This window comes from Mustela nigripes, chromosome 3 (assembly GCF_022355385.1).
Source record: "Mustela nigripes isolate SB6536 chromosome 3, MUSNIG.SB6536, whole genome shotgun sequence".
Lineage (NCBI taxonomy): Eukaryota > Metazoa > Chordata > Mammalia > Carnivora > Mustelidae > Mustela > Mustela nigripes.
Window position 1 is genome coordinate 26,250,495 of NC_081559.1, and position 122,937 is coordinate 26,373,431.

Here is a 122,937-nt window from a genome sequence, read left to right on the forward strand (position 1 = left end):
TTGTGCCCAAAGCTGTCTTGCCCACCCTCAACTAGCTCTACCTCCCCTTCTGTAAAACCTATTTAACACGTGTCTTTTTGTAGCAAATAATATGTCACACCTTTTTATTATAAAATTCAACCACATATAAAAATATGAAAATGTTTAAAAATATATAAAACATATGACTGTAAAACATATAAGTATACATAAAATATAGTGTAATAAAACATTTAAGTAGATGAAATAGTACAATAAACTCGTCACCCAATCATAGCACTTTTAAACACATGACCAGTCTTGTTTCATCTATGGTCACTGGATTGTTTAGAAGTAAATTCTAACTATCATGTCAAATAAACACTTTTGTACTTCTTTTACATTCATAGGAAAGACAGAAATTAATTTAAATCATGAAGAACCTCTATGTGTCTTTGGGGAAGAGGAAGAACCTTTGAAATCATATCATATACTTCATATACTATACTATACTATACTTCTCCAAAGCCCCAAACTGACTTTTTTTTCCCCACTAAACACTTAATGGGTGTCCAAAGCAAGAAACAAAGCAGTGGGTATTATGTAAAATGTCAGCAGATTTTGCAAAGACTAGACCCTCTGGGCTCTCTCTGGAAAAAGGATACACAAAAGGCTGGAGGAGCAGTGAAAGGACCAACAATCTCAAATGCCTTTTTCTTCTGAATTAATTAGTCGCATTCCCTGTGCAAACACACACCCACTCCCTTACATCCTCGGTGTTCTCTCTCACTCCCACAACATGCACCCAACAGGAGGGGACACCTTTGCACTCTGACGGGACACCAGCTCTCATTCAAGGGCAGCTGCCTGGTTTGGGCAGCTGTTTCTAAACGCGTTGGAGAATGCAGAGCCCTAGTACTAGAAAGCTTTTCTTTCTCAAGCGGCACATTGCTCCATGGAGGCTTAATTCTGTGGCTCCTGGAGGGATTGCTACAGGATGTATCAAAATAGACAACCCACACTCACTCAATGTGCCAAAGCCCTCCTTTTGGGGTGTTAGGTTAAAAATTGTTAAAGTACCACTGCATAATGGCCAATGCTGTTTCTGCTGCTGATGATTAACTCTGTTTATATGCCTAAGATCTCCATATTGGGAAAATATCATTGCCCACTCAACACTTTCACTCCTCAGGTGTCACCCTGTCAATCTCAAAGTACTTAGCACACAGTACTTATACCCAGGGAAATGTGTGAGGCATGTTTATCATCCTCCCTGGATAGAGGTGGAAGGAGCACCCAGATAGTTCATGTTTATGGGGAGCCCCTTCATGCATTGCAGTAGGTGTTGTCTACTCAAATTCTTGTGACAATGCTATGACATATTTTTTATTTGTTCCCCAGTACCACAAAAGACACTAAGTTCAAAGGATTTAAATGATTTGCCCGAAGCCCACAGCTAAGAAGTTCTAGAGCCCAAATTCTAAACGAGGTTGTTATAACCACCAAAACCATGTTTTTTTTTTCTGTATTAGTAATTGCCAATTTTTCCAAATATAAGTAACTACCCCCATTGAAATTATTTTTATTTTTTTAACTTTTAATTCTGCATTGATCTCAGATTCATTTAAAAACTTATAAAAATAGCACAAAGAGTTCCCACTGACCCTTCAACCAACTTCCCCAAAGGTTAACATCTTACAGACTAGTGACCAAAACCAGGAGCTTAACATTGACACAATACTGTTAACTAGTTTACACACCTTATTCAAGTGTCACCAACTGTCCCACTAATGTCTTTACCTGGTGCACAATATCCAATTCAGATCACTCATTGTATTTAGTTGTCATATCTTCTTAGTCTCCTCTAACCTGGGACATTTCCCTCATTGTTCTTCATGACCTTGGAGTCATGACACGTTTGGAAAGTACTGGATAGTTGTTCTGTAGAATGTCCCTCGACTTAGCTCCCTTTTAATGCATCACTTTCACAAATGCTCAAGGGACTTGATCTGTATTTTGAGTATTTATTGATTGAGAATAGACTTACGGACAAGACGCTAAAGTGAAGGATGCTTTTGATTTCATTCATTACAATGGCTTTCATACACACTTTTTTAAAAAAAAGTATGTATATCTGTGTGATCACTTTCACTTAGTCTACCAGCAGTGGTTGGGTATTTTTAGTTTCCTCCACCCTGATGATGTCTTGGCAGCACCTCCTGAGATCAGCAGCCACAGTCACACACACACCAAGGCAGAAATTCTCAAAGAAAATTTGAAGAAGTGAGTAAGGTCAGATAACAACATCAAGAGCTAATGTTTATTGAATATTTGCAAATTTATCATATGTTTGCATTCCACACTATGCCAAGAGTTTTGCATGCATTATATCATTTGAACTTCCCAGCAACCTCTGAGACAGATACTTTCTATAGTGAAAAAAAATGAAGATTCTGGGTTTGTAAGTGATTTGCCTGATATTTTAACACTACTACACAGCAACGCTGGGATTTGAAAGAAGTTCTGCTTGGCTACATAGGCCCCATGTTCTTATTCACTGTCTTAACTTCCTGCAAAAGCATCTTTGATTCTTTGCTTCCATTGTTTCTATGCCTGGAAGAGTCTTCCTTGTCCTATTTTCCAAATTCTTTCCCTGGTTCGGTATTTAGTGTCCAGTTCTAAATTCATTCTTCTAAGGAGACTGCTGTTGGTGGAGGGGGGACTTGGTATGCCAGCCCCAGGTACTGCTCCTCCATATAATATGGCATGAAGAGGACAACACAACTAGAAGGGGCTTGGATATTTCTGAGGACAACCTCTTTCTTTTCTAACTGAGGAGATAGTAACAAAACAACTGGTATTTATTGAGTGCTCATTGTAGGTCAAAGAGTTTCTACATGCTCGATATGTATTCTCTCATTTACATTTCTAAGAGAGAGGTACTAATATTGTTGAGGGAGGGACATCTAGAATTCACCATACCTGAGTTTTCTCTTTTTCCAGGTACCCAGGAGGATGAAACTCCCCATCCCTACTGCTATTAGGTACAGCCATTCTAGATCCAACCAATGAGCTGCAGGTGAAAGCATTGAGTCATTTGTAATGCATGTCATCATGGGTACTCAGTGAGCTATGCAGTGGCAAGCTGCGTACTTTCTGTTGCCTTCCCTTGGGACTCTGGGACTTCCCGCATGAGGCCCCTGATTTGCCTTTGTTCAAGAATACTCTCTGAACGTAATTCAGGAGTGCAAATTAATGGTTGTATTAGTCAGGGAAATTAACATTAGGTGGGCAACAGACAACCCTCCAAGTCTCAGCATCTTAATATAATCAAAGTTTGCATCTCCCGCATGTTACAGACCTGTGTGGGTTAGCTTTTCCATCTTACAGCTATCCTGATTGAAACTGATAGCTCTCAGATCACTGAGGCAAGGAAAGAAAGAGATGCAAGAGGTATCCCTTCTTGTCTCTGCCCTGAGTGACACATGTCATTTCCTTCTTCATCATATGGTCCTGTGTCCTCTCTCCACTTCCAGTGCCCACCTGCCTCTTCCTTGTATGTCTGATAATTTCAGGTCCAGGGGAGGCATCTTCCCCCTCCCCTTCGCCTGCCTCTCCAAACTCCTGCCTAATCCACAGTCTTCCTGAATCATCTGCCTTAGAATTGTCAAAGCCAGTGGTTGAAAATGGAGATTCCAGGGCAGCACTACCTTGGGGCCATGGCCTGGGACTCAGCATTCTCCCCCTTACCCCCAATTTGGGGCAGTTCTTGGTATCCACAAATGTTTCAGAATTATTATAAAGTATACAGCCCAGGTCAATGTCACCCAAACTTCAGTCACGTACACTTTCAAGGTGTACCATCTATACTATTACTTACTCGATACTTAACATTTTTCTTGAAATGTCTTACATTTTTACTTCAATAAATTTATTTCTAAAGGAGGCTTTTGTCACTACCATAAATAAAAAAACAATGTCATTTATCAAAGTAGGAATAGACAAGCTGTGTTTATATGATGGAATATTATTCAGTGCTTAAAGGAAATGTGCTGTCGGGGTACAAAAAGACATGGAGGAACTGTAAGCGCATATTACCAGGTGAAAGAAGCCAGTCAGAAAAGGCCACACACTGTATGATACCAACTATATGACCTTCTGGCAGAGGCCAGGCTGTGTTGCCAGGAGTTCGGGGGTAGGAGCAAAAGGATAAATGGTGGAACACAGGGGATTTTTAAGCCGTGAAACTGTAATAATACCATATATGGTAGATACATGCTGTTAGCCATTTGTCAAAACCCTTCAAACATATAACACCAAAAGTGAACTCCAATGGAGACTATGGACTTTGAGTGATAATGATGTGTCAGCGTTGGTTCACCCATTGTGACAAATCACTACTCTGGTGGGGGATGAGGTTGGGGTGGAGGGTTGGTGAGGAGTGAGTATATGAGAACTCTGGTACTTTCAGCCCAGTTTTGCTTTGAACCTAAACCTGCTTAAAAAAAATAATCTATTAATAAAAGAATAGACACACACAACTGCAAACAAAACAAGACTAACCAATTATAGCTAGATATTACTGTATGTCCAAAGACTCTGAGCCCGAAGCCTTCTCTTTGTTTATAAAGGAGACTGACAAGAGTTAAAAAGGTGTTAAAGACATATTATCACTCCAATGAGCTTTTTCCATTAGACATAATCATAAGGCATGAGAACAACTGAAAAGAGAACAGTGTTCTCACTTGATGACCAACATTATTTAACGTGGTGTCTCCCCAGGGTGTCCATGTCATCCCAGGCTTTCAGAAATCCTTGTCTAGGGATGACCCTGAATGCAAATACCTTGCTGTCACATGTTGGGGAATCATTTCTTCTGCCACCTCCTCTATGTGCTCCTCTGCGTGCCTAGCCTGTTTCTGGCCTCTAGGGACTCAGAGCCCAGGAAAGTGTCTTTCTGCATAGTTCCTGCCAAGAAGGGAGTGCTGCTTAATAAAGATCTGTCAGGAACATAGCGGTGATGGAGATAGATAAAGACTACTATGTTGGGGGTGAGAGACCTGGGCAGGAGAGCAGGGAGTTGAACTGAATCAGGCAATACAAAGGCAGGAAGTCAGCTAAACAGAAACACTGGATCTGAACGTGCATCCCTGAGATCAGGCACAAAAACAGCCGGGCGTTTACGGTGGTCAAAGTACAGCTATACTTAGAGCATCTGCTTTTTTAAGGCTGTAGTACAAGAGAGTCGTAGGAAAGGCAGCAGCGTGGTCTGGGAACCCTACTCCAAGTCTCTGAGCCACGTTGACAGAATGAGGGTAAATATCACTCCCATTTAATGAACAGCTGCTATGTACCTAGAACTTTAATACAGCATGTTCACCACTTATGATAAGTGCTCAAGCTGAATATTTTATTCCTGCTTTGTAGATAATGAAATCAAGGTCTAGGGAGATTAAGTCACTTGCCCAAGGTCACCCAGCTGGGAAGGGCCCAGACTGGGATTTAAATTCATGTCTTTCTGACTTCAATGCCTGTATTCCTCTCATTGTTCAGCAAAAGAACAAGAACAGGTCTATTCCTGGCCAAGTGGACTCAAGCCAGGACAACAATCACTATGATTACTAGGATAGGAATCATCACTATTTGTTATTATAGAATCTGAAAAGGAGGTTGGATGGGGTGAAGATGGATGTCGAGGGAGCTTCCGTATCCTTCTTGCCTGGCATTTTAATTTCTATACAGACATATACACATATGTACACACACACACACAAATATACCTTCTGCTATGTGTACACTAGGGACCCAAAATAACACTATTAGTCTGGAATGAACATGTACCAAGAAGGATACCAAGGGATCAGCAAATTTTGAGCCCCTACGGTATGCAGAGTCATATGCTAGCCAACTAGGATGGCTTCGAGAGGCTTCTTTTGGAGAAGTTGATGTTGATTGACTTCAGCCACATCCAAAGGGAACTTTCCATAAAGAAGGACAAGAATTTGATCTGTCCCCCTCAGCATCTCTGAGCAGTTTCCCTGAAGAAAGTCTCATGAGGGCAACAAACTAGGCCCAAGACTGGGGCTTGAACCATGGAGTTCCACAGAGCCTCTGTTTTGCTGACAGTTTGCATCTACCTGGAACTCAAATTGTAACTAAATCAATTTTGCCTATTTTGTTATGAGACTGCCAATCCCATGTGTACTCCATTTTTGCTTTTAACATATACAGAGGGAGGTATCAAATATGTACTCCATGCAATATGCACACATAAACTCTATCTTACATATGATACATCTTGGTAGGGGGATGGTGTGCAGCTCAGGCCACACAGTATTCACTTGCCAGCTCCTTTACATCCGGGCTCACTTCCAACTTGGCTTCCTTCCCAGCAAACAAGAAGCAGCTCCCTCATTCCCACACTCCTTCGAGTAGCCCTTCTCCCCCCTCCCCCCTCAACCTGCTCCCCCTCCCCCAACTCACAGGCCACAGCTGGGCCTCTCTAACACACCAGCTGGAAAAAGTGGAGAGCATCGGTGGAGGGGAGGGGTGGAGGAGAGGAGAGAGACGGAATCCCAGGATCTGGCCTTTCTCCTCCCAGGCTCTTTAGAAATCCATATTTTACTCCACCCTACCAGCTTTATTAAGTACTTTTCTTTATGGGAGGTTCAACTTGAAGCCACACCCAATAAGTTAGCCAACATACCACATCCAGATGCAGGCTACCAAGTGAGGAAGGATGGTTCCAAAGTGAACACTGTGTAGAGGATCAACAGACAATCTCTAGGTGAGATTCACTCTACAACTGTTAAGACAGCAAGTGCCTCTCTTCCTCCGAACCTTCATTCTGTCTGTGAAAGTGAGACAGGTGCACTCGAAGCTTTATTCCTGTGCATGCGTGTGCATGTATGTGTGTGTAAAAAATAGATAGCTAAATCTGGAAAGCAGCCAAGGACTTGATGGTGAAAGCTGAACTTCCTTACATCACTTCCCAGTAAAATATGAGAGCACTGGTGAGAACCCTGGAGGAGGAAAGGATCCTCAGAGATTTCGATTTAAACAGGATCAGGACTGGGACGCCTGGGTGGCTCACTTGGTTGGGCGGCTGCCTTCGGCTCAGGTCATGATCCCAGGGTCCTTGGATCGAGTCCCACATTGGGTTCCTTGCTCGGCAGGGAGCCTGCTTCTCTCGCTGCCTCTGCTTGCCTCTCTGCCTGCTTGTGTGTACTCTCTCTCTCTGGCAAATAAATAAAATCTTAAAAAAATAAAAAACAAAAATAAATAGGATCAGGACTGACCAAAGTAGAAGTGGAAAAACCACAGCAGACAATCCAAAGAGGGGAACATGACGTGCTGCTCATGACTCTGGGTGAGGGGTAACTGGGCTTCCTCTTTTTGGGGATGTTCTGCAACCTTAGGTCCATGATGGTATCTGTTGCCTATTATTCATGACATGTGCCTAGTATAAATTCATGATTACCAACAACTTGGGATTTCTGTGAACACAGGACAGAGACTATTCTTTGTGATCTCTGTGGAAGACACATTTGTACATGCCATCTATTGCATACACTGGGATTAGATACTGGGACAAGACGAACCCTTGGATTGACAAGGGATGCAAGTTCATCTCTTTACACTTAGATTAAAAATGTCTCTGGACCCTCAAGCAATCTCGTAATGAAACCCAACTTTCGAGCTCAGCAAGGATCTTGAAGATCACTAGTTCCAATCACCAATTTGAGCTCCCTTTCTAAAGCAGCCTATATTATCTTGGGACAGCTTTGATGAAAGTTCTTTCTGCTATCAAAACCAAAGTTGGGTTCCCTGAAGATTTCATCCCTGGCCAAGGCACTGACCATTGTGATTCCACAAAACAGGTCTGCCCCTTCTGCACAGCACATTTTTCAGCAGTTGATGCCAGCAAGTGTTTTTCTTCCTTATAGTCTCTTCTCCCCAGCCCCCCTATGTGTGGAAATGCTCACTGGATGAGCTCTAGAGGATGATTCATTCAACAAAAAACTTACAGAGTATGAAACAGGTGCCAGGCACCAGAGTGGGAGCTGATGACCCAATGATAAGCAAACACAAGTTGCTGCTTCGAGGGATTCTTATAGTCCCTTTGCAGTGCCTCCCTTAGACCCAGGCAAGTCTCTTGCTTAGTCCCTTGCTGTAGAAGGCCCCACTGGCCCTTCTTCAGCTGCACTCTTCCCATAGGAAATCTGTGAGGTCAAGGAGCTATGCCTCTCTTCTATGCCTCCCAATTACCTGGGACCCCAGAATTCCTGTGTATTCAGACATGAGCCTGCTCTCAGAACATTCTCTTCCTTGGGTTCAAAGGAAGAGGGGCAAGGGACAGCTCTTTCGGGATAGTATGGACAGAGCCTGAGCAAGCCAACAGGAGTATCCATGCGTGTGTGACAAAGGCTCATCCTGCTGCCAGATGTAGCCAACAGTGGAAAGAGAGTCAAAGTGGCTTGTAGGCCAAGGGCTGGGTACCCCCATATGGCTAGCACAGAATTCTAAGGAATCTAATAATTCTAATTTCAAACCTGTCTTCCAGGTTGTTTTGACCTTTTATTTGCCAGGATGGTAGGATAAAACTCTTTTTATTTAATAGTTATCTGGATTTATTACTTTTTTTTTAAAGATTTTATTTATTTATTTGACAGAGAGAGATCACAGTAGACAGAGAGGCAGGCAGAGAGAGAGAGAGGGAAGCAGGCTCCCTGCTGAGCAGAGAGCCCGATGTGGGACTTGATCCCAGGACCCTGAGATCATGACCTGAGCCGAAGGCAGCGGCTTAACCCACTGAGCCACCCAGGCGCCCTGGATTTATTACTTTTAAGCTTTTAAGTACTTTGGCTTGTGGTATGTGAGGTATTGTTCTAGGGTCCATAAACGTTAGGAATGGGCCTATTCTTTGTGGAGACTGATATTAATTAAATGATCATACACACATACACACACACACACACACAAATGTAAAATGGAACCATAGCTAAGTGCTAAGAAAAATAAAACTCTGTTTGGGTCTCTCCTAAAATGCTCTACTTGATCTCCATTCCCAGGGTTCTCATCGCATCTTGGGATCTCCAGTTTCCCCTGCGCACTGCAAAGCTCTTCTCTTACTCTCCTGGGACCCAAACCACGGACGAAAATATTTCACACTATTCTTGCTCCTTCTGAACACAGAGCTCTGTAGAAGCAAACCCCAGGAAGAATAAAGGAGGCAAGCCAAGGCTGTTAATCTCTTCTAGACTCATTTCCTCTTTTCCATCTGGTCCAAAACAGCACCCCCCAAGACTGCCATGTTGGATTTCATCCTCACACCCACCTCTAGGTGCTCCACAGCTGACCCTGCCTAGGAAATGCTTTCACCTCTTTGCCAAGATATCCATGTGTCTCACAGCTCTTCTGCTTCCAGCTTCCTAAACTCAGCCAACAACCATTGCTTCTCACTTGGTCTTCCACAGCAACAGAGAAGCCTTCTCTGACTAATTGGGGAAAAGGTAGCACATTCCCCCATCTTGTGTCGCTGAAAAGGCACCCCATACACTAGTCGCTGTTAAGCATACATCTCTTTCTTGTATCCAATATTACTATAATTCACCTGTGACCCATTGTCTGTGTGTTCTTGATCTTTATCAGTCTCTCTGATGTCTGGGTTAGATTGTGAAACTCCCAGAGGGCAGGGCCACATCCGCCCTGTGTCTCCAGACCCTGCTCAGCAGAGTGGCAGGCATAGTTAGGCGCTTGCTGAATAAAGACTTTTGATGATGGAAACAGGAGCAGCACTCTATGCCTAGAGGATTGTGAGTGCACAGGAAGCAATCTACTACCACCACCAGCCCACAGTCACAGCAGTCCTGCCAGGGACTAGCCTGGGAGCTGGGGCACACTGTTCCTTTTAAATGAGGCAGAGGGAGCACGGTCTTGCCTCTGAGATAGTAACAGCAAAACCCTGTGACAGCATGGCTCTAGCTGTGTTGACCAATCTGACGCTCAGAATGACCATCAGTTGGGGGTCGATCATTATTATCCTTGTCTTACAAAGGCAAAACCTGAAGCACAGAGGGGCTGTGCTACTTGTCCAGGCCTCAGACTGGGGCCATCTGGTTTCAGAGACCTCAGCTTACCCACCATGGTCCATCAAAGTGAACCAATGCAGCTTCAACCGGAAACAGGGTGAAGAGATGCCAGCTGGGCTCTTTCCCCACACTTCCATGGATCCTTGACCCCTGTCCAACCAGGATGAATGGCTGAGAGGAGGGGAGTGGCTACTCAGTCAGCTTTCCAGCATGGAGCCAACTTGGCTCTCCAAGCATTTATCCACACACCATCCGTCTGCCTCCTCCTGTCCTCTCCTCTGTTTCTCACACATGCTAAGCTTGTTCACAGTTAGGACTTTGAACCTGCTATTTCCACCACCTGGAATGCTTTCCCCCAGGCCTACTTATCAGGGGGGTCTTCTTATCATGTAGGGGCAGATCAAATGGCACATTCTTGGGAAGGCTGTCCCTGATCACTCTATCTAATATAGTTGCATATTTCTCAAACCCACTCTTTCCTTCTTGTCTACTCATTATCCTGTTTGACTTTCAACATGGTGCTCAACACCTTCTGAAATCGCTTTATTTATCTACGAGTTGACTGGTCTCTTTCTGCATCTCTACTAGAATGTCAGCTTCTGGAGAGCAGAGATCTCACCTGTTTTTTCCCCTCCTGGATACTCAGTGCCCAGAACAGCATCTGGCACCCAAAAATGCACAACAAACATTTTTAAAGTAAATGCATGCATGCATGAATGCATGTAAAGACCACAATGGACACGTGCAAACCTGGAACCAGTTGGACCCTCCAGGTGTCCCTTACCACATACAAGTCCTTGTCTGGAAAAGATCAGATCTTAATTTGGGACAGTCTTTTAGCCCCTGGAGCAGCAGGCAAATAACTAGGAGCTGTTTGGTTTCTTTGTTTGGGCAAAGAAAAGACCATGACATTCAGCGCTGAGACTGCCGACTGCTCTCCCTTCTGAGCCACATGTGCACGACTGCCGGACAGCTGGCTCCCTGAACAGAAAATCAGATCCTGACATCTCAGCTCTTCACTTTTGTCTTTCTGTCTGTCTCTCTCTTCCTACTCTAGAGGGTTTTCCCCATCTCCTTTGTTGCCCTTCCTCACTGAGTCCTGTGAAGAAAATTGAGTAAAAAGAGGGAAAATATGTTCATATCTAACACGTGCTTCTCTTATTACTACGATAGCACAATCTCATTAAAATCTCCTGGCTCCTGCACAAATAATAAAACCCCCCAAATATAATCGTCATATGCAGGAAGTGCTTGACTTGATCCAGTCTTATGCCAACACGATGCCCCTATTCCTTCCACATAATAATAGAGCCCATTCCTTTATTTAGCCCCTTTTATTCAGTCCTTTATTTATGACACACCATAAAAATAATGAACAAGAAAGGAAAGCTCCTAACCTCTGCCCAGATCCTCTATCACATGCAGATATTTCACAGTATTCCTCAAGATCCTTTTCTTCTTCCTTTTTTCAATAAAATACTGCTTTTCCATGATCAAAATACCTGCCATTGTATTTTAATCCCTTTCAAGATGTTTTCAGGCTCATTATCTTCTGAATACTCCTAACACACTTACAAGGGGAAAAAAGGAGAACAGTAAAAGATGCCTCTAAATCACAGAAGTTGGAAAAGGGGCCCAGAGGCATGGAATAATTTGAAGAGGTTCACACCGTGAAATCCCATCCAGATTGGCCTCCAAGTCCTGCTGTTTTCTAGAGACAAGGGTGTTTTTGCCAGAAGCCACACTCCCAGCAGCCCCTGTGACACACAGACCTAAGCCAACACATATGGGAGAAAACAGCTTAAGAAGTTTGGAAGCTAAGTAATTCTTTCTTATGGGAAAGATGAGGCTCCTGATTGGGGCAAAAGGCTGACCAGGAGCATCCTAAAGTGAGGCCTCACTCTTGCTCTCAGCCAAGCCACTCCACCTTGTGCCCACCAGTGGAAGTGGAGAGAAGAGCTGGATGAAGGGCCCCAAGCAGGTGCCCTGGAACTCCTCACCTAACAAGAGTCCTCAACTCTGGACAGGACTTAATTTGGGACTTCAGTAAGCCTAGTCTCAAGAAGGAGGAGCCCAACCCTTAGCTCCTCAGAAACATTTATTCACACTGAGATCTATGTGACCTCCTCTCATGATGCCCAGGCTTCTTGGACCTAGTCATCTTCTGTCCCTGAACTATGTTGCCCATTCAGAGCAAAGATAAAATGAATGAAAGTATCAGCTAAGCCTGTCTCTCACAAAGCAAGCCTTCAGCAAGAGCCAGAGCCCCCTCAAGATCACTGGCATGGCATTCTGCTCTGCCCCTTGTTCAGGAAGCACCCAGACATCTTCCCTCTACATCTAGGAAGCTACTGAAAAAGTGGCTGAAGTGACCACGGAACTCCCTTGACCAAGGTGCAATTTAATATTCCTTCTCCAGGATCACTAACTTGATCAGATTTTTTTAGATGAGACTTTTCTATCTGGGATTCGTGGAAAGTGTTGCTATAATTCATGACTCTAGGATAATGTCCACATACTATCTCCAGCCTCTAGCAGACACTAGATTGGAAGTGGAGCTGGAAGGACTGGGGTGAGTCTATCTGTGAAAATCTGAATGAACAGGGAAGGGAAGGCCTTCAGACTAGTGCATTATTATACTTGGCATCCCTGCCCTGGATGGGGAGAGTTTAAGGGATATTCTAAGTTGAGGTGCTTCAGGCCTGAGAAGGGGAGTAGATATGACAAGATTCCTTACTTTCTTCTCCATATCCCTTAAACTCACCCCCAACCTCCTTACCTATTTGCTTTCAACCTAGGGAAAAAAAAAAAAAAAACTTGAATCAGCCAAGAAGTGTCTCAGCAAACTAGAGTGTCTTCTTGGGACTAGAATCTCTCCCCATTTCCTCCTCACTGACTAAAATATACTGCTGAGGATGTCCGTGTCATTTGGGAGGGGGTAGTTCAAAGTGAAAGAATAGGGTCAGGTTTGTGTGTCAGTCTATGAGAATAGGGAAAAAGGAGACGATCTCTGCATAGTTCCCTCCAAAGAGGGAAGAAGTTTGAATCTAGGACTGAAGACGGGCCGGGGTAAATGCCAGTAACAACAAATCATATGAAAAATTATCTTGGCCTCAAGCATGAATGTACCACCAAGTTCCTTCATTTTATCACTTCTGACTTCTGAATCTTCTATTCTGAAGATGCTTATAGAGTTTTTGGATGGAATTGAAGACACTAGCATTGGAGGAAAATGCAAAAACTAGGGTACAACTGAGTAACCAAACAGGCTCTACCAGGTACCAGACACCTTTTGGGCAAACTTATCCACAAGACATCACTGAGGAGCCCTTAAAACATATATTTCTTAAACTAAAGACAGCACAATGGCTCCCCAGAGCAAGCAGGTGAGTAGTAATCTGCAAGATCTGGAGACACCATCAGGCAGCAGGAAAAGGGAAAAAGGGTCTCACCTGTTCTGGCCCCTGGAAGCAGATGCGGCAGAGCGGGGTCCTCATGCCACTGTCCAGGCTGCTTCCCAGTGAGTAGCAATCCTCAGCCTTCCCCTTACAGAAGTCATCTGAGGAGGCACTGCTGAGCAGCGACGTGGGTGGCTCTGTGGCTGGGCCACCCCAGTCATCTTCCACAGAAGAAGGTGGCAAAGGTGGTGGAGGTGGCAGAGGAGTGGTCTCCCTGCCCACCCCTTCTCGAGGACCCCTCCAGCCTGCCCACCCCCCGGCACCCAGAGCCGGAAGGGTGTTGTTGTTGGCCGCCAAACTGGGGGGCTGGGGGTCGCCGTGCATGGGCAGGGGCGCTGGAGGGGGGCGCCGCAGCAGGAAAACCTTCAGGTCATTAAAGAGCATGCGGCAGCGGCACTTGAGGAGACCCTGGTGGCGCAACATCTGGGGAGCCGGGGCCCACGATCCACAGCAGTACCAGGCACAGCAGCAGCAGCTCCACCACCACCACCAGAGCAGCCCACTCAAGGGTATCAGCATGTGCCCAGTGGAAGCAGAAAGCCCAGGAGGGGCAGCCAGAGTCTTTGCAGAGGAAGATAGTAGAATGGTTTTTTTTTGGGGGGGGAGGGGGATCCACAGCAGAGCTGTGTTATGAAGGGGGGGATCTGCTTTCTCACTGGCTCTTCTTACACCCCCTCAAAGTAGCAAATCAATTGTTCCCAGGACGAAGAACTGTGAGTCACTGGTTTTGAACTCTCCCTGGAAAGCCCAACAACAACAAAAAAGGTTTTCTTGCCTCCCCCCTGCCCCCTCACCAACCTTAGCTTTGCTCAGGTAGTTTCATCCTTTTTGCCTTTGACTTGGGGGTACTGGCATGGGAAGGGGGGGGTAAAAAAATGTTGAAGAAGGGCTCTTTGGGCCTTGAGATCAAGGTCTCTAGTTGTCAGAAAGTTTCCCAGGAGAAGATATTTTCAGTTCTTCTCAGATTCCTAGGCAATGGGAAATCTCTTTTCTTTTGTATAAAAGGGTGAAGATTATAAATCAAATTTGAAGTGGACTGAGCTGGGCTTAGGGCAAAACGGCTCAGTGAAAAATTGAGCACTGCATGTGCAGAGTGAAAAGATAGTTTTCCTCAGGTAGCAGGAGATTGGTTTGGTGGGGGTGGTGTTCGGTGGGAAGGAGAGGAGGTTGGGAGAAGTTTTAATTCTCCTGGGCAGAAAACTGGGGCAATTAATCCCCAGAAGCACCAGAGTTGCTTTTAAGAGAGCAGTTGTGGGGGGAGAGGGGGGGTTGCAGGTGAAATTGGGCAAGGGGCTTGTGCTTTGCCTCTGCAGCCAAAAAAGCTGCACGGAAGAGGGAAAAGCCAGTTAGGAGAATAGAAATGGGAAAATAATGGACTGAGGAAGGGGAAAGAAGCGGGGGTGGGGGGTGGGGGGGTGGAGATCCTTTAACCCTTGCAGAGCAGCTTCCTTCCTGAGCATTAAGATCCTGGCCAGAGGAAGGGTGTGTGTATGGGAGACAGGAGGCGGTGGAGCAGAGAGAAGGGGTAGAGAAAAGGGGCGTGTGGGAAGAGACAGGGGGAAGGAGTAGTTACATGATCTCAGCCCCCAGCCCACACCTGCGGCAGTCCGTAAATCCGTGGCCCCTTCCCTTTGGCTCCATCAAAGGTCCCTTTGGGCGAGGGGCAAAGGCCAGGAGAAGGGCAGATCCGGGCGGGTGAGTGGCCTTGCCTTCTCTTCCTCTTCCTCTTCTGGGCCGTTGTCGCCCTCCTCCTCTTGCTCCGAGTCTGCCCGCGGCCGCTGGTGCTGCTGTGGCGGCGGCAGTGAATGCTGGTAGGCGTCCCGGTGTCTCCGGGGCGGGGGCTGCTCCGGCTCGTCCTCTGGCTGCTGCTCGCCGTCCGGCGCGGCCGCGACTCCCGGCTTCATGATCCTCCTCCTCCTCCTCCTTCCCTGGGGGCCGGCTCTGAGCCCCCGCGCCCGGGCAGCGCTGCCATGCAACCAGAGGCGAGGCAGGCGTAGGGGTGGGGGCGGCTGGGGAGTGAGGAGGGGAAGGCAATAAAAAATGAAATAAAACTAGTGGAAGAATAATAATTCGGTTCTCAAATAATCAGGAATGGGTGCTTCTGGAGGGGTGGGGGTGGAGGAGGGCGGCTGCCGGGTCTTCACGGCAGTTCTGCCCTCACTACCCCCACCAAGGGCGGCCTCGGCCGGCTCTCTGCCACCCCCCACGCCCCTCCCTCCTCTCCGCTGCCTCCGGCTGGTTGGGCTCGCTGTTGCTACCTCCTCGCAGATGCAACGAGGTAAGGCTTGTTTGCGGTGCCAGTTGCAGGTGGGGAGGGGGAAACGAAGCAGTGTGGCCGAGGTGGGAGATAGCCAGCACTTGGCTGGGGCTTGGTCCTCGCGACTCCTCAAAGCCGTATATAAATATATCTCTTATAAAAGGCGAGAGGAAGCAAATCAGATTCCAGGCTGCTGCCAGGTGTTGTCTTGTCTTCCGCCGTTGCTCAGCACCCGCCGCCGCGGCTGCTGCCCCCCTGGCTCAGTTCCCAGAGGGGTGGTGCTGGAAGGAAGGTGGCGGGGCGGTGAGCTGACCGTCCGAGAAATGGAAACAAGGTTCTTGCCGCGGAGAAGGCTCTCAGCTATCTCCGCCTCTGCCGCTGCCGCGGCCGCCGCTGCTGCATTCAGCACCCCAGGCGAGTGGACAGCTCCCACCCAGACCCCGCGCGTCACGCAAGTAGGGGCCTGACGCAGACGCCTCGGAGGGATGGAGGAGGGAAAGGGGCCAAGAGGAAAAGAGGCTAGGGAGAGAAAGAGAGAGAGAGGAGAAGAGGAGAACTGTTAGAGGGAAGGGGATGGGGAGGGACCAAGGGAAAGGAAAGGAAGGAGGCTAGGGAGGGATTTAGGAAGGAAGGGAGGAGGGAACAAGAAAGGGGGAAAGGCAAGTGGGGTAGAAAGGAGCAATTCAGGGTACATTTTCCCCCACCTGGAACGTATCAGTGTGGATAGTAAGGTTGTAGGATTTCCTCCCAATGTACACTATCACCAGCCCTCTGAACGCGCATACACAGAGCCTTCTACATCTCAACCAGAGTCCATTTCCAAGCTCACAAACATTGTAAGCAGATAGAAATCTGCAGGCTTTGGGGGGAAAAAAGTAAGTTTTGTGACTCTCTAACGAACTCCAGGACTCGGTGGAGACTAAGTCCCTCATGACTAAAAACTCAAGAGAAAAAAAATGCTTCAGAGACGGAGGGGGATGCCAGCACCATTTTTGCCAGTTTCTTCTAGAAATTCAGTTCCAAGGGGCATGATTTGTTTGTTGCTGTTGTTTGGGTCCATTTTAATCCTCTGTGCCTAGGTCAGTAATGACATGTAGTATGTGCTCAATATGTATTTGTTGAATGGAATATGACCACCATCGCCATCATCAAAGTCATCATTATTCCAAGGTATAGACCTCTCCCAACTGTGAATCACAAGAACCCAGAGCCATATTAACCCTCCTCCTAACCACTATCTCCAGCTTCCCTCCATCCAAGCATTTAACTGAGCCACTGACAAGAGGTCATTTGAAGTGGATTTTAATTTCCTCTTTTATTTATGTTTCTGACTCATGTCACCCTATCTCATCCTTGTCAAGGAGTTTCTAGTAAGTAGTAAGGAGTCCCCAAATGTGAAGAGCAAGAAAAAGAAAACTTAAAGTGATCTATACAAATAACTCAGTACTTACAGCTGTAGACCTGGGTCATTTAAAACTTAGGTTTGCTTTCTTGCCTTTCTTCATAACCCCTTTCCCCCTCAATGTACACAGACCACGAGGGTCATAGACATGGACAAGCTATCCCAATGAGTCATCTACAAAGCTGTGGTTAATGCCTTTGGAAATATTGGAGCCATAGACAGAGAAGCATGTAAAATCTCCACACCAAAATATCACTGGCGTGAGGATGGGCCCTATGAATCATAAGAAAACTACCCCTTTGCTGCCATCTCCTTGAATGATTTATTCCTACAAGCTCTAAGGAGCAAGGACCTAAGTCTGGGTCTTGATTAAGCCGGGGTGCCTGCTTGTATGAATCATTCCTCAACACCCACCATGGATGCTGACCCCTGGTCCAAGGTGAGTGGTTGGAAGAGAATACTACAGAAATAACTACAAAAAAAAAAAAACTACAAAATAATATGTATATTACGGATATCAGCACACCCACTCTGCCACAAAAGAGAATTTCTTTGTTATAAAAATCCATCTGCTCTCAAGAAAAATTCTCTGTACACCACATTACCCTGTGCCTGATTCTGACATTGCACAAATAATGATCTCATCATGTATTCATCTCCCTCTATAAGACACAGAGCTCCTTGAAGGCAGGGACCAGTATTTATGTTTGGAACTTCAACATATAAACATAGTGCCTAAAGCCTACTGGGTGATCAAGAAAATGAGTGCTAAATGAAAGAAGGGCCTTTTTGCTTCAATGAAGCGACCCTATTTCTCCCCTTCAACTAAAGCAGATTCATGTGAGTGCTCTCAGACATGACTGAATATCTACTTTACCTAAAATTGAACTTCAGGGTCTTGTAAAATGCTAATCCTCATAAAATACTAGTTTCAAGTATGTCGTGCAAGTAAATTGGGGTAGGAGATAGAAGAGGCAGACAAAACCTGTATTCAGAGTTATAGAAAAGGGTGATATCCACAAGACTGTCTTTCCCAACCTTTCCACTGAAAGGAAGAAGATTCCTAGAAACAGGAGGCTGTTATGCACAGGGAGCAACAACAGGGCTGTCTTCAGAAAGACTGGAAGGCTTGAGGGCTCTATTTTGAATATAATGTAAATCCTGAAAAGCACCTCAGTGAGTGTCTCCTAATGCTGTTGATAAAACAAAAGTTGTAAGCCCCAAGAGTAAAAGCCACAGTAAAGGAAATGTAAAAATCAATGGGTCTCCATTCAAGTATTCAAAAAATACTTACTGAACACCAACACCAATGTAGGCAAGGCATTGTGTTGGAAGATGGCAACACAAGAATGGATTGTTTGGAATCTCATCCTCAAGAGTCTAGTAGTATAAATATGTACATAATCATAATATAAAGTACAAAATAATAAATGCTACAAAGGTGTAAGAAGTTTGGGGAGTGTTTAAAATAAGGAGGTAACTATGTTTATGGCTTAGCGAAGGTGGGGAGAAGTGAAGATGCCACATCTCCAAGAAAGCCCTTTTCAAAAAGTGACATTTGAACTGAATTAAGATGTAAGTTAAGATATAAGGGGAGGGGATGCTGAGTACTTTAGTTCTTCTATTTGACTAGAGCATAGGTCCTTGAAATTAAGCAGCTGGAAGATAAGTCTGAAAGGTAGGCTGGAGCCGGATCATAGAAGGCCCTGAATGCCAATCTGGGAGAAGATTTACTCATTGACCAGTTATTTGTTTTAATGGTTTTAAAGATTTGGAGCTGAAGGTGAAGGGCGGTAATAAACTTTATCACTGAGCAGGTTAATTAACTGAATGCGATTTCATTGCTAACAGGTGAGAAGCAATCAATATTTTTCATTTCATGCCAGAAAGTTCTCAGCTCCTTAATAGATTTAGTCTTTTAAATGAGGTTGTTTTTCAAATATATTTCATTACATACAGAGATGCTGGGGTCATATGAATTAGAAGAGTAGAAGAATGAGAGGCTCCAAGGAATAGCCTTTAGGAATAAATACCAGGAAATGAAGATTTCAGAAAAGACTTATGGAGGTCATTGCACTTGCTTCTTTAAACAGGGGAGTCCTAAAGTGATCTCATACTAACTGCTATTGTTTCTTCTTTATCTGGACAGATAGTACTAAAGCTAGAAGACAGTTTACAGAGACTGAAAAGAAAACAAAACAAAAACAAAAAAGAGGTCCAGAAAGATTAGATGGCTCTGTGCCCAAGATCCCACAGCAAAGTAACTGTCAGAAAAGAGCTCAAACTTCTACATCTTCTGATCTTCAGTGCAGTTTTCTTTCTACTATATCAGTTGGGTCTCTTCAAACATATAGTTCATCAAGAATAATTGCAGAATTAAAGTTATGCAAATTATCAATAGCTACCATGTACTGAGCCACATGCCTTTCTCATATATACTTAGAAATATCTGTGCATTTATTAAAAATAGAAATTATTAAGTGCCACCTAGGTCTACTGAATAAGAATTTCTTGAGGAGAACCTGGGAAAATGCATTTTAATTAATGCCTTATCCAAGTGATTATTTTATTTTAAGATTTTATTTATTTATTTGACAGAGAGAGAGATCACAAATAAGCAGAGAGGCAGGCAGAGAGAGGGGGAAGCAGGCTCCCTGCTGAGCAGAGAGCCCTATGCAGGACTCGATCTCAGGACCCAGAGATCATGACCTGAGCTGAAGGCAGAGGCTTTAACCCACTGAGCCACCCAGGCACCCTGTGATTCTTTCATTTTAAAAACTTGTTAGGTAGTGGGTATTTTCCTTATTTGGGGGGTGAGAAAACTGAGGCTCAGAATAAGTAAGTCTAAGATTATACAGCTGGTGAATACCAAAGCTGAGATTGTAACACTGTCTCTCAACCTAAAGTCTATGTCTTCTTATGATGCCACAGTGCCTTTTAAATTAAATTTCTGTTCCACATAGAATCCCCACACCATTATTATCTGTCTGCCATATTGTGTCCCATGTTTAAAACTCAGGCTAGGGTAGTGGTAGGCAGCCTCTAAAAGGGTTCCCAATGATCCCCATCTCCTGATAGTCAAGCCCTTATGTAAACCCCCCCTTTTGAGTGTGACTTGCTTCTAGTAAATAGAATACAGCAAAAGTGATGGCATATCACTTCAGAGATCAGATTACAAAAGGCAAAAGGCAGACTTTCATCTTGCTCTCATTCTCTCCTCGCTCTTTTCACTTGTCCATTCTGGTGGACATGTTGTGAGATGCACTATGGAGAGGCAGAGAACGGAGGATAGCCTCCAGCCAAAAGCTAGCAAGTAACCAAGGCCCTTAGTCCAACAGCTCATGAGGAAGCAAATCTAGCCAACAGCCATATGACTGAGCTTGGGAATGAACCCTTCCCCAATTGAGCCTTGAGATGACTGTAGCCCTGGCCAACAGTTCAACTCTAGCCTCATGAAAGAAGCTAAGCCAGAGGACACAGCTTAGCTCTGCCTGAATTCCTGACCTACAGAAGGCATGAGATAAATGTGGTTGTTTTAAACCCCCTGTACTCTATCACAGCCCCTACCCCAACACACACATACAGAGACATCTACCTCTCAGCCAGCGTCCATCTCCTAGAATGTAAGGAAATACATGAGTATTTGAGTAGATATCCAACTGCAAGCCTTAGAAGAAATAGTTTTGGGAATCCCTCACTGGACCTGAAGACTTGGTAGAGACTAAGTCCCTCATTACTGAGAATTCATAAGAAGGAAATGCTTCAGACAGGAAGGGAGATGCTAGCTAGCATCATTTCCTCTTCTTGAATTTAAGCTCACGAGGCAGGGATTTGTTGTTGTTGTTGTTGTTGTTGTTCATTTCAATCCCATGTGCCTAGGTCAGTGATGGCATGTAGTAGGTGTTCAATATTCACTTGTTAAATGGATTGTGACCATCATCACTATCACCAAAGTCATTACTCCAGGCCCTAGACCCCTTTCAGTTGTGGATCACAAGAATCCAGAGCAATTATTACAGCCTTGCCTTAACCAAAAGCCCAGGTTCCTCATTATCTAAGCTTTTTACTGTGCAACTGGTAAGGGGTCATCTGAAATGGTTTTAATTTTCTCTTCTACTTCTGCCCCTGACTCATTGTCATGGCACTCCATCCTTCTCAAGGAGTTTCTAATGAGCAAAAAAGTGCCCCAAATGTAAGAAACACACTAAGTTTGGGGGTAATTTCTTACACAGCAATTTGTAACTCTTACATAAGGGCACTGAGAACTTCAGTCATTGTGCCCATGCTTTCTATGCCCCAAGCCACTCTACTCTGACCTCAGACAGTTTGATAAAGATGCAATGCAAGTATAAATGTGAGTATTCACCAGGAAAAAGCACAAATATTTTGTATGCTTAGCTGGTGGACTGAACTTAAGACCTAAGAGCTCCTCTGAAGCCGAAGTATGCCTCTAAGATGACCTCTGGTGCTTGTTAAAAGTGCAGCTTTCTCAGTAGACTCTCACCTCCAAAGATTTTTACTTCCTCATCTATTATAGACTTGGGATATGTATTTCCTACTAGTTCCTTGGGCAATTCTGAAATCGGTGGTACTTGAGTTCCACTGTGGAGAAACTGACTTAGAAGATAAAGCTCAAAGTCAGGCCTCCACCCTCCAGTTACCAGCCATTACATGGGCAGGGTGGCCACTTCCCTGCTAGAAGTTGATATTCTTCTCCAGACATCAGTGAGGAAAGAGCACATTCCAAATCAATATCGAAAAGAGGCAACATAATGATATGGACATGTGCTAAGCAGAGATTTGTGTGTTCACCACTGGATTCCTAGACCATTCTCAGTGATGAGGATACAATACAGAGCAAGATAGATGAAGGTGTTGCTCTCACAAAGTTCACATCCCAGTGTGGAAAACAGAATCAGGCAAATAAATAAGTTAATTTCATACTGTGATAAGTGCTAGAAAGAAACTAAACAAGTTATGGGGCGCCTGGGTAGGTCAATCCGTTAAGCAACCAATGGGATCTTAGCTCTGGTCTTGATCTCAAGGTCATGAGTTCAAGCCCCACGTTGGACTCCACACGGGCATGGGGCCTACTTAAGATAGCAATAACAAAAACAGCAGCAGCAATAACAATAATAATAAAGAAACTAAACAGGGCAATGTGTGATAGGGGATGACCCACTAGCCAGTGTGTAGACTGGAGGGTAATAGATGGTGAGGACAGGGAGGGCTTCTTGAATTTAGACCTAAGATGTGACGAGGAACTAATGATGTGGAGATCTGAGGCAGCATTCCAGTTAGAGAAGCAGCAAGCACAGAGCTCAAAGCAGGAATGATGTAACTTGTTAAGGGAACAGCAAAAAGGCCAAATTAATGGGAGACTAAGGAATGAGAAGAGGTGATGGGAGATGAAACTGGAGAGGAGAGCAAGAATTATATCATGTAGAGACTGTAAAAATGTTGAGAGAGATTGCATTTAATTCTAAGTGAACTGGGAAGCCACCAAGGAATTTTAGGTAATAGCTTTCTATTTTTAAAAGGTCACTCTGGTTGCTTAGTAGGGAAAGAATGAGAGGTCCAACCATTTCTTGAACACTTACAAGATGCCAGACACTGTGTCAAGAACTTTATATGCTCTTTCTCATTTAGTCTGCACCAAAAAACGTATGGGTTAGATATTATCATTTCCCCCATTTAATAGAAGAGGAAACTGAGCTCAGAGTATTAAGCAACTTGCCTGAGATCAAACAGCTGATAAATGACTATGGTCATTAATTTCAGTGGTCACCAATCTTTCTGGTTCTCTTCCCTTTCCTGGATACATGGAAAACTGTACTTCTCATCTCTCTTTGCAAGTGGGAGGGTTTTGTGACTAGTGTTGTCAATGGGTTGTGACTTCAAGGGGAAAAGTTCTCCCAGGCTGACACATTTCAGAGCCAGCATGTGATCTAAATCCTGATTCCTCTGCCTGTGCAGTCATGGTAGCATGTGTTGAGATGGGATGCCATTAGATTAAAGCAGCCTGCCCTGCTGAGCACTATATGAAGGGAGCTGCCCTGCAGAGTTACTCAGACCTGCACTGACTTGGTGGAAAGACAAAATAAACTTTTATTGTGTTAAGAAACTGGAAATGTGGTGCTGTTTGTTACTGCAGCACAACTTAACCATTTCAAGAATGGAAATAGACTCTTGTGTTATATGAACAGTTTGCCCTCTAATCAGCTGTGTGACTTCAGAGTTCAGTTGTCCTCTGGGTCCCAGTTTTCCAGTCTGTAAAATGTTAGCTTGGGGTCAGAAGAGTGATGTGGTTCCTTCCAGCTGTATCACTGAGTGAAATACACCACATTAGCCTGAATTTGGGCCGAGCTCTTATATGTTAGTGGAAAATAAGTCTCTGGTTTCCCTCTCTCCACATGCTATGGTCACTTGATACCAGCTCAGCACTTCCTTTTCCTCTGTAAGCCTCCTGACTCGTGCCTGAAACCACCTGCATGGCCTCCTTTCCATGCCACATTCTTAGCTCAGAGCCATCTGTTGGGGTTTTCAGTTTGGGGATACTCCTGGAGGGGAATGACTTGCCAGCCTGCTCCCTGTCATCACAGCCCTCCTGCACACCTACTGTACCAGTGTCTGCTCAAGCTTCTCCAAGTTCTGTTCCTGGGAAGGCAAATCGTATTATTTAATATTCAAAAAGCCTGCAATGACACAGTGGACATGAAAGACAGAATCTGGTTCTCAGTTGTGCTGAAAGGGCAGTTGCCTGCTCAGAGTCATCCTTAGACAAAGAAAGAAGTGGTCTCAGCTGAAGAGTCCCCAGGATCCACTGGATGTGCCTTTGATGGTCTATCCCACACCTGGTTCCAGAACATGAGGGCTTCTGTCCTTTGTGGGGACCAAACCCTTCACCAACCAGCTCTCCTTGGGAACAGTGACATGTGACTATGCATGGAATTATAGGCACCTGAGATATACACATACATATGTAATCCTAAACAGAAATATAATCTGTATTTATACCATGAACTCCCCCTGGTTCACACGTGTACAATGATACCCACACCTAAGAAATTTCAGCCATGTGCTATATATAACCCATTTTAACAGAAAACTCACTTAATGCAATGTGGCTTTAAAAAGAGCCTATTTTAAATGGCTGTCTGATGTGCACATGTAGATCGATAGCCAGACAGATAGAAATATTGATTTTTAGATACATACATAGCAATAATAAAACCTTGAATTTATATACCCTCCTTGTCCTGGGGAATTCGCAGGACATGTTGTCTCTCCTATGTGGAGAGCACAAAAGTTTATTTGTGCATGAGATGTGAAAAGAGTTAATAAAAACTGAAGAAAGCCCCTTAGTATCCTGATTTATGCTAACTTGCACCTCATACATCCTAAGTGTCTAGATTCCCTCCAAAATAAGGAAGACCTGAGCTCTATAACCAATACCAAGAAGGTATATGTAATACTATCCCTTTGCAGGCTATATCACTATATTCTAAACAATATTAACTGGAAATTTTTAAACTGCACCTTCACTTCCTGCGATATTTATCATCTCTAACTTTTCAGATTGGATATAGCTATGAATATAGGGAGTGCTACATGACTATTTAATTGTGCAAAAATCCATTAAGCTATCCACTAAATATTTGCACACTTTACTGTGTGTGAGTAAATAACTCTTTATAAGAAAGTAAGAAAATACAAATTTGCCTCGAGAAGTCCAGGATGCATTCTCATAAACTGGAGTCAAGTTAATAAAGGGTATAGTATATGGGCATGTCTCAGAATTCAGTTAGTGCAGATAAAGTGGGACAGAGTCTTCAATCTGATAGTTCCTGGTTATGTAACCTTGGCCACCTCATTTAACCCTTCCATGCCTATTTCCTTATCTGTACACAAAATAGAAACAATCTTGCAGCATGATATAAAGAATAAATGAGAAGATTAATGTAAAACACTTAACATGGTTTCTGGCACATAGCAAACTCTCAATAACAGTTGGCTATTCCCCTTATGATGCAGGGACCCCTAACTCCTTGTGCTGACACAGCCAGAGACCACTCAATGCATGGCATTCTTCACATGCTGCAACTTTTGCCCCCCACCTCCACCACCACCACCACCACCACAACCAAAAGCATCTGCAAAAACAAAAAGGTTTAAATATGATCAGAAACCTAATGAATGACTTTTTAAGGTCCTGATTGTCCAAAGCCATCCATAACAGCCAAATGAATAAATTTTGGTCTTCCAAATTTCCAGCTGAGCATCATGTTTCTTCTAACATCTTCAGCAAACAATACAACATCCCCCCACCACCAACTCCCCTACACTAACGTGCTGTCACACCTCAGCTCTGGTTTTCTAATCTTGAGACTCTACCTCACGGTCCTGTCACCCAGCAATTCCCTTTTATATACACCCCTACAGTTCTGATGCCCCAGAAAAATTAGCTCGGCCAAAACATTCTCTTCCAATTTACTTAAGAGGGGAACATGTGTGAGCAATGTGTGTGTATAGAATGAACAAAGACATGGGCTTTGTAGTAAGAAAGGCCTGGATGCTCCTCCTAGGCAAGTCTCTCAGGGCATGTCATGTGACCTCTATGAGCCTTAGTTTCCTTATCTAGAAAATGGCAACATGGATCCACTTCTTAGAGGGTGTGGTGAGAATGGATAAGAACACACATATCAAGTAAGTGCCAAGCACAATGCCTAGCATTAACACCACTGACCAGAAACATAGCTTACTGCTAAGTAGGACAGAGCATAATGCAAATTCCTTGCTTAGGAGTTTGCAGTTCTGTTGGACAGGATAACTTTTTATTAGGTGAAATAAAATTGTGTGCCTCCTTGAGAATTATCTTCTCTGAGCATTTTCATTGAGAGTTGGTCCTAGCTAAGACTGGCAAGATTTGTGCAATTCATACATACTTGTGAAATTATCTCTTACTGACAAACCATAATGACTGTAATAAACAGGGAAGCCTCTGTTCTAATAAACAAGTAATTATAGTTGACAATAAATGTGTAAACATGATGCTAATTAACAAATCCTTCCATAGCTGTTTCCCAGTTCGGAGACCCATATACATATGCTTGGGAACATGGGTAAGACCGGATGGTCCATGTTCTCATCCATAGGTATATGAATATATAGGCAATTGGTGCCACCTTCCTTGTCAATCCTTTTTCACCCACAATAGAATTATCTTCTTCAGTGGAGAAAATAAAGTCATCTTAGCATCTTGGTTTCCAAAGTAATCCCTTTAAACTCAGAATTTCTAGTAACTTATGGAGGAGCTGTGATTTATTACACAAAGTGCCTTTAGATATGGGGACACGGCCTCATTACCTGGGTTCTTTCCAAAACAAAGACGTGGATGGCAGGTAAAAGAAGGCTGAAAAAAGAAAATGGTTGAGGTTAATAAACTTTCTTAAACCAACAAATTGTCTTTATTGAACTAAGAAGGAGAAAAACCACACAGGGAGATAGTGCCCAGAATGGAGGTTCTATCCCGCTTGCAGGCAGAAGCATTATAGCTTGGAACTTCTCTTCCAAAGTAGAGAGCATTCCCATCTATGCTTCCCTAAAGACGAGCTGCAAAATTATTTCCAATGAGGAGCAGCTGCAATTAATTCCCTGGCCATATGCAAAAATGCCAGAGGCCCCAATTATAAAAATTTTCCCAAGGAATTCTTTTTTTTTTTCTTTACTATTTTTTGTTGATATAATGACCAAAAGAAAGACAGGCATCATGTTCTCCTGATCTCTTTCCTCACTCTTTTATTCCTCTAGGAAGAGGGTTTATAAGTATCACATTCCTTTCGCATGCTCCCTTTCTCTCATCTTTCCATGTTGACAACTTCTAAGTCTTCTTGGAGAAAGAGGCAGAGAGAAGTAATATTGCTCATGGGTTAAGGACACTGCCTTTTGGCTCAGAAAGACTTGTATTTGATCCCAGCTTCTCCACTCTTTCAGTCAGCACAGGTTAGGTTATGGTGCAGTAACAAATAGCACCACATTTCCAGTTTCTTAATACGAGAGTTTATTTTGCCTTTCCACCAAGTCAGTGCAGGTCTAAGTAACTCTGAAGAGCAGCTCCCTTCATGTAGTGCTCAGCAGGGCAGGCTGCTTTAATCTAATGGCATCCCATCTCAACACATGCTACATGACTGCAGAGGCAGAGGAATCAGAATTGCAGGTGACATGCTGGCTCTGAAATATGTCAGCCCAAAAGCACCTTCTTACTTGAAGTCATAAACCACTGAGAATGCTAGCCGCAAAACCTTCCCCAATTGCAAAGAAAGATGAGAAATATAGCTTTCTGTGTGTGTGTGTGTGTGTGTGTGTGTATTTCTATATATTTCATTATTCAGGAAGGGGAAGAGAATCAGAAATATTGGTGACCACTAGCATTAATAACCATAGTTACCAGCTGTTTCATCTTGTTACTTAACTGTCTGAATCTCAGTTCTCTCAGCTATGAAACAGGAAAAAGAATAGTATTTAACCCATAAGTTTGTTGTGCAAATTAAATGAGATGAAGCATATAAGGTGTTTGGCACAGTATCTGGCATCTTATAAGTGTTCAAGAAATGGTAGGTAGCATTATCAAATACAACGTCATCAGCACACTTTCTACTTACTTAGACAATAGGGTACAAGTGTTGGCAGTGACTGGAAGTGGAGAGGGATAATAACCCTCAAATCCATAATTTTATCTAGTAGGCTTCTCAAGAAGGCTAGATACTAGATACTTATAGAACACTGGGTGTGATCAAGGCATGTAACACCGGGTATGACAGTGTGGCTCAGTGGATCCTGGACCTGTCACCTGCCTATTTTTTTATTAGTTTCAGAGGTAGAATGTAGTGATTCATCAGTTGCATATAAGACACAGTTTCTCATTACATCAAGAGCCCTCCTTAATGCCCAACCCCCAATTATTCCTGCCCCCCCAGCCACCTCCCCTCTAGTGACCTTCAGTTTGTTTTTTAGATTCAGCATCTCTTATGGTTTGCCTCCCTCCCAATTTTTATCTTATTTGATTTGTCCTTCCCTTCCCCTATGTTCATCTGTTTTGTTTCTTAAATTCTACCTATGAGTGAAGTCATATGGTATTTGTCTTTCTCTGACTGACTTATTTTGCTTCGCATAATACCCTCTAGTTCCATCCGTGTCATTGCAAATGTCAAGATTTCATTCTTTGTGATGGCTAAGTAATAGTCCATTGCATATATGTATATACCACATCTCCTTTTCCATTCATCCATATTTTCTGCCACCTGCCTTTTGCATGAGTCAGGATTCTTAGAGGAACCAGACAACACACTCTGAGACTTTCTACTGAAGCTATGATATACAAATGCGTAGTTAAGAATAAGGGAAGCAATAGGGAGTGTTAAGCCACTCAAGAAGGTGACTTCCAGGGGTTAATGGCCCCTTTAGTTCTGAAGGATCAAAGGGAAGGAGTGGTATGATGGAGTCTAAATGAAAGAAACATCATGAAAGAAGAATGACTCAACAGAAGCACTGATCATAATAGAATGTAGCCACTGTAAGAACAGTGACAGCAATAAAGAATTGGGAGAAATAAATATCTGAATCTCTCCTCCTTCCCTTTCACCTCCTGGTGATGTCAACTGTAGCCCAGCCATAAACCAGAGGACAAAGGGGCCTGGGTGATGCAGTGCATAGAGCTCAGTTCCAGGGTGGAGTAGTCATCTGAGGTTGGGGACGCACAGCACACTTGTGCCTCAGCTCTCCCTCTCTCTGAACACTTCTTAGCCACCACCTCTTTCACTCCTTCCCTCTTCTCTGCCTCTCCTGCTTTCACTGTGCCAGGCTGACTGAGCATCTCTTTAGGTGAAAGGAGCTGCCTGGATGGAGGTAATTAAGGCCACAGGAAGTCTACCTACCGTGTGCAATGAAGAATTCACTGGCACCAGTCCAGAGTCTTCCTAGACAGTCCCATTGACCTCCCACTGCTGCTGCTGCTATTTTGAGTCCAAGTGCAAACACAGTTCTTGCCTCTGTAGCCTCTTGATGAGAGGAGGGTGGGTGGTGGGCATCTGTTTTTTTTTTTTTTTTTTGCTGCCCAGCATCTATTCACCTTGTCTTGATTACCATCCCCAGCTCTCTCTGCAGTATCATGCTTTCTTCCCTCCACTCTCACCTACAGGTAGGGTTGAGTCATCCTGGCTCAGAGGTAGAACATGTGACCTAGCCTTAAGCCAATCATTGTACTTCATCCTCCCAAACACAACAATGGGGTCAGGGATGGACATTATAGTGAGATTTTCTTAGAAATACTGGGACAAAAACTGTTGTTTTCTGGATAGAACACCGTGGAAGATATTGTGGTTGACTCTTAACTAACCACTCCATTCTGGGTAATTATCTAAGCCAAGGTTTTTCAGTCTCAGCACTACTGACATGTTGAACCAGATAATTTTTGTTCTGAGGGCTGTTTCCTGTGCTCTGTGGGATGCTTAGTATCATCCCTGACCTCTACCTACTAGATGCCCAGTACATGCCCAAAAGTGTCTTTTGTGACATGTTGTGAGACAACATCTTCCCTGGTTAAAAATCATTGGTCTAAGCTAGCTTGATAATTGCATTCCACTTGTCAGTTGTTGGTTGAAAAATGGGCAAGTGGAACCATTCTGTCCCCTGAGACATGAAAAGTCTTCTAGAAGATTCTAGGAACATTTCCTTCTTCTGAAGAAAAAGTGGGAGGAAGAGGAAGTTTTACTTCTTTTGCTGCGTATTGCAATGTCTCACATGACAGCTGGAATTCCAACAGCCATGTGTGACCATGTGGGGAGGGACCATTCTAAGAGAAAAATTGATACTGAAAATAAAGGAGTAGGAAAACTTGTCTCCTCGATAACATTATTGAGGCACTTAATTAACCAATCTGGATTGTGCTACATCTTTGGATTTTTTGTTGAGTATGGGGAAGATTTCCCTCATTGATTAAGCTAACTTGAATCAGATTTTCTGTTGTCTGCTGCTCAAATTATCCCAGCCAATGAAGACTTTAATGTGGATGGATGTGACCCTGAGAGTTTCTAGATGTTCTTTTGTGATCAAAAGGAAGATCCTACCTAAGAGTTGAGAAAATAGAGATAATGCAGAGCTGAGAGGAGAGAAGAAATGTATTTTAGTAACGATGGTTCATACATATGAGAATACATTTTCCTCGCTTGGATTTAGTCCATTAGAGTTGGATCTTCTGTCCCTTGCAATAAAAAAAAGATCTAACTGATACAGATGGAAGAAGAATAGAGCCTCTAACATCAGAAAGTCACCTCAGAGTAAGCAAGAGATGTGAGTACTTAAGATACTAGTTCACCCAAATTAATCTGAACATTTCAGATGTGTATATACCAGCAAGTAAAGTAGAATAAGGCACTTCACAACCTCCCCAGGCTACCTCCCCAAGTATACAAAATATTCCTGCCCAAAATATTAATAACATTAAACAAAACATGGCCCTCAAATATGGACAACTTCTCCCAGTTTCGAATTCCACTGACTTATGCTAGATTTTGTCTAGATGCTCCCTGTAGCTGTTTGATTGAATCGAAGGCTGTTGGATCCCTAAAAAGAAAGAGTAAAACGTAAACTTAGATACATCCTATCTGACTTTTTCATTTTTGCACAGGAGGAAACCGAGGATCAGGGAGAGGGAATGATGACCAAGATCACACAGTTCCCGAGTGGCAGAGCCTGGACCAGAAGCCACGTGTCCTGACTCCTACCACTTCTATTCATCCTCCCTCGCTTCAGCTACCAGATATTGCGTCTCGTTTTCTGGAACAATTCTTGCAGAGACTGGGGACTTGGCCAGGTTTTCCTGAAGTGCTAGAAACCACTGTCCCAGCATCCAAATATTCTCAGTCGGTGGCGCCCATGAAAACACATGCTTCGGTATCTTGGAGCAGCTGTGTCCGCAGCCCTGGGAAGCTCTGGGACAGCCAGGACCATCCTCCTCAGCTGGGATGGAAGGCCCTTCTGTTGAAGCTAGTTCAGCTCCCTGCCCTCCCGTAGGCTGAGCCAGAGCCAGCTGGATGTTGGAGGGGGGTTAGCTGGAGACAGTAGAGTGGGAGAACGGGCCCTCCCAGTGGCAGGAGGCACAGCATCTTTTGTGCCACTGAAAATTCCATCCAAGTTTCAGCTGACACAGGTGGAGTGGGCGGGCCTCTGTGATTTGATGGGTTCTCTGAGGTTCTGGCTGCCTAAAAATATCTTCTCTACCCACCTGCCTATAACACCCTCCCTTCTTATCGGGCCTATGATTCCTGCCATTAGTCTCGAAGGTTTTAGACGACAAAGGATGGAGCATGTTTCCCAGCAGGTCACGGTGAAAGCAGGTTTCCTGGGAGTGGAAGGGAGGCCCTTGTGTCTGCTCCTTTTAGCACAAAGAGCTAATACTGCCAGGAGCTCAGAGAAGACGAGACTGGCCTACTTTAGAGTTTTGGCTCCTACTGAGACGCCAGTCACTCAATTCATTCATGCCATATGACCAGGGCTTTGAAGAAATTAGGCAGCAGGCTTTCACAAAACTAAGGTGAAGATGCTGCCTCTCCCTTGCATTCCTATCTAGGTTTCTTCCCCCGTGGGAACCGGGGTCCAAGTTGGGGAACTTTCCCATGCGCCTGCTGCAGCCGACCAGAAGCCTTCGGGAGCTCTGCAGGGTGCTCCAATCATCGTTGCTCCCCTTTTCTCCTAAATCCTTTCCCATTTCCTTTCGTCGTCACTTCCCTTGGACCAATCCCAGAAAGAAATGGAAAATCCTGGCATGCTCCTGAGAAGTAGAGGGATGAAATGGTGAAGGGTAGGGAGGGGCAGGGGGAGAGGTTCAGAACCTTGTTGATTGATTTGGTCCATCCCATTCGGACAGGTGTGAGCCTCCACTCTGCTCTGTGAGAGGCTGGGGCGAGGGAGAAAGATGGACAGGGAGGGTCAGAGGGAACGGTTGCTGACAGAAAGGGCCTGGCAGGCCGCAGAGTGATTAATGGTCTTGGGCTTGGGGGAACAGACAAGGACCACAGGAAGGGAGGGTAGTGTTGATGGGGTTGGGAGTTGTGCTACGAATTTATAAGCTCTGGTGTGAAGGGGAAGCTCTCTGAATACTTAAGAAGACGCTTGGTGTAGGGCTGATTGGTTGGGATCCGCGTGGATGCCTTGGGTTTGGTCAGATGATGCATGCATACATTTACTAGGTGCCCGTGGATAAGGCAGGAGAACCCAGTTGAATAAATGGATTAATGTCAGACCAATTGGCAAGATGATCTTATCTGGGCCAGACACACGCTGGTGGCAGTGGGTGGGGGAGATGGGGCGTAGGGGATGGCTTGCTCTGGAAGCAGATTGTTGATTGTTGATGGTCCTGGCGAGACTTTAATCAGTTGTTGGCTGTAAGAATATAAGGAGGAGAGACTTCCATTGGGAAGAAAAAAAGCGTATTTATTCTCTTCAGAGTACACCTTCAGCTGGTGGCTCAGGGCCAAGAACAGCCCCAGGACATTTCTGGTGTGAGCCCAGGTTCCGGCAGGGGGAGAGCTGCCCTTTGTCCATGGAGGTCAGCCAGGGGCCAAGCAAGGAAACAGATTTAAAGGATGAGCTTGATATGGGGCAGGAGTTTTTGACCATTCTCAGTTTTCACAATTTCCTTTCATTAATCCCAGACTTAGAGCAAGTTCTTCTTAAGATATGTAACCTGGTTTCAGTGATGCTGTCGTGGCTGACACAAGCAGCTGGCACCTGTCCGGGACCCGGACGCAGAGCAGTGAGCAGCGTCCCCACTTCCTTGACGCTGGAGAAGTAGAAATAGTGGCAGTCACAGGGCCCTTGTACCCAGTAGGAATGCCATGGAAGTCAGGGGCCGAGGCAGTGGCTTGCAGATAAGGCAGAATGAAATAACCTCGTAAAAAAAATGAAACAAAATGAAACCAGAGAGGGAGACAGACCATAAGAGACTCAATCTCAGGAAACAAACTGAGGGTTGCTGGGGTGGAGGAGGTAGGAAGGGTGGGGTGGCTGGGGGATGGGCACTGGGGAGGGTATGTGTTGTGGAGAGCACTGGGTGTTGTGTAAGACGGATGAATCTCAGACCTATACACCTGAAACAAGTAATACATTATATGTTAATTTTTTTTTAATGTGCAAAGGTGAAAAAAAAAAAAAAGTCGAAGAAGAAGGAGAAAGGAGAGAAATAGGCCAGAGGATTGTACATGACTTTACTGAAATTCTTCTTTTTGGGATACTCTTCCTCACCAATTGATAATATTACTAGTAATAGCTATCATATTAAATCTTACTATTTTATTTGGCAAATGAATAAATAAATAAATAACCTCATAGACTTGTTCCTGAACAATGGGTAAGGCAGCATTCTGGAAAGCCCTCAGAAGGGTCAGAGAGAACTAGGATCTCAGCTCAGGCCACTGTAATTTGAAGCACTTTCTTTTATAATATCAAACACATCCTGAGGGGCCCCGGCGTTGTGTCAGGCTCTAAGGGTATAGGGATGAAATGGACATGATCCCTTCCCTGAGGGCCCTTCCTGACTAGGAGACTTTACCACGTCCCTCCAGGTGTCTGGAAACTGAGGGCCACGGTAGGAAAAGGCACTCAGAATCCCAGGCTCAGAGGGAGGACTTCACTCCATTCCCTTTGCCTTGTTCACATTGCCGGGCCTGTGGCTTAATTTTAGGAATCACCAGTTTGTAAGACCTGGGGACAAGGCTGGAGAGTGTCCTATTCAGCCCTCTGATTTTGCAGACTTAGGAACATCTATATAGTAGGATCCGGCGGGTGGGGTGGGGGGAAGGATCTGATAGGACGTGGTGTCCAGACCTGCCCTTACCAAAAGGGCTTTTTCTGAAAGTTGATAGCAGAGCCTTACCCTAGAAGTGAGGGTATGTTACTGTTTGTGGCCAAGTGTGCAGGCTCACACGCAAGGATTCAAATCCTACTTCCAGCTCTGTGACCACAGACACATTGCTGAAACCCTCGAAGCCTCATTTCCTTGTCTATGAAATGGGGACAGTAACAGCAGCGATTCACGGGCGTCCACTGGGGATCAATGAAAAAAAAATCTGTGTCAAGAACTTAGCACTCTGTACAGTACATTAAAAATGCTCCATGAGTTTTAATTATTTAAGAAAAGCTTTTTCTCAAAATATGCTCCAGTTGGGATTGATTGGCCTTTCTTTCTGCCTCCAAGTACGTGTCAGCTATAAACCTTGCTACTTTTGATATCATCAGTCATTACCAATGGATGAAAAGACCCTTGCTGAAGCTCTTGACTCTCATTTCCCTGAAACTCTAGTGCTTTTTCCTGCATCTCACAGCTTCTGTATCACTACTGCAGGTAAGATGTAATGTTCCGGTTAGCTACTCTTGTGTAACAACAGCTTAAAATGCAACTGTCTATGTTCTGTCTCATGGGTTTATGGGTCCAGAACTTGAGCAGGGCTTGGCTGGGTGGTTCTTTTGCTCCATTTAGTGTTGACAGAGGTTATTTGGTGATGCTGAGTTTTCCCTGGTGCAAATGGCTAGAATTCTGGGCTCAGTTGGGATGGCCAAGTGCTTACACTTAATCTCTCGATGAAGGTGACTTTTAAGGTAGTCAGACTTCTTTTTTTTTTTTTTTCAAGATTTTATTTATTTACTTGACAGACAGAGATCACAAGTAGGCAGAGAGGCAGGCAGAGAGAGAGAGAGGAGGAAACAGACTCCCTGCTGAGGAGAGAGCCCGATGCAGGGCTCGATCCCAGGACCCTGGGATCACGACCCGAGCTGAAGGCAGAGGCTTTAACCCACTGAACCACCCAGGCACCCCAAGATAGTCAGACTTCTTACCTGGAGACCAGGGACTGTATGAGCCAGTGGAACAAGGGTATAACTTTGCTTCAGAATTCCTAGGACATCAGTTCTACTATATTCAGCAGGTCAGTCTAATCACTAAAGCCAGATTCAAGAGAAGAAGAATTAGACTCCACTTCTCAGAGATAAGAGTAACAAAGCATTTGCAGCCATATTCAATCTGCCAGAGGTAATGAGAGCCTACAGATCAACACTTTTAATGTAAAAATAGAAACCACTGGGGGAAAAATAAAAGGAAATATCTATGATTGTCTGTCCCCCCCCCACCTCGTGGATAGGGAAACTCTAAGCATAAGAGAATTGAAAGAAACCAGTGATGCCAATTTTGATAGAGTTCAAACTTTTGTATTTCAAAAGCATTATAAACAAGACAGAAAATAAAACTCAAGCTATTAAAAGAAAACCTGCTACAACATAGATTAATGTTTCTAAGGTAGAAAATTAATAGAAATAAACAAGAACAAATAAAGCCAATAGAAAATCAGGCAAAGTAAATGAATAGACAATTTCCCCAAACAAGAAATTCACATGACCAAGAAACTCACGGAAACACATCCACCTCAGTCCAAAAATAGAAATTAAAACCATCATAATATATTTTACAATCTTTTTGACTTTGGATGACCAAAAATACTCTTCTGGATCCTGGCAGAGATGGTGGGGAGACAGATATTTTTCCTGGAAATCAACTTGATAAAATATATCAAAAGCTTTTAAAATGTCATATCCTTTGAACAACTAATTCTGTTTCCAGCAATTTATCGCAAGGAAATAATTATCAGTGTGCACAAAGACTTAGAGACAAAAATATTCACTGCAATATTGTACAAACTAAGAAAAAGTGGGAAGAAATCTAACATGAGATTGCTTAAATAAATTATGGTATGTTTGCATAGTGTAATACAATGCTCTCATTGAAAACAATGTAAAATATTCTAGTGACACAAGGACATTTTCAAAATACATTGTTGAAGGAAAAACTTACAGTATGATTCTATTTTTGCTAGAAAAAATATATATTTACATAGAAAACAACTTTGGTACCAGACAAATGTCATTGCTTCTACTATGGCCACTTAAAGGTATAAATCTACTCTTTCAATATGATGGTCATGGATTGAACTGTGTTTTCATAAGGATATTCAGGTCCTAGCTTCCGGTATCTGTGAATGTGACCTTATTTGGAAATAGAATCTTTGTAGATTGCCAAGTTAAGTTGAGGTCATTAAGGTGGACTGCAATCCAGCATGACTGTGCCCTTATGGGAAGGGGAAACTTGGATACAACCATATACCCACAAGGGGAGTGCCATGAGAAAACCCAGCAGAGATGCTGGTGCTAACAGCAGAAACCAAGGAACGCCAAAGATCCCAGCAAATCATGAGAAGTTAGGGAAGAAGCATGGTATAAATCCTCCACCCAAGCCCTCAGAAGGAACCAATCCCACTGTCATCTTGATCTTGGACTTCAGGCTTGCAGAACTATGAGACAAGGGATTTGATTTCTGTTGGTCACACCCCTGGTTTATGGTACTGCCTTCACAAACGAATAGATTTGTGACCCTCACTACCAGATGAAGCTTCCTGGCCTAAGCTGGTGGTCTTCCTGGACTTGGAATTAGAACAATGAAAGATGGAGCCAGTGAGACTGAAAAATCATACAGACCTCAGAGCAGACATGAGGATCACATGAGAACGAGTGAGTGAGCAAAAGAAAGTGGCCTTTGGAGACAGAAGATTGAAGCAGGTGGACCAATAAAGCAGAGAAGCCCTGGGAGGGAGGTCTTTAGGCCCCCTTGGAGCCAGAGAGGGCAGCTTTGGTGTCTGTTGGAGTTTAGTGCCCTTGAGGCCCCGAGACTGTGTGTCCTGTAGGTTTTTCTGGAGTCCATGGCAGCCTTTGATCAATATTCTTGTGTTGGGGCCAGCTGAAGTGGATTTCCATTGCTTACAACTCGGAGGGCATTGAAATGAACAGTCAGGACAGATCCATAGTAAATGTCAGCACTGGGTATTTCCAGATGATGGTTCTTATTTCATTCTTATTTATTTATTTGTCATAGAGAGAGAAGCGAGAGCAAGCACAGGCAGACAGAGTGGCAGGCAGAGGCAGAGGGAGAAGCAGGCGCCCTGCCAAGCAAAGAGCCCGATGTGGGACTCGATCCCAGGATGCTGGGACCATGACCTGAACCGAAGGCAGCCGCTCAACCAACTGAGCCACCCAGGCGTCCCTTCATTCTTAAGTCTTATTATAGTTTCTTATTTTTCTACAAGGAACCCATATCATGTGTTTCATTTTTAAATTAACCAGATTAATTCATTTATTCATTCACTTGATGTAGTTATTGAAAAACTTCTAGACCTTAAGGATGCAATGAACAAACCCACAAAAATCCGTATCCTTGTGGAGCTAAAGATAAGGAAGATGAGTCAATAAAATATAACTGGTGATAAGGGTTATGGAACAAACAAGGCAGGGGAGGGAGAAGAAATTGCCAGGTTAGGGAAAGACTTTTAATTTTAAATACAGTGATCAGGGAAGGTCTCTCTGAGAAGGGGAGTCTTGAACCAAACCTTGAAAGAGGTGAGAGAGCAGGTCACTGTGTATCTGGAAGAAGAGTGATTTCAGGGGTGAAACCCACAAATACAAAATGTCTGGGGCAGCAACATGCCAGGAGGCTGCAGAGCACAGACCTCCACAACCCCAGTGAGTGACCCAAGACAGACAAGGTGAAAGTCTCAATGTCTTTTCTGACCTGGCCTAAGAAGCCACATTCCACACCCAGTATTTGCCATATTGTATGGGCCACACAGATCAGCCCTATTCAACAAGGGAGGAAACTAAAACAAGAATGTGAATATCAAGCAGCCATTTTGGAGGCTGGCTACCACAGCTATTCTATTTAAATGATAATTTTGAACATATGCAAAGACTGATGATTTGCCAAGTTCAACCCAACACACTTTACAGGGTTTTTCAAAATATAACTAATTTGAAGTAGCTGGTAATTCTCCAGTTGTGACTTCCAAGGGACCTAATCTATGGTAGTCAATCTTCAATCTGCTAATCTCCTCCTGATTGTCATTTGTTCCCAGAATGAAAGAATCTTTAACAGACATCAAGGTAGCCAGCTTGAGCACAAAGAAATGGAATTTTGGGAAAGGATATGACTTTTCACTTGGAGTTACTTTTAATGTAATTCATCTCCCACATCCAACACTTCCCATCTCTCAGTTCAAAATGCCAAATTCCTGTGAAAGGGCTTGAACTGGGTGTGGGTCCCACCCCAACCTAGACCAACCCCAACAGGGGTTGGCGTGGGGGGAGCTGTGGGTACGTGATACAAATTCACAAGTGAGGACTTACCTTTGTGTAAAATGGAGGCAATTCCCAGAGAAGCACGACACCCCAAAAATATTTTCTATAAAGCTCACAGACATACTGTACTCTGATGGTCACTACTGAGGTTGTAACGTGAGACTGATTTGCTTTTTTGTATTATTGTATGCACGTTTGTTGGTATTCTGACACAAAATTATTTCATTTTTCAATATTTCAATATTCAATTTCATTATTGCATTATTCAATAATGAGTAATTGTTTCATTGTTACACTGAACAAAATCAATAGTCAATCTTTCATATCATTCTAGTATCCAGCTCGAAATTTCTCGACTGTTTCAAGGTGGGTTTGGTTTTTTTTTTTAACATTTAAAACATCTGCGTTTTCATTTCTTTTTTTTTAACCTTTTATTTACCTTGACTCACATTTTGCATTTAATTAATTTGACTCATACTCTAATTTTTAGCCTAGCACAGGATGACCCCTCCAGGGGTCACTTTGGAAGGGTGTGGCTTATTTGGGGCTGGCTCAGGATTGGATAGGGGGTGGGTGCACAGGTATAGCTTGATCTTTTGTAATCTGTGGGACAGTCCTGCACATGCCAGACCCCACGCTCCACACAACTTTCCAATGTCCCGCCACACTTTTATAGAGCTGGAAACTTAAAATCATCCGATCTTTTTTTTTTAATTTTTAATTTTTAAGAGATTTTATTTACTTATTTGACAGAGCACAGCAAGGGGAGCAGCAGGCAGAGGGAGAGGGGGAAGTAAACTCCCCACTGAGTAAGAAGCCCAGTGTAGGGCTCCATTCCAGGACCCTGGGATCATGACCTGAGCTGAAGGCAGATGCTTAACCCACTGAGCCACCCAGGCTCAGCCCTTCCTCTGATCTTTAAAATATAATGTTGTACACACAAAACAGATAATCATGTCAAAAAATGGGCAGAAGACATGAACAGACACTTCTCCAATGAAGACATATGAATGGTTATCAGACACATGGAAAAATGTTCATCATCACTAGCCATCAGGGAGAGTCAAATCAAAGCCACATTGAGATATCACCTTATACCAGTTAGAATAGCCAAAATTAACAAGACAGTAAACAACGTGTGTTGGAGAGGATGTGGAGAAAGGGGAACCCTCTTACACTGTTGGTGGGAATGCAAGTTGGTACAGCCACTTTGGAAAACAGTGTGGAGATTCCTCAGGAAATTAAAAATAGAGCTTCCCTATGACCATGCAATTACAACACTGGGTATTTACCCCAAAGATACAGATGTAGTGAAAAGAAGGGCCATCTGTACCCCAATGTTTATAGCAGCAATGGCCACGGTTGCCAAACTGTGGAAAGAACCAAGATGCCCTTCAACAGATGAATGGATAAGGAAGATGTGGTCCATATACACTGTGGAGTATTATGCCTCCATCAGAAAGGATGAATACCCAACTTTTGTAGCAACATGGACGGGACTGGAAGAGATTATGCTGAGTGAAATGAGTCAAGCAGAGAGAGTCAATTATCATATGGTTTCACTTACTTGTGGAGCATAACAAATAGCATGGAGGACAAGGGGAGATGGAGAGGAGAAGGGAGTTGAGGGAAATTGGAAGGGGAGGTGAACCATGAGAGACTATGGACTCTGAAAAACAATCTGAGGGTTTTGAAGGGGCGGGGGGTGGGAGGTTGGGGGAACCAGGTGGTGGGTATGGAGGACATGTATTGCATAGAGCACTGGTCATGGTACATAAACAATGAATTCTGGAACCATGGAAAGAAATTTTAAAAATTAAAAATAAATAAATAAAATGTAAAGTTTTACATGTAAACAGAAGGGCTTTTTAAAATGGATTTTTGTATACATTCAGTGTACACTAAGAATGGAACTGCTAGACAGATTACAGGAAGATTGAACTTCACCGGGCTCCGTGCTTTTCCAGGGGTTGTCCAGTGTTTTGCTAAGTCACATTCCTGACAGCCATGTGCTTGTGGTAACTGAGTCTCCGACAGCCTGTACTAGCCTTCATCCGTAGCAGTCCTGATGCGGTGATTTTACTTGTAGGGTCCGTTTCATTGTCTTCCGGTGCTGGCCTCTATGTAAGTGTCCGCCAGCCCCTCATTATGGCCAAACCGGACACCGATGTCTCCAGCTGCATTTCCCTTAGGGTAACGTCCCGACATCCAGGTTTGGAGGGGGTCAGGACAAGAGGTGAGCATGCATTTCCCAAGCTCCCTGACATTCATTCAGGGGGCAAGGAATGTCCCTGTGGGTCACTACAGAAGCAGAACCAGCTGGGGCTTACCTAGGAAGAAACATTTAGTTGCCTCCCTGCCACCCACTGCCACCTGCCACCACCACGGCTGCCCCAACCCCGCCCCCCCCCCATCATCACCACCTACCTTCAGAACAAAACTGCACTGCACTGGCTCCAGGGTCAACTTCTGTCTCTCCAGGCGCTTCCACTCTGCCTGTCATTGGGCCTGGCATCTCAACGAGCGTTGACGCAGGCATTAATGTCCCCATTTCACAGGTAAGGAAACTGAGACCCGGTTTCCACAATGTGGAAAAGACCCTGAAAAATTCTCCAAGAACCCTCACCTCCTTTCAGGAAGGGCTGGGTGGTCCTTTTCAAGTTCAGGCAGAAACAGGCCTTCTCTCTGTTCATTGCCTTTGTCCCTTTTTATGCCTGGGCAGGCTTGGAGGAAAAGAGGGGCTGGGAGGAGTTCTGGCCAGATGGCAGGGTAATAAACGACTCTGATTTAATAATCTGCTGCTCTCCTCTTAATTAAAAGGCTTTTCCCTAAATGACTTGCTGATCACCCAAGAGCATGCGCTACTTGGGTGAGGTCTGGGGGCGCCAAGGGAAATCTAAACTGAGAGAAGGAGCTGGTGGGCCAGCTTCGGGGGCTCCCTTCCTCATCAGGTCTCAAACATATTCCATCTAATCACAGAGCAGTGAGGAACGAATTCTTCTTTGGGGTCTGGACTGGCCTGGAAGCTGACTTAGCCATAGGGTTTTTTAATTTCTAGAGCCAGATATTTTATCTAACATATACCTTGGCACTCAGGTTCCCCAAAGCCCTTTCTGGCCTTGGGGGTTGGTCAGATGACCTATGGCCAATTTTGCATACGTAGTGTTACTTACACCCTTGCTCTACAGGGTAGTGCCGGGAGGAGTTGGGGTGCCCATCATTCCAAGCACTGTCTACATCTTCAGCAGCAATCAGATGACATTGTTTAATAAGCCCCCTATTTCGTCTGTACAATTATAACCTATAAGTCCTGGTGACTAAAATCTGCTTTACAGCAATTATCGTTCAGCAGCATGCTTTCAAAGCCTCGTATGTAATTAGAACATGGTATTGATAAACTGTTAGCTAAAGATTTAGACTTTGAGTTTGCTCATGAGGGATTGGTATAGTTAACATTGATACTGCCCTCCCCTCAACTTAAACTGTAGTTGAGAAACTGAGATGTCAGATTAAATCGAAGCCCACATAACACCCATGACCAAGAGACTCTGGCCATCACTTACTGCTTTAGATTTGTTCAAAGGACCCCAAAGATCATGCTATTCCAGAAACTAGCCTGTCACACTGGAACTCTTTTAAAACATATTTAATTTAGGGGCACCTGGGTGGTTCAGTAGGTTAAGCATCTGCTTTCGGCTCAGTTTATAATCTCAGGGTCCTGGGATTGAGCCCCACGTCGGGCTTCTCCTCTCCCTCTGTCCCCCACCCCAGTTCATATTTTAAAAAACAAAACACATTTAATTAACCACATTTTCTTTTTAAAAAAATATTTACTTATTTATTTAACAGAGAGAGGCAGCAAGAGAGGGAACACAAGCAGAGAGAGTGGGAGTGGGAGAAGCAGACTCCCTGCTGAGCAAGGAGCCCAAGGCAGGGCTCGATCCCAAGACCCTAGAATCATGACCGGAGCTGAAGGCAGACACTTAATGACTGAGTCACCCAGGTGCCCCTAGTTAACCACATTTTCCTCAGCATTTGTGATATTGTCATATTGGATCATGCTTGTAACTAGCATTCCCCCCCCCCCTTTATTCTTGGAGGTCAAAGCCCTACTTATTCTTCAAAGGCCAGTTCAGACAGCACTGCATCTATTTTGCCTTCTTGGTCCTGCCCTGGCTCTGCCGCCCCCAGGGTTCTAGGGGAGAAGCTCTTTCCTTATCATGTCTCTGACATGCCTCTTCTTTCTTCCCCTAGACTTTAAGCTCCTTGAGACAACCTTTTTCTTTTCAATGTTTGCATTCCACCTACAGACACAAATAAAACAGAGTTGCAGGTTTCATTTCATTCACCAGCTTCTATGTTATCAGTACCACACTATTTCCATTACTGTAGCTTCATTGTGTATTGTAATTAGTAACAATGGAATAGTAATTTACTTCCATTGATCATTTACTATGTTCTCTGCAATGGGCTTAAAGGCTTTATATTATCTCATTTAATGGTGATAGGCAGTCTCTCAGATAGGTACAATGATCTCCATTTCACAGAGGAGGAAACTGAACTACAAAGAAATTAACTTGCTTCAAAACAAATGCAACAAGCAAAGCACAGAACTGTGTAGAGCCTATTACCACTTAAATATAAAGGGAAGGAGGGATAATTATGTTTTTCCTCAAGGGTGCACAAAATATACCTAGAAAAATAGGCAAGATATGGCCAATGTTTTTTGTTGGTTGGGAAGGGAATGGGGTGGTTGAGACAGGGATGGGGGCAGAAGCAGAGTCAAGTTTTGGAGGCACCGAAGTGCATACAATTTGGGCAAGGGAAGCTTTTAAAGAAAAAATAATGCAGGGTGATGAATACAGAAAAATTGGTGTAGGTCTCAGAAGGGGCCTATGCAAACAGGGGTCCCTGAAGCCAAAGCTTCTATAGTTTCACGTTCAATCCACCTCCAGCCAGAAGAGATACCTTTCCCTGTATGGCCTTTTGCATGTTGGACTTTGAATCATGTGACTGTACTGCCTATCCCAAACGTATATAGTTATTTTAGTATATGTGCTGCCGAAGCGAGCACAGTTCTCTACTATATAGTTATTTTAATTAATATTTTAAAATGCCATCTCTCCAACTGACAGTGTGAAACTGGCCCTTTAAATTTTTCAAAAAGCAAATAACTGTTTCATTTATTTACAAGCAGAGAAGGATGTGTTTGCAGCAAGCTGGAGGGCGTGCTGAGAAGGACTTCTGGAGCTGTTGAATGCAAGTAGGGTAGCTGAAGACAGGGATTTGCTCTCATCGTTTAAGAAGTAGAGGCTTGTCCGGAAGCCTAAAATCCTTGAGTGTGTAACACACACAACACTGGACGACACATAACTTGCTGTACAAGTAGGGCCCAGAAGAGAGTCCTGATCTTTCAGAAGCTGACAAAGGAAAAATAAAATAAAAACTAAAATAATATTGAACTGATGGCTAAGAGCTGATTTTCCGAAAACAAGTGCTGGAGGACCAAGGAAGTGAGTGGCCTGGATGCTAAAGCTCTTTCCCAAATGGATCTGATAGGCCGTGGTTTTCTAGGACTGCATCTAGGAGTAGGAGGTCCTTAAAGTACACCAGGTAGAAAACACTCATTCTCTTAGCCACTCAATTAGGATAATTCACCTTCATGATGAATGGCGCCGCTCGTTCTCTCTGATTTAGTCTGTGCAGGCCCCCATCGAGTGCAAATACAGATGGTTCTGTTTGCAGCAGAGAGGACCCTGTGTCCTCCCCAACCCGATGCCTGAACCCGCAGTTGCGCGCATGCTCCGCGGAAGGAAAGGGTAGGAAGCCCCTCGGGTCAACAGAACATAAGGTAGCTAGCAGTTCTTTTCCATTTACCTTTCCCCTGTGGGCAGAACAGACCTGAACTTGCAGAGAATTCGGAGTGGATGCCCAGGAGAGTCTTCTGACAGTAAGAACTGAAATACTGGGATAAGGGAAGGAAGGCTTTCCCCCCAACCCATAGGCACGCCGCACGCCGGGTAGTTATTTAGATGTCCTCTTGGTTACTGTGGAGACAGGATACAGCCGCCACGGCCTGTTAAATTTCCCCCTACTCTTGAACTTCCTCAACAGTCGAATGACGTTTTGTATGATGTTTTGTTTGGGTCAGGAGTGGGTCACCCTTTCTTTTCTATTGAAGCAGAGGAGGCAATAGATATGACCCTGGAAGTAAAACAAACAAATGAGAGTGGAGACTAGGGAAAGGACTATGAAGTGTTTCGCTTATACTCCCTGAGAACTGAAAACCGGGAAGCAATTCAACACATACACGGAAATACGGAAAATAAGCTTTGGTTCATGCTGTGGGCAGACTGGACACGGGGTGAGAGGAGCAGGAAGAATAAGAAGTAAATAAATGGGACATAAAACGAAAAAGAAAGAATTAGGAAGAGAGGAACATATACAAGGAGACACAAGATGTAAAAAGAGACCCAGATAGAGGGACAGGTGTGCCCAGGGGGACAGGTTAACATGATAGGGCTGGCCAGTTTTCATGGACCCTTCCTCGCCCCCTTGTGGCCTTCAGGGATAGTGCGCCACGCCAATGACAATCCAATGTTCAACTTACACTCCCCGTAGAAGCAAATGGGGTGTCATCACATGAGCAATTTCCGATGGGAGAGGTCAGACTATACCCAGAGTAGAATACTGAGCAGGGGCTGGTGGGTGTCCCCCTCGTTGTAGGATCAAAGAAGGCGGAGCATAGCGAACGAAGGGTAGGAAGTAGGGCATCTGAGACAGTTGTCACCTCAGTGTTACTGGTGTCCTTGAAGAAGCTGCTTTGCTTGTCTTTGACCCCATTTTCCATGAATAATCATGGAAAAAAGGAAAGGTTCCAATTCGTACTTTGGCAATGAAGCTTCAGAAAAAAACAACAGTCCCTAGGAGAGTTCCATATAGTACTCTGATTTTCTAAGCCACTTTCGTATCTCTTGCTGCCAGTGGGAGGTGAGCAATGGAGCCCTGAGTGTGGGTGTGTTCTGGCCTCAGACATTCAGGCTCCTGGAGGAGAGACGGTGCTGGAGCCTCCCTCCAGGCAGCTTTCCAAAATGAGCATCCAGCCAGGCCAGCATCATCCCTTCCCTGGACCCCTGCCATGGCTTCTGAAAAGGCCTTCCTGTTGGCACTCTTGCCTTCCTCCAGGGCACGCTCCACTCAGAGGCAGGAGCGATCGTCTCAAGACACACATTGGATCACACCATTGCAGCATGGATCCTTCTGGGTCTCCTTACTGTTACCCCAGCAAAATCCAAACTTCTCAGTGTGGCCTGCAGGACCCTGAAGTTCTCTGTCCTACTCGCCTCTCCAGCCCACTTCTCTCACACTGTCCGCAGCCACACTGGCCTTCATTTAGCTCTGCAAATGTACCCAGCTCTCTTGTCTGGGTGGACTGGTACTGGCCATTGCCTCTGGTTCAGAATCCTCCTTGCTCCAATATCTACAAAGCTGCTCCTCTCCTTCAGTCTCAAGGTTAATGCCTGCCGCACCCCCCCATCCCCAGGAGGCCTTTTCTAACCAAATGGTTCACTCTTTAGTCTCTGCTCGAATCCTCTGTTTAGGTCCTTCAGACCCCCTTTTTTTCTTTCTTTCTTTCTTTCTTTCTTGTCCGCATAGGTTTTATGGAGAAAGGGTGACATATTCAGGTTCTTCTTCACTGTTGCAACCCCAGTGCCTTTGCACTGTATGTGGCCCCTAGTAGGTCCTTGAATTGTTGTTAAATGAATATATGAATGGATGGATAAATAAAGCAGAGTTTGGGATTTTGGAGAAGCGGAAAAAGTGAAATTTTACAGGTCTAAAAAAACTGGATGAGGGTGTTGAGGGGGATGATTTTGGCAAAGGATATACAAAGCCATCCTAGGCAGAAAATGTGCCAGATTTGAGAGAGAAGCTTGTGAAGTAATCACAGCCACCAAGACCAAACAGTTAGAGAAATTAAGATGCTTGGAGAATACTCACACCAAAATATGGAATGCACAGCATAGAAATAATCCTGGAGTTTCTGTCTTCATCATACATTTCAAGTTTTGGGGGAGAGGAGATCTAGGGAAAGGCAGACCCACGAGAGAGAAAAACTGAACTGTCAGACTCAGAGCAATTAAGTCCATCAGAACGGAACAACCGCTAAGGAAGGTGAATTTCTTGGCTTATAAACCTTCACATTGCTCCTCTGTGCTTTGGATATGTAAATGCCTTTGCCAACTGGCAGCACTGGAGGAGGGAACAGCCTCCTTATCCACCAAAGTCTTGCATCTGCTCCAGAATCTTATCTGGTGTAATTAACTTGAGCGATGACATGCCCTTGAGGAGGCTGTCAAAGGTCTCTCCCCAAAGAGCTGTCAGGCTCTCTGAGGTGGGGTGGGGTCAGAAACAGAGGGAAGTGGGAAGCCCACCACCTATGTCACTAGCATGTAAGCTCTAGGGAGAGGGACCTTAACCTGTTGTAGGTTCCCACACATACTATCAGGCAAGGGCAAGCATGCAACAGCTGTGTAATTAGTGTCTAGAAAGAGCCCCACACTGGGACCGAGGTTTCCTTTCTATGCTGGCGTCTGCCTGGTCTGTGACATGCAAGCTAACTTCTCTCGTGCATTTTTACAACACACAAATGCTGATCTGACCTCTATTTCCTCCCCTAGGAAACTATATAGGCTCTCTAGTCCCTTCTAGCTTTAAAATTTGATGTATCAATATTGCTGTAAATCATCTGTGTATCAATGTGTATCTGTCTGTAGCTCAGCTAAACCTGACTGATAACATGAGTGGACTGCTCGTATGGTTGTCAGATAAAATACAAGACTCCCAGTCAAATTTCAATTTCAGATAAACAACCAAAAAATTTTTTTAAGATTTTATTTATTTATTTGACACAGAGAGAGAGATCACAAGTAGGCGGAGAGGCAGACAGAGGCAGAGAGAGAGGAGGAGGAGGAAGCAGGCTACCCATTGAGCAGAAAGCCTGATGCAGGGCTCGATCCCAGGACCCTGGGATCATGACCCGAGCCAAAAGCAGAGGTTTTAACCCACTGAGCCACCCAGGTGCCCCAACAAATACTTTTTTAGTATAAGTAGGCCCATGCAATATTTGAGACAAACATTTAGGACCTTGGCTAAATCTGACAATTTTAACTATTTGTCTTCTATCCTCCAGATGTTGTAAACTTTTGGAGAGATGGTAATAGATCTTACTCATCTTTGGAATCTCTTAATGGTGTCTGCCAGATTTTTGGATTTCACAGACGAAACATGATAGGATTTTCTTTCAGGGGAAAACAACTTTTTATTTTGGTAAGTAAAAGTATTTATAACCATCATGGCTTTACTAAAGAAAACCAGGTAAACATGAAAAAGTCTGACACAAACTTTCAAATCATTTTATAAAATTACGTATAATTATGTAATTATATGTATTTATATAAATCATTTAAAAAACTTAACTTTACAAAATACTCATTACATTGTCCTTTTGTGTGTGTGTCTGTGTGTGTGTGCGTGCGTTTCTAAGGCAACCAGGCGATGCTTCCAGTTTGGCGCTGCCCAGCTGCCCCGTGTTTGGGAACTTCAGCTGTGTAGTGTTTGCCTGAAGGCCTGGCATCACTTTTTGACTTTTCTACTTCAGCTGCCCAGGAGAGTGAGTTCAGTTAGAGCTCAGCTGTCTCAGCTATCCTCTCTTCTCCCTCCGTCCCCTGACTCATGTGCTGTCCTCCAGGCCTTCAAACTTCTAGGAGGGAATTTTCAATCTAAGTTGGCTTAAAAACCTTAGAACTATGGGGGAGGGGGACCTTGCCTATAGTAAGGCCTCAACAAATAATGCTGTTGGCAAAGCAGATGTAAATATTAAGTGGTACCTGATCATACCACTTTCTGAAGATGATTTTTCTTTTTCTTTCTTTCTTTTTTTTTTTAAGATTTTATTTATTTATTGGACAGACAGAGATCACAAGTAGGCAGAGAGGCAGGCAGAGAGAGGGGGGGGGGAAGCAGGCTCCCCGCAGAGCAGAAAGCATGATGCGGGGCTTGATCCCAGGACCTTGGGATCATGACCTGAGCCGAAGGCAGAGGCTTCAACCCACTGAGCCAGGCAGGCGCCCCTTTTTTACTGAATTCTTATTTTAATTTCCCATTCTTAGGATTTTAGAAAGTTAGGAGTTAGAAATGTAATCGGAACTCCCAATGCTAGACCTACTGAACTGGGGACTTTGAGGGATAAGATCCATAAAATCTGGGATCTGAGTTCCCCTGGTCCACATGCCCTCTTAGTAGGTATCAAAGGGCAATCTGTCGTTTTCCAGGAGAGAAGACTGAGCATAATAGAGTGAAGTCACTGTTATATAAACAGGGGCAGACATGGATGAAAAGCATAGCACCCAACCTTCTTAGCAAATTAATGGACTCTGTTGGGGGACTGGAAGGGCAGGGGAAAGTGTTCATTAGTTTCTGTTCATCTGTATAATAGAAAGTTCATGCTGGGTGTAGAGAAATGAAAGACCAAGAAGATTTACCTCGAATAAGAGCAACATCCATCTGGCATCTGTTTTGGGATTTGGCGGTTCACTAAGCATTTCTCTTGTCTTGTTTTGATCCCCAGCACAAGATTCGGCAAGGAGGTGGTGTTTTCTACCTTAACTTTGCAGAGGAGAAAATGAAGGCACAGTCGCCGTGCTTAAGTGGCCATAGAAGAGGTAGAGTGAGACTGGCCCTCTTTCTAGTACTTAGCGCCACTCAAGTGGGCGAAGACAGGCCAATGTCTTTATAAGTTCAAAAAAATTTTTTTTATATGTTCCAAAGATGATTTTGTGTTTCAAAAGTCAGACAAGTTCTATATGAGTATTATAAGAAAATCCAAATCATTCAGGAAAATATAGGTTAAAAAGAAGAGTGAGTTTTGATGTTTCCTTTCCAGACATTTTTCTATGAGTTTACCTGCTTTTATAGTTAAAAGAGCCTCCTTTCCTCCCTCCCTTCCTTCCCTCCTTTTTTTTTAAAAGATTTTATTTATTTATTTGACAGATAGAGATCACAAATAGGCGGGGGGGGGGGGGGGTAGGCTCCCCGCTGAGCAGAGAGCCCAATGCAGGACTCCATCCCAGGACCCTGAGATCATGACCTGAGCCGAAGGCAGTGGCTTAACCCACTGAGCCACCCAGGTGCTCCCCTTACCTCCTTTTTTTGAATAGCTCAATATATACACATTGTTATACTGTGTTTTTCTTAAAATTATGTCTTGGCCATTTTTCCAAATCCTTAAACAGAGACCTACCTTTTTGTTTTTAAGTGAGCCATGTTTGAAAACTGAATAGCAACATTCATGTACACTGACAATAAAGAAATATTATATTTACCACCAATACGTAATAACTGAGTTGATTGTGAGAAAAGGGGTATTGATGTTCAGAAATGGGGTAAACTGATTCTAACAATGTCAGTTTAGTAATTTCCCCTGAAGAGTGGGGACTTCAGAATCACAATCACAGCTAGCCTAGCAGAGCCTTGAAAAAAGTTAGCAAAGAGTTGTCTTAGTTTTCCCACCTATAAAATGGGAATACTAAGAACACACGTTCCATAAGGTCATCGTGAGGATTAAAAAAGAAAATTTACATTAAATGGTCAGCACAACAACCGACGAAAACAAATGGCGATTGACGCCGCCAAAGCTCCTCGTCCGGGAAGGTCAGGTAGGAGTTGGACAACGGGTGGGGCTTAAACGGCGAGGTGATCAATACCTAGAACTGATGCTCCAGGAGATTTTTTTTTTTTTTTTAAGAGCTACCAAATCAACCGGGCGCCTGGGTGGCTCAGTGGGTTAAGAGCTACCAAATCAATGTCTGGGATGCCCCTTGGGACAGCTGTGACCCCGAGACTCCAGCTTTGGAAACCTCAACTTTACAGGCTTTCAAGATGTGGTATTTGGCTAAACCTTTGTGGAAACAAAGACTACAATTCCCAGGCTGCATCACTAGAGCCCCGCTCCGCCCCGCCCCGCTCACGTGGTTGCGTATCGCCTAATCATCTTCAGGCTCTTGCCCGGAACTACAGCTCCCAGAAGACCTTGCAGCATCGGTCCCGCTCTCCCGGCTCGTCACTCCCACTTTGCGAAGCGTAATTGCGGCCGCGTTGCTCATTGGGAAGCGTAGTTCTGCGGTGACCGGACCCCTCCCCCTCCGGGCCCAGGCGCCGCAGTAAGGCGGACGAGCTGGCGGCGCTGGAATACCTGCCGTTAACCGCGCACCCGGAAGGGTAACCTGGCTGGGGAGGGGTCTGGAGACGCTCCTGGGGTCGGGGTGGCCGGCAACGTGATTCGAGTTCCACGCCTGTATGGGTGAGAAGGCGGACGAGACCAAATGCCAGCCAGGAAGAGGGAGTGGGCCAAGGGGACGGGTGAATCCAAGTGGAGATAATGGGGGTGGGAGTGGGGCGTGGCGCTCCCTTATGGCCTTGCCTGTCCGAGGCGCGCGCGCGCGCTCAATCCGGTGGAGCAGGGCTGCGGGCAAAGGGAGGCGGTGGGGAGTCTGGGTGGTGGGCTGTCTTTAGGGTTTGGGGCCGACTAGTGAGATTTCTTCATCCTCAGGGCCTCACCTCCCCTGGCTCCTGGAGGCGGTGCATCCGGCCTTGGGTCTGGGGAGTTTGGGGGTGTAGGGGAGCCCTGGTTGGAAAGTTAGGAGTGTGTTACCCAGGGAGCCTAAGTGCTTCAACTCTGCCCCGGGAACAAAGCCTTTCCCAGATCCTTCCTTATGGGTGGTTGGAGGAAGTGAGAGGTCTCTGGAGGTACCCCAGAGAGGTACCATGGACACTCCATATGTTTTGGAGCTCTTCCCAAAGGGAGTCTTCAGCAGCAAGAATAGCTTTGAACCCTCTCGGTCTCAACGGTGCTGCTGGAGTCATCCCCATGTCATCATTGTAAGCATTACATGGCAGTAGGTTGGATGGAGGCTCAGTCTGAACCAAGCCAGAGAAATTGGGGTCCAGCTCCTTGGTTCTAGAATATTGTAAAAGATTGTATGGTTCATAGAGAAATATCCGGAGTAAATTAATTGAAAAAAAAAAATCAGGATACAAAACAATGTGTGTGTATATGTATGTGTGTATATATACACATACATATATATATACACATACATATACAATGTACATTTATATTTATACATATACACATATATAATATACATATAATGTACATAATGATCCTTTTTTGTGATAAATACTCATATCTCCTAAATATGGGGCATGTATCTTTGGATATTAATAGGAAAAACAGAATAAATTAAACCACCAACAGTGCTTCTTGATGGGTGGTGAGATTACAGATTAATTTAACTCTTTTTTGTACATCTTTTTGTGGCATCTGAGTTTCCACAATGAGCATGCACTACTTTTTTTTCCCCTCATTTTTCCAAAAAGTCACAGTTGCTTCACAATGGTGCATTTTGAAGGGGAGGCAGTAAGGCTCACTGCTTTGTGGCTTGCACCTGCCACCTGCAGCTTGGTTTGCCAGAAATGATAACAGGATTGAATTAAAAGGGTGAATTTAGTGTGCAGTCTACATGAAGCTAATGTTTCTTTCCTTCTTCCAGCTTGGCAGGAGTCTGTTAGCAAGTGTCTCACCATGGTATGTGGTTGTTTCGGTCTATGTCAGTCTAATCCATTACTGTTTCAGATGTCATCCTTCTCATCTGATAGATGAGGTTGCACTGCCTAACTTCCTTGGGGTCTGCTCACTCACATTGGCTGGGGGATGAGGGGGAGAATAATACTACAGCTAAAATACCTGCTTAGTTTTGCATTCCATCTCACCTTGCTCTTTGCTTTTTGTCAGGGTCTTTGTTTTAATATATGCTACTTACTGTCCCTGTGTGTTTGGGGGGGGCGGTATGTGTGTGTCTGTGTTCAGTTATAAAAGAAACCTTTCACATATCCCTTGATTGTGCAAATTGTGCATTTCCTAGAGAAAAGCTTTTTAAAATCAAGGTAGGAGCATGAAAAATAAATATATTTAATGTTTATTTCAATATTGTTTTTCCTTTCTCAGCTTCTGCCAAGTTTCTGATTAAAGACTGACGCCCCTGCATAAGCATTTCCCTGTTAAAATGTCCCTGCCTCTTACAGAGGAGCAGAGGAAAAAAATTGAAGAGAACCGGCAAAAGGCTCTGGCCCGGAGAGCTGAGAAACTATTAGCAGAAAAGCATCAGAGCGCAGGCTCTGGCTCCTCCATTGCCACCAACTCTCCCCAGTCCAAGCAGGGCCCTCTCTCAAACTTCCCCAGGGATCCTTCTAAGCCAGAGAACCATGGTGTCATTTTCAGGCAACAGAATCTCAGCAGTTCATCTGATGGTGACCAAAGACCTCCTAATTCCCATAGTTTTCATCTAAGCACTCCAGAGCAGGCAAAGGGGATCTGGAAGAGGCAAGATGTGCCCACAGCCTGCCCGAGCCACAGCCCATCAGGTCAAATGACTCACACTGCTATCTCTCCTCCCTCTGCACAAGGTCCTCCAGAGGGCCCCAGCCAACAAATGTTGGGTGGTCCATTAGGTAAAGGTCATCCTCCAGCTTCACAGGAGATCAAATCCACACCCGTTGCTAACACAACTCAGGAGCCTTTGTCCAAAGCCAAGAGTTTCCAGAAGACACTAGCTTCTTTCTTTGGACAGCCACCCAGGGATCCTGGAGTAGAGGCCAAGGCAGTGAGGCCCTCCACCTCGGGGCAGAACATTTCTGACACCAACTGTGGTTCAGGGAGTGTGACACCTGGGACAGAAGGAAGGCACCCACAGAAATTGGGGGCCTCACACCACAAAGCAGGAAGCTCCCAGGAGGGAAGGTGCATAAGAAGTGGCGATCGCTTCCAGGTGAAGATCGGGTACAATGCCGAGCTCATCACAGTTTTTAAGCGTCTCCCCAGCAGAAGTTACGGTAATGAGGCTTCCGTCTTGTTCTTCACATGGTTTTTGTTTTTTTTCTTTTTTCTATTTTTAGAGTCTCTTTTAATCTAACAGTTTCTCATAAATATGAAGAGAGTGCATTGGCACATTCTGTCCGTCCAGTTGTTGAAATTTTTGTTTTAGCTCATGTTTCCTTTTGTAATAGACGTTCCTTCCAACAGCTGCCAAACTTGGGGGCTGCCGCATGGCCATATGGAGAAGGGATGAATATTTACTGGGAGGCCAGTCCCCCCCCCCCTGCTTTGTTTGTGTTGTAGCACTTAAGCATAACAACAGTTTTTTGAGAGTAAATGTTAATTCCATTTTCAAGGCAATAGGGCTGGCTCAGTAAGGTGAAATAAGACGCTTGAGTTGGTTCCTATTGGAAGGGCAGAGCCAGGCTGTGCTATCTCTACAACAGCCCAGAGGGCCTGCTCTTTGTTCGGTGTGCCTGGCTACACTGGGTCCCAGAGAACTTGGATTCTGGTCCCACCTCTGTCCTCTGCCCCGTTAGGCGAGGCCATAAGGTTCCAGGGCCTGATGCGTTGCACTATGTGGAGTTAATAGCCCCGTCCTTATTTGTATTTGCTCTTTGTCCCCCACAGGGAATCTGTACAACCGTAGTGGCTCTCCATTGACTGTTTTTCGAACCGAGCACTCATTCATTCATTAAACCAGCTTTTACTGAATGGCTCAGTACAACTCAGAATGACAGTCATCAACCCCATTATGGGCAACTAAGTACTTCTGTTTCATTTCAGATCCTGCCACCAAGACGTGGAACTTCAGCATGACCGACTATGGTGCCCTAAGTAAGTAGGCACGTCCTTGCCCTGCATGCAGGGAAATCCTGGTATTGGGCGGCCCCTAGAGCAGCAGATGTGGTCTGGCTTATGGTTTAGATGGCGTTTAGTGCACTACCCCAGTGCCCTTCTCACTCACGGCCAGCCTACTGAGGCAACTCCCTGGGTGAAGGTCACTGTATTAACCAAAGCCAGGACTTACTGGAGCCACTCTGCTGGGTTGTTCTAAGCCCCTCATACAGGCATACCTCGGAGACATGGTGGGTTTGTTTATAGACCCCCACAACAAAGCAGATAGCATAGCAGAGTGACTCAGATGACTTTTGGTTTCCCAGTGCATATAAAAGTTACGTTTACATTATACTGTAGTCTGTGAAGTGTGCAGTAGCATTATGTCTGAAAAAACAGTGTACAAACCTTAATTTAGAAATTGGTTGCTCAAATGTTACAACCATCACCTGAGCCTTTGGCAAGTTGTAATCACTCATCCCAGATCACCATAGCAAATGGAATAATAATGCAAGAGTTTGAAAGACCGCAAGAATTACTAAAATGTGACATAAAGACAGGAAGGGAGCAAATGCTTTCGGGCAGATGGTGCCAATAGCCCTGCTCCGTGCAGGGTCGCCACGGACCTTCAGCGGGTAAAGATCTGCGACACGCGACACGGCACAGAGCAGTAAAATGAGGCATGGCCTTATACACTAACCCTTCTACCTCTCACAACACCCGTTTTACAGATGGGGAAACGGAGGCCCGGAAGGGTAGGTAGCTAAAATGGGGTCACACAGCTAGTGAGGCATACACCTGGGATACAGACCCAGACAGCCTGACCTCTGAGCGCACATTCCCACGGGGCTCCTGGCTCCAGCCATGATCACTCTGACAGGACTGCTCAGTGGACAGCCACGTCCTCACAGCCCTCTGCACGGTCAGCTCACCTGCACGGTAGGGAGAAGGGGTTGCCCGGGCAGGCGCCAGTGGGCCCCTTTAACCCAGTGCAGTCAGCCGTCGGAGCTCTCGAGGGGCACCCCTCCATCTTCCCAGATTTTGTTGACTCGTAAACGAAGGTTTCCGTCAGCCCTTGGAGCCTGGAGCCTCTTCCTCTGCCAACACGTCAGCCCTGCGTGTTCGGGCCTCCCGTTTTCCGCCTCTCCTCCCGCAGCCATTTCACTCCTCTCTCTTTCCCCACCCAGTTCAGACAGGGGAGAGGTGAAGATGCAGGACCGGGAGGTCACTTCTTTGCAGGTGTGGGGCCTTGGGTGGGAGTCTCTGGAGTCGCCAGCACAGCTTCTGGGGGCAGGGGAGGGGCAGCCCCCTGCACAATTCCCTGTGTCTCTCCGTGGCATCCACTGCTTTAAATGTGTGGCATCGGGTGGTGTCCCTTGCTTGGTAGTTGCTAGTGACCTTTTGCGGGGGAGGGGGGTGACACTCCCTTACTGTTATTTTAATCCCTGTGTTAGGTGCTGGGAGGGGGAGGGCCTATACTCCCGATTAAGACTGCAGGTTTCAACACCTGCGTTTCTCATTTTTGCTCATTTTAAACCAGTGATTTCCACCACCGTGGTTTTTGTTTGTATTATCGTCTTTCTACTCCTGTACTCACATTGCATGGGGACTTGGATAACTTCTGGTTTTACAGGTTGATTTTGGTTTTCCTTGTGGCATGGCTGCTTTTCATAATGCCCTACATCTTTTTTAAAAACCGGTTATTGGGCACAGAATTCTCTGTATAGCTTTCAGATGAATGTTACTGATTATGAATTAGTTAGCTCATTTGTGTCCTTATCAGCATTTCGCACACTTGACTTGCTGTCTACCGAGATGTCCCTTAAACACTGGTGCGATGGTTGTGGGTTCTGCATTTATCCCTGTTCTTTTTTCCCCTCTGTTGAAGTATAGCTGACACACGGTGTTACATTTGCTGCAGGTGTACAACATGGGGATTCCACAACACTGTGTTGGTCTGTGATCAGCACAAAGGTAGCTCCCCTCTGTCCTTGTTTAATTTTCAGATAGGTTTATTGTGTGCCTTCCTAGTAGGTTATCCTTTTTATCCGTGTAATCAGTGTAATGTGTAAAGACTGTCAGTCTTTCTGTCATTTTGCTTTCGGCATACCTGTGGATTTTGCCTTTTTAACCCTCCTGTACATACATTGTAGAACATGTGGAAAGTATATCGTCTTGCAAAGAACAACAACTACTCCCCCATAATTTCCTTACTCAGTTAACCACTATTATTATTTGATTGTCTCCTTCCAGCCTTTGTTCTGTGTGTTATAATATACACACTTTATCTACATGATATGATTTTTATCTTGCTGTTTTTTACTTTTTATCTTACTGTTTTTACTAGTGTTCCAGCAAAAGCATTTTTAATGGCTAATTCCAAGAAATGGCAATACAGGTATCCCCTATCAGATACTTTGAGCCCCAAGAAAATGATTTCATACTGTTGAACTAATATTGGTTTTTGTATTTTTGTAACTTTTTGCTAAAAAAATTAATGGTTGTATAACAGTCCATGGTATAAATATGTCATAAATGGCTTCAATCATTTCCTTTTTGCTTCACTTACCTTTGCTCCTGGTTTGCGTAGGATTAAAGTTTCAAGGAGTAACTTTCTCCATAGATCTCTGTATTTTCAGTTGTTAGTTTGGGCAGATTCCTGGAAATGGAATCATTATGATCACTGTTTAGGACTCTTGTTCCAGATTACCAAATTGTCTTTAAAGGTTTTATTCCCAGGTAGCAATGCAGAGAACTGGTGGTGGTTGTTGTTTTTTAATCTTGCACATTTGATGAATAAAAATGACTTTTTATTTCTCTGATTATTTGTGAAGCTGAACATTTTTCCAGGTGTTTGTTGCTCATTTGCCCCTCTCTTCTGAGTTCATGACATCTCGGTCTTCTTGCATTTTGTGGTCTTAGTATTTTCTCAAGTGCTGGCTCTCCTCAGATTTCTTGCAGAAGTCTCGATTCGGTAGTTTTGCATTTCAATTCCCATTTCTTTGTTGGTTTAGACAGTTTAGTTTTACCTCATCAAATTGACTAATCTGACAGTGCAACCCATAACAGATAGAATCGGGCTCAAACTGCATTTATGGGCTGATGGTTCTGTGTCTCTTTCCCTGGCTCTCCAAGCAAGAGCAGCGGTGACCTGGGGGTTGGGTTTGGGGACTGATTCCCGGGCCATTGGCTTCAGTAGCTTCTCTGACCCAGCAGCATCAATTACCCATTGAGTTTGCACATCTTGGTGAGCCCCTCCTTCTCCTGTCATTTCTGAGTTGCAGGTTTTGTAACTTGAACACTTGGGGAGCAGACATTACATTCAGTAAAGACTGGACGTCCTGATGCCCCAGCGAAAGCTCACTTGCAGGCCTTCCTGATCGAACTGTGTTTCTTCCCTCCCTGTGTGGAAGTCAGCCACCTTGTCACATCTCTCCTTTTCTTCTGCAGTGAAAGCAGCCCAGAGCCTCCCCACGGTCACCCTGCAGCCTTTGGAAGCGGCCGAGGACAACAGGGAGTCACCCTCCACTTCTGGGGTAGCCCAGACCTGCCTGCCTTTAGCTCCCTCGCTGGCCTTTGTCAAAGGGCAATGCGTGCTCATCTCCCGGGTCCGCTTCGAGGCAGACATCGGCTACTCCGAAGACCTAATCGCACTGTTTAAGCAGATGGAGTCCAGAAATTACGGCAAGTAATTGGCTCTTGCCTTATTCCTAGGCTACATGATGGTCTGTGATCTCTGGGCAGGTTATTTCTCTCTCTGTTTGAATGTTCGGAAATGACTGTTGTCCCTTAAGAGAGCTTGAAACACAGGCATATGCCATAAAAATAAATGCCCTTGAGTAGACTGAGTCCATGGTTGTCAGATTTGAGCATGCATTCAAACTGCCTGGGGGGCTTGTTAAAGCAGATTGCCGAGACCCACTCCCAGCGCGATTGCTGGTGCCTGGTACCCACCCAGAGATGCTGACTGAATTCATTTGCGTGGCCAGAATCGAACACCACTGGCCCAAGCAGAGCAGTTCTGCTTTATTTTTTGTGTGGCTCTTTAGAAAGTGCCCGGTCAGAATCAGGATCTGAAGTTGTTTTGGGATTTGGAGCTGCTGGGTCTCCGCATCTTGGGCCGCGTCACTACAAAACCACGTGGCTTGTATGGCTCACTGATCTTCCATCCTTGAGGTGGTTTTAGTCTTTTCCTTAGGTAAGTAGGAAGCAGACCCTTAACACCTCCTGTTTCGGAGACCTGTGTTCAGGCGGTGTCGGGGGGGCAGCTCTCTAGAATTACTTGCTCTGTGAGCTGTCCTCCGGGTTGGGGCTCTTTCAGGAGGAGGGCGATGCCTGCTATTACATTTGTGTTAACTCCCAAGGGCAGCCTGCTGATAGGATTTAAGGGAGAGGGGCCGGGGCCTGGCCTGAGTCATGAGACGGGCCACACGCACGAGAGCCAGCATTCTCTGCCTCCCCTGCTCCCTTGGGATTTTGGCTTCAGTGTGGGGTCGGTCGCCCTTACAGGTCAGTGCAGATGGCCTGTGTGCATTCTCCAAGTGGGACCTTTGAAGTCACACTCCTGATGTGGCCTGCTCTGCTGGGAATGTGAATGACTAAAATATCTACCTCTAGTCCCCCCCAACTGAGATATGCAGAAACCGTGACTGGATTTTTTTTTTTTTTTTTTTTTTTTTTTGGGCCATAGCTACTCTTTAAAGACTTTCCCATTTGCTCTTCTGCCCCGGGTCAGGATCGGGCTGTTGTCAGGAGGAGCCTCCCATGCAGTTCCCACGTCAGGAGTCATCTGTGTGCCTTCGATCTGTCAGATTATATCCTGGCTACCTTGCTTTTTTCCCTGACACCAACTCGCTGTGTTTGTGCTGCTTGGTCCTTCACCACCTGTCCTCTCAGTGGTCATGCAGAGAAGACTCAATGTCTTCGGGCCAGAAGGCCTTTATCTGGTGGAAGCTGTCATGATTTTCTCAGGAGGTAGATCAATAAGAAAACTCTAGAAGAACTTAGCTGGTGCTGGGGACTGAGATGCTTGCCTGTCTTGGTCAGTATCGGATGTAGTGTGTGCTACATGATACGCATCAGCAGAGGGTTTCCTACTAATAACAACAATAATAATTTATAATGGCCAGCTTGCTTTTGAGGGCTCACTGTTTACCAGATACATGTTCATAAGCGTGTTAATTATTTATTTTTTTGAAGGGGAGGTGTAGAGGGAGAGAGAGAATCTTAACCTACTGAGCCACCCAGGTGCCCCATCATAAACAAGATTTTACTTATTTGACACAGAGAGAGACATCACAAGCAGGCAGAAAAGCTGACAGAGAGAGAGGAGGAAGCAGGCTCCCTGCTGAGCAGAGAGCCCAATTCGGGGCTTGATCCCAGGACCCTGAGATCATGACCTGAACCGAAGGCAGAGGCTTAACCCACTGAGCCACCCAGGCTCCCCCATCATAAACATTTTGAGGCAGGGGCTCTAACGTCCTGATTTTTGAGGTGTGGGCACTGAGGCCCAGAGAAGGTACATAATTTGCCCAAGGTCACACAGCTAGGAAATGGCAGAGCTGAGATTTGAATGTTGGCTGTTTGTCCTCTCTGACAATGTGCTGCTTGTTTCTGTGTAAATTGAAGCTAATAATGGTGCCCAGCTCTTGGGGTCATGAGGAGCAGAGGAATGGCACCTGTGAGTCTCTTGGCACTATGCCTAGCTTAAAGTAAGCACTGAATAAGTGTAAGCTACTATTATTACCCCCATCTTGGAAATGGAGGGCATTTCTGACTTTCCGGGCCATCCCTGGTCACGGATCCCTGTAGGTCCCCGTAGGACCCTCTGTCACTCCCTTAACAGCACAGTATTGTTGGGGTGTCTGCTTGTCTTTTCTCCCCGAATTCTGTGGCAGCCTTGAGGGCAGGTACTCTCTGTTTCTGTATCCCCAGTGCCAGGCCCAGGACTAGCCACAGCGGCCGAGCTTACTAGAGATTTCTAGAACCGGGGAATGAATGACGCATCAGGAGGGTACAGGGTGTCACACTTGCTTTTTTCCTGTCATTGCAGATGTCAAGACCAGGAAGTGGAACTTTCTCTTGGAAGAGCACAACAAACTAAGTGAGTTGCCTACCTTGCTTTTTTTATATCATGCTGTGTTAAGCTTTCATCATCTGCCTTAAGTTTAACGTATTTTAGAGGAAGACCGCCCCCCCCCCCCGGCCCTGACTTCCCGCCTTTGGTAATTTCACATGCTCGTGTGCAGGACAAGTGAGGGGGAAGATGTTTCCAGGCAGCTGAGAGGGTGGCTTTCCAGCCGCCCACAGACGCAGGACCCCCTCTTCCATCAAGAGTGTGGCTGTACGCATCAAATTCCTAAGGCCCGTGAGACAAGTATTAGTTGGGGACTTTGGGCATCAGACATGAACTCAGTTTGCTAGTGTAGATAGGAGCCACTGTAGATTCCCCCTAAGAACAGGCTCTCGGTTTACTTTAGAACCAGATGACCAGGGAGGGTCAGAGAGTCTGCGTGGTTATGGGCTTTGGAATAGGCCTGGGCGCACACGCATTTAATGAGCACTTTGGAGACTGACCAAGGAAGGGGTGTGTGTACGGGTGTCAGTACAGGAAGCAGAAGCCAGTTGGGGCACACCGTTCGTCTCTGTGCTCTGCACGGGCGGGGCAGTAAATTCTAGTGTGCCTGAGAGAGGGGAACGTGGGCACAGCTCTGCCTGTCCCAGAACACCCATCTGTCACCCATCTACCAAGCTGTCACATGCCCACAATGGGTTCGCAACTGGCACAACTTATGTTCCTCCTGCTTGGACCCCTGAGGACTCGTTGGGCCTCCCAGGTAGTGCTGGTCCCAGTCAGGCCCGGAGACCCAAGCTCCAGCCGAGGAGCTCCAGGTCGTTGCCCATCTTGCCCAGCAGGCCAGGGCTGTCAGCAAGAGGGAAGAGCTGGGTTTCTTCCCTCGGTCTCCTCGTGTGATTTACAAGGTGAAACCGGGCAGATGATTGAACATTCTGGGTTCCCTCGTCCTTCCCGTGAAAGAAGGGGTCTCCAATCTGTATCTGCCCTACGGACAGAAATTCAGTATAAGGGAAGTGCCTTTGAGTCCTTGCAGAGAGACTTGCTGCAGACTCAGGGTTCAGTTTGAATGCAATGAGATCCTTATTTAGTATCAGCAAAGGCTAGCGGCGGCAGAGACGATGCCTGACGCGCCGAGAACCCGTGGCCCTGCTGTTTGGAACTTGTGATTTGCAGCGAACTGGTTGGCCAGACCTGAATTATTGATGAGCAGTGGGCCTGAGTGTTTTCTTCTTGACCCCTTGTTTTTCAACCACAGAAAGACATATAAATATGTGAGCCATAAAGACTGACTTTTGTGGACCAACATGTGAAGCAGGATATGGACAGTGTTAGCAGAGGATTGTAACGAAAAACCATGGCTTGCGACTCACATGACGTTATATAATGATGGGTCCACATCTTGTGTGGGCCATAGACTTTGGAAGGTCTGAGGGGAAATGATGGATTCTTCACCCAGAAATATGCACATAATGGCCACACACAAAATTTTGCCTTTTATATTAAGGACTCTAGGGGTCTGGAGTTAGGAGTTCTAGAATTAGGGCTCAGATTGCTGTTTTACGTGTTGGCCTGTCAATATAGTATTTTATAGAAAAGAAGATGGATTCTTTCCACTTCGTAGAGTGTGAAAAGCTTGAACTCAGAGAGAGAAGCCTGTTGTTTTCCCTTCCAGGAGCGTTGCAGGGTCACAATAAAGTCCATGATGGAGATCAGGCCACACGGGTGATCTTGACTTTGTAATGTGACCCATTTGGAAACATAGAAGCCAGACCTGGGAACAAGAGGCTGAGGATATGAGGCACTGCCCAGTGACCCAGCCTAGTCCCGATACCACTGCTCACAGACCGTAAACCTTGGGGGCCCCACGACCCTCCCCTCACCCTGGGTCTTGTTCCTGACCCTGAGCTAGTGAGTGTGTGCATCTGAAACTCATTAAGAAATGACAATAAGACCCCCTGAGCATATGAATGGCTTATTTTATATCAGCAAGGTATATCTAAGGCAAATCTAAGAGTTTCCCTCCTCCCTCTTTTCTCACCGACTTGAGGCCATTTGCCCACAGTGAGATTGGCAAATGGCCTTTTGTTTTCCCTGGGCTGTCACAGTCCAGAAGGGTTCTGCATCCCCCTCACTGGTCTGGTCTTGTCAGCTGCTATTTGAAAACATGAGCATCTCTCTGCTGTGTGGCTCCCTAGCATTCTGCCAAAGAGCTGTTTCACAGAAACGATTTCTAGATGACTCATGAAGCCAGACAGCACACTCCTGTCATCTTCCAGCACCTGGAAAGGACATCCGTGAGCTGGGGGGCGGTCTCAGAAACACAGCCGCGCGGCTGAACTGGCAGCACAGGGTTCGGGAGGCAGGAGCTGGCGGGAGACAGAGCGGAGGTTGCTTTTTCCTCCTGAACGGCTGGAAGAACATAATGCTCGCCGAGCTCCACATTTCGCACCAGCCGGATCGTCAGGCCTTTTCTAAGCTTCCATCAGGTGTGTGAGTGCTGGTGATCAGCAGGATTAAAATGAAAATGGTTTCTGAAAGCACATGCGGTGCTCGGTCTCCCGAAGTGTGCAGAAGTCAGCATGTTCAAATTGAATTCGGAGGCATAAAATGTATTTCTCCATCAGTATGGGAAGTCTTTTTTATATGAAAGCCACCAGCCTCACCTAATTTCTTACCGTGATGATTTTGTTCACCCAAAGCATTTCCAGAAATAGCTGGTATATACATTTAGCGAAAAATGGAAGTGGATTTAAATATATTGAGAATACAGAGAGACTTAAGGTAGTGGTAGATGGCCCGGCCCTCCATGTTCAGATCAGTATTTGCTGTGGTAGCCAGCTGATGGTATGGCAGAGAACTTGAATATGTTGTGAGCATATTACATATTTATGTATATTACATATATATATACATATAGCATATTACAACATAATTAGGAAAACACATAACTGTATGGAGTACAGAACCAACAACTGTAGAGTTTTGAATAATATTGGAGAAGAGTGAAATATACCCAGTTTCTTATTTGGTTCCTTTTACCAAGTTCCTGGAAACAGCCCCTTGGAGGATGACAGTGACTCCCAGGGTTCCCACTTAAAGGTAAAGGATGAAGAGAGTCGAAGATCTGCAGACAGTAGTTACTCTCCCAGGTAGATTTTCCAAAGGACAGTGGTAAAAGGGAAGGATATCTCGAAAGCCACCACCCCTAAGACAGTGGGCTGTAGTCGATGGGGAGTAATTCTACCACTAGGGATGTCTAGGCCTGTCATCTTTAATTTTTAACTTACCTCTTTCCTCCCCCCAGAATTATCTGTTTTATTTGTATCTCTGGTTTATTCTTTCTCTGTTTCTCTATTAAATAAAGGGGCTTTTTTTGTTCCTTTCTTAATTTTAAAATCAGATGAGGCTAAATTCCTTCAAAAAGCAAAATCATTGAAATTAATTTGCTTTCATTTCATGAAGATCCCAAGTAATTTTTCCCTTGAGGTAATGGGTCCAACTGGAAGGAGAGAGTTCCCCCCCTCTCCAGAGGAACCACTGGAACCACTCTGGAACCACTCACTTGGAAGGGAGGTAAAAACCCCTAAATACAAGCTTTAATTAAAGAGTGAGAGTAATGATCACTCCCAGTAATAGTTGAGACTCTGAGCTTAGCAGAGCTTGGTGAGTTATTTCTGTGAAGATAATAAAGACTTGAGGCTTTGTAGGCTCTGTGGTCTCCTATGTGCTCAAGTCAGCCACTGCGGCAAGCCCGCAGCCATAGATGTTCCATAAGCAAATCGTCATGGCCGTGTTCCCGTCACACTTTGTTTACAAAAGCAGGCAGTGGGCCAGTTTGGCCCACAGGTCTTAGCTTGCCAACACCTGCTTTCGAGGGCGGGTGGGGTGCTGTCAGGTTACCTGCAGACCAAGGGACTTGCCAGCTGCTTCACCGCTGACGTCACTGCTCAAACTCCCCTCTCTCAAGGGGAGATCTGCATTCTCTTAGGGAAAGGGTCACCAGGGTGCAAGGCCACTTGTATTTTTATCACGCGGTGGGCTTTGGCATTGCTACAGTTGTCTGTAAATAGCCCTCCTATCCTCCTGATCTTTGTTGGAAACACCTAACAGCTGCTCTGAACAGGGCACAGCGCACTTCCTTGCCTGTTAGCTGCAGGTAACGTCGAGTTCTCATGTTCTGAAACATCAGGACCCAAAGAAAACATGAAGAGAATGGAAGCAAGACAAGATTTATTCATTCTATACCTTGCCCTTTTTTTATGGGTCTTCAGGGACTGATTTTTAAGAATGTGGGACCTTACTTATTTGAATGGGAATACTAAGATAATTTCTTTTAAGTTACTTTAGGTCAAAGAAGAATCAGTCACAGAAACATTTTGCAATTCTTCCCAGCATCCGTGTAGTGTAAGGAATCAGTCTGGCATTCATGATTGCCCTCTTATTTGCAGGAACTAGGAGTAGAGAGGGAGCTTTAGGCCTCTAGGCGTATGTACTTGCTCAGGATATGACTGTCAGCCCTCGGTGTTCTCTCCAGTTACAGTTTTGAGAAGGTGACACACGGCAGAATTCCAGTCACTGAGCTCTATCTCAGAGCCCCTTCACGGTCCTTCGCTCTCATGGTCCTTAACCTCCAAGTCACACACCTCTGTCCTCCTTCCTAGTCCAGAGCGTGCGCTGCCTTCCGCAAGTTCAGCTGGACCCTCTGCCCAAGACACTCACCCTGGCATTCGCATCGCAGCTAGAGAAGACGTCTCCCTGCCTCACAGAACCCATCCCCGAGGCAGACCTTTCTGGAGTGGACCCCAAGCTCGTGTCCAATCTGCTGCCCTTCCAGAGAGCGGGAGTCAAGTAGGTTCTTGGGTCTTCCTCTCTCCTGGACTTCGTGACTCACACAAACTGGGTTCAGATGCTCCTCCCTCTTTTAAGAACACTCATCTTGCGTGCACATCTGGAAGCATCTAGGCACTGCGCAACCAGGTGTGCTGTTGATTGATTTCAAATTCCATGAGTTAATCAGGACTCTAGATCGCAGGTGTGCAGAAACCCAACTCAAAACGGGTTCAAGAAAAGAGATTTTTCAGTGTGCGTAGTAGAAAACCAAGGGTCTCCAGAGATCTCATCAGAACTCTCTGTCCCACTCTCAGTTTGGCTCTCTCCTCTGTTTGCTTTGTTCTCAGCCAGGTGCTCCTCAGGTGTGGCGGCTAGGGCACAGCAACCCAGTGGAAGCTCTCTTTCCTGATGGCCCGACACTGAAGGGCCTGGAATCTGGTGCCCATGCCAGGACCAGTCACTGTGGCCTGGGGACTGGGGAGTCTTACTGGTGAGATTGGATGACAGACCCATCCCTGGAGCCAGCTGGTAGGGCCCCAGTCCCCAAGTTACTTGGACTGAGAGTGGAAGGTGTTGGTTTTCCAAAAGAAAGGGTGTTCTTATTATAGACAGAAAAGAAGATAGGCCCACATCGTGACCTGTCCTGTTTTCCAGAGCTTCTTGGGAGAAGCCAAATGACAGGTTTGAATTTGCCTTCTAGTGAAAACACTGGAGGCCAAGGAGAGGAAAGAGATGGTAAGAGCTTCATCTGTCATTCAGCAGTGTGGCTGGGGATGTAAGCCAGGATAAGGAAAGTAAGTCCTTGTGGACCTGGTGAACAAAGACAGCCTGCCCACAGGCAGCCTGCTCATGAGGTTTTGGTAAAAGCTTGACCACTGTCTTGGGGTTTTGTTCTGAGGTTTGGGCAGTCACACCTGCATTCCCGTGGTCCCAGCTCTGTTCACACCCTTTCCCTGGGTTTCCCTCCCAATTCCATCTATCTCAGATAACTCACTTTGCACAACTTCATCTTGCTTGAGAGGTTGCCCACCCCCAGCCATGGGCAGCCTCTGTCTCTGGTGCCCAAGCTCCTCTGGGCCCCATTAGAGATCCTGGGCCCGTGTGGTACATGCTGCCTTGCCAGTTAAGCCGTCACCGCCAAGAGGCTCTGTGTGGAGCCCCCAGGCCTGATGTGAGCTTGAACCAGAGCCCGGCCAGCACTTCCGTCTTTTCCCTTGTACTTACAGCCTTTCTTCGAAACTTCCAGTTAAATCCAGATATTAACTGTCATCCTTTAAAGACCAAGATTTGGGTGTTAAAGAACAAGGTCTGGCAGTTCCAAATTGGTCTTGTAAGAGCTACAAGGAAAACACCCTTAAATTTATGTAGTAAAGTCTCTAAGATCTAGATCAGGTTCCTGTAACGTCTAAAACGTCCCTTTGAGCAAATGAGTGAGGTGAGACCCAGCATGACAGTCATGTGCCCAGAGTCACTGAGCTTCCAGGAGTGGAACTGGAGCTGAAAACCACGTTAAGTAATGATGAGCACAGCCCCTGTGGTCCTCCAACTGCCCTGTCGGAAGTGTTCAGCTTGAAGTGAGGTAAAAAATGAATCCCCCATCTGTGTGGCAAATCAATCCTGGAGATAGCCGAGAAGATTTAACCAAAGCACATGTGCCGAGAAGAGGCTGGGCCTGTCTGAGAGGCGAGGTGGCCCCACTCTGAGCTCACTTCCTTGCCACTGAAGTCATGTGGTGGTCACAGCCGGCGGTGCAGAGGGGCTGCTACCTGCCCTGGTGGGCCATCGTGGTCGCTGGGGGTCAGAGCAGTGCTGTGACGTGATGGATGTCATCCGCCGAGCCTAGGAGGCGGCTCCCGCCCCCCGCAGACACGCTGCTCATTTTGCTGCCTCTGCTGAGCGGGCGCTGGCTTTCGGAGGGCGGACAGCTCAGAGAGGCCCCTGCAGCTCCTGTCAGCCGTGCTTCTGCTGATCAGAAGGGGCTACACTTGCTGCCTTGGTGGTGTGAGGAGGAAAGAAAAAGTCCTCATCAACTGGCTTATTCTTGGGTTTCTGGGCGAATGATCAGTTTTTGAGAAATTGAGATGGAAGAGGTGCCGGTGTTTGGAGCAGGAGACCAGACATCTGGCACTTGGGATCTTTTCCCTTTTCACTGATTCATCCGTGAGTCAAGCAAGTCCTTTTTAGCCTTCATCTTGATTGTTTTTCTTTCTGTGCGGTAGTAGTTAGAAGAGAAACTTCCCAGCATGTACGATGGTGCCAGGCCCTGTAGTCGGTGTCCTAAACATGAACTCCATTAAACCCTGACCACGGTCTCTGGGGCAGGCCCTTTTATTCCCATCGCATGGCTGAGGCACTGAGGCACCAGGAGCTGAGGTAACCTGCGGGAAGGCACCCAGCTGTGAAGCAGTGGAGCTGGGATGCCCCCCAGGCCACTCAGGCTCCCAGAGAGTGGAAGAAGGTGCCCTTCTTCACAAAGCGTCAGCAAGAGTTGTCATGCTGGAGGGCTGAGGGGCCCCAGCAGCTGCTGGCGGAGGAGAAGCTGCTGAGGCTGGTGCTCTCTGGTAGGCGGACACCCTGGTGCTGTCCTTCCCTCCGCCTCTCTTCTGCAGCGCCCTCTGTCTTTGCCAGCTCCTTCCCTTTGCCTCTGTGCATAAATGCCCTCTCTGACCTTGAGAAAGTCTGCTTTTGATGCCACTTTCCTTTCTAGGCATACCTCTCATGTGAACAAGGCCATCCCTCCTGGCCCCTGTTTAGGGGCTGCTTCCGAATCTCCTCTCTCACTCCCCCAGGTCTTGCCTGCACTGGGCTGAGGGCAGAAGCTCCCTCCCTTGGCTTGCTTGACCCATTTGCCTCTAGAGCCTCTCTCTACCTTTTGACTGCTATTCCACGTTGTTCCTATTTGGACTCTTGAATATTTTTTTACTGTCATGCTGGCCCCTGCTGGCTTCTGTCTGCCCTTTCCCGGGGAGCAGGGCCCGTGCTGCGGACTGCAGTGGCCCACACCAAGTGGTATTGCTTTACGTGGTGGCATGATGGCGGGTTAACCCCTGACGGATGCGCCATGCCCCTGTCCTTCCCTCGTCTGCTTTCAGTTTTGCCATAGCGAAGAGAGGCCGCCTGCTGCTGGCTGATGACATGGGCCTGGGGAAGACCATCCAAGCCATCTGTATCGCAGCCTTTTACCGGAAGGAGTGGCCGCTCCTGGTGGTGGTCCCGTCCTCTGTGCGCTTCACCTGGGAGCAGGTCAGCCCCCCTTGTGTTGTGATTTTAACCAGAAAGTGTCCTCAGTGTTGAAGCAGTCAACTAACACTTTGGGGACAGGGCCTGGGGGGGCTTTAGAAGATCCTGTGTCGGCTGAAGGAGGAAGGGAGAGGAGGTGGCCTTCAGAGGCCAGACTCTTGGTTTTCTGAACTAGAATCAGGTTATGCCCTTAGGGAAGAAAGCAGAGGGGTTAGGAGCTCAGACTTGCCTCCGTCTGGCCGCAGATGCTTCCTGAGCACCTCTCTTGTCCCTGCTGCTCCCCCTGCTTGCCAGTACCACACAGAGGTTTCGTAATGGCTGCCTCCTTTATGTCCCTCGATCCCATAGCAGCTGTGTGAACTTGGATGCAGTCGGTATCAACCCCGTTTGTAGATGACAAAACTGAGTCTCACCGAGGTGAAGCAGCAGGCTCACTGGTAGTCGGACCTTGAAGGGGCATCTTCTGAGTTGTCGGCTCAGGTTTTGTGCACCTGGAGAAGGTGGCGTGGGCAGGATGGTCACTGTCAGCCGGTGCCGTTAGAGCTGGAGAACCCGATGTGGACACCGCGTTAGCACTCGGCCATGAGCTTTGTCTTCCATGAATCCAGGGATCAGAGGGCATCTGTGAAATGAACACCCAGAGAAGCAAACCTAGTGGAGAAAGGAGACCTAATTCATCGTCCGTAGCTTTTCCCAGCTCTCTGCTCTTTATGGCAGCTGTCCACTTCCTCACACATTGGCTTCTTACTAAGCTCCCCCATGAGCCACTCGTGGAGAAGGGGCAAATGTCAGACGTGCCCTTCCAGCTGAAGAGAAAGCAAAACTTTAAAAATGTGCATCACAGCAATACCTCTTTTTTTTTCTGTCCTTGTGACCTGAATTCCACCACTGCCTCTAGAAATGAATAGTTCAACACATATTTATTTGATGTGGTTAGGTTCCCACAGCACCCTCAAAAATTCTCAAAAAAAGAAAAAGAATCAGGCAGTCACTTAGAGCAGGACCAAAACTGGAGGAAGAACTAGCCCTTAACATCACCATAGTGTCAGCCCAGGGACCTAGCCACTGACATGCAGGTACCTGGTGGCCTTCCATTGTCTCCAGGCACTGGCTTGGGCGAGGGATGGCAAGATTGCAGGAGAGCAGGTGATAAATATTTAATTTTAATTTTAATTTTTAAAAATTTTTTCAATTTATTTATTTTCAGAAAAACTGTGTTCATTATTTTTTCATCACACCCAGTGCTCCATGCAATCCATGCCCTCTATAATACCCACCACCTGGTACCCCAACCTCCCACCCCCCCGCCACTTCAAACCCCTCAGATTGTTTTTCAGAGTCCATAGTCTCTCATGATTCACCTCCCCTTCCAATTTACCCCAACTCCCTTCTTCTCTCTAACACCCCTTGTCCTCCATGATATTTGTTATGCTCCACAAATAAGTGAAACCATATGATAATTGACTCTCTCTGCTTGACTTATTTGTCATTATCAGTGTCTTTGGTATATACCAGCATCTGCTAAAAATTCCTTTATAAAATTCCTCCTAAAGCTGGTGTAGCCACTCAGCCACTCTGGAAGATAGTATGGAGGTTCTCAGAAAGTTCAAAACAGAGTTACCCTACGACCCAGTAATCACACTACGGGGTATTTACCCTAAAGATACAAACGTAGTGATCTGAAGGGGCACATGCACCCAAATGTTTATAGCAGCAATGTCCACAACAGCCAAACTATGGAAAGAATCTAGATATCCATCAACAGATGAGTGGTTAAAGAAGATATGGTATATATACACAATGGAATATTATGCAGCCATCAAAAAATCTTGCCATTTGCAGCAATGTGGATGGAACTAGAGGGTATTATGCTGAGTGAAATAAGTCAGTCAGAGAAAGACAGTTATCATGTGATCTCTCTGATAGGAATTTGAGAGGCAAGGTGGGGGAGTCATGGGGGGGTTAAGGAGGGAACAAATGAAACAAGATGGGATCAGGAGGGAGACAAACCATAAGAGACACTTAATCGCATGAAATAAACTGAGGGTTGCTGGGGGCAGGGGGATAGGGATAAGGTGGCTGGGTTATGGACATTGGGGAGTGTATGAGCTATGGTGAGTGCTGTGAAATGTGTAAGCCTGATGATTCACAGACCTCTATCCCTGGGGCTAATAATACATTATATGTTAATTAAAAAATAATTTAAAAAAATAAAATTTCTTCTAGAAAGAGTCCATTCTTGCACTGCAGAAACTTGCCATCTAGTTGGATATTCGAGGTCTGAAATCCACAGACAGCACAGTGACTGCTAACAAGTGCTTCCTTACCAAAGGCAGGCCGTGTGGTGTTAGTGGAACGTGAAGGAGCGGATGAGTGGGAGGGCAGTGGAGGTGATTGTTAAATTTATGGGCCTAAGGGTGCCAGCAAATACAGGGGCCTGTGGAGAGAAAGGCACCGAGTTCGTTTTTCGGGAAGCGTTAACCTTGTCTACTGAGAGGGCTGCTCATGGGTGGGCTGGGGTCCCAGCTGGCAGCTGCCGGCCAGATCCCCGAGGGTTCCTTCTCTCCTGTCGTCCCCAGGCCTTCCTTCAGTGGCTGCCGTCTCTGAGCCCGGACTGCATCAACGTCGTGGTGACTGGCAAGGATCGCCTGACGGCTGGCTTGGTCAACATTGTCAGTTTCGACCTTCTGAGCAAGTTAGAAAAACAGCTAAAAACCCCCTTTAAAGTTGTCATCATTGTAAGTGACTTGGCAGAGTCTTTAAGCACTTTATCTCTGGGGAAACTTTCTTCTTAAAAGCTCCAAGAACTTTCATGTCTGTGCTCTCCTGGAGCTTCTCTCTGTTTCTAGGAGAACAGAAATCACTGTCTTTATTTTGTGGGAAACTGGCATTTTACTCTTCTCAAATAGCAGTTCTCAACCCTGGCTACATATTAGGATCTCCTGGGGAGCACTTTAAAAGTGTCATATATTTACTAGGCCTGAGCTGGGGGGTTGCAGCCCATCTCCCTGCCAGGAGGTCATGGATAGAGGCCAGCTTGGGGCCCTGGGCCCTCGGCCTGAATACTAGGGGCGACTGCCTTCATCTGGTGGCCTCTCTTGTCCAAGTGTCTCACATCAAATAGTAAATTTTTTTCAAGCCAAAAAAGATACTCCCTCCATCCCCCGTTAAAAAAAGTACAGCTGACCCTTGAACAACATAGGTTTGAACTGCGTGGGTCTGCTCATAGGCAAATTTTTTTCAATAAATACAGCACAGTACGGTAAATGTATTTTCTATGTTTTTTTATTTTTTTATTTTTTATTTATTTATTTACTTTTTTTAGATTTTATGTATTTGACACAGAGAGATCACAAGTAGGCAGAGAGGCAGGCAGAGATAGAGAGAGAGGGAAGCAGGCTCCCTGCTGAGCAGAGAGTCTGATGCGGGACTCGATCCCAGGACCCTGAGATCATGACCTGAGCTGAAGGCAGCAGCTTAACCCACTGAGGCCACCCAGGCGCCCCTCTTATGTTTTTTTAAAATATTTTTTTCTCTAGCTTTATTGGAAAAATACAGTAAGTAATCATATAACATACAATATATGTGCTAATTGTGCATGTTATCAGTAAGACTTCTGGATGAGAAGTTAAGTTTTGGGGGAGTCCGAAATACATGCTGACTTTCTACTGCAGGAGGCGGGGGTTAGCAGCCCTAACCCCTGCGCTGTCCAAGGGCCAGCTGAACTTTCCACAGGTTTTTGGTCTGTTTTTTTCTTAAGTAGGCTTTACTCAAGTTCTGCTCTCAGATGAGATTGTATCTCTTTCAGTCAGCTGGTTTTCCTGCTTTTCATTCCTCAAGTCCTCTCTGAGGAAAGTCTAGAAAGGCCTGGAGCCAGCCATTTGGCAGAACTCATTGTATTCACGGGGCTCAAAAATAAAGATGAGGAAAAGGCGTGCAGCTCCCACCTTTGAGAGCAGCTCACCGTTGACGGACGTTCTGGGCCCCAGAGCACAGTGGAGGATTTTCAGAAGTTTACCTTTGTTTTTCCTCTCGGCAAAATGGGAATCCACTGCCTCCAGATGATATGTAACGTTCTTCTTTATTCAAACCTGTGAATTTTAAAAACCCCTGGTACTTTCTTTCTCTTAAAAATAGAATTCTCTGCTGACAGTGGCTTCCCAAATCCTGAGGCTCAGAATGTGTAGTGCATGTCTTATCTAGAAGGAGGGGAAGGAATGCGTTTTTAGGAGGTCCAGAAAAGTCAACAAGGTTGCGGTAGAGCCTGTGGGTTTCTCAGCACGGGGCTGGCTGTCGGGGAGGCTCGTTCATCCGTGGGTTCGGCCAACACTGAGCACCAGCTTCGCACTGAGGGTGTGGAGGGAGGAAAGTCGGCCCCGTTCTCCAAGATACCACAGTCCAGTAGACAGACTGACTCGCGCGCAGAGCATTAGCATACATTTTAGTGCCCAAGTCTTGTGGGAGCTCAGAAGAGGGAAGAAGGCACAGTTGCTGTCCTCGGGGATCTGCTGTCATTTGGACATAAGAGCCACACTATGTTCCTAGCCTAAGCAAACTTAAATGTCTGTGTGTTTTCACAGCTGTAAGGTAATGAGTCTTTGGGGAAGTTGTTTCTGGTTTGGCATAAATTCAGCTGTGGCTCTGAGAGTATGTCCGCATACACATGAAATGCAGACCTTTAAAGCAGTATTCTGGGATGGCAGTGATGGTTCTCGAGTGTGTAGGAAGAATCATGCCCTCATTTCTTTTTTTTTTTTTTTTAAGATTTTATTTATTTATTTGACAGAAAGAGATCACAAGTAGGCAGAGAGGCAGGGAGAGAGAGAGAGGAAGAAGCAGGCTTTCAGCTAAGCAGAGACCCCCTACCCCCCCCGATGTGGGGCTCGATCCCAGGACCCTGAGATCATGACCTGAGCCGAAGGCAGGGGCCTTTACCCACTGAGCCACCCAGGCGCCCCAGTGCCTTCATTTCTTGCGTGTTCTTCTGTGTCAGGTACTTTACGCATAATTGCCCCTCTTCCCCGAGGCCCCTGAGGCAGACACTGTGTCCTTTTCACCACCGATGGAACTGACCGTGAGAGTGCTCACGTGATTTGCCCACAGGCATGAGGCCAGCAAGATGGGTCATCACTGATCAGAGCCGGACTGCATGGTGTGTCTGGCTCAACACTTCAGTCTGCCAGATGATTTTGGGCAGGCCGCTTACCACCCATGTTAGTTTGTCTTCAGTTATTTAAGAGCCCTGTCCTCTTCTGATTTCAGAGAAATGTTACAGGAAGGAATAAAGTGTCAGCTCTAAGATGTCATACTTCTTAGAAGAGAATTCAGATGGAAGCCACTCTTGGTGGTTAGTTATAATAGTGGAACATTTTAGCCCGTTGGTTAAAAGGGTTCATTGCCTTCCCCATCCTCTGTCTTTCCTGCTGTTTCTCACTATAAACTGTTTCCTTCTTGGCTGTCTTGCGGGCTCATCGTATAGGAGTACGAATGTTACACCCTAGGTTTCTAGGAACAGATGTTCTGACATTTGCGGGTTCATCTTGCACTCCTCTCTGTTGTGCTTTTGAGAACCATATTGGTTCATCATAGCTGAAATGGAACAGCAGGTTTCTTGCAGATCACCTCTTGAGATAGAGCCAGGATCCCCTCTATGTCCCCATCAAAGGGTGGCCCATACCACTGAGTGCTTACTGGGCTCGGTGGTAGGACTGTTCTAAGGGCTTTATGTGTATTAGCCCTTAAGACTTACGGCAGCCTGGTTAGTCAGGTAGCGGTGTCTTACCGTTTTATCCATGGAGAAACTGGCACCGTAGAGAGGTCCATATGTATCTGTATGTATACTGTGTGTGCTCAGGTCCATAGCAGGTAATTTGAATGTGTACCAAAATAGAAATTTCTTCACCAAATACTAAGAACGTGTTACTCATTTGGCTTTGGAAAATACAACAGGGGTGGCTGACTGGCTTTGTCGGTAGAGCACATGAGTCTTACCTCTCAGGATTGTGAGTTTGCATCCCATGTTGGGTATAGAGATTACTAAGAAGTAAAATATCTGGGTGACACAGGTAAAGCACCTGACTCTTGGTTTTGGCTCAGGTCTGCTCTTAGGGTCCCAAGATTGAACCCCACATCAGGCTCCACGCTCAGTGTGGAGTCTCCTTCAGTTTCTCTTTCCCTCTCCTGTGGCCCCTCCCCTCCGCTTGTGCACTTTCTTTCTCTTTCCCAAATAAATAAGCAAATCTTAAAAAAAAAAAATTCTTTAAAAAAGAAAGAGAAAATGCTGTATTCTCGTTTGCCTATAATCAAGCTCTGTGTGATAAACCTGACAGTGCCTTGAGGACGGGCATTGTGTCTCCTTCCCTTCCTCGAGTTCCCACAGTAATTTGTCACACTTCCTCAGTGACAGCACTTAGAACGCTGTCTGCTTGGTTGTGGTGTCTGGTGAGCCCTGGGGGACAGTAGCTGGGCGCCAGTGCTGCGCACCAGGGCAAGGCACGCAGTGGGCCCGCTCTGTCGTCGTGTTGTGCAGGCGTGAGGCGTTTCTTACTAAGCAGCAAACCACCTTGCGGCAGTTCGTTGAGCGCTGCCTGCAAGGTGGGCCGGGCGGAGTCACTAACCCCGCTTCCCAGTTGGCCAGTGGTCCCAGAGATGGAGCGACTTGCCCGGAATAAAGTGGGGAAGCGGCACCAGAACCTGGGTCCTTAACTGAGGCCCACAGCCCTCTCCTTGAATGAGAAAACAAGGGAGGTGTCCCCAGTGTGGTGCCGTGTCAGGGTCAAGGTTAATGTGGGCTCCAGCTCCATCATCCACTCAGGATTTGGCCTTGTTCACCTGTGTGACCCTTTCTTTCCAGGATGAGTCTCACTTCCTCAAGAACATTAAGACCGCCCGCTGTCGTGCAGCTATGCCCCTCCTCAAGGTGAGTCCTGCGGAGAACAGGCGTGGAGCTTGAGGCCACTCAGCACTGAGGGCTCGCTGTATCTTGCTCAGGCTGGCAAGGGGGCCAAGGAGAGCAAGGGCTTCCATCGGGGGGAAGGGCTGGACGTGACTTAGCGTGGACTCCGGCCATCACTTGTCGGGCTTCAGCGCCAGACTTGTTTTTCTTCCTAACTTCTTGCTAAGGAACTGGTGGTCGGTGCAGCAGTTCTTGTCTCTCAAAGATGCTGGCCTGTTGCAGGTGGCAGGCTGGATGGGCACCGCACTATAGGTCCTTCTTAGGCTCTTGGACAAGGGAGAGGGAGCCGCCAGTGCGTGCTGTCTAAACAGCCCGGGAGAAACTGTCTTCTCAGTCTCCGTGAGGGCAAAGCTCTCATGGTGCTAAGAACCAAGGGAGATGAGTCCTACAGACTCGGAACCAGGCCGTTGGGAAGCAGGAAGAAGCCCCACAAAGCTGAGGTGTACCTTGTAAGCTGATGCTTTTTCCTAAGCCTGTTTGGTCATTGAGAGGCTCAGCCATCCAGAGCCCTTCCTCTGGTGGGCTCAGTTGGAGCCTGAGTGCTTCGGTGGGTCGAGCCTTCAGAGCAGGCAGCGGTGTGGACCTCGCGTAGCTTCTCATCTGTATCTGAGTGTTCTTTTCCCACATCCCACCCCCGACAGTGCGAAGGCCCCCAGACTGCCTTCCGTCTTTTTATGGTGAGCTTTTTCTTAATATCAGGGAAACTAGTACAATTAGGAAAGTTGCTTTTTCTCAGAACCAGATAGAAACCTCTCACAGATGCCTTCGGGAGAATCTACTTTGGTTTATGTAGACGGAGCAAACAAAAGTCCGTATTTATCATGTGCTTTCTTAAAGCAGCCTTTGTGTTGTGCCACACTTTCAAAATGCACCTTTCGTTGCTTGAAAGAAGCTTTGCGTTGTATGTCAACTAGGGAAAACAAATATGCTAAGTGTTGGTGAAGCTTATTAACATTTGAAAATTAATTTTTCCAACTCCCCTGTAAAACATAACTGTCTACTCGATTCAGGTTTTGTTTTCTTTTAGGAATAACAAGTAACATGATACGTCTTCCAAAGCAGGATTAGGTCCTGTGCTCCAGATTTAAAAGTCCTTTACTTAAAATCTTTGATTCTCTGCTCACATTACCTGTAAATATTTATGGACACACTGAAATGAAATGTTTTTCTCAGAGTGGCGGTCCTTCTTTTAGGAGGCTTCAGTATGTTTCCTTTTAAAAAATGTTAATGATCGGGGCACCTGGGTGGCTCAGTTAGTTGGGTATCTGCCTTTGGCTGGGATCAAGTCCCACATCGGGCTCTTTGCTCAGCAGAGGGTCTGCTTCTCTCTCTCCCTCTCCCCCTGCTTGTGCTCTCTCTCTCTCTCTCTCTAATAAATTTTAAAAATCTTTAAAAAAATGAAAAAGGGGGCGCCTGGGTGGTTCAGTCATTGGGCATCTGTCTTTGGCTCAGGTTGTGATCCTGGAGTCTTGGGATCGAGCCCGATGTCAGGCTCCCTGCTTGGTAAGCCTGCTTCTTCCTCTCCCACCCCAACTCCCCCTCCTTGGGTTCCCTTTCTCTCTGGGTCTCTCTCTGTCACATAAATAATAAAATCTTAAAAAAAAAAAAGTAAGAAAAGAAAGAAAGTAAAGAAACATTAACAGATCTTCTTACTGTGGTTCTAGTATTACAGCCATACCTAGAATTAAATCTGTGCCCCTGATTGCTTAGAAGCAGCTGTGCAGTAAGTAGGTTATATCACTACAGGTGCAGAGGAAAGCTTTTCTTTAAAAGATTTTATCTATTTGAGAGAGAGAGATCAAGGGAGCACAGGTAGGGGGAGGGGCAGAGGGAAAGAGAGAAGCAGGCTGTCCACTGAGCAGAGAGCCGGATGTGGGGCCCGACATGGGGCTCGATCCCAGGATCCTGGGATCGTGACCTAAGCCGAAGGCAGAAGCTTAACCTACTGAGCCAGCCAGTCGCCTGGCTAGGCAAGCTGGACTACATACTTGTTTCTGAAACATAACACTTCTAGGCCAGACCTTTTAAAGCCATATTTACATCTTTAATATCATGGGTGTATTTCAAATGGATACATTTAAGACCAATCTTTTAGCTCTTACCTAGTATAGATGATTCTGCACTTGCTACAGAACTTGGATGAGTTAACACGCTGAAGGATAGGACCATGAATATAGCCTGCTGATTATGGAGGTGTCTCAAAGCCCCTCTCGTCTGAGATGTTGACTTCACAGGATTCCAGGCTGCTGGTGGGATTGAGTGGAGGCAGGGCTGAGGCATTATGAGCCATTCTGCCAACCAGACCTTTCATTTCTCTGCTGCATTTTCATCTGGATCAGTTTCTCCGGCTTGGCACAGTGGACACTTTGGGCTGGATCATTCTTTGCTGTGCAGAGGTGTCCTGTGCCCCGTAGGGTGTTTCGCAGGATGCCAGGCCTCCATGCACTAATCACCAGTGGCACCCTCCCACCCCCACACCAGTGGTGACAATCAGAATTGTCTTCCGATACTGCCAGACATGCGCTGGGGAGGGGCAGATAACTCCTCTCCCTCTCTGTTGAGAACCACTGATCTGGATACTCTAAAGACATGGACCTAAATGGTTTTGAACAAGAGGAGACTTGGGAGAAGTAAAATATGCCTTTGAAAAGCCACATAAGGGCTTAATTTAGTACCTCTTGATCCTCTGACTTGTGCATATCCTAGAACTGTTCTCTCAGAGTTAATGTTTCAAGCCATGTTCAGCAAATGTGCATGATGAGGTAACTTGGTGATATCCTACAGTGTGTGAGCTAGCCAGGCCAGATTGTGTCCTGCAAGTGGGGGTCTCTTAAAGGTGCATGTGGGGCACATGTGGCTTAGGTTGTAGGAAACTGGTGTTGTGGTTCCCTGGGGAATGTGATGTCTTTCTTCCCCTACAGCACTATTCGTTTGGGCTACTAAGCAAGATAGTTCTGTTTTTTATGTACACATGTGTGGAAGTAGGCAACAGGAAGCTATGAGGAACAAAATTCAAATCACCTTAATTCCCTTCGACAGAGGAATCCACCATTACCGTGTCCATTGCAGGGCAAGGTCATCATTGTTAATGGCTCCAGAGCCTTCTGCTCGATGGATGTATCCCATAATTTAACCCTTAGTGTTGGACATCTCGTTGCTATTTTATAAATAATTCTGCAAGTGAACGTCATCTGCATATTCGTAGCTTGCACACTTTGACCTAGTGGGACAGATTCTTATGTATAGAATTGCTGGGCCAAGAGTTCACTTTTTGATCGATGCCTCTGAAGTCCAGTGTGACCAGGCATAACCATCTTCACTCCCACTCGACCCGAATCACCCAGTCTTCTCCATAAGACTGCAACCTGAAGGTTGTCAGTCTCTTATTTTAGAGCAGTGAGGTATGTGTTTGAGTTTTTCTTTGATTTATAGCACTTTTTCTTGCCAGACTAGTGTTCGATTATTTCTCCAGAGGGAAAAAGCCCTCAGATTCCCACCGTCCTTTCCTACTAAATAGCTGCTTCTCTTTTTGTGGGAAGAGTCCTTTTTACATCCCTATTGATTGGTGAAGTGAAACAAGAGGAGCGGCCTGAAATGTACGAGCTTTTTCTTTTCTCCTTTCTCATTAGAGGAGTTTAAGTAGATGCTATATTCAAAAGGGTGTCCCGTGAAAAATAACTCTTTCTCCCACCTCTGGGCCCCTCATTGCTTGATTTCTGTCCCAGAAGGCAGTCAGCGTTACCAGATTCTCACTTTCACTTCTAAAATTTCGTCTGTGCCCAGCTAAGCATGTGCGTGCGTGTTTCCTTCCTCTCTCCTTACAGTATTCCTCAACCACTGCTTTGCTCCAGCCTTTTTTCTGTGAATAGTGTATCTTGGAAATCATCCCACCTCATTTTGGATGACTCAACCTCATGCTTGCAGATAGTATTGTATTGTGTAAATCTATCCTAATATGTATCACCTGCTCCCTTTTTATGGGTTTGTAACCAGTCTTTAGCCATTACATACAGTACTGTGATGACCATCTTTTCACATCATATGCAAGCACGTGGTAGAAAACCCAGTGTCCCCGCATCTAGAAGAGATGCTCTTGGCCCCTCTCAGCCCAAAGGGAAAGTGGGGTCATTGGGAGGGTCGGCTCTCCCAGTGTGACGAGGCTGCAGGAGGAGTCCCTTGTGGTCCTGCTGTTCTGGTGAATTTCCTCCATTTTATCACAGAATCAGAAAGGAAATTACTGGAGTCTCACACTTAAGGGAGAAAGACTGTTTTTTTCCAGAGGAAGAAAATGTATTTAATATTTAATTTGAGCTCTTTGTTAGATTAATAACAGCTATGCCCATGCATGCCTTGAAACAACGTAACTTTCATTAGCTGTAATTATGCCATTGGATGTGTTCTCATACATTTTGGTATTTTTGAACCGGAACACTTATAGTCACATCCTTCTTTCTGTTCTTCCTTCAGAACTCGTCAACTTTTACGTAGCGTCAGTATTTCGCTAATGTCAAAGCAATGACGCTTGCTTGCCTTGAAAGCACTCCAGTTCCTGTGCAAATCAGTTTGGTGCTGGCAGTAGCACTCAGACTTGTGACTGGAGCTTTGTTTCCTTTTGGGAGAAGCCTGGATCCTAGAAGGAACCGTTTTATGTGAAATATGCTGACCCAACCAGAGTCAGAAAGGCCATTTATGAGGTATAATTGGGCCATAGGTGGCTCTCTACAGATCCCTGGAGTGGCTTCTGGTTAACAGGGGCCATAATGATGCCATTCGTCTTGGTTTGGCCTTGGGTGTCCTGGAGAGAGGGAAGAATTTTGATCTTCTCCCAGATTCCAGTCACTGGATGGCTCTTGAAGAGTGAGTTTTCCCTCTTGTTCTCAGGGTTTAGATTTAACCACAGGTGTTGACTCTTCTGTTGCTTTTTGGCTTGTGCCTGTGATCCTGCCTTTCTTCTTGATCTGTGTACTTTTGGTCCCATGCCCCCAACCTGTGTTTGCCATTCTCCTTGTTTTTGAAGATTTTATGATGACTTCTGAACTCGTGACAGCGTAGCTCCAGCGTCCCTGTGACACAGGGCTTGTGTGTATCAGGATACTTGGGTGGCATGGGCGTGACCTTCTCTTTGATGTCCCCAGCCTTGTCAAGCGGTACTCTGAATCACAAGGGACTCCACCTATAGACCAGACTTCATTTAGAGTACCATTAGAAATAACATGGGGCAAGAACAGGGTGCGACTTTGGGGAGCATGACTTTCCCCAGTCTTGAGTCTTGCTGAGGTGTGTTATACCCAATCAGAATGATTTGGTAAAGCAAGTTATCGGCTACGTTGGAAAAAGATAGAACAACAGAAAGTGATGAAGAATTCCCAGGCTACTTCTCGTATGAACTTAAAACAATTTCAACTCTTCTTTGCAACAGAACATTCTCTTGGCTGATCCAAGATCTGTGTGTAGTTTATTTATTCTGAGTTGGATTAGATTCTCCTTGGCAAATTACATCCACTAACTTGTCCTGCTAGCAACTTGTTCCTGAGGGCTGAACTGATGACCTTAATCTCTGAGGAGACTGAACCTGTCTTTGAGGGTCATCTGCCCCCAGTGGCGTCTGCTCCTGTGAATCACACCATTTCTCTCAGACATCACACAGGAATTATTGTTTTGCATCGCTCCCTGATGGGTTTCCTGAGTGCTGTTCTTTTGCTAGCCAGAGGAATTGACTGTAAAGTGTTCCATTCCGTGTTGACTTACGTAGTTTTATGCATTTCTGTTTTCCGAAATTGGAGGTTCTCCAGGTGGAGGGTGCCCACAAATCACGGGCAGCTGGGCAGGATTAAAGACCGTTTGACGACAGTGATGACAGTACCAACTTGTTGGGGCTGCGTGGGGAGCAGGCTAAATCATTCCAGAATAAAAAAGACGCTGTTCTGGTTTCTTTTCAAGGCTTGGCTTTTTCTTTTTCCATAATGATGCCTCTGCTTTTTAAGCATCCGCAAATGTCCGTCTTCAGTGGTCACAACCCCCCCCTACTCTGGTCAGTGTATGGGAGAATGGGCTCAGAATGAACTCTGTCCTGTACCAGCCGAGAATCTGGGAGTTATTTTCCATCACCTGATCGGTGAGCTGTCTCCGCCCAGGCTCCATCCCCAGACAACAGCAGCGGTTTGGGATGATAGGCCGATTTTCTCTTATTGATAAGACTTCTCATTTTCCCCGTTTCATTGAAGCGGTCTTGAGCCAAGGCAAGGGATGCTACAGACGTCATTCGAGAAGCTCATTGTTATTTTAATGAGTTTGCATTAAACCGTGCAGGAAATTAGAAGCCTCAGTAATTGAACTGTGGAAAATTATAGCTGGAGAAATTCAGAGCTCTCCTGTCATAATGGAATCAGGTATTGCCAGTCACTGTGAGGGCAAAAGTGCGTCTTGGGAGTTGTATATGTTGTATATTTATAAAGAAACATTTTTCTTCCCTCTGTTGCACCTTTATTTATTTATTTTATGAGGCAGCATATCCATTTGAAAACCTCATTTCCTCCCCTAGGTGATTTACTGCTCGCCATTGCCTTATACTCTCTTCATTAACTCAAGGTTACAGTGGTTAACAAGGTGTTTGTATACAACAGGGCTGAAATGGATTTTACTTCCAAGAATTTCTGTGTCCTCATACAGTGGGGGGGGGTGTCTCCTTTATTCTCGCCCTCCTTCCCATTTTAGGAAGAGGTGCAGTATTTAGGTCTGATCTCCTCAGGTCAGGTTGGGGTCTAGCTAGTGAGGAACCTGGAGTTCATCATTAGAATCGACCATTTATTTCCATCCTGCCCACTGCTGAGCAGGCTGCTGCACACACAGGCTGAGTTTAGGGTAAATGGACCTGTGTCCCCCTTTTGAAAGTCCTTCTTACCTGCAAAATGAGTGAAATCAGGGAGCTCTGGGGTCAAAGCATTGTGCAGCTGAGTTAGTGACAGCCTTTTTTCCCTCCGAAGAAAATCAGGGAGAGGCTGGTGCACAGGCCACCCCGACTCTGCCTCCTAGCGGTGAGAAAGGCCGGCTCCTCCGTGTCAGGATCTGACTGGAAGTTCAACTCCGGTATCAGAGATCCGCCCTGGAGGCTGGTCAGACCTGCTTTCCCCGCCACTTCCACTTCCTCTTCCAATGCTGGATTCTTGGAGTTTATCCTGTCTTCCCCAGGGACATTGGGTAGCGGAATATTTCTCAGCATACAGCAGACATTTTTAAGTGCTTCAGAAGATAGAGGTGACCACAGCCCTGATCTCAAGACGCTCACAGTGAGGGAGATGGAGAGTTTGGAATTCAATATCACATGCTCAGTCCTGATGTAGGGACTTATGACAAAGCCAGCCTGAAGTGCGGCATCCTGCTGCTTACATGGGTCACACCATGTGGGTCTCAGAACACGTGTGCTTCTCTTCTCTGGCCACAGTACCTTTGCTTAGAGTCTCCAGGTTTGGGCCACACTAGGATCTGGAGTGAGGCCAGCCTGTGGAGTCGTTGGGATGTAGATCTGCCTGGTTTCCAAGAGGAGCAAACAGCAGAACTGCCAGCAGTCAGGGTGTCCGGGAAGGGAGGAGTACTCTTACTGCATTCCAGGGGATTTTGTTCTTCCCTGGACATCCAGCTCCAATCCTAGTGGGGCATTTGGGATAGTCCCTAGGTGCTCCTCTGTGCATTCTCAGCACCTTTGGCTCTTTGTCTTGCAGGTTGCGAAGAGGGTGATTCTGCTGTCTGGCACACCAGCTATGTCCCGGCCTGCAGAGCTCTACACCCAGATCATCGGGGTCAGGCCAACTTTCTTCCCTCAGTTTCACGCTTTTGGACTTCGCTACTGTGATGCCAAGCGGGTATTTATTCTCTCTTCTCCCTCTCTACCCCTCTCCCCCACCACCCTGTCCCTCTCCCTGATTTTGATACTTACCTTTTGTTCCTTCTCTTTGGCCATGGTTGATCAGAAGCAGACTGGCTAGGGAGCCAGACCCACATTTCGTCCTGCTTTGCGCCTAACTCTGACCTTCCTGTGTCCTTGAGAATAAGAACAGTCCCTCCTAGCTTTAACGCTTATGATTCTAGGGGAGTGTTTCCCAATAAGGGGACCGGTGGCTTTTTTATAGGTGCCCGGAGCTCTGAGAAGTGCCCAGAGGTGAGCTTGGGGTGTGGCAGGGGCCTGTACCCTCTGCACAGAAGACACAGCAGAGGCCTTGAAACAGGCAGAGGGGGAGTGATCTGGAGCTGCCTCGTGGGCTCTCATCAGCCAAAACATGGACTCATCACAGTGAATTGTGCCTGCTCGACAGGCCAGAAGCCCTGGACCTACAGATTACCTGTGGGAACATAGTGCCAGTGGGGCAGGTGCCTCTGACCTACAGATTACCTGTAGGAACACAGTGCCAATGGGGCAGGTGCCTGTGGGGCTCTGGTCTCCGCAGCTTCAGTCTTCAAGAATGGCAGAGGGAACTTGTAACCGTGAATGCCGTTGCAATCACACCCTTGATTTCTAAAACCTCAATTTCTTTTAATTGAAAAAAAGTACTTAATGACTTGGGGAAATACAAGAGTGGGGGAAAAAGTAGGATGTGAGATTTTTCCCATCATTCGTTCATTCATTCATTCCTTCTTTCTCCCTCTCCCTCTCCTTCCCAAACCCTCCTCCCCCCCCCACCCCACCTCTCTTTCATATATGATTGGAAAATAATGTACACCAAAGTGGATTACTTTTGTAAGCCCGAAAATGAACATTTTAATGTTTAAATGACATTGTTCACCGATTCTCCGTTCCTCCTGATGGCCCATTGAGTCGGTCAGCGTTCATCAGTCTGATCAAGCCAGCTGAGCATGGGACACTGTCCTTCTCAGCAGAGAGGCTCCTCACCAGAGTCCCCGCGATTTCCTCTCTCCTTGTCTGTGGCCGTGCCTCCCTCCGTGTCAGCAGCATGTTCATGGTGGCCCCAGCATGTCTCCTGAGCTGTGTCAGGCAGCCATAACTGGCTTGACCAGAGCCTGTGCATGTTTCCAGTGTTCTTCCCCAAAAACAGCTCAAGAAAGGATGACACGGAGAATCAGCTGCTTATTTGCCGAGGTGTTCCTTTTTTATTCCTTACTCAGCTGAGCTGTTTTCTTCTGGGACTGGGCCACTTTCTCTTCGGGAGGGGGCTCCTCCTTCTTGGCTGCTAGTGCCTTCTGCTCTCTCTCCAGACCTGCCAGTGGGATACAGCCTATCTCTTTGCTGAGCTGCCAGGGTCTGGCGTGGCTGTGGGAGGTGGAAGCCCAACTCCTGGTTGATGACCTCGCAGATGCAGACGGTTGGGGTGTGAGCCGGGCTGGCTGGCATTTGCTTCTTGGGACCCTGGTAGCTCTCTCTGACCCAGGCTCTGGAACTTCCACAATCGAAAAACCCAAGGGAATATTCACCACTATTTCTTTCTCATCTCTGTTTTTGAAAGTAGCCGGGGCAGTGAATTTATCCTTCAGCGGCTGACCTTCATCTCGCAAGGTCCAGCTTTTCGCACTCCCAAACTCTGTTCCCACGGGGGTCCATATGGCCATGAGTTAGAACGGCAGACTCCAGCCCCTCTCTCAAGTGTGGATCCCTTCTCCTTTTCCTCAGTTGTCCTGCTGTAACTTCGTAAACCTCGACACTACAGCCCAAGCTATGCCTGCCTTCTTTCTTGTAGCCCCTGCTGCAGAGGCTCCGACCCGACTTGAAGACCCCTATTAGTTTAGGCCTTCAGGATTCCTGTTTTGTGATCAAATGACAAACATACTGAGCCACTATTTGCATCGAAGATGCTGACTCTTGGGAGAAGTGGCTGTTGCTTTCCCATGACGCATGCCATCTTGAGGAAAAAGCCTTGCTATGCAAGTTTGTGATGTAAATAAGATTGTCTGCCTTATTTTTTAAGAACTTTTTTCAAAAAACTTTTCAAGTACTTTAAAAATACCCACTTACATTCAAACAAAGTACTTATAATGTAAATTGTCGTGCTTTGCAAAGTTAATTGCAAACCATTTTTAGCCGCTTATTGAGGCAGGAAATTTCTGTTATTAAATGTATTTAAAGCCATACACTTCTTTAACAAAATCCGTAATGCACTTTCCCCGTGAATCAGTCCAGATTAGATTCCACATGGTTGTCATGGTCCCTCAAAACTCGTCATGAGTGAATCGTACCTCCATCCTATTTGCAAGTGACCCACTTTCTGAAAACGATCTTTTCTTCCTTGGCTGTCCAGGCTCATGGTATAATGATCAGCTAGTGATGGTAGGGGCCAGAGACAGAATTTGTTGCCTTTACCCCCGGACTGTCCCTTCCCATGTCCCCAGTCTCTGCCCACCGTCCCTGCAGTCTTCATGCCATCCTTATTCAGCTCATCCTTTCTCTCCGTCCCACTGTGTCCCCCTCCCCGCCACTAACAACCAAGAAAACAAACACAGACAGTGCCTTCCTCTCCTTCCACGTAGCCCAGTGCCTGCTACAGGGTAAATTTTCAGTAAAAGCTTGTTGGATTATGACTATTCTAAAATTTAAGTCTTGGGTAATATGGGGTTTTAACCTACAAGATTAAAAGCTGACATAGGAGCAAGCTATCCAAATTAATTATGGTATCTGCTTGTTCCCAGTAAGATTTTTATTTAATGCAGCCCATAGCGCAGGGCCGCCTTTTTTTTTTTTTTTTTTTTTTTTTACTGTGACTAGCTTTTTGCATTGAGAGAAGCCGCTGAAGAGAATGCCCCCTGCTGAGCTCATTTTCGACCCCATTGCGTGAAGACAGTTGCTGAAAACTTCTAGTTGATTTCAGAGTGTTTTCTTAAAGAAGAAGCAGTTTTTGATCATTTCACTTCTCCGCCTTTGACCATCTCTTTCTGTTCTCTGTTTAGCAAAGGACACCTTCCATGTGCTCACCATTGGAGACTAGGTCTACTGACCATTGAACTTGAACAAGCCTAGCTTCTACCTGAGGCGGTTTATGGTCACGGGAGGTGGAGACAGGAAGGGAGGCAACAGCTGGAAACATAAAGCAGCAGAATATACATCACCTCATTTTCTGCAGGACTGTAGATGTCAGTTCTGTTTCGAATAAGATTGTTAGTGCAAGACACGGTTTTCATTTTAACATCTTCTCTAGCTGTGTGACAGGGAATAGATCTTCTTGCTCATTGCCTCCCATGAGCTACTAAGTGAAGAAACCATTTTTATGAAGGACTACCTTGGTACCCTCAAACCCACCTCTGGTCTCAGGCAGACTGGCCAAAGCCTGTGCTCGCGGTTCCTCCCTTCAGTCCCCACCACCAGCAGCAACACACTGTGTTCATCTCACTGCGCTTGGTTGTGCTGGGCTAGCTTGTGCTGAGGAACAACAGCTTCTTAAATCTCAATACATCTCCTCAAAGAAAGCTATTACTGAAAAAACGTGATTTATTACCACGTGCAGTGGACTTCAGGATAAGCCCTGGGGAAGACGATTTCCTTATTTAGAATACAGGAGTAGTCTGACAAGCAGAGCGTCTTGTTTTTAAATGTAATGGACACCGGAGCTCTCAGCGTCTTGAATTTGCTGCTGGAAAATTCAGCGTGTAGAACACCAAGATGGATGTTTTTAGTTTGCTTTATTCCATACTCTCTCTTTTCCTTTTTCATTCCCATCTGTATTATATAAGGTTTCATTCATCCTTTAGAGCCACCTGAAATTCTCTGAGCAAAGCCACAGGGAGAGGTCCTCATGAGCCCACCGCGGTTGCAGCCCTGTTAGCTTGGCCCTAGGAGAACCTAACTGGCTGTGTGTCTTGGTTCTCCCTTCACAGCATCCCTGGGGATGGGATTACTCAGGCTCCTCCAACCTCGGCGAGCTGAAGCTCTTGCTGGAGGAGGCAGTCATGCTACGACGCCTCAAGAGCGACGTCCTTGCCCAGCTCCCGCCCAAGCAGCGCAAGATGGTAGTCGTTGCCCCCGGTCGGATCAGCACCAAGGCCAGGGCTGCCTTGGATGCCGCGGCCAAGGAGATGACCACCACAGACAAAACTGTGAGTCTGGGGCTTCAGGTGGGGATTTGGAAGTCCATGTGTCCATAGCTGTTCCTTCCTTGGAGGGGGTCTGTGGGGGTTACCCAGAGTTCTCTGAACTTGCCGTTCCTGGACCTCTCCCCATGCTCCTGGGCAAGGACAGTGAGCCCATGTCATCTCTCAGCCGACCACTCTGCTTCCAAAATCTTTTCCTCGTTTGTGGTTTTGTATGTGTGTAGATCACTATTGATAGATGGTCATAAAAATAAGCCCCATGGCAACTGTGGAATGGTGATGTATATTCAGAATGCCCCAAAGAGAACTGGAATTTATGTGTGGTGTTTTTGGGGAATGCCTTAAAGCCTAGTAACTGTTACTCAGTCTAGTAACAGCTAGAAATTAGTTCTAGGAATATTTGTTACATATGTTAACCTTCTTTTAACATTTTTAAAAAAGATTTTATTTATTTATTTGACAGACAGAGATCACAAGTAGGCAGAGAGGCAGGCAGCGAGAGAGGGGGGAAGCAGGCTTCCCACTGAGCAGAGAGCCCGATATGGTGCTCTATCCCTGGACTCTGGGATCATGACCTGAGCCGAAGGCAGAGGCTTTAACCCACTGAGCCACCCAGGCAACACTAACCTTCTTTAAATCAAAATAACAAATTGACACTTATATAACAAAAGTCGGGTTTTCAAACCCTCTTAGCCCTTAATCCTTATTATAGTCGTTTATGGTTGGCAAGGAGCTAGTGTCCCCATTTCATGGAAGAGGGACGCTAGGGCCCACAGAGAATGTGATTTCCTCAGTCGTACAGCTGCTCCATGGCAGAACTGAGGCTGTAACCAAGCCTGTTACCCTCCATTTTAAGGTCTTAACACTATGGGGGTTTTATCTTTTCAAAACACTTTCGTATCTGTCTTTAGTGTCACACTGTGCTAAGTGCGGTAAAGTAATTTATACCAGCTCCATTTCTGTCCTTTTGGGATGAAACCTTGCCGTTTTCATTGCCAAGAAAATAACAGTCATTGACATTTTTTGACATTATCATAAAGCATTATCTGGGATTGTTATTACCCTGTATAAAGACAGTTACATCAAGATGAGATTCCAGCCTTCTGGGAGAGCACAAAATAAATAAGAATGACAAGAGACAGAACGCGTGGGGTTTTTTTTATGTTATTTTACCATGTTATGAGCAAGACCACTGGGTAACTTTTAAGAAACAAGAGCGTAGGGTAGAAGATGCACTTAGAAGTTGTCAAGCTGTACGTAGTTTATGGTGTATTACATATAATAATCTGGGTAGTCTGGAGGAAGTGAGCAGGTATAATCTCTTTGCTGTGGGGTTTTCTAACAGTATTCCCCAGTACTGGTATGGAGACACGGACCAGTGGTTCTCAAACTGTATTTCAGGAGAACATGAGCAGAAGCAGGTCTTCTGTTGGTAAAATCACTGTTGGTGTACCATCTTTTTCTAATTTCTAGAGATAAAAATTCAATTAATGGAAATTCTTTTTTTTTTTTCTTAGATTTATTTATTATTAGAGAGTGAGGGCTGGGGAGAGGGACAGAGGGGGAGGGAGAATGAGAATCCCAAGCAGACTCTCTGCTGAGGACAGAGCCCAACATGGGGCTTGATCTCACAACTCTGAGATCAGGACCTGAGCTGAAATCAAGGGTCGGCCACTCAACCGACTAAGCCACCCCTACCCCTGAATGGAAATCCTTTTTCTCAGTTTTAAGCTTTTCCTTATAATTCTCTTAAATCTGTTATGTCTACTAACTGTTCCCACAAGTGAACTCTGCCATCAGGAAAACCAGTGAACAAGTATAGCAAATACAATATTAATGGGAAAAATTCAGATGTGGGATATTTTTAGGTGCAAAGATCTGAATGTTTATAATTATATTACACTTTAATTGCTTGTGTGTGTGGTGGAAGTAAGCCTATCGGTATTTTGTGGAATTCCCCAGAGGATCCCCTCACCTCTCCCTGGTCTCCCTCCCAAACTAGGCAGAGGCCAGCCAGTGTAGACCACAGAAAACGGGGTCAGTGGGCATTGAAACTGAAGAGGAACAGTGTATTGAGTGGCCAGGGGGCAGCTGCAAATTGTGCAATGTAGCGCAAAAGGTGTGGGAATTTTTAACTCAGTGCAGCAAGGTTTGAAAGCATTTTTTAAATTTTTTTTGCCAATTTATATAGTTCCTTCCCTTAGGTTAGGGAGCTCTTTTTAAAGATGATTTCAGATGCAACCTGGAGTTTGATTGCTGAGTTTATAGGCAATAATGTGAAATTTACTAGGCTAAACCATGGAAATCAGGAATGTTGGGTATTTAATAGCTTCCAGTAGCTATGTAAATCCCCTAAATTCTTTGGGATATTTTGATATTTCCCTAACCTAGAAAGGGGAGCCATAATGTGCCTCGTAGGCGTGGCGCTGGAGAAGTCCCCAAGGGCAGCATAAGTTGCTCTGAGTCCCTCCTGCTGGGTGATTGTTCTCTCTGCTTCTTCATCCCGGAGTCATACACTGTTGTGCAGATTATGAAAAACCTCGATTGCAGTGGAATTCAAGACTCCAGCAGAGAAAAAGAGTCTTGAGCTCTTCTCAGCCCAGTTCTTGGAAGTTGCCGATTTCTTGGCATCTTGGGAAAATTAGGAGTTGGTTTCTAAAAGAGAGAAACTGAGTCAGTACGGATGACCTGTGGTGTAACGCTGAAGCCAGATACTAGATTCTTTCCGATAAGTCCTTAATAAATTGGTTCCCTTTTGTGTTCTTTAATGTCAGTTCATTTTTATGATCCAACATCCAAGTAGAAAATGAATTTCGGAGCTTTGCCCTTTGGACCACCAGAACCTTTCTTCCTCCAAAGCCGCTGATGTAGTACATCTGTCTGCTGTGGACCTGATCGGAGGCAACACCCTCCCTGAATTCAGGATGGGGAGCCAGTGTCAGCTGGGAGTTCAGCCAGGTGGCCCTTGACACCCCTTCCAGTGGGGTGTCACCCCTTCCACTGGGGACTGGCTGTGAAGTCCTGAGTTGAAAAAGCAAAAATGGGGGTTGGTGGTTTTATGGTTTTAGGCAAGTCAGGAAAGCCTGTGAATCTACAGAAAGTTGCCCCTCCCACTTTTAAGTTACTTTGTAGCCCCAAGTTTCCCTGCCGTTGCCGGTGGTGGTGGTCCCAGTGCAGCACTGCTGAAATGGGCGATTCTTCCTTCCTTCATACCTTCCTATCTGGAGGAAGACATTTTTTCAAAAGCTTTTAATCACAGAAGCCAAGGTGAAGGGGCCCATTTATAAAATATAATGTACAAAGAAAGCTCTTTCTTATTTTCAGCCGAAATAATAGCTATCTCTTCACAGGCTAAGAAAAGCTGACTCTAATCCTCTTTTGTCTATAGTAATTTTTTGATCAGCAAGACCAGGAACAGAAAAATAGAACAAGTCCGTGCAGACTTCTGGTGACAGTATCAGTTCACCCTTCTGCTGTTCGACAATGCATTCAAATTCCAGCAGAAAAAATAAATTCAAAACCCCAGTGGATCTAATTTAGTAAAAGCCTGGGAACAAAGAACACAGGTTATTTGAAATTTCCTGGCCCGTGGCTGGCCAAAGAAGTGAGATCATTAATGCAGTAGTATTGTGTCTACTCAGTTTTGGGTTTTTTTTTTTTTTTTAAGATAAAACTGTTGATCTACCCTACATTAAAATAGCTGTCTATTACATAAAATCTGAAAGGTGAAGAAAAGTACTTAAACATCAACTAAGTGTTTCTTATTGCTATTCTGTGAACAAGAGTCACCTGTCTTTTATATCATATAATTTTGGCATCTGTCATTTGGGTAGTTTTTCTATAAAATGTATGTATATTTTGCTTTAAACTGTGCATTATTTATGTATATACTTATACATAGATACAGGTATAATTTACGTATATAATAGTAACATTTATAGAAGCAGAATTGAGGGCACCTGGGTGGCTCAGTGGGTTGAGCCTCTGCCTTCAGCTCAGGTCATGATCTCAGGGTCCTGGGATCGAGCCCCGCATTGGGCTCTCTGCTAAGCAGGGAGCCCGCTTCCTCCTCTCTCTCTCTCTCTGCCTGCCTCTCTGCCTACATGTGATCTCTGTCAAATAAATAAATAAAATCTTTAAAAAATAAATAAATAAAAGCAGAATTGATACCCTATAAACATCTATCAGGCGGGGAGGAAAACAGTTTACAAAACTCCATCCTGAACACTTCTCTGTGTTGTTAAATATTCCTTTGAAGCACAATATGTGTTTTACTCCCATGGCCATATTAGAATTATGCCAGTAATTTTGAGTTGGACATCTGGGTTATCAGCTCCCAATTCGAAGTAACCAGACACTGAGAAAGCAGCTTCCATAGGAATTTATGAAGACGGACTGTATGGTGAGGGTAGACGTGAAGGAGTGAGTTGCTGTGCCCCAGGGCTGGGCACACTTGGAAGCATCCCCACAGGTGCCCGCCAGACCGACCCCGCAGCTGAGTGTGATCGCGGGTTTGCACCCCAGACCTGATCCGCGCTCAGTGGCTAATCTCAAACAGGGAGGTTTCTCAGCATTCTTTCCGCCGATCGCCCATCTGTTTGTTCTGCCCTCTCCTTCTCTGCTTAGCAGGTGTGGAGGGAGTGAGTGAGGGTGAGAGGGAAAGACCTCACGGGAGCAGGGGCCGTCTCCGAAGGGCACAGGAGTCCGTGTGAAGACAGGACAGCTCTCCTTGAGGCATGCCCAGTGTGGGTGAGGTCAGCGCCGGGGAGCCTGGCTCTGTCCCTTTGGTGTATCCTACCAGGGAGCGCATTATGTTAGAGGGCCTGGCCTGCTGTGAGGGACCCTTAAAGGAGACGTGAATGCACCCAGGATGTCTGTGAGCCCTTCGTGCAGAAGGGAAGGGTCATGTGTGTCCAGAGCTTCATCAGAGTCTACACTGGGTCTGTAGCCGAGAAAGAGTTTAAGACACACTGTCTTGGGGTCGCGTCTCCAACAAGAGTTCTCAGGAGAGTTCAGCTGGACCTCTGTCACAAGGCAGCCACCACCGCTACACAACAATGACATGGCCCCACTAGCCTGGCAGTGGCCCCCCAGCTTCCTGTGGTTGCAGGTTATCTTCCTTGTTTCTCGTCAGGTCCTCGAGGAAAGACACTGGTGGGAGGCGGGAAGCCATTTGGACCAAGCAGCCTGTCCCACCACCTGTGGTGTCTGTTGTTTAAGGTGCAGCCTGGCTTCAGAGCCACGGATCTTATAACCGTGGGCTCCCTTCTATGTTACATGAAGGAGCTATCGTGTCAGTCAGTGGCCTCACCGGGCCCCAGGGGCATCTGTAATCCACACTTGCTAGTGGAAGGAGAGAGCCACGCTACCAGTGATGGTAAGGGTGTCTGTCATCTCTGGGGGCGCAGAGTGATAGTAAATGTTTTCTCATAATATTGTGAAACTGTCTGCGTGTCTCCTGTGCCTGTGTCCTTGACTAGTATTCATTTAGATGCCAACTGTAAGGAAAACGTGGTTTCTTCTCCTGGAAGGTCAATGACCTAACATGGGAGCCAGGCCTAAAGACACGTGAATAATGGGTTTGAGATGTTACTAGAAGAGACTAGTTGGGGTCAGTTGGAAATGATTCAGTAAGTCTTGGACAGAAGGAAGCTTCGTCAGTGGGTATGGACACAACGTGGTAGAAGAAAAAGGGGAGGCAGAAAGCAGGTTGGGCCAGTGTCGTGTGCAAGCTGTCAGCCGGCTGTAGGAAGTGGTTCACAGCATTTCAGCTGATCCTTTGGGCCTGTGTGGGTGGCTGAGATGCTTTTCCTGAGGGTTCTCATGTTGCTGGTCTCACTGGCTGTTCTCAGCAGTTCCTGGGAGATGATAGGGTACCTGCACCGCCGTGTCTCCAGTGACACTAAAGTTTCTACAGCTCCCGTAGCTTGACTCAACTGAGTGGATAAGTCAGGGTCTCCCAGCTCCGATAACTGGCATTGGGATTTGTAAAGCTCCAGGCGGTGATAGTTACTATAGCTCATCTCAAGGCTCACAGACTGGGAGACTTTCAACCCGAGACTTCTCTTTCTACAGAAACGGCAGCAGAAAGAAGCCCTCCTTCTCTTCTTCAACAGAACAGCTGAAGCTAAAATCCCATCTGTCATGTAAGTGGCCACCAAGTGTCGACTTTTCCCTCCCACACTCTGTCTCTCTCTCGTCTTTAAAAAGAAATACCTATTACCTTAATCTGCCAGAATGGTTTTGCTGCTCTGCAAGAAAGGATCAGAGCCTAGAATTCTAGCTGCCTTTGGTATAAAGTTCAAGACAGCGTAGCCTCCTCAGCCACAGAGCAAGGCCTGTCACGGGAGCACTGCCAGTCAAGTTTGGGGTCCTCAAGAGCTCCTGTCTTAACCAGTAGTCTAGAGCTGCCGCCACTTACAAGGAGGGTAGTGCTGGCCTAACACTAAAGTGAGCTTTTCCCCTTAGTAGGAAACCTGTGGTCATTTGCCTAGAGACACAAGTGTGGAGTTTCATGGAAGACTAAGAAGGCTGCCTTATGGGGAGTCCCTGGTATTCTCCAAAGACTTCATGTCTCAGCCATTATTTACCTACATAAAAAGGCAACTGTCAAAGTTTGTTCCAAAGATACGGGCAAGGGGCCATTGTCACACTGAAGTTTTCCTTCCGCCTTCTAAACTAAGGCTGAAGTCATAATTCCTCTTCTTAAATGTATTCACTGATTTGAAAAATTGTCTGCCTTTCTCAAAGAAAGGAAAAACCCACTCATGTTCAAATATTCACTGTGGTAGAAACTTGAGGCAATTCTCATGACGTGCATTTGCCTGATTTTTTATTGTTTAACATTCATGTGAGACTCTGGCAGGATAATGGTCCAAGTGATTTAATTACAATGAAAATGAATTTAGCGTGGGTTGAGCGGTGCCAGCTTGGCTGTGGGGACCAAGATATGTGGATAAATTGAGACACACGCAGCCTATCCCACCCTCTCACTCAGCCTCCAGATCCCCCAGCCTCTCCGGCCTCTCCCTCTGCACCCCTAAATACAGTAAGAGAGTGCGCTCACCACATGATTCAAATCTAAGATCCCCACACCCCAGAAAGTCTGCTGAATGTTGGCCAGCTCTCCTTCACCCTCGGGGCACTGCCCTTTTCATTTATGAGACAGTTAGGAGACTAATGAACTCCAGATGTGGTTTTACAACCTGGAAACTTCTCTCTCCAGAACTCATCAGAATTGCCCCCACCAACCCATTTCTCATGAGCTGCTGAAAAACAGATGGCAAGGGTGTGATCCTTTTCCCTCGCCCTCTCTGCTCATGACCTACAAAATTCATGGTCTACTGAGTGCTGGGCCCAGAACTACCCATTTCTCTTAGAAATTTTAAATCTGGCCATTCCGTCACTTCATAAATAAACTTGGGTGCTACCTTGTTTTAGTGTGTTAGGCTGCTGCAACAAAAATACCATACACTGAGTGGCTTGAGCAACAGAATTTTTTTCTCACACTTCTAGAGGCTGAAAAATCCAAGGTCAAGGCAGTAGCAGATGTGGTATCTGGTGGGGACCCTCTTCCGGGCTTGCAGACAGCCATCTTTGCCCTGTCCTCCTTGACAGAAGGGGCGAGGGTGCTCTTTGGGCTGTGGAGGGGTCTCTGATAAGGACATTGATTTCATTCATGAGGGCTCTGCCTGTGTGACCTTACCCCTTCCCAAAGGTCTCATCTTATAATAACCTCACCTTGGGGTTATTATTTCAACAAGATATTGGGGGGGGGTGTAAAATTCCATCTATAACATACTTTTTCAAAATTCCGTGATAAATAGTATAATGCTTTCTAATTTCCAACCAGTTGTGACATCTGCTAACTCATTTCACACTTATAGCCTCTTTATGAGATCAGTCAAGTAAGTCGAACTGGCCCCATTTTTAAAAAATGCAGAGACCGAGTAAATTTCATGTATATCTCTGGGCCTCAGAGTCACATAAGTCTTAAGTGGAAATTAGATTATAAATCTTAAAACCCCAGTTTCTTCTGCTAATTGTTTTTCTTCCTCTTTTTGCTGTCTTCATTTGTTTTCATTTTAATGGGTGTCTTTTGATATAAAAGCCAGTGGTTTTGTAATAGGCAGATATTTCCAGCCTGGTAACTTAGGGACTCAGGAAGGATAGGAATAAAAAGCCACATCTGAGATGCAGAGGGGAGAGAGGAACTAGGAAGACTGGGACCTGTAGTTGTTAATGAGCTGTCCAACTTGATTTTATGGCCTCGTGACTTTTTGATGCTGTAGCAATAAACTTTCTTGCTTATATCATGGCAAATTTTATGTCTCTCAAACTAATTAAAGTAGATTCTATTAGTACCAACTATTCAAAGATTGAACTCAAATCCATTCCCTCTTGGCCATAGTGTTGCTTGAAAATAACTCTTAGATGCTTAGAGGACGGGTCACCACCTGCCTGACAGGGAACCTTTGAGATTTGTCCTTCTCCAAGGAGGGTTGTGTCTGTTCTGTGCCCAGACACACCCAAGTGTGAGGATCACCTCGGGCCAAGTGAGTCCTTCTTGTCAAATGCAGTGACTATATCCTGGACCTACCGTTTGTGTCCAAGGAGGCTTACCTGCCCATTACCTGTGTGGGAACAGTGACCTGTCCTGGGATTGTGAACCTCCTGCAGGGCCTTAATCCCTGGGAAGCCATCAGAGTCTGACTGGGTAATCCCCACCCCTTCCAGGGCCTGGCATAGCTGCCCTCCTTCAAGGCCATGGCTAAAGATGGGGGTTGGAAGTCAAGAAAAAACAGTAAATCAAGGGGAGTATGAAGAGCAAGCAAATAAGGTTCTTCGCTCCATCTTCTTTGCCACAGAAAAAAATTCCCTTACCACCGATTTAGCAGGTGGCCCTGTAGCTTGCCATGCACTGTGTAAGGGAGCTGGGGAGCTTTCCCCGAGTATCTCCTTAGTACTATTACTTATGCTTCAATATTACACTTCCAGAAATTTGATTACTGTCTAAAGTCCCGTAATTGCCTGCCTAGACATTTTCAATTCTTAGACGACATTTCAATTTGTATTGAAAACACATTACATTGATAGTAGCAGCGAAAGTGAAAACTGGTACGTATCTTCTGTGATCCCAGATGGTAAGAAACTTTCAGTAACATATCAGAGACACATAAAAAGGAACGATACTTTGATTTATCTGCATATGGGAGATGACTTAAAAGCAGGGAAGAACTCTTTCTGCACAGAGTAGCTCCTAATTTGGCTGCTGCTACGCAGGTGACTTGGCCTCAGGGGAAGGGGGGGAGAGGTCAGCTCTCAGAGAAAGAGGGAAAGGGCAGGGGAGAGCAGCTACCTCGAAGGAGTCTGGTAAAGATGCAGTGGAATAATTCAGCTGGACAAGTATATGTTAAATTTATTGTGCTCTCATTGTCCGACGCAGTGAATATATCCTGGACCTCCTGGAAAGTGGGAGAGAGAAGTTTCTAGTGTTCGCACACCACAGAATAGTCCTGAGTGCAATTACAACAGAGCTTGAGAGAAAGGTAAGCTCCCTTTGAAATTCAACACAGGATGCTTCTGTTGTTTGTGTGTCGGATGCTGAGTGGTCCTGAGCAGGTTGAGGGCAGGTCTGAACCAAAGAAGTGAGGTGATGTTTCCAGAAACATTGCTGAGGACTTCCCAAAGAATTCTCACTTGTAGAACCACACTAGGGTCAGAATACTTCCCAGCAGTGTCCTTGAACGTCTTCCTTGCCCTCTACAGATAGGGCTGGAGCCTTGCTTTAAAAACAAGGATCCACTGCAGGGCACCTGGGTGGCTCAGTGGGTTAAAGCCTCTGCCTTCGGCTCAGGTCATGATCCCAGAACACGTTCTAGGATGGAGCCCCACATCTGGCTCTCTGCTCAGCAGGGAGCCTACTTCCTCTTCTCTCTCTGCCTGCCTCTCTGCCTACTTGTGATCTCTGTCAAATAAATAAGTAAAATCTTTAAAAAAAAAACAACCCACAAGGATCCTCTGGGACCAGGGGCTCTTTCATGACTCTGTAAATAAGTACAAGATTGTCAAAAAAGGAGGTAGCAGAAATTCTCTTGTGTGGAAACAAGTATTTGCATGAATCCTCCTCTCTTCCTCTTGTTCTTCCTTAGCACCATCAAAGTGGCTTTATTAGTTCTACATGGGCTACATGCAGACTTCAGTACAGAGTTTGTGTTCCTTACTACATTGAATGAAAAATATCCAGAAAGATTTCCAAGGATGTTCATTAAAACGAAACACATCAAATAAACAAAACTTGTGAAGTTGTAACAGTTATGGAAATGTTGCCCAATCTTCACCAGTTTCTCCATGTAGAATTAAATCAGGACAGTTTAAACACATTGTATTTTTACCTCCCTTTTCATTTTTGGTTAAATTTAGGACCATAAATTGCTTTTTTTTTTTTTTAAGGTTTTTTTATTTATTTAGTCGACAGAGAGAGAGAGGTCACAAGTAGGCAGAGAGAGAGGAGGAAGCAGGCTCCCTGCTGAGCAGAGAGCCTGATGCGGGGCTCCATCCCAGGACCCTGAGAGCGTGACCTGAGCTGAAGGCAGAGGCTTAAACCCACTGAGCCACCCAGGTGCCCCATAAATTGCTTTTCAACTTCCTTCATCTTTTACCATGTCTCTCACCAGGAGAATGGATAAACTGTGCTACAATTACCCAATGAGATCCTATTCTGCAGTTATGGCGGATGATCTATAGCTATAATACTACACGGAAAAATCTCAAAAATAACATTGAGCAAAAAGGCAAATTTCAGGATACTCAAACTACGCTGCCATTTATGTATGTTAAATACATAGAGGAGACTATATATTAAGAATACATACTTTTGGAATAAAATATGACAACATGGAGATTACATTTTATGTAATCAATCTTTATTTCTTAACTTCTTTCTTTCAGAGAGAGCGTGTGTGAAAATGTGTGCAGTAGGGGAGGGGCAGAGGGAGAGGAAGAGAGAGAATCTGAATGCAGAGCCTGAGATGGGGCTCGATCCCATGACCTTGAGGTCATGACCCAAGCCAAAATCAAGAACTGGTAGCTTGGGGCACCTGGGTAGCTCAGTGGGTTAAGCCGCTGCCTTCGGCTCAGGTCATGATCTCAAGGTCCTGGGATCGAGTCCCACATCAGGCTCTCTGCTCAGCAGGGAGCCTGCTTCCTCCTCTCTCTCTGCCTGCCTCTCTGCCTACTTGTGATCTCTCTCTGTCAGATAAATAAATAAAATCTTGGTAGCTTCACCGACTGAGCCACCTGGGCACCCCTGTAATGTTTCAAACATAGAGAGGAGTATAAAGAAACATACAGCAGGCACTTACATGTTCTCCACCCAGATATAATAAATTAAGTGTTTTGCTATATTTATTTCAAAGTGTGTATGTTAAGTAATAACATACTTAGGCCCCTCTGCAGCCCTCTAACTCATTCTCTGTAACCACTGTCCCCAGTCCTTTTCTCCATGTTGTCATATTTTATTCCAAAAGTATGTATTCTTAATATATAGTCTCCTCTATGTATTTAACATACATAAATGGCAGCGTAGTTTGAGTATCCTGAAATTTGCCTTTTTGCTCAATGTTATTTTTGAGATTTTTCCGTGTAGTATTATAGCTATAGATCATCCGCCATAACTGCAGAATAGGATCTCATTGGGTAATTGTAGCACAGTTTATCCATTCTCCTGGTGAGAGACATGGAATTTTACTTACAGTTTTTGCTGTTATATGAATACTGTCACATACATGTGTGTACGTGCACACATACACACATGTGTATGCATGTGGGCATGTCCAGGCGTGATGTTGCATAACCATTGGATAGGCTTGTCTTCAGCTCTATCGGGTATTGTCAGATTTCTCTGCAAGGTGTGGTAATTCACATTTGTAATCGCACCAGCAGCATTTGGAAATTCCTGCTGTCCTGAGCGCTCACTAACAGTATTATCAGACTTTTTACTTTTGCCAAGCCAGCGAAATGAAATCTCAGCTCATTCTTATTTTCCTTTGCATTTCCCTGACTACCACTCACAGTTGTGTCTTTTTGTATGTTTAGTAGTGATTTCAGGGTGTCTTCTATAAATATTCTGTTTTCCTGTTAGATGATCTTTCTCTTACTGATTTAGAAATATTCTTTATAAGTCTTGGGTATCTATCAGTTAACAATATTTTCTTTTCGTTTTGTTGAAGTTTTATTGAGCAAAGTTTAATTTTTGCTTTAGTTGTTATAAATGAATTGCATTTCAAGTTTATTAGTTTTTCCTATATGGTTTTTAATTTTTATGAATGAGTTAAGAAATCTTTCCTTACGTAAGGTCATAAAGATTTTCTCCTGTGATTTTTTTTTTTCCTGAGAATTTTAGAGGTGGTTCATTAATACACCTGGGTTTGAATTTTGTATATGCTGTGATCCAGGAAGCCAGCCAATGGAATTAAAAGCTATAATCCCTGGAAAGGAAAAATCAGAGCTGTCACTGTATTCAAGCAACTCAAGACAGTTAATTAGAAAACTATCAAAATGCATAAGAGTTTAATACGGTGCCTAGATTCCAAATAAATATACTAAAATAAATAGCTTTTTTAATGTACCAGTTATAACTAATTAGTAAATACAGTGGAAAACAAGATCAAATTCAGAGCAGCAAAAACATATAAAGCACCTAATAGTAACCTCACCAAAAAGAGTGTAGAGACTGATGAGTTGGAGGGACTTGGGCCATGCTCCAGTGCAAACACTGTAAAATACTGGTCCTTCCCAAATGAATTTGTAGGTCTAACTCAATTCAAATAAAAATGCCAATTGGGTATTTTAAGGGAAGGAATCTTATATTATTATGCTAAAGGAGTCTCAAAAATTGAGGAGAGCTATCTAAGACAACTTTGAAAAACAAGAAAAATGTTGATAGACTTGTGCCTCCAGATATTAAAATCTGTTATAAAATTCAGCCATACTAGGCCAAGAAATGGTGGTCAGAAGGATGGAATAGAATGGATAGCCCTCTTTAGTATTAATAACTCTTTAGTTGAATAGCCCTGTAGTATTTTTAAAAAGTATAATCAAGGAGTCATCAAAAATTAGGCTTAATTTATTCAACAAATAAAGTTTGGGTAATTGACTAAGTAATTGAGTGGAATACTTAAATGAAACTCAGCTTCACTATTTATTAAATTTCAGACAAACCAAAGCTCATTAAGACCATAAAGCGTTAGAAGAAACTATAGATGAATGTATAGCTGATCACTGGGTGGGGAATGACTTTCTACACATAAAAACAGTGAGAGAAATCACAAAGGGAAAAATTGACTTAAATTACCTAGAACTATGGATCTGTTCTTTCACACATACACACAGTGGCTAGACCATGGGGGGTTTTCATACATTTGGTACCTTTTCTCGGCAATTTGGCCTAACTTAAGGCACTCAAATTTTTCCAAGCTCCTCTTCTAGGAACTTATCCTAAGGAAATAATGAAACCAAAGATTTATTTATAAGATTAGTGATGTTATTATTTATAATATCAAATAATTAGAAACCTAAATGTTTGTCAGTAGGTATTCTGTTAAATAAGACCCTGTTCAGCCATAAAACATAATAATGTAGGTCCATCATTCTTAACTTCGAGGAGATGACAGGAGCCTTTAAGAACCTTAGATGAAAAACTTCAACTCCACTGAAAATCAAATAAATGAAAATTAGCCTATCACATCAGCAGAGGTTTATAAATGTGCAGCGCTTAGCATAATCCCCTCCGGTTCCATCCATGTTGATGCAAATGGTGGGTATTCATCTTTTCTGACGGCTGAGTAATATTCCATTGTGTATATGGACCACATCTTCTTTATCCATTCGCCTGTTGAAGGGCATCCCAGCTCTTTCCACAGTTTGGCTATTGTGGACATTGCTGCTATGAATATTGGGGTACAGATGGCCCTTCTTTTCACTACATCTATATCTTTGGGGTAAATACCCATTAGTGCAATCGCTGGGTCATAGAGTAGCTCTATTTTTAACTTTTTGAGGAACCTGTTTTCAAAATGGCTGCACCAACTTGCATTTCCACCAACAGTGTAAGGGGTTCCCCTTTCTCCACATCCTCCCCAACATTTATTTCTTGCCTTGTCAGTCTTTGCCATTCTAACTGGTGTAAGATGGTATCTCAATGTGGTTTTGATTTGAATTTCCCTTATGGATAGTGATGTTGAGCATTTTTCATGTGTCTGTTAGCCATTCGTATGTCTTCTTTGGAGAAGTATCTGTCCAGGTCTTCTGCCCATTTTTTGACTTAATTATCTATTTTTTGGGTGTTGAGTGAAATAAGTCAAGCAGAGAAAGACAATTATTGTATGGTTTCACTTACATGTGGAACATAAGGAATAGCATGGAGAACATTAGGAGAAGGAAGGGAAAAATGAAGGGGGAATAATCAGAGGGAGAGATGAACCATGAGAGACTATGGACTCCAGGAAATGAACTGAGGGTTGCAGAGGGGAGGTGAGTGGGGGGATGGGTTAGCCTGGTGATAGATATTAAGGAGGGCACGTATTGCATGGAGCACTGGGTGTTATAAACAAACAATGAATTGTGGAATTATGTATCAAAAACTAATGACGTACTATATGGTGATTAACATAATGTAATAAAAAATAAATAAAAATAAATCTTTCTAGAAGATTTGGAAAAAAATGTACAGCCCTTACCATTGATAACAGTGCAGCAAGCTGGACATGCTCAGACATTACTTATTGGAAAGCAATTTGGCGATAATATCAGGATCCTTAAATTAAGTCTCTCCCTTTGTCATAGTACTTTGATTTTTAGTAGTGTAGTCTAAGGAAATAACCAAATATGGGCAAAGAACCATGAGCACGTTTATTTTAATCCATCCTTTAAAAACGTTTTAATTCTAATAGCTTTATAGAGATATACTTCGCAGGCAATGAGCTGCATTTGGAGTATAGTTTGGTAAGAAGACAGTGAAGGGGCATCTGGGTGGCTCAAGATCTGACTCTTGATCGTAGCTCAGATCTTGATCTCAGACTTGTGAGTTCAAGCCCATAGTGAATGTGTCTGTTGGCCTCAGGAGTTTCCTTGGGCCCTTTGAAATCCCTCCCGTTTCTCCATGCCCTCCCATCTCCAGGCCATCACAGATCTGCTCTGTCACTCTAAACTAATTTGCATTTTTAGAGCTCTATATAAATGTGGAATGATTCAGTGTGTACTTTTTTTTTAAATTGGATTTCTCTTAACATACTCTGAGATTCATATCTGTTGTTGCACATGTCATCATTTCATTCCTTCTTATTGCTGAGTAATATTCTGTTGTATGCATATACCATGATTTTTATCCATTCACCTGTTGATGGGTGTTCACCAGCTCATCTTTTTTTAGTGAAAATGAAGCACCTGGATGGCTCAGTTGGTTAAGCTTCTGACTCTTGGTTTCAGCTTAGGTCATGATCTCAGGGTTGTGAGATCGAGCCCCCAGTCTCTGTGATCAGCAGGACATTCGCTTCAGATTCTCTCCTTCTGCCCTTCTCCCCACTCATACTCTTTCTCTCTCTCTCTCACTCTCAAATAAATCTTTAAAAAACAAAAAAGAATCTCCAAAATATGAAGAAATACACAAATGGATAAATTACATTGTTGCCACATAATGAAATATAAGGATGTTAATAAATATGTTTTAGAAAACCTTAATAATTTCATTGATTTACAATATAGTGTTTATTGGAGAAAACCAGGATATAAAACTTTGTGTTTAAAAGATTATCACACACATTGAGAAGAGAGCACCTGGCAGAAATAGATCGGTGCTAGGGGTGCCTGCGTGGCTCAGTGGGTTAAGCATCTGCCTTCAGCTCAGGTTGTAAAAGGGCCACAGAAGAATCCTTTTGGTGCTAGAACTGGTCAGTGTCTCTTTTTTTTTTCTTTCTTTCTATCTTTTTTCTTTTTTTTTTTAAAGATTTTAGTTATTTGCTTGACAGAGAGAATGAGCACAAGCAGAGCAAGGAGAGGGGCAGAGGGAGAAGGAGAAGCAGGCTGAGTAGGGAGCCCAATGCGATTCAGTGCTCGATCTTAGGGCCCTGGGATCATGACCTGAGCTGAAGGTAGACACTTAACTGACTGAGCCACCTAGGCACCCCTTTTCTTTTCTTTTCTTTTTAAGATTTTATTTATTTATTTGACAGGCAGAGATCACAAGTAGGCAGAGAGACAGGCAGAGAGGGAGGGGGAAGCAGGCTCCCTGCTTGAGCAGAGAGCCCGATGCTGGGCTCAATCCCAGGACCCTGGGATCATGACCTGAGCGGAAGGCAGAGGCTTTAACCCACTGAGCCACCCAGGCACCCCTTTTCTTTTTTTAAGTGAGCTCTGTGCCCAACACAGGTCTTGAGCTCACAGCCCTAAGATCGGGAGTCACATTCTCTCCTGACTGAGCCAGCCAGGTGCCCCTTAACTTTTCATGTCTTGTCTGTGACAGAAATTCCTAGGACATGAGTGATAACACTGGTAGGATACACACATATGAGTTGAAGTAAAACAGGACATCTGAATAAGACTGGTACATCATATCAAAGTTCATTTCCTGGTTGTGATACACTGTAGTGTCACAATATGGTACCACTGGGGGAAAGTGGGCCCAACGTGCAAGGAATCTCTGCATGTTTGCTTAAACAAATGGGAATCTGCAAGTCTCTCAACAGAAATTTCCATTGGAAATGAGAAGACAAACAGCTCCGAAAGCAGGGTCAAGGGAGGAATCGTTGCTGTGGCAGGTCGGAGCCAGAACGGCAGCGTGGCTGTGCCCACGAGCCGCAGCTGCCGAGCCCCCCCCCCCCCCCCCCGCCCCAGCCTTGGTGCTGCCCACCTCCGTTCCCTCCTTGTCCCCGCAGCACGTGCCGCACATCCGCATTGACGGCTCGACTTCCTCCGCTGACCGCGAGGACCTGTGCCAGCAGTTCCAGCTGTTCGAGAAGCACGCCGTGGCCGTGCTGTCCATCACTGCAGCCAACATGGGCCTCACCTTCACCTCAGCTGACCTGGTGGTGTTTGCGGAGCTGTTCTGGAATCCAGGGGTAAGGGACGCAGGGGACTTGAATACCCCAGGTGTGCAGGCGCGTGGTTGTGGGGCGGAAGGCCCGGGTGTCAGTCGGGGTTGACAGGGTTTCCAGGAGCTGTCCCCAGCACCAGTTTTGTCTTCTGGCCTTTTCTCCTTGGCTTCAGAAACGTGTTTCTACTTCCCATGGGTCAGTCTTTAAAGAAGTAAGGACTCGCACATGTGTTGTCTGGCTATTAGATGTTCATGGCAGTCTCCTAGGTAGTAGGATTATCGACTCCATCTTATGAAGGGAATACTGAGGCTTTTGAAGGCCAGGAGGAATCTCAGGAGGCATCCTTCTGTGAGGAAATGGGGGCATAACAGCTCGCATGCACGGCTGTCCCCGAAGGGGAGCCCGTGGCCACAGCAGCCGCAGCCCAGGCCTCTGGCCTTCCAGCCTGTGGGTTTGTATTAACCGTCACTGTGAGCTGCTTAGCCAATGCGGCCAGTGGGCAACTGCCCGCCGTGGGGGTTCCACTGGCCTTATCTCCTGAGCGGAGAGCTGTGACAGCAGATATGTCATTGGCCACACAGGGTGCTGTTTTGTGATGGGTGGACTTCGAGGCTGAAGGCATATATAGTAGAAACAATGCTTTGGGGCCTTGTTATTTATTACAGGGCTTACCATGTTAAAGAGCCACCCGACCCCTAATCATCCATGACGTCTCCCTCAGTTCTTTAGAAGGTCATGGTTTCTGTTCCAGTGAGAAGAGCGGAGGCGTGCCGGGCTTCTGTCATTTGCCATCAGCACGGCCTCCTAGCAGAGTCAGCGCTGGCTGTTCGTTCCTCCCGGCACTTAGTGCTGTGCCCACCGCTGGCTGGCTGCAGGTTCTAGTTCCCCCAGAACTTGGGTTTGGTTTGGTTTGGTTTTCTCTTGTATTCAGTGGCAGCTTGTTCGGAGGTAGAGGCTCTCAACCTGCTGACTTGGGGCATGGAGTGAAGTCCTCTGAGGAGGGATGGTGTGCTGGGCTCAGGGGCAGGGGGCTGTGTGCTGTGCTAGCTGGAGACCTTTCAGGCCTTGGCCCGTACACATTGTGATTCCCGGACCCCACAGGTACTGCTCCAGGCAGAGGACCGGGTACACCGAATCGGACAGTCGAGCTCCGTGAGCATCCACTACCTCGTGGCAAGAGGCACAGCTGACGACTACCTCTGGTATGGCTGGCCACGGGGGTGGTGCGGGGGTTGACACCAGTGATCTATTTCCTTCACTCCCTAATGTCTTCCGCTCTTGCTGATGTCTTCAGGGACCTGTGCGGAGGAGCCAGGAGTCATGCCCTTCCCCCTTGCAGCCGTGAGCATGCCGCACCCCCTTCCCAGCATTCACTCATGGCTTGCTGGGTGCATGAGGATGAAGGCGATGTGACTCCTTTCCCACTGGCCTGAGACAAGGGGGAGGGGGGAGCCGATGGTGAGGAAACATAGGTGCAGGTTTGCTCATAAGACACTCTGTCCTGCCCATGAAGGCATTGCTGAGACACGGTGATGTTCCCCTCTGCCCCTTTATGCCATGTATTGGTACATAAGGCCATCCTACAGGGCTGCTGCTGACGTTTGGGAGAAAGTGGCTCCCTGTGGGCCATGTAGTGCTTCCAGATTCATGTCTGGTACCTAAGCAAAAAGATCTCCAAATGCTCCTTCCCAATCCCATTTACCCCTTCCTGATTCTAAGTTTCTTGACTATCTCATTAGTTTCCACTACTCACCTGTCTCCAGCTTTATGACTAAGGGGTCTTACCTTTGCCACATGTGTTGGTTTTTCCTACTCCCACATCTTTGAATTTGTGGATTTGTTCACTGGGCCCTGGTTGAGAATTTTGTTGTAATGAGACATTTGTTTTCTCTACATCTTCCAGTAGAAAGAATTTTGAACCTGATTGACTCAAACCCTAAATTGGTTTATAGCCGAGAGGAGGCAAATATTTGAGGTTGGGCATTGGTGCCTTGAGAGCTGCAAAGAAGTGGAACAGCATGCCTCCGCCCCATAAACACAGGGAGGGGGATTTCCTTTTAATCAGCCCCCTGGCTCTGTGCAGCTTATATTCATTGCGGTGCCTTTGTCCTCAACAGGCCCCTAATTCAAGAGAAGATTAAAGTTCTGGGTGAGGCCGGACTTTCTGAGACCAATTTTTCAGAAACGACAGAAGCTACTAATTACTTCTACAAGGTAACACCAGCAAATGGCTTCTTGCCCCTGGCTGGGGGGTGGGGGAGGTGGAGCATTAAGTTGTCCACTCAGCCCTTGGGTCCCTGGAGAGAAGGTGTGGGTCATTCCTGTGGATCTCACTCAGCCTTATGCAGAAAAGCAGCTTTACTGCAGCTCGTCTGGAAACCAAGATGTCTTCTCATGGAATTGCCCAGAATCAGAGTCTGATTGAAATCAGCGAAATCTTCGAGTGACAGGAAGACTAGAGTCTGAGGATTTGATCTTTCATTTACAGTGAGGAAGCAACTAAATGCTTCCTTCCAGAAGTAATTATTGAGATAAAAAAGACTCAGAAGTCATATTTTTATTTACTTATTTATTTTTAGTTCTTATTTAAGTAACCTTTACAGCCAATGTGGGGCTTGAGCTCATGACCCTCAGATCAAAAGTTGCAGGTTCCTCCAGCTGAGCCAGGCATCCCCAGAGATCATATTTTTTAATGTAGAATATAAATTATCATCCTAGATGTAAAGAGTTAATAAGCTAATTGTGAAACAACCTTATTTTTAAGCTTTTTAAAGAACTCTCTAATTCAGTTGAATGATAAATATTTTCACAGAGCCTAGGTTATTATGTGCCCTTTTGAAAGCAAGGAACCTTATTTTTAAAGGATTCTCAACCTTCTCAAACTCAATAATGAGTTTATTTAGAACTCATTTATTTACCCTTACCCTCACTCTGAATTAGTTAAGAATTTCTGCCTGAAATACAAGTACAAGATAATATAAATGCCATTTATCAATACTTATTTTGATTAATAATTATATCTATCTTTTTATTCAAGTGGAGCTGGAAATTTCATCAACTACTAGAAAAAGAAAATGTTGCCTCTTTGGAGGAGATTAAAGCAAAAGCGATTATGTCTCGCTGAGACAGCCTGCTTTCCCAGAGGGGAAGTGAAATACTGATCAGATCTTGGACTTTGCTTCCATTAATCAGGCATGCTCTGAAAGCACAGTATTGCCACCACCATAATCAAATGCCATACTCAAGTGCAGGTTAACACTTATTTTACTTGGGGCAGTGTTTCCTTAACCTTGTAGTTGTTCAGACAGAGGCTGATGAGGTTAGTTCTTAGAGGAGGATGTGCAGATCACAGGAGGCTGACCTTAATGACCCTTAATACCACTCCTCGTTGGGAAGGCTGGGATCCTGACAGGTGAGGGAGTGTTGGGTGCGGGTATATCGGGTAATCTGAAGTTCTCACAGGACAGCTCCCACAGTCAGATTTCAGGGCCCCCCATCACCAATGTGGGAGGGATTGGGGGGCCTTCTGTTAAGGAACAGTGAAGAAGTAGAGACCAGCTGGAATGAGACCTGACTGTAAAGGGGCTGAAAAGCCAGAGAAGCTGCTTCTGCATTGATGAGGTCAACACGGGGGTGCTCCAAGACATGACGAGAAAATCCTGTGAAAGGACAGGGAAGGGCAGAAACCAGTCCAGCAGAGACCTGCCAGGGATTGAAATGGGGATGCACCACTGCAAATCTGTGCAAGTGCCAGTGTTGAAGCCCGGGGAAACAGTGTGCCTGTGGAACATCACGGAGGAAACAAGACAGGAGAGGCAAACTTGCTGCCCCTTCGACATGTGGGATAGGCTGTCGGGACGTCCTGGTGATGGCAAGCCAGGGGGAGGAGAACAATGTTGGTAGACCCTCTGTGAAATGCATTCCTTTCCTCTGAGGTCCCAGACCCCTACCTCCTTCTGCTTAGTTCAGATTGACATGTATGAGCTCATTTTGCCTGACCATCTTTGGCATTTCCACATCTGTGTGGGTTCCCTGTATGTATGCCTATTGATTTTCTCCTGTTTAAAAAAAAAAAAAGTTGGCAGACCATCAAAACTAGGCTTTGTCCAAGAGAGCTGCTGGTTTGAGGATGTAGGAATGAGAGGAGAGATGACATCGGTTTTTAAACTCCCATTTGTTTAAGGGAACCGCGATGTCATTTGAAACACTGAAAGCACACCTGGCATGAAAGACGGTCAGGGATGGGAATTCACACTTGGGAGAGATCAGCAAAGGGGTGATAGTGAGCCCATCGCGTGGTCTGGTTGCAGCTGCTGAGCATGATTTTAGCACTGCGCCATGGCCGACAACTCAGAGGCGGCTGATGGGTCTTTTGATCATTGGCAGATTTTAGATAGTCAGAAACAAAAAAAACGGGAATCTACTTCTCTGTATGTCTAGTATGGGTATGTTTTGCCAACCACTCCAAAAATTAGGTGTAAGCCGTGGCTGAGCACACGGGTTTGGCAGTTGAATTCCAACCTAAGCCCTCGCTGGAGAATGGCTTTGCAGGAAATGAGAGCTTGGGAGCTACTTCAATACCCGTTTGGAAAGCTAGAAGGAAGAAGGCATTTCCAACATGAATTCTAGTTTGAGAGCAGGTTCTTTATTGCTCTCACACCATTTCTCCACCACCACCCCCCTTTTCCTTTACTCCACGAGCAGCAGAGAAGAAACAGTGTCGGGCGGGAAGGCCGCTTTGGTCTGCGCTGGCCGTCATGCGGGACCTGATGCCATAAAACCGGCAGCCCCCACCTCCGGGTCTCCTCCCCAGCCTCAGTGGCACAGGGAGAGTTGGTGCTGGAGCCTGCGCTCTAACTTTGTTGTTTTCTCTCTCTGATGAAGGACCCAAAGCAGCAGACGATCTATGACCTCTTCCAGCAGTCCTTTGAGGAAGATGGAAGTGACTTGGAGCTCCTGGAGGCGGCGGAATCCTTTGACCCCGGAAGTGCGTCTGGTGCACCTGGAAGTGATTCTCAGGACCCGGGAGGCACACTGGATGAAATCACGTTGACGGGCAGCCCTGTGAAGAAAAGGAGATTTGAATTTTTTGATAACTTTGACAGCTTTACCTTTCCCCTATAGGTGGGGCAAAAAAAAAAAAAAAAAAAGAGGCATTTAAAAATCATGGAAATAAGATCAGGTGTTTTGTTTTTAAAGCTTGCACTCCCCTTGACGTTACAGCAGTGCTGGCGTCTGTCTCGAGCCCCGCGAGTCACCAGGCCTTCCTTTCTGATAAGGAAAGGAAATGGGCAGTTCCTTTCTGGCCTTTCTGTACGGGACTGCTGGGGTCTTAATCTTAGCTTCTCTGGCTGAGAAACAGAGACAGCCATTGCAGTAGTGGAATTCGTGTTCTTGAAGTAACGTGGGGCTTCCTGTGAAACCCCTGAAATCTGGATTTTTTAAAAAAATGTACTGTTTGGACAAATATTTGTAGAGCACCTGATATGTGCCAGGCAGCGTTCTAGGTGCCGGCAGTAATTCCCCAAAAGAGAGCAAGCTCCTCCTACCTTTGCAGAAGTTATATCACAGGAGAGGTAATAGTTACACATCCTTCAAAGAAAAGTAAAGTGAAGGAGGTAAGGGTTTGGAGCAGGAGGTGAAATGTTTTTCTGTCTGTCAACAGACAGTAGATGTATTTGGCTTCATGAGCGAGGTTGTCTCTGTTGGAATGACAACTCTGCTGCTGTAGGACAGAAACAACCATAGGTAATACAGAAACAAATGATCATGGCTCTTTTCCAATAAAACTCTAATGGACACTGAAATTCGAATTCATACAATTTTCATGTGTCGTGAATTTTATTTTTTTGATTTATTTTCAACCATTAAAAAATGTAAAAACTGTGCTTTGTCCATGGGCCATACAGAAGCCTGTGGGCAGGACTTGGCCTGCAAAGCATGATTTGATAACTTCTAGTTTAGAGCGGCACCATCTAGCAGAAATATACCACAAGCCACAGATGTGATTTTAATTTTCTAAGAGTATTTTAAAAAATAAAAAATTAGTATTTTCTTTAACTCATCTTTAAAACATTGTCTGTTCAACATATAATCACTATTAAAAACTTAGAAACTTTGTTACATTCTCACCTTTTTTTTCATGCTAAATCTTCAAGACCCAGTGTGTAATTGATGCTAACAGCACCTTCCAGTGTGGACTAGCTCATGTCGAGTGCTTGTTTCAAGTGCACTTGTGGCTGGTGGCTCTTGTGTTGGCCAGAACAGGTTTAGAGAGCAGTGAGGGGTGTGGGGTATCATGTGAGATTATAGGTCATGTAAAGAATCAGATTTAATTTTGAACATGAAGCCACTGACTGGTTTTTGAACAGGGATTAGAGACAATCTGATTATATTTTAAAAGATCCCTCCAGGGGTGCCTGGGTGGCTCAGTCTGTTAAGCGGCTGACTCTTGATTTCATCTCAGGCCATGATGTCAGGGTTGTGAGATCCCGCCCATCATCGGGCTCCACTCTGGACATGGAGTCTGCTTGAGATTCTCCCTCATCCTCTGTCCCTCCCCTCAGTCACGTGCACTTTCTAAAATTAAAAAAAAAAAAAAGTCTTAAATCAATTAAGGAATGATAGATCCCTCCTATTTGTGTGCATACAATAGATCGGGAAGGATGGTCAGGGAAACAGTTTTGAGAGGAGGCTAGTGAACTGCTACAGCTGACCACAGGGCAACACTGGGGTGGGGCTCAGCTGAGCAGCAGTGGGAAGGAGGTGAGAAGTGCTTGGATTGGATACATCGTGATTGTGGAGCTGAACGAGTTTGAGATGAACTGACTGAGAGGCATTTGAGAGGGAGGAGTCTCTAGACCTAGGATTTGGCCTGAGCAAAGCTGTAGTGCCGTTGACTGAGATTTTTTAAAAAAGAAAAAAAAGATGAGGAAGGACAGCTAGGTTGGGCAGCAAGGCAAAATCAAGGGTTTGGTTATGGACTTCTTGAATTAGACGGAGACACCCCACCCATCTTCCTCTTCGAGAAGCTTCCTGCCCAGCTTCAGGGAGCACAAATAGCATATAGCTTCCACCTGGCCACAACCAGCAGTCCAGGGAAAGCCACTTTGTCCAGGGTTGCACCCTTCCAGGAGCAGCCCGCGTCAGTGACTGAACAAGGCGGGCACAAAGGCCGGGCCACTTGAACCCTGATGCGAGAAACCTCTCTGGGACCATATTCACTGACGGAGCTGCCCACTGCCCCCTGGGCTGTCTAAGGCTCCAGTTTGCCTCCCTCTGCCTCCCCTCCTTCCTCTTCCTTCGCAGACATTGATCTCTGATGAGCACCTTGTACCCCACACTCTGTGTTTCTCTGGCAAGATGCAAGGGGCTAGGTTATATAGGCTGTAGGATTTGGGTCTCCAGCAGGAGAAGGTCACCCCTCAAGCTGTGAATTCTACCCTCACTGGCTAGAAATGGTGTTTATAGTCTGGGACTGGATGAGATTGAGCAGGTAAAGTGGCTTTCGGGGAAAAAGTGGATCTAACTTATCCCAGAGCATGCCAACAGTTAGGCTTGGGAAGAGAAAAAAGAGGGCAAACAGCAAAGAAAAAGGAAAAAAAACCAAAATGGGTGTCCGGGAGCAGGATATTTAAAAAGTGTGTCAGGGGTGCCTGGGTGGCTCAGGCTGTTAAGTGTCTGCCTTCAGCTAGGTCATGATCCCAGGGTCCTGAGATCGCGCCCCACATCAGGCTTCTTGTTCAGCAGGGAGCCTGCCTGTCGCTCTACCTGCCTCTCCCCCTGCTTGTGCGTGCGCGCTCTCTCTGACAAATAAATAAAATCTTTTAAAAAATGTGTTTCAGGAAGGAAGGAGTTGGCTGCTTTACTTGGTATCGTCAAAAGACGGTGGGCCAGGGTTAAGTGAACGTTCCGAGTTAGCCCAGTTTTCTTGGCAGCAATGCAAGATGTCTAAGTTGTTCCAGCATGACTGTGTATGCATTTGTTTGTTAGCCTTGGATGGTTTTCACTCTCGTACTGTTTGCTATGTGCCAGGCACCAGGCCAGACACTTTACCCGTGTTGACACTGTGAGCCCTGCCTTGGAGGAAAGTAGTTCGATTTTCATGGTGCAGATGCAGAAACCAAGCCAAGGGGGTCTCAGCCAGGAAGTGGCAGAGCAGGACCTCCAGCCAGGCCACTCCCTGCAGAACCCACCAGAGGGAGGGTGCACACTTCCTACACCAGGAGGCTGGGGAGTGCTTTGCTGGGTCTGTGAGCAGTTGACTGCACCGCTGCCTTCCCAGGGGCCTCAGCCTCCCTGCAGGCTCCCAGCTAACTCTGTTCTCACTAGAATGAGACCCTAGAGCGCACCGTTTTCTTGTGCCTTTCAGTCCCCTTTCCAGGGCTTCTAGACAGCTCCAGTGGAGAGAGAGATCTTTGAGAGCCACCCAGCCCCCTTTACTTGCTGCTCAGGGATGGTCAGGCACACCGACATGTCAGTACTGTCCAGTCCGGACTGCCGGGCCATGTCCTGTGGGAGGCTTTGGTCTTGACAAATAACCGGCTGGCTTCTTGCCTTCCTCAGTCGGACCAGGCATTTGATTATAGAACTTCCTTTTAATCACTGTATTGATCTACTGCTGGGAGCTTCTCTGCAGGGTCAGAGCTCCTCAGGAAATCCAGCCTGAACACCTACGTCTGAGGACCATGAGTTACTGCTCGTATCTTTTTGCAAAGGACTGTGGAGATTATTAGCAGCTGAGCCTGCTTCCTGCCAGCTTATCCTGCTCTGAGAAGCTCTGCCATGGTACCAGATCTCCACAGATAATTAGGCCTTCCATTTCCTCTATCACCTCCTGAAACAAGAATGACCCAGTGTTACCTAGAAAAAAAAATCCAGAGTCACGGGCCTGAGAGAGAATGCTTGTCTGGGTCCTCCCCTCGGCCACCCTAAGTGGTCTTACACTCTCTTACCACCTCCAGCTCTCTGTTTTGTTTTTAAATTTTGTTAGCTGTACCAGTTTGTTTATATTAGTGGCTATGACTTTGGAAGCTTCCAAAGGACAAGTAATGGGTCTTTCTAAAGTTTACTCTAACATTGTTCCAAATGGCCCCTTAAAATAAATATTTGTCTAAGAGTAATGAAGAGCAATGGCTGCTGTGTCATCAAATAGATTGTCCTAAGCTCCCTTAGGAGCAGGTGTTCTGGAAAGCCAACTTCATCACTTCATGGTTGCTGCCGTTGGAGTCCATAATCAATCTGCCACAGACACAGCCGTCAGTGTAGATCTGGAGAAGGATACAGATGATCCTGCACTGGGTGGCCTGCTGGGCGGTGGCCCAATGGGTACAGAATCTGCAAAGAAGAAATGCTAACATCCTACCTCAACGTTGCTCACGGGGTTTTTGCAGTGAATTTTTTGCAATCTTGGTGACTCATTGATGGAAACAACACGGTCCCCTCATTAGGGAGAAGTCTGTGGAATGAGTTAAGGCCCAGGAAGCAGAAAGATTCTGGATGACAGTTAGATGCTGAGTTATAGGAAGGAGCATTTCTTCCTCGCCTGCCCCAGAGCCTAGCCTCAGCCTCTGCTCTCTGTCCTGACATCACATGGCTTGAGGAGCATTACGAAGCCCTCTTCTGTGAGTCTGTGGATGTCTCCAGAGACTCGTCTGCTGCTTGCTCAAAGAAGATTGGGTGCAGCTTTCTCATGAGCTCTGCTGGAGTTTGGTCAAGTTCTTTAATGTCTTGGAGAATGAGATCATAACATCTCATTCCTTATTTTTATTAGGAGTTCCTCTCTACTCTAGAGCTGTGGTTAGTCTGCAATGGGTGTGCTTCAGAAATACAGTGAAAGGTACAGGTGATTTTGAGACATATTTATCTAGTGTTGCTTGGGAGCATCGGTGATCATCGTTAAATGAATAAATCTCTGCTTTATTCACCTTGGGCCCTGCCACAAGGTGTCGGATCAATGCCTGCCCTTGGGAGGGTTTGCCGTTGGTCCTTGCAACTTGGTGTCCATGTGTGAAACCACTATTCCACTATAAATACATTTATAAATAAATAAATGTTGAGCCTCCGTCTGAAGCCTCTAGCTAGACCTCAGTCTCAGCTGCTCTAGAAGAGAAAGACTCGCCATCTCTGAGATGTCCTTGAGGTCCCCCAAAGCATATTTATTTATACCAGGAAGCCTGTATATTCTGTTATGCCATGCTGAGTGTAGCTCTAGAATTTATTGAGAACCATCCAGCCATTTCTGTGTGATTCAGAAAAGACACTTGGACTTATTTATAGAGAGTGAATGCTTTTGGGTTTAAGCTAGGATTTCCGCAGTCATTCTTTTTCCTCCTTTACTTCACAGCTCAGTCCAGACACATACCTGCCACCATCCGCTGTGTTTCCTGGAAATGTCAGTTCTAATGAAGAAAATCTGGGCCTATGTCATCCCACTTCCTGTCCCTGCGATTAGGTGGCCTCTTAAAGGGTTTTAGGAAAGGTCCCCCAGGCCTACCAGAGCTGGCTCTGCCTACCCTCACCAAGGTCATTATTCCCTGAACGACCCTGGTTAATTTCTGCCTCTGGGGTTGTCATCAGGGAGACTGCTAGAGGGAGCAAGTGATCCTGGAAGCCTTGATCCATTTGTACTCGAATTAATAGTGTGTCTTTTCCTTCTTGGCTTCCCACAAGCCTTTTTCTAGGTTGGAAAGAAACAGAGCTGGAGGCACCGTCCCCTCACTGCTGACTCCTGGGTTTTGCCTTGTCTTTGCATTCTTGTCTATTGAAATCTTGATGCTTTTCTTTTTCTTCTTCTTCTTCTTCTTCTTTTTTTTTTTTTAAGATTTTATTTATTAGAGAGAGAGAAAGAGAGCAAGAGTGCATGAGCACGAGCAAGGGGGAGGCATAGAGGGAGAAGCAGACTCCCCTCTGGTCACGGAAACCCTGGGGTCCTGAGCCTCAGAAGGCAGACACTTAACCAGCTGAGCCACCCCGGCACTTTGATGCTTTCTGAAGCTCTTTGTAAGTGAAATTTAAGCTGCAAAAGGGATGAAAATAATTCCAACCTTATTTCCTGCCCTATCTTCTCACTTCTTACCACGTGTAGGATTACAAGGTTTAAAAAAAAAAAAAATGGCACGGAAGCTTAAAGAGATTTTGTTGGAGCCCTCTCTCATACCTGCAGTTTTGGTTTTGTCTTTCCCTGTGAGGTCCCAGGGAAGGAAATGGATTCCTAAACATAGCAGAAAACATCGAGAAGCCTGTGAGTCACAGGGTTCAGGATATTATGACAGCCAACAGTTATTTGATTTTGCAACACCCTCTGCCCACAACCCCTCTACCTCAACCCATTTATCTGACTTATGGAGTGCCAGGCTCTCCTCCTCTTTGTTTTTAAATCCCCTTTGCTAGGATGAAATATCATACAAAAATGAATTCATAAAACAAATTCACAGCTTAACAAAATATTACAGAATAAACAGTCATGTAAATCATAACCCCCAAAGTTGTGAATATATATTCTAGAAGCTTTATTGTTTTGCTCTTCATGTTTAGAACTACAATCCAATTGCAGCTTATTTTTGTACATGGAGGTAAGGTCAAGGTTAGTTTTTCCCCATGTGAATATGCCATTTCTCAGCATCACTTATTGAAAAGACTGTCCCTTCATCTAGGGCTCCGCAGTGCTTTCTTTTCACTATTATGAATTTGATGTAAAATTTAACCAATTGGAACATCTGGGTGGCAGAGTCCATTAAGCGGTTAAGTGTCTGACTCTTGATTTTGGCTCAGGTTATGATCTCAGTGTTGTGGGATGGAGCCCTGCATCAGGCTCTGTGCTCAGGGTGGAGTCCCTTGTCCCGCTCCCTCTCCCTTTGCCCCTCCTCCCGCTCATGCTCTCTCTTAAATATATAAATAAATAAAATCTTAAAACAATAATAAAAATGAAAAATGAAATAATAAATGAAATAATAAAATAAAATAAAATAAAATAATAAAAATTAAAATGTATAAGTAAAAAAATGAAAGCCCTGCATTCTCATCCCTTGTACTTCTAGCCCTGCTTCTTACAGGTAATAACTAATATAAATAATTTAGGATGGAGCCATAGGTAATTTATTCCCAATGCATGTAAATACATACATATACATAGAATTATTTCTTCGAAAATGGAATGAAACTCTTCATATTAGAACTGTCTCATTTCACATAATATATTTGGTCATTGTTTCATATTGATTTATCTTATCTCTTTTAAGAGTTACCAAGTAACACCCATGCTGATGGGTACATTACCTGTGAAATGTCCATTAAAACAAAAGGCAAACAATGAAAATGATGAATTTAAAGTAAATTTGTGGAGAGAAGAGAAGAAGGAATGAATCCACATACTGAATTCTTTTCAGATACCTGATTATTTCTAGGTGTTTAGGAGTTGGCCTCAGGGCTCCCCTTCCCCTAGCTGAGTCTACTGCCCCTTGTGGAGGCAACCTACAGTGCTCTTAACATTGTGTGCAGACTTCACTCTTGCCCTTGGCCACCAGGCCCTTCCGTGAAGGACTTTGGGCACAAGAGCTCTTTGGGCACAAAGCGAAGGAACAGCATGGAACCTGGGGCTCCCAGATAAACCCTTTGGTCTCCAGCATGAGATCAATTGTGGATGACGTTTGCCCCTCAGATTTCCTTCAAGAATCAAATGTTCCATATACCCCAAAGACAACTGGTTGGCTCAACAGCTAAAAGAACTCACCTCTAGAGACAACTTTTAACTTATCTTTTTAAGGGCAAAAGTGAATTTTGTGACTCAGCAGAGATTTTTACTAAGATTTTATGGGTACATATTACAGTTCATCTGTACACCTGATGGTCTTCTAATGGGGTTGGGGATTTATTAGCCCACAGATAAGACAAATTGAGACTTTGTCCACAGTTCTCTGAAGCCACTTAGAACTGATTTCATGAGAGTGCTATTTGCACATCCTCAAGCTTGCTATTTAAAGAAAATTGTTCAGTTTTGAGAAAATTGCTCTGAGCATGAACAATTTCCTCCTATTATGGAGTGTCTCATTTTCAGGCACTCTACTGCATTCTTACTCGGGCATTCTACCTTCTCTTGCTCTCTCTCAGACCCCCTGAAGGGAAGAGATGTAGGAGGCTACCCAGGAGATGGGAGGGGGAGGAGGTGGTCAATTTCCTAAATGATGATCTGAACTGGGCTCCCAGCCAGCCCAGGAGGGCTCACCTTAGAGATTGCAAGCTGGCCATGCTTACGCACTCACCCAGGGCAGGGGAACCCCACTTCTGCTCAAACTGCACGTGCAGTTTGAGGAGGACCATTGGAATGCTTGTTTCTCAACTCTTCTTCCACTAATCCCATTTGTTTGCACTGGTAGGAATATATTTTGCTTTTATTTGTAGTTTTCTAGAAGCAGGACATAATTTGGGTGGCGAAGCATCCAGAAATCATCCCCAATATGCAGTGTATTTCTCTCCTAAGGGAGGAGAGACTTACTCCCTCCATCCCTTGCCATTCTTCACCCTGTAGAAGCAGAGGGTACTTGGAGGTTCTGGTGGAACTGGGAGAGTTTGAGCACATCTTGTTTTCCCAGTGGGTAGATGTGTTTGCCCAGTTGCAGTGGTGTGTAAAACAAGGTGCTTGCTGTGTCTCCAGGCATCATTCTTCTTGATGTAGTTTTTACCGAAAGGTTAATGTTTTCAGTATGTACAGGCAAGAATGTTAATGCCAAGGAATACAATATATAATTTAATAGGTGAAAATGTGTATTTATTTAATTAGAACATAAAAATAATCTCCCTAAGTCAGTGCATGAAGCATTTTTTAAAGAAGGGATGTAGTTATATTTTGAAAGATGTGCCTTTATTATACTTTTTCTGCTTTTGTCTGTATTTGAAATTTTCTGTAATGTTTTTAAAATGTACTGTGGGGATTAATATCAACAGCTTCATCACTGGACGTTTTTCGTTTGAGTATTTATGTGTCAATTTTAATGTGTACTCGGAAAAACACTCACATAAGACATACGCCCTGGATTCCATAGATAGTTCTGGCTTAGGACGAAGCTTCATTTCGTTAAATTTTCTAAAAAGTGACTCAGTTTTTAAATAAATGATAAAACAGTCAATCCCGGTATGGCAGAAAACTGAAAATGCAATGTTCGGGGGACTGGATTTTGAGAAATACCGGTCTAATATTACCAGAAGCCAGTTAATTAAGTAACAAACTGATCTCCTTCCATACCTAGCAATAAGCCTGTGATAAATAATTTTATTTCTATTTAGCCTGCTTAAACAATAAACATCTTCAATACAGAAAACAAACAAACAAAAAAACCTCCTTCCCCACGGAAGGCGGCCGGGAGGAAGAGACCTCCCGAGCATAGAGTTCAGTTCCTAGCTGGGCCTCCCACTCGCCACTTCCGCCCGTTCGCCTAAAACTGCGCTTGCGCACTGAGTCTCTTCCTCTCGGGGCTCAGACCTAGTTTGAGTCGACATGGTGAGTGTTGGTAGCGGTGAGGCCTACAGGTCTATCCGCCTGCATCTGACCTTTTCTTGCTGTCTTTGCCCCCACCCGGCGTCTGCTGACCTGCGCCGTCCTCGGCCTTCGTGCCGTGACCGCCACTCTCGGGCACAGACCGGGGCGGAAGGACGGGGGCAGCTTGGTAGCGCCTGGCCGATCCGAGCGGGTGAAACAGGGTGCTGTCGGAGCCCGGGGCCCGCTCTGGCCTCAGATTTTGATTTTGCCAGGATGGAATGAGGGGGACCTAGGACCCGGCAGCGGCTGGGGGGTGATTGGAGGAACGGCGTTTGGGGCGGGGAGTGGCTGGCAGAGGCTCTGTCAGCGGGTCCCAGTATCGCTGGTTTCTTTCTTGGCTCTGAACAGGCTAAACGCACTAAGAAGGTCGGAATCGTGGGCAAATACGGGACCCGTTATGGTGCCTCCCTCAGGAAGATGGTGAAGAAGATTGAGATAAGCCAGCACGCCAAGTACACTTGCTCCTTCTGTGGCAAAGTAAGATGGGGGCGGGGGCGGGGCGCAGAGGGAGGGGAGGCTTTCCGGCACGTGAGCCGGCTCCTGAGGGAAGTTTGTGGATCGTGTGCTGGGTTGTTGGTAGCTGGATTTGGTGGACTGCTTCCCGTTTACACTTGGGGACTGAGGGGTCACACGTTGGACAAGGAGCCCCAGCCTAAGCCAAGCCCGCTTTGTGGGAGAGGACTCTTGTCAGTTTTGTCTCCTGGCGTTGCTAGAGAGTCCCGTGGAGCGTGTGTATGTCTGTGGTGTGCTGGAATCCTGTTGGTGGGGGTGTCTTTGCCATCCTGGCACTGTAGCTTCGTGGTGAGTGCCGGTTTTGCAGGAGAAAATGTAGGGCACTAGGAACACAAAGAACCTCATAAAACACACCCATTTTCTTTCTTTCTTTTTTTAAAGTTTTTTTTTTTAAATCAGAGCAGGAGCAGGGGGAGAGGGAGACGCAGCCCCCCTGCCGAGCCGGGAGCCTGAGCCTCCATCCCAGGACCCCGAGGGTCATGACCTGAGCCACCCAAGTGCCCCCAAAATACACCCATTTTCTAGTGCAATTTAGACTACTGGATGTTGCTTTTATTGATTCATAGGGAAAATTGATTGTCTTTTGCAGACCAAGATGAAAAGACGAGCTGTGGGGATCTGGCATTGTGGCTCCTGCATGAAAACCGTCGCTGGTGGCGCCTGGACCTACAAGTGAGTCCCTTTTCTTTGTGACCTTTGAAGTGTGTGGATCACCTCAGAATTCCAGGTTTGACGCTGGACTGGCTAGTTTTAACCCTTCACAAGACTGGGACAACAAGAATGCGTTTGTTTTTTTCATGACTCCTTGAGAGTATGGTTTGTGTTCAGTGTTCAAAGAAAAGAAAACCGCTGAAATAGAAAAGTGTGACAGGACTTGAGAATTGCATAGAATTGAAAGGGTCCCCACTGAGCACAATGATACCGTAAGGTCCTTTAGTGGGACTGAATCTGTACTGAACTTCGATTTGTATTGCAAGCTGATTTTATAAAAATGAAGTCAATTAGCTTGTTGCTCTATATGGAAACTTGAGGCCACCTAGACCATTACACTTTTGCTGTTCTCAACAGTACTGGCTGGACTTCAGCAGCTTTGTGACCCTGACAAGTGGTCAGGTGATGGTGCTGAGATAAATGTACCTGTGCTGGTTATTGATTGAGTGGACTCTTGAGTTAATCCATTTCTGGAATTGAAAGCCACCTTGAAGATCTCTAATTTTGGAATTCGTCGCTGATCTTAAAGGCTGAAGTGTTCTTCTTTTAGCCAGTATCTAGACGTGTGCGGTGTAGTACACTAGCCTCCCATGTATAAAATGATAAGGCTAGTGTGGTTGAAGAGTTGAAATTTTAATTTTAGTTAATTTAAAACTGCAGCAGTGTAAAATATTGGGAGGTGTTGAAATGATCATTTTCATATATGTGTGTCTTGTGTGGGTTTATGAGGTCAAAAAGGCAAATGAAACCTAGCTTTCTTTTGGTTGTGATGATAAAATGAACTAGCATTCCTGTACCCACCCTATGTGATGGTTATGGGTTTTCCAGGTATAGTTCCAGAATCTTCTGGTATAACTTTATGTAGTCACTTTCATAGCTTTCTTCCCAAATTATACTCGAGTCTGTTCTTTAGATACTGTTTTCTTGATATCTCTCATTTATGATACCAACTTAGAATTTATTAGTTTCTTCTGACGTTCTGTCCATTCTTTTCTATGAGTTTAGGTCAGCCTCCTGGAACCATTCATTCCTCCCTGTTCCTCCCTGTTGGTTTTTTTTTTTTTTTTTTTTTTTAAATGCTGCATGATTAAATAAATGCATGAGATTGCCTAATTCTGCAAAACCCTGAAGACACAACTCTTAACTTGCTAAAAGATATCATCATTAAGATTGTAATGTAAAAAAAAGAGGCAGGATTTACTCATTTGCCATTTCACATGTTAGTGTAGCTAATTATGTTGGATCCAACTTTGTTTTTCTTTCCAGCACCACTTCTGCTGTCACAGTAAAGTCTGCCATCAGAAGACTGAAGGAGTTGAAAGACCAGTAGAAGCACCGCCGTTTGAAACATTGCTAGCCTATAACAAATGGGTTAATTTATGTAATAAAATTAATTTGGCTTGTTAAATTTATTGATTAGATCTTTCAATTTATGTTGCATTAATTTTGTGTTCTCAGAACTTGGAAATTAAAAATCCTTCTAATTTTTGTTGGAAAAGCGTACTGAGATTGGGTTATCCTAATGTAGCTTTTTTCCCCCCCTTTAGTCAAATGTTAGATGACATAAGAATATAAGTCTTAGAGGTTGAGTATGTGTCTTCACTTTCTGTAGGTTTATCCTTGCCATTTCAACTTCTTGGGATATAGTAGTTCAAATTTTGAGGACTTAGGTCATGGTTAATTTTTTTGTTTCTAAAGGTAGGATGACATATACTGCTTCTTAAATTAATGGGTGTTTTGTCTGACCACATGTTTTATTAGCTCTTGAGAAAACAGTATGAAACAATTAGAATTTTAGGACAAATTTTGCAAATATCTATGCCATTCTCCCATTTTTTAGTTTGCAAAGAATGATGGACAGGACTGAATTACTCAGCCTGATACAGGTGGTCAGTTATACTAATAAACATGAAGATCGAGGGAGGAATTTGAGTTGTGAATAGTTAATGATGATGATTAACTTTTTTTCACCTTTATGCATTCTGTCACTTAATTCTCTGCCTGTTTCCTGGTTCGCCTTTTCTCAACCTTGTCTAAGTTACCCTCTATGGTAAGGAGTCCTTAGGAACCTCCTAACAGGTATGTCTGTCAGTACTCCAAAAACAGTAATTCCTTAGGAATGTAAATCTGACAGGATGAAAACATGGATTTCCTTTGCCCTTAGGATAGAGTAAAAACCTTTGTGACTCTTCATGGGCTGCGCTTCTCTTTCATAACTCTTTGGCCCATTATTAGCTCTCTTAAGTTCTCTATAACATCCATTTACAGATTTTTTTACCTTTACTTCCATATTGGCTCTGGCACAAACATTGCCTCAGGGTAATGCTCTGTGTCAAGCCCTTATTAGGCCCATAGCTATAATTCTAGGTTTGTATTAATTGTTACCCTCAATAGTTTTGTTCATTAATGCATCCCCAGTACGTAATACAATTCCTTGCACATAGTAGCCTTAAGTATTTGATAAATAAATGTGTGTCTCTCATTTTTATGGCAAAATGGTACCTGTAAACAGTGTGATTTTGTACTGTGAAACCAGTGAGTTCTGTGAGTCATTAGGAATAAGTCAGGATTGACAAATCAGGATTTTCAGACTTCCTGGAAATGTTTGGCACAGGTTTTCAGAATCCTCAGATTTTGCATTAGCATAGGGAGTTAAATAAACATTAGGAACCTGGGGTTAGCAGTTACCAGCTTAGCCAAACTGCCTCCGCAGTTAAGTGGTCCAGGTTATTTAGCCTGTGCTTCAGTTTCTGGAACAATGCCTGGTAGTAGAATGGAGTATATGATGGGAGCTAG

The 122,937-nt window shown here is 45.3% G+C and overlaps 3 protein-coding genes across 5 annotated transcripts in view; 2 read left to right on the top strand and 1 right to left on the bottom strand.

The window, feature by feature from the left end:
• MARCHF4 (membrane associated ring-CH-type finger 4) overlaps nt 1–14,029 on the bottom strand; it is a 108,210-nt gene extending 94,181 nt beyond the window's left edge. The window contains exon 1 of the mRNA XM_059393439.1: nt 13,502–14,029. Coding sequence (XP_059249422.1) covers nt 13,502–14,026 — 525 coding nt within the window. The 5' untranslated portion in view covers nt 14,027–14,029. The remainder of the gene's footprint in view (nt 1–13,501) is intronic.
• A 35,023-nt stretch (nt 14,030–49,052) lies between these two features.
• Nucleotides 49,053–110,503, top strand: SMARCAL1 (SWI/SNF related, matrix associated, actin dependent regulator of chromatin, subfamily a like 1). Of its 3 annotated transcripts, none has more exons than XM_059393442.1 (19): nt 49,053–49,118; nt 50,326–50,814; nt 52,008–52,042; nt 52,463–53,346; nt 54,116–54,166; nt 57,617–57,850; nt 60,219–60,269; nt 64,904–65,090; nt 68,165–68,315; nt 70,892–71,050; nt 75,166–75,231; nt 82,986–83,126; nt 87,082–87,300; nt 93,370–93,440; nt 96,740–96,842; nt 104,226–104,408; nt 105,486–105,586; nt 106,502–106,598; nt 109,269–110,503. In XM_059393442.1, exons 4-19 carry the CDS (start codon nt 52,521–52,523, stop codon nt 109,506–109,508), a joined length of 2,880 nt encoding a protein of 959 aa, XP_059249425.1. In that variant the 5' UTR covers nt 49,053–49,118; nt 50,326–50,814; nt 52,008–52,042; nt 52,463–52,520; the 3' UTR covers nt 109,509–110,503. The 3 variants fall into 3 exon arrangements, with proteins under 3 accessions (XP_059249425.1, XP_059249423.1, XP_059249424.1); XM_059393440.1 differs by having other exon boundaries at nt 50,326–50,755; XM_059393441.1 differs by having other exon boundaries at nt 50,326–50,673.
• Nucleotides 110,504–118,788: 8,285 nt separating this feature from the next.
• RPL37A (ribosomal protein L37a) lies at nt 118,789–121,553 on the top strand. The gene is made up of 4 exons (XM_059393443.1): nt 118,789–118,878; nt 119,266–119,394; nt 120,020–120,102; nt 121,408–121,553. The coding sequence occupies exons 1-4, from the start codon at nt 118,876–118,878 to the stop codon at nt 121,469–121,471; spliced, it is 279 nt and encodes a 92-aa protein (XP_059249426.1). The 5' UTR covers nt 118,789–118,875; the 3' UTR covers nt 121,472–121,553.
• The last annotated feature ends 1,384 nt before the right edge of the window (nt 121,554–122,937 follow it).

What these genes read in the sequence shown, in the direction of transcription:
- SMARCAL1 (XM_059393442.1), top strand. Translation starts at nt 52,521, where the DNA reads ATGTCCCTGCCTCTTACAGAGGAGCAGAGGAAAAAAATTGAAGAGAAC. An exon ending in GGAAGAGCACAACAAACTAA is followed by an intron (nt 60,270 to 64,903) that starts GTGAGTTGCCTA and finishes CCTCCTTCCTAG; the next exon opens with TCCAGAGCGTGCGCTGCCTT. An exon ending in AGCTGTTCTGGAATCCAGGG is followed by an intron (nt 104,409 to 105,485) that starts GTAAGGGACGCA and finishes CGGACCCCACAG; the next exon opens with GTACTGCTCCAGGCAGAGGA.
- RPL37A (XM_059393443.1), top strand. An exon ending in CTTGCTCCTTCTGTGGCAAA is followed by an intron (nt 119,395 to 120,019) that starts GTAAGATGGGGG and finishes TGTCTTTTGCAG; the next exon opens with ACCAAGATGAAAAGACGAGC. An exon ending in GGTGGCGCCTGGACCTACAA is followed by an intron (nt 120,103 to 121,407) that starts GTGAGTCCCTTT and finishes TTTTCTTTCCAG; the next exon opens with CACCACTTCTGCTGTCACAG.